General features: G+C 47.7%; 1 protein-coding gene across 1 annotated transcript; it reads right to left on the bottom strand.

The window, feature by feature from the left end:
- Positions 1-16,467: 16,467 nt before the first annotated feature.
- On the bottom strand, positions 16,468-88,112 carry LOC144144757 (solute carrier family 13 member 2-like). Its single transcript, XM_077676268.1, has 11 exons — positions 87,975-88,112; positions 76,152-76,267; positions 74,216-74,349; positions 71,977-72,049; positions 69,075-69,212; positions 67,231-67,347; positions 54,176-54,256; positions 43,227-43,407; positions 35,205-35,366; positions 27,165-27,302; positions 16,468-16,724 (listed from the first exon to the last, which is right to left on the bottom strand). Exons 1-11 carry the CDS (start codon positions 88,101-88,103, stop codon positions 16,587-16,589), a joined length of 1,407 nt encoding a protein of 468 aa, XP_077532394.1. The 5' UTR covers positions 88,104-88,112; the 3' UTR covers positions 16,468-16,586.
- Positions 88,113-129,070: the final 40,958 nt, after the last annotated feature.

Here is a 129,070-nt window from a genome sequence, read left to right as displayed (position 1 = left end):
AGTCGGGTAACATAGCCCAAGCTTTCGCTTCCACCGCTAGCGCGTCTTTCAATGCTGGGCCTAAGAAAAACGTCACGAAGGTGTACCCGTTCCTTTATCTTAAACATAGGGCTTTTATCCGGGTACGGGCTATGTCAGTTTCAAGCATGCTCTCACGCTACTTGGAACTACCTGGGAAGTGGTGGTTCTCTCAGCCAATATTGTGTAAGAAAACAGAATAGGCTGGACGCTTTCGTAGCCTGAATGACTAGTTTCGTAACAACCGCTATGCTACTGGCAGTTTGAATGAACGCCACGGCTACGCTACTATGTTTAGAATCAAGCCCTCAGAATCGGTGGAAGTCGCTACATCAACACGAACGCCTGTGATGTGACTTGTGTGAAGTGAGTGTGATAGGTATATTCAAATATCATCTGGGTGTTGTTTTCGTTTGTTCATTAAAAATACTGCCTTCCCACGGAACTGAGTATGCTGTTGACAAAATTAAATGTAACATTATACAGGGTAGATTATAGGCACCGTACACTGAAGTTTGCCCGGGACTGCAGCGCCGCCTTTCACTGCCGCACAGTAACTTTGGGTCGGTGGATGTCGCGACCGGCCCTTTAGCGCACGTGAAAACACGCGCGCTGCTGGCGGTTCCACGCTGTCTGAAATAGGTTTTTTTTAAAAACATAGTTTTAATGGGCAGTTACGGTCAGGAAGGATCAAAATGCTGCACGAAAAAATTGTGGTAGCGCCGCTACTGCTGCGTGAAGGACTGCCACAATCGCGAAGGGCAACCTGGCATCGTTCTGTACAGGTTTCCCGGGAAGCCATGGGAGAAGGAGCGCCGCAAGAAATGGATTTCTGTAGTACGAATAGTGAAGTAAGTAAGAAAGCCGTGATATTTTTTGTCAGTGGAAGGAGTTAAATTATGAGTACGATTACCGTTTATGTGCAACCCACAGGCGAAGGGCCGTAAAATTGAAACGTTTGCTTTCAGTGTTTTGTGCACATCGCAGACTGCGATATTTGTGAATCGCCTGCCGTAGTTTTTGCATAACACAATGTATTAAGGTTTCCACCACTATTGTTTTATCAGCAGTAACGTTTTTTCGGCGACATTCACGGCACCAATTTGACGCCAAAAGTGGCACAAGAATATGCTCACAGCACTTCGCGGTTGGTGCCAAAATCAATGTCAAGACGTATCCCACCTACGGCCGTACTTCGTCCCCCGAAGTGTAGAACAGAGTACGGCCACGCATTCCAAGCGACAGCGTGGCAAGATATCAAAAGCAAGGTGGCATTCACACGCGTTATTTGACTCCTTTAATGCGTTTTGCGTACTCTGAACGTTGAGGTTATTATTTTTAACCCAGAGAATGGTGAGGAGAAGGAAATACTTTCATGGAGAATTCTGAACGTCCAGAACAAACTGTAACACAATTAGCCGCTAAGACAACTCTAACATTACTCAGAATTAAGAAGCCGAAACTAAACGTAATCTTCGTAAAGAACCCGCAGCTGGATCCGCTGTATCATCACATTTAACACTGGGTAGAACTTGGTTTTGGTTACTTTCTCATCAGCTAATAACGTTTAGAATGCGCTGTTAATCAGTGACAACAACAAATGAGCTGAAGAAGGGCCACAGAAAAGTAACGGTTTTGTGGTTGCGCGAACAGAGAAAACAACACAAACACGCCCCTGTCGTGGCGCGCCGTTGTTTACGCTGGAGTCACTTTATTAGGCTGTGATAAACGAAAAAAATTGGTACTGACCTGGAGAGAAGCGCTGTAGATACGCTTCCCTTGCTGAGAATTGCACTTCGCAACGATGTCTGTCCGTTCAATTTCTTTCACGGCGTACGCGTGCCCAGCAACGTACAATTGCTGTCACTTCTCGCGCACGCGAGGCCGAAAGTAGTAGTAGAGGTACGTAATTGTGCGGAAACCTCACAGAAGCACTTGAGACATGGGGAAACTATTTGCCGAAACAGTTTTCGAGCACGAGACACCCTTTAAAAACAATTGCAGAATCGCAAAAACAGACAATCAGGATGTGTCGAACATATGAACGCGCGGCGTACGTCTGGCTTTCACCGACCCGGAGTTTACTCAAGCTTCCGCGGGGCGGCGCTGGGTGTACTTATTCGTCGCGCCCTCTGAGCAGTGACTGGTTCCTATACAGATTCCCCCGACAAGATACAAAAACAATTACGAGTTGCCACAACATAGTTCGTTGATTTATATCTTGCAGGTTTGGACAATTTTTTTTTGTTTCTCGGTACAGTGAACATACTTGGTACGTGGAGTATTCTCTTCAACAACGAATGCTTTGCACGGTCCTACCTTGGGCTCCTTCGACGAAACTTGTTCAGCGCCTGAAATTGAGTTACCTAAACGTTCACGCGATCACATATATATTTCAGATATGTTTTATTGAGCTTGATATGGTGGTACTGCACGGTACTGCAAAGCATCATCGTAAGCCATATCAGACGTACGGCAATGCTACATTCGGAGGCTTATGGCTTTCCTGACAAGAACGCCTTTATCGAACCTGCTGCTTTTGGCAGTTGTTATTGCAGATCTGTGCTGGCAAAGTCGGGAAAGCTGCTGTAGGTAGCTGCTGTAGACGGTCGAAATTGGGCACCACCACCGTTTCATTCAAAAACTACGACGGAAGCGGTGAGGCGACGTTGGAGCCGACCTCCACGAAACATGTGGTGGCTTTGATGACGCGCGGTGTTCATCCAGAGACGTCTCCTCGGAATATACAGTGTCCTCCACATTTTGATTCGTGTCCTGCATGTCGTCAATAGACGGTTACACATTTTTTTTTCAGTCGTGCTAGCAAGAATCTGCACATTTTTTCAAGTTTTAGTGCAGGTTTTAAGGAGAATGCAGTGCGACATAATTAGGCTCGTCAACCAATGCGGCCTGCTACCATTTTTCCTGCCCTAACAGGTTGATAACGAATGCAGGCGTGAATGTTCCACTCGCCTCCCCCTCCAAATGCCTGTAAACTACACATTGTTTGCTTAGCCCTCGTAGAGGCGCGAAGTTCACTCTTATTACTCAAGCTGTGTAAGTGTTGGGATGTCAAGACTGAGATGGTCGGTCAAACGTATTTTATCAGCATCAGCGTTAATACAGATTCATCAGACCGAACAGAGCGCTACGCTTGATTAAACTCTTTAAAGCCGAAAGAGGAATATTGCCTAGGACAGCTACCACCTGTAAGAGAAAAAAAAAGTATGTTGTCCCTACTTTAAGAGCGGCGCTAGTTTTAAACGAAGACAATAAAAATATAGATATATTAGTTTTTTGGTAAGAGGACCCGTCATTACCCGTTACAAAGGGGACACCACAATCAATTCATCAATCAATCAATCTTTGAAGTACCTCGCCCGTAAATTCAGACGGGTCCTAAAGGCTGGTATTACGCGCAGTAATTATTCATAAAAACAAGCAATTCTTGCGGCGCAGTAATATTTTACCCTGGCATTGCTTTGGTAACGCTTTGTGGCGGGCTACTTGGTTCAACATTGTTTGTTGGACTTCGCTGGTCATAACACAAGACTGTAAAAAAGGGCACAGACACTTTACGTAAAAACAGCGCAGTTTCTGCGTGAAGTGTATGGGTCCTGTTTTTAGTCCGTCTTTTTTTATAACCAGTGCAATTCAACAAACGGGAGCACTTACAAAGAACTTTCGAAAACTATTCTCAGCATGTACGCGTTGCAAGTTTTTTTCGGCGCGCAGCTTTGGTCTGAAAACCCCTAAAGACAAAGCGGTTTTAATACACTATCGGCTGGACACATCAACATGGTTATGATGCCAGCACACCTGTTTAGGCGGGCTTCGTCCGTCCGCCTAACCAAAAGATATGGAACTCGCGAATACAAATGTGGTTAAGGAGGTCTCGGGAATCTAACCCGAGGGGGGCCTTTGGCGCCGTAAAACGGGCTCCCAAACAACTGGGCCACCCCAAAGTCCCGAGGGTACGGCGTTAGCAGAAGCGGGGAACAATAACAAGTGCAGCAAATTGGAAAGAAGAAAAAAACACTTCTCTTGGTCGGAATCTAACCTGGGTACCTGGAGTTACGAAAATGGCGCCTATCCGATTGAGCGATCATCACATTCCTGGCGCACGGAATTTCCTTTGAGCTCATAGCGCTGTCGTTGGCTTTGTATTTGGACGCAGGATCTAGCGCGGGCTAATGCGGTCCACATTGGGATAGATGTGAAAGCCTGCGGGCGAAACGATCCGGGATTGCCAGTCATAGAGAACTTTCAGTTGCAAGTTCGGAATTAAATGTAAGGTGAACCAGCCGGGTCTCCGACGAAGGAAGGGGGGCCCCCAGATCTGCTGTTTCTCCAGCCTTGCACCACTAGTGCAGGCTGCGCCAATTTTTTTGCAGTAGCTACTAGAAACAAGCCTGCGGTTTTTCACAGTGTTGAAGAAATCGTGTTCACAGTCAGTGTAAACCATAAATTTTCGTGCAGTTTGATAGTTCTGCCGAAGTTATTCTCAGCAGTAAATCGACTGTGTACTCTACTCGATGCCAATGTGTTCGTATTACAGTTTGCTAGCACGGTGAGTCTATTGGATTGGATATTAGCCTTTTCATGGGTCTTCTACATGAGGCGCTGTATTTCTGCTCGGAGGGCATATAGCCACGTGAGGCATTCGCGAATGGCATCTTGAAAGGAAAGTAAAGGAATTCAACTTGGTTTTTCTCATATGAAAACCGGAAGCTTCCGAAGATATCACGTCATTTGTTTAAAAGGTAAGTAGCATTTAAAGGGTATCAGGCTAGGCAGCTTCGGCAGAAACGTTAGACGGAAGTACATGGAACGGCTAGTATATCGTCCTCATAACCCCATTACAATGAACCTTTCATAAATATGCGAAATATTTATCTAAGGCAGAGCGTAATATCGATGATGATGATGACAATTGAGTTTTTGTGGCGCAAGGCCGACTAAGGGCAACTAAAAATATACGTGAAATGACATAAAATAGAATGAGTATGACTGGTGTAAAAATCCACGGTTTCAACATTCATGGTAAGTGATGAGGTGTAAAAACTTGACATCGCTAATCAACATGAGAGTACGCTTGCGGGTAATTATGGGGTCGTGCCCTAAAAAGTACAAGGTTGTAGGGGAGTAGGTTGTCTATATAGTTGTGAAAAGTGTGTGTGTGTCGCATTGTTTCTAGTGCCTTGCATTGTATGAGTGTATGGATTATGGATAGGAGGTTGTAGGGAAGTACGAGGTTGTAGGGGAATAGGTTGTCTATATAGTTGTGAAAAGTGTGTGTGTCGCATTGTTTCTAGTGCCTTGCATTGTATGAGTGTATGGATTATGGATCTCCGCACCCGCTGCACATGGGTCTTGGTGATCCAGTGAGCAGGTGGGAGTGTGCTGCATGTGTGTGGGCTAACCGTAATCTTGCTAAGTCAATTTCAGTGTGTCTGTTGTGTGAATCAGTTGTGTATGGTCCCAAGATCGGCTTTATTATGTGTAGGTTGTCCTCTGTGGGTTCATTTCAGAGTGCTTGCCATGTTGTGCGAAGGTTTTGTCTGGTGTAATGCGTGAGGTCAGTGTAGGGTACTGCTTTTGGGGACCTTCGCCGAAACCTTAAGCGACTGTGGGCTAACTAAAGAAATACCCACAAATAACGAACTCCAGTTCTTAGATCTAAGATTGTACTTGAGCGCTGAACAACTCTGTTGGAGCTACGCCCCGCACTCCCAAAAAGGCTCGATGCCTTTCACCTCCGCACATTCCAAGCTTGTCAAGAGAGGAGTGGCTACGTCTGCTTTGAAGAACTCATTGTTGAGGTCTTGCCATCATCGCGTGCAGGGCAGCCTTGACGCTCAAACACGCCGTCTGCGTATGGCTGACTTTCCTGAATCGCTTCTCCGTAGCATCGGCCACAAGCTGCTAAAAGACCTGAGAAAGCCACAACTCGAACGGGAGCCTCCATCAGATAAGAAAAAGGTAGCGGTCATTCCCTACATCCATGGCGTAAGCCACCGGCTGAAGAAAATAGTAGGGCGGGCGGGTGTAGACCTTGTGTTTTCGGCACCAAACAAATTAAGCAGCATGTGTCGAAAGGTGAACTGGGAAGGCCCAGCGGAAAACAAGTGTAAAAAGAGGCACACAAAGCCGGCTGTCCACTGTGAGGAAGAGGTGTTGTATGAAATACAACTGTCGTGTGAACGCTCGTACGTGGGGCAGACAGGCGCTGCCTCAACGATCGCTAATGAGAGCACGCGTGCGATGTACGCAACTCCTCGGGGAGCACGCTTGCCGCGCATGTGGCAAAGTGCGCACACCCGCCTTCTTGCCTGCCTGCATTTCAGCAGTGCCACGTGCTGGCAGAATGAGGCGAGAGATACGAGAGGCATGGGAAATTCATAAGCGGGAGCAAGATTGTGTCAGCACACCATCCATCGCCCTTACGGACAAAGAAATCAGTTATTTAGCAGAATCCATGGGTGGAGAAGCCTCCGATATGTAGTGGACTGTTTGTGCTGGTCTGCTTTAGCTGTGCAGATTACTGTGTTTAAATTTCGTGGCATTTTGTTTTTGTGTTTGTTAGTCAAAAAGGTTTTGTTAAGTCTAGCGTCATGTGTCACCCTCCTTTTTTCTATTTATTGCTGTCCAGCGATAATAAAACTTCAGTTGTCAGTCAGCGATGTGTTAGTCTACTCCTCTGTTGTCCCGTTCTTTCCCGCTGTTGATCTCAGAAATACTTATTACAAAAGACACGCTGGAAGAAAGCACCGCGCAAGACACGGAACGAACGCCACGCTCGTCACCTTCAGCGTACTCCTCATTTCCCTTCTTGATGATGATTCCTGTGTAGCCGAGATCATGTAGCGTCATCTTTGCAGGGAATTTATTGAATGCCCCGTTGTAATATATATGTGTATATAAAGTAATACTAGTCATGGAAAAAGAATCGCCATAGCACAGTTGTACTCAATGCTCTCACAGTGACAGGACAGAAACTGAGACTGGGAGGAATTTGGTAGCTCCAAATTAGGCCAGTACTTCAAATATGAGCACATTCCTAAGAGAAAATCCCTCATTTACACGTAACTGGAAGCCATCAGGTTTAGAAACGCGCACAGCGGCCCTACTTTTCAATCTATCCTTCGCTTCCCAGGCGCGAGGAACTCACACTGTTACTTTTATCTCAGAATATGCGATATTTGTCCTGCTCGACGCAGAAGTATTTGAGACCGCACATGTATATCCATACAGATACATATATCCACACATACAGATAGTATTATACACAGGTGCATCAGCACCGTCATCACTTTTAACCGACCAATGGACCGAACGAATGACATTTATTAGTAGTTATGGCTCAATTTCGCATACGAGAAAACGGTGGGTGAGAAGGATGAAGACGTCGGTGGTGGTTTAACGTGGACGAATCACGGACGAAACTAAACATTGCATTTATTATCTTTGATGCGGACTTATGACGGATTCAATCCTTGCAACTACAGACGCATTCAGGCTTATGTGTCAACGGAGGCCCTAAGAAAACACTGGAGTTGCATACAGGGTGTTCAGCAACCATCTCCCTTGTAAGTTCACGGAGGATAGAGGAGTTATAATCCCATCGCCAACAGACGTGAATGCAGTAGAGGTCGGCCAAGGACTTTCTGAAGGGAAGAAATAAGAAAGTTGATGGGAAAGAGTGACTCGGCTAGCACATTATGAACAATAATAAAGACGTTTGGGAGAGGTCTTGCAGTGAGCACATATGTGCTTATGATGATGGCGATCGCCGTTACAGTATTCTGAATACGAGCGAGAAGGAATTTCTTGGCTTAAGGCCACTTCGCTCCACATTCAATTGGGCAGCTTAACGGGGAGGAGTGATCATGATGCCACACCTAACGAGACATAGTGGTGGAGGAGAGCGTATGACCCCGCAAACATAGATACACTTAGGCAACGTCTGAAAGCAGAAGTTTTTGTCCTTTCGAAACATGTGCTCCACTTGTCACTTGTCTATTTTGCACTCCAAAAGGTGACATGCACTCGATATCAAGATAAGTCTAAAGCTCGAGCTTAAGAACGGTATTGTGCGAAATGTACTTACGAAGCTCGCTCTATGGACGAATCACATGGGGACAACTATCAGCAACGCCACCACAATGGAGGAAATCAGGATAATTTTCCTCGCGAATGTCCTCCGCCAGCCGGCGAACTCGACGTCGTATTCGGGACATTTTTCTCGTGACTCCCACAAGTGGCTCAGATTGAGCACGTAGTTTGGCCTGGCATGATAATTACACCAGCGATAGGGCTCAGGCTTCAATATGCTGTAAACGTATAAAGAAAACATTTGACTGAAACTTTTTATCAGGGAATGGTCTACAGAGCAGATAGCATTCGTAATCTATTGGTCGTTGTTCCACTTTCTTTTCGGCCTACAGGGCATAACTGATCCGATTCGTGCGCTTGACACCAGCTGAACGCAGTTTTCTGGGCCACTTCGTATTGGTTTCGCTGTTTTTTGCGCTGCTCGCGACAGCGCGCGGAAGAATGTTCCCTCTCGTTTCTTCTTTTTTATGCTTCCGTCCCGTGTATATATTGCTGTATATTTGGGCGTACTTAGGGACGTAGTAGAGCGTGGACGTAGTTAAGTCGGACAGCACGTCTTTTTTTCTGTATAAACAATGGTGTGAGGACACGCAAACTTGCGCGGCTAAGCTTTAGAGTTACACACAAACCTTGTGTAGATACTTTTAGATATTAGTTAAAATACTTGAAAGATATACGTTTGACTACTACACAGAAAATCAATGCAGGAAAGCCGACATTACGAATACCCACTTGTAAATCTGGTTTGACTGTAAACGCAGAGCTTTTTTGGGGCTCGTTCACTTCTATACAAAGATGCCATACTGGGGAAAAAATTCAGGGTCGATATGAGCAGTGTCATACTACCCTAATTCTCAGTAAGAATATATGTTGGCAATCCCGATCCACAAGCATGCTGATTGTTGATTGTTCACGGGCGCCTTATCATCCATAATGCGGTTTTCACGCTTGTTTTGTGGTTTGCTTAAACGAATTGTCAGCTCCATGTTGTATGCCTGATTAGTCTGACGCATACGATCGGCGTCTTAGGCTTTGGCGCCTTGGCGTTTCTGCCCACGGAGATCGTCTTTGCCCATGGCGATGAAACTGTTCGAGAATTGAGGTATACAGCGTTGCTGTAATAAGCTGGGACGGCGCGGCTTGCGTCTGCTTGCGTCCCGGCACATGGCTGTCAAGAGACGACACTGTTCTACTGCCCTTTCGAAGTAACACCCTCTCTGCTCCTTTCTCCTTGCCCTGTGACTCCTCCCATAATGAATACAATTGGGGTTCAGAATTAACTTTTGACACGTTCGGGGTGCTCGCAACTTATTTCGTGCGACCTTTGTGTATCTCGTGTGCATCGAGCAGCTCGAGCTGTCATCTTCTCTTCTACAGTGCTTGTTTTTAACTTGCCTGTCTTCGAAACCGTTTTTAACACATTGTTTTTATCCGGTGTAGCTAAAGCCACTCTCACGGGTATTTCAATTTAAATGAAGGCTTGTACTATCGGATTTCGCATTCACATTTTGCCTGTAATACGACTCAGGTTTCTTTTTCACACAGTAATGTGGATATATTTTGCAGCCTTGGCGGCAGATTGGGTAGCTTGGAACGTCTTCCGGGCATAAATTTTATGTGCGACAATGCTTTCACTGAGTTTCTCCTCCGAGCGGTTGAATCGAGTGACTGAATGACTGACTGACTGACTGACTGGCCGAGAAACATACAGAGAGACATGACGGAATTGTCGCAATTAGAGAGCCACAGAAGAGCGTGGTCTTTAAATAGAAAAGCTACGGAACCTACAGGGATTTAAGCTGAGTTATCCACGCGATGTGAATCACCTTGCCATCTGTTACAACTTCACGAGTTTCGTGCAGACAAAGTATTTACTGCGCACTTGTCGCGCGTTCGGCTGGAGCGCTGCAACAGGCTTTGAGATATCAGCCTGGAGACTCAGAAATTAAGAGCGTTCTCTGTATATGAATGAATATTCTGATGCTTAATTTTAGTATCGCAAACCCCACGTTTGTAAAGTGAAATCTTTGGTGTTTTGGTTTTTCATTTGTTCGCATATCGCAGGAGGGCACGGGAATAAGCTGACCTTCGTTGTTTTAAAACTTCATTTTAAGCATTTTTGTAGCCAGATATGCTGCGAATAACTCCGACTGACGACGTATCGCGGATCTTATTTCTCGTTTGTCTGTAAAGGGCGAAAAATATAATTTTTTTTCGCGGTATCTTTTGTGTTTAGAGGGAAGCTTTATTAGCATCACCGCCCGAATTTAGCCCGATGCTGCTGCTGTGGTCTGGCCTCATGCGCCGCCCGGCTTCTTACGTCACAAGACTGCACCACCTCCGCGCATCGTGGCTTCTTTGGCTCGCTGCAGCTGGCCGGGCCCAGTAGCGCCCGGGCTGGCGACTGAACTCGCAGTCGGCCCAGTCGCTGGAAAGCGTGGAACATAGACTTCTGTTTGCGTTGATGCTGGTCATTAGTCCAGCATCAATGCGTTAAACCCTCTAATCAATCAATGAAGGCGGCTGATTCTTGTCCACCATCCCGTGAATAATGAAGTGCTTACCAATCTACAGCGACGAAGGGATCACACCGTATATTTTCCCCGGAGACTTCAACGTCTACCTTGGAAGGCTGTCCTTCATAGATGTGTCTACGGCTTGTGTTTACACAGCTACCGCCCTTATATTTCAGACTGCCCACATCAAGAACTGGCTGTGCGATTGATACGTGTCCTCCAGGGGATTGAGACGTTGAACGTTCCTTGTTACGTGACATATTTTTCCTCACACGTTCCCACTTATAAATTGAGATCGGCCAATTATTTTCCACGAATGATCGACACTTCCACTGTTTAAAACTAAATATCTTAACTTCACCAGATGTAGCACAGTTGCGCCATCACACAAGCCGCTAAGGGGTTGGCTTTTCTTGCGAATTTTTAAACTGTTGGGCTTTCTTTGTTTTACGGGGGCTGATTTTGCTACTTGTTGCTGAAGCTGCTCGTGCTGTTCTTCCATGCCGTGTGCGCCGCTATGTAAAGTTCAGAGCACTTTTGGGGCTCGCCTTGTCGTCGTAGGTCGCTGTAACGCTCGATATCAAGCGACTGTTAGAATCAGGCGTCGCAACGAGATAACTGGTCCAAGTAGAGACCGGCGTTCAGTCGTCGTGCCGTTACCCAGAGGCTTCGAAAACCAAGCAGTTTAAGTGCTAAGAACCGTTCGAAACTCGCGAACCGCTGGCGCTTGTCATACATCTCCCTGTTGTTTAGAGCAAAAAAACTGCAGGTACATTGGAGGCAAAATATATGTAATTAACCGGCAGCACGCGCGTTCATTTAGTTAGGAACGCTCGCTGCGTTGGTTTTTGCGATATAGGCGGGGAAAAAGCGGAGGTAGAACCCCGGCACGTGCTGGAGGAAAATCAAGCACAAAAGGAGCAGAACTCCTGCTAGCGCAGTTTCAGGCAGCAAGCGCGCGAGCACTGCGGAGATGGGAAATTTGAATTGACGTGGGTGGCAGCATTGAGCGGAACCTTCCGTTACCAGAACACCGATGGGAAGGATGGTGTCACCCACAACCAAGTCGATGATCGCCTTCTCCTCGAGCGTCTCGCTGCTCAAAGCATCGTCATCAACGTCTCCAAGAGCGAGTGTGGTGCCACTGCTCTGGATTTCCTTGGTCATCGTTTGGACGCCACTGGCATATGTCCACTCCCCGCCAAGGTTCAGCCAATCATCGACTTTCCCAAGCCAGTGTCGGTGACAACGCTCCGCCAGTTCCTGGGACTGGTAAATTTCTACCGCCGCTTTATTAGGAACTCTGCCACGCTGCTCGAACCTCTCGACAGGCTGCTTTCCACCAAACGCTCATCCACTTCACTTGATTGGAACGCTACAGCTGACAGTGCATTTCGGGACATCAAACGCGCTCTCGCCGACGCTGCACTGCTGGCTCATTCAAATCCGAGCTTTCCGTTGGCACTCATGACCAACGCGTCAAGTTCTGCCGTCGGAGCTGTCCTTCAGCAGCGAGTTAAAGGTGCATGGCAACCGCTTGCCTTTTTCTCCAAGCGCATAACTCCGGCTCAGACACGATATAGTGTTTTCGGCCGCGAACTGCTAGCCATGTACCTCGCTGTTTGTCACTTCAAACATCACCTCGAAGGACGCACGTTCACGATCTTCACCGATCACAAGACGCTCACGTTCGCCTTGAACCGCCCTGACACCCTCTACTCTCCACGAGAGGTGCGTCAACTAGCATACCTCTCGGAGTTCACGTCCGACATCCAGCACGTCAGTGTTGTGGCCAATTCCCCTGCAGACACTGAGTCGCATGGACGATGTAAATGCCTATTCACCAGGAACGCAGGACGCACTTACCGACCCGCTTGACGTACACGAACAGGCTACGACGCAAGCCAACGATAACGAGCTCTCCCGTCTGTCCCGTCTGCGTGGAGCACCTACAGCACTCAAGCTTGAAGACGTACCGTTTCGTGGTGTGATCATCGTCTGCGACACGTCCACAGGTGTTCCCCGACCCTTCCTGCCTGCCTCACATCGTTACCGCCTGTTTGACGCCACCCACAACATGGCCCACCACGGCATTCGGGCATCTCAAAAACTCATTGCGTCCCGCTACGTTTGGCCCCGTATGAACGCTGACATTCGAGACTGGGTACGAGCCTGCACGCCGTGCCAGCGTTCAAAAGTTCAACGCCATTCCGTTCCCCCTGCCAAGCCATTCCTCAGGCCCGATGAACGTTTTTCAGTTGTTCATATTGACCTCGTTGGCCCCCTGCCTCCGTGCCAATGTTACCGGCACATGCTCACCTGTGTTGAGCGCTTCACACGTTGGCCCGAAGCCTGCCCTCTTCCCGACATCACGGCCTCCACAGTAGCTTCAGCCTTTGTTTCTACCTGGGTGTCGCGCTTCGGATGCCCTTCCCCTGTAGTTACGGATCGCGGTTGGCAGTTCGAGTCGTCTCTGTTCACAGAACTACTTCACCTTCTCGGCACGACTCGTCCCCGAACAGCTGCGTACTACCCGCAGTCAAACGGCCTCGTCGAGTGTTTCCACCGACACCTCAAGTCTTCACTCACAGCGCACGGATGCCCAACCTAGTGGGTCCAACGGCTACCACTGACGCTGCTCGGTATCCGGAGCGCGTACAAAGTGGACCTCTCGTGCACGTCGGCTGAGCTCGTCTACGGTACACCTCTGCGTTTGCCAGCGGACTTGTTCGACGAGTCTTCGCAACCTGTCCCCGCAAGTGACTACGTCGATAACCTACGAGAGGTTTTTCGGCATCTTCGGCCTCAACCCACACGCCTTGCAAAGTACCCGACGACTTACATGCACCCTGACCTCAAAACTGCCACGCATGTGTTCGTACGCTACGGACCCGTCCGAGGACCATTGCGGCCTCATTACCTTGGCCCCTATCCGGTCGTTCAACGCCACTAGACCACTTTTGCCGTGGATATCAATGGCACCCAAGACACCGTGGCCATTGAACGACTAAAGCCCGCGTACCTCGAGCCTCGATCCGAAGTCACTTCGTTCGAACCTGCTATGCCCCCTACAACAAGACCACCCCGGCGTGTCCACTGGAACCTCGCATACTTTTCCGATCGTCACTCTCGCTCCTCTCTTGGGGGGGAGCCCTGTAGCACCAGCTCCAGTGACATCGCTGGATCGAGCGCCGCTCCTCGCGCAGCAGCCCGATCGACATGGTCACAGGCTGCGTGGCCGCGCGGGTGGACAAGGCACGGCCGCTCGATGGAAACTGGACGAGGACACGGGGGTCTCGCCGGTGCTCACCAAATATAATCTGGTTTTGCCTTGCGTCGAACGGTCGTCCTGCCTGAGGCTCCTTCCTCTCGCCCGACATAGCGCCCTACACCTCCAAACCCTTCCCGGTCTGCCAAGATAATGCGATCAAACGCCCAGAAAGATTACTCTACTTACGGCACTTGAACAATGAAGCAGTACCTTTACGTTTTACAATGAAACTGCCGTATTTTCAATCCATCGGCTGCTTTTCTTTCCAGTCGAGTATCGCAAATTCTGCATGTTATGATTCTCCTTCAAGAAACCAGATCCATGCCCAAAATAAAAGGCTTCACCGCTTATACTCTCTTCCCTCTTCTGTTTGCGAATATCGATTGTAATCTTGAGAAGGATATGATGGCCACTCGCACCGCAGGGTATTGTACGCCAGAATGACACCAGTGCTTTGCACGAGGACATGGTTAGGTGTAGGGATGCTCGAGATTCCGAACACAAAAATATATTATCCTTGGAACTAAGACAGAGAAGACCGTGTTCTACGTGAAAAAACGAAGTAATCTGCGGAAGAAAAAAACTACCCGCCAGGCACTTTTGCAAGAATACAATTTTTATGTTGAAAAAGTCGAGTAGCTCAGGTTTTTATGCCTTCCTTGTAGTTTTGAAGTAAGGTTTGTTGTTCTGAAAAAAATGAAGTACTGGTGTCAAACAGACGCTAGTGACATTTTTGAACGCTTTTGAGCGGCCATAACTAGTACAAATATGCTGGACAAGTGGAAAGTCAAGCACAACATTTTAATTCAGACCAATACTCACAATCACAGAAAACCACATTCTTTTAATGACCCAGCAGGTGTGCCCAAACCACCAATAACTGCGTGTGCCCAAACTGCGCAGTTATTGGTGGTTTGGGCAGTTATTGGTGGTTTGGGCACACGCAGTTATTGCTGGTTTGGGCACACCTGCTGGCTTATTAAAAGAATGGTTTTAATGTAATAGAGTGCCTACGCCATGCAAGAAATCTGAAAGCCGATGATATAAACACGCAAGCAAATTTCCACTAACCATACTGAACATTTAGGTTCTCAAATAGAGACGGTCAATACATCTGTCAAGTCCATATCACAGCCATATAAGTTAAGTGTACTGACGCAAGCGCTTTGCGAAGCATTGCTCATAGCCAATATTAGATTGAATGGTATGCTTTTTCTATTTCCAGAACTTGCTTGTCGTTTTCTTGCAAAGAAAATATAAAGACCGTAAAAAACATGATTACTGCCAGAAAAACAACAGACAGTACAACCCCACTGTTACGTTCTTCACTGTTGCGTTTTCCTGGCTGTTACGTTGTTTGTCATCGGTCCCGGCGTAGCTCCCATACCAGCTAATGTATTGCGAATCCCGCTGTAATATCGCAACTGTGTGCCCGTTCCCGTATGATGCGTCGCAACTTGACACTCTGAAGCCGCTTGGGCACCGCATTTGGCTTTTGATGAGAGTTGGCCAGACTTTCTTACTGAACTGTTTACAAGAAGCCGCAAGCGAGTTGGAGAGGCCGTCACTAGTTGGCCATCCGTCAAAAGCGCTATCACCATCAGCACTGATCTAACAGAAGTTTCACTTCCGAACGCCGGAAGTGCGTGATGTTAGCGCTGCCGCACTGTTGTAATGGTGCCGTGCAGCGTTTTTCGATTAGGTAAGTTGGCAAAGAGCGCGGCCCCCCAGTGCCGCGGCGCGGGCAGGTGTTGCCGCCGACCAGGAGAGGCCGCTGTGGTAGCGTTAAGGTTGGTCTTGGCGCGTCGTTCTGCTCCTTCCTTGCTACTCTCGGCGCTTTCTCACCACCCTTATCATCACTTGCGCCAGTTTCTCAAAAGTTTGTAGTGTCTGGGGACTTGGCAGACACTACAAGCTTTGGAGAATCCATCGCGGCAATGGACCTCCTTCGCGGATACGTCGCACCTCATAGTGACGCTGAAAGCAACGCGGTCTTTCAGGTTTTTGAAAACCACGTGGTGCTTACGACCGAACGAAAGAAGCGGCAAGCTTCAATTTTCGATTTTTTAAAGCGTTAGGCTCACATTGCACAAAACACTCGTTATTGTCAAAGGGGCAATGCTTTCGTTCATTTTTCGTATCACGACTCCCGTGTTCGCGCTGCGAGACGGTCGCAACGGCGAGCGAGTGGTACGGTGATTTTAGGAAGCCGGATTTTGTTGTCGACCTTCACGAGTACGGTGATGGCGAGCGAGTAGTGCAGTGATTTTACGACGACAAACATGACTTGACTTCCGTCGTAATTTCTCTTGGCAACACTAAATATGCACATTAAAGATGCAAAAAGATCGCTACATCCAGCGGAACGGGCAGAAAGCAAGTTGGGAACAATGGAGCTTATATAGGCGGTGATTTAACGACGCCACTAAGACGCCGGCTTATTTTCGTGGCTTTCCTCACTCTTGCGTTTTCCCGGCTCTTACGTTTTTTGTTCGCGCCCGGTGAAAAACGTATTAACGGGATTCCACTGTACAAATAACCTAATTATTCAATACCGCGTAATTGGTCATATAAAACTATTCCCCACAAAAGTGCATCACTTTATTGAAACGCTGACAAATAGAAAAACAGAATAAAGCAATTCGGAAGCGTCACATGTGTGCGCTTTAACGTTCCGCCACGGTGGTGTTGTGTCGCGCCCAGTCAGGAAATACGTGCAGGTTGAACACCAGAGGTCCAAGGATGTTGATCGACATTATTTGAACGGCGACGCACATCGTGTTCATCACGAAGCCCGGCACCGCCTGGAAAGAGCGCGCACATCATTTAAACCAAAGGCCACTGGTTGCTGCGTGGCTGAACAATGGTCACCCTATACTGCGGTGAGGCAATAATTTTTCATTTAACTTTTCAATCCCCAAAAAGCATTCCCAACCTCCAGGGCCGCCCACCCCCCAAAAGAAAAAGAAGCAGCAATAACACCTTGTCCGATATAATTGATAAGAACCCACGACATGACGAAAAGCAGGACAAGTTATCACACCTTATAGCTGTATCACCATCATCATCACCAGCCTATATACGCCCACTGCAGGGCAAAGCCCTCTCCCATTAATCTCCAGTTATCCCGGTCCTGTGCTAACTGCGACCAATTTATCCCCGCAAACTTTGTGATCTCCCCTGCCCATCCAAGTTTCTGCCGCCCCCTGCCACGCTTGGCTTCTCTTGGGATCCACTCTGTTACCCCTAATGACCAACGGTTATCTTGCCTTCGCATTACAAGCCCTGCCCACATCCATTTCTTCTTCTTAATTTCTACTAATATGTACTTAACCCGCGTTTGTTCCTTAACCAACTCCGCTCTCTTCTTGTCTTTTAAAGGGGTCCTGAAATACCTTCCGCCGATGCATGGATGTACATGTAACCAAATAAAGCAATGTATTAGCAATCCCCTCCCGCAAGAATTTTGTTAAAGCGATGAGTATTAGCTGAGAAATCCTAAATCAAAAACCGCGCATTATCGTCACGTCGCGTTTCCTCCTCCTTTCAACATTGACGGCGCGCGAGCCTTCCCTCCCATGATGCTGCGCTCCTCAGCGGTGACGTACTTCCGCTATTGGGCTCCGCAGACTGTCGTCTGCTACGGGCAAGCTTTGTTGACACCATGAATCCCGCACTCCGCTCAAGGCCGGAAAAGCGAACGAAAAATCTGGCCGCATGTGTGCGGTGGCCTGGCCTTGCCCTTTTGCGGTGTACATTTGTTGCAGTTGCTATCGGTGGCACGTGACTTTTTATCGGCGGCGAACTCGCAGTCGCACGGGGAGGATCGTGCGCTCGTTCCTTTTGATGCACCGCGCACTGTTTATCCAAAAAGCGCCGTATCAGATGTGGCCCCGCTGGTGCCGGGTCTTATTTTGCGGCGGTGGTAATTCCTGCCGGCGGCATGTGAAAAAGTAATTTTATACCGATACAGAACCCGTGCACAAAACGCTTCAATCATGCGACCAGTTCAGCTTGGGGCGACGTGTGGCGGAGAGCGGCAACGTTGGCAAAACATACTCCGCCGCGGCTCTGAGCCTTCTAGCGCTGGAGCGAGCGCCATTTCGTTGACAATCTCAAACATCGGTTGCTTTGGCAACAAGGCACAAACCGCTGTAGAAGTCAGTTACGGTTGCGTGATCCCGGTTCAGCTCAGGGCCCCACCTCGCGACGTGTGGGCACTGCAGACGTACCACTCACTCCCATTGGGAAGTGCGAGATGCGTTTGGCATTACAGGAGGCGATGGTGTGTGTGTTGTGGACGCCTTTGTTTCGCGGTGAAATGCGACGTTGTGCTTCTGCGGGTGGATAGAGCTTCCCGTGGTCTGGATTATCTTTCTCGACCGACGTACGACGTGCGTATGTGCAGTGTGCGTGGCTAAAAGCCATCACGGCTTGTGCGCCAGAGTTAGGTGACTTGCTGTTCGTCCCCGCCATGGAGGAAAGAAAAGGTCCCCGCAAACCGCGCGCGAGGTGAGTGCCGAATTTACGACGGGCAGGAGGAGGCAACCCATAGTCTGTCAATCGCGGTTCAGACTTGCAACGCATGTTGTGACGTTGTGTTCGTTCGAAACGCGTCTCTGGATTGTTTTGAAGTTGAATAAAATGTATGCGTCAAACCTGGCCATTTGGCTCAGGGCGTTCTCTGCGATTGCACGAAAGAAGTCCCTCGGGGCTTCAACGTTTTCTTTATGGAACGTACTCAGGTAGGAGAATATCCATGTCGTGTTATGGCCGTGTTGCATTCAATACAAACGGTTAAGCGTTTGTTTACACTTGTTTCGTTTGTCGTAAAATGTCCAAGCACTCCGGCACTCCGCTGGCAGATCAGCCGGCGAGCCGACGCTGAGCAGACGACTCATCTCTTTGCCGGAAGTGCGTGAAAAAGCCGCCCAATAGCAGGATGTCTAGCTCATGATGAACATCTGGGAATCGATGACGTAGACATGTTAAGATGGTGGCGTCCAAAAACACGAAGGGAAGGGTGAGAAAAAAGCGACAAACTTTGCAACAAAAGTGTGAGCTTTCCGCTGCGCGTAAAGGAGTAATACTTGGCACAGATGACGTCGACGACCCAATCTGACGATTGCGCTAGTTCATTTAGTGTGCTCAAAACGCCTTTCAGGGCCCCTTTAATGTTACACCTATCATCTTCCGTTCCATTGGTGGCTGACTCGTCTTCAATTGAAGTTAAACCCTCTTAGTGAGTCTCCAAGTTTCTGCCCCTTAGATCAGTACCGGTAAGATGCAGCTGCCATACATTTTTTTTTTTTGGGGGGGGGGGGGGGGGCAATAGTAGGCTGCTATTAATTTTCAGAGAATACCTGTAGTGGGGTGGGGGGGGGTGAGCAGGGGGGGGGGTAAAGAAACTTGCAGCGGTGGCGTAGAGGTACAGCATCCGCCTCGCGTGCAGAAGGACCGTGGTTTGAATCCCGGTGTCGGACAATACCCACCGGATTAAAAAATCTCAGTGTTGAAGGAATTGCAGAATCAAGGCTAAGGTGCGGCATGACCCCGGCGACCATTGCCGTTAACGCACTGCTTCACCACAGCAGGATTGGCCACCCTTGTGTACTAATGTCCACATCCTCCCATGAATACGCTAATTATCGCTGTGTACAGCAACTAATTTGTAATCGGGGGAATATTGAATAGCACCGAAATGAGCGCTCAAAAAAAGACAAAAAGGGTGTAGAGAGGTCGCTGTCGAACAAGAAAAAAACGAAGTTCTAAATTGCAAACTGCACGGGATATTCTGTCAAATGTTTTACCCAATCAGCAATAAGGGCACCTACATTTCCGCACTTTTAGGTGTATTTATTAGTATGTAGATGTCTCCCACAGCGCTTAGCAGACGTACCCACCGCCTCTTTGATAGTGGTCCCGAAGGAAAGGGTTTCAAGAAAAAATGGTCCCGTATCTGGTCCTTTTGTTGCAGAAGTCGACGAAAGACGACAGTCGACTGGTGCCCCGGGGCTGTCAAGTATATGCCTCCCTTCTCTTTCCCGCTCAACCCTCATGCTCTTCCTCTCCCGTCTGGTTCCTCCAAAGATAACACGCTAGAGCCTTTCTCAGGTAAATTTAAATTTAGCGCGTTCCACCTCGTTGCCAGCGCTGCCATACGGCGGAGACGCGCGTTAATCAAGGCAATCTACTCCAAGGTTTATAGAACCATGTTGCCCCATTCGGCGAGCTTTGCAAGTGGAACGCCGAACCACTTTAGGTCCCTGCTGAGCTCAATAATATCCCCAGTGCACTTTCCTTTCCTCTCTTCCAAAGAATCACCTTCTTTCTCTCTCTCTCTCTTGGAACCTTTTTTGTTGTTGCCGTTTGATTTCTTAAATGCCGCCACGAGCTTTAGCAGCGCGGGCAACAGCAGGCAACGGTTTTCTGCAGGGGATGTAGTATTTCCCTTGCGATCGCAAAAACCGAGCATCCATAATTTTTTTTTAATATAGCAACACTGCAAGCATCACTGGTGCATTGATATCATATTTGCGTGACATCTTGTTCTTGTTCAAAAATGTTCACAAGTATGAATAATGCCACCGCACTTAGGATTTTAAATTTTGGGCATACAAGGCTATTTCGTAGCTTCAGTTTTACTTTGGCCGGGTGGCTGAATCGAGTCACAGACAGACAGGCAGACAGACAGACAGACAGATCAAAATTTCTGTGTTTTAGTAGCCCAGAAAAACTATCGTCTTTAAAAACTAAATCCGCTTTCACCCAGTGTAAACTCGACTAAAACAGCGGAGCTGTGGTTGTCTTGTGTAGGCTCGAACGACAACGGACGCTCGCCAGGGAACGCCACAGCCGTCGCCGCGCGAGTTGAACGGTTCGAGCAAAGCAATCGGCAGCTTAACGCCAGCGGCGTAAGGCTCCCGCCCCTCGCTTTGCCCTAGCGGGAGGGAGATTAACACGCCCCAGCAAGAACGCTGCGCCTTCTGTCGGTGAGCCTAGGAACCACCCCTGCGTTCCACATGACCTTCAGCCAATGGACGAAAAGGCTCGACCTACAAGAGCCGCGCTGCAAAAGGAGCGGTGCACCTTCGACGCTTAAGCTGTCAGGATCACCGCTGATGCGTGGTGTTTCCCGCCCGCCAGGTTCTGGCATGTAATTGTTTCTTCAAGGGAGGAAAATATGCAGTGGGCTGCGAACACTCGTTTTGTTTCTTTTCTGCTTCCTCTTTTGTAAGTCGCCCTTCTTTTTACTACTGTTCGTTAGCGGTGGGGTAGGGTGTCTACGCGGGTGCGCGCGTCAGAAGGAGGAGCCTAAGCCAAGAGCAAATCTCTCGACGCGAGCTTCGTTATCGTTGACATGAAACCGATCCCGGAAGTGGAATGTATGGAAACAAGTGGCGTAGCAAGGTATGAAGGCGCCCATTGTTAATAAATTTTCGCCAACCCTCATGAAGATATTGTTGAGAGGAAAATTTAATGTTACAGATATTGTCAGGGGCTCCGTTCCTTGGCTCCTTACTATAAACGGAACCAGTGTCCAACCCCGCTCTGCGGGTATGCGCCCTCTAGGATGAGAAGAAGACGACGCTCGCTGATGTTGGTGCGCGTTCAGTTCCTGGGACATCGCGGCTGCCTTGTCTGCCTTCGCTATCCCGTCTATTTTTGTAATTACACTATCTGAATACATCTCCTTCGTTGCCACGTCACAATATTTTAGAAATTTCTAGAGGGTGTGTTTGATTGATGTATTACGAGGTTTAACCAGCGGACGCTACACACGCGACGAAGCGCACTGTAGTAGAAGGCTCCGCATTTCTTTTGAACACCCGGGGCTCTTTAACATGCGCCGATGTCTCAAACACACGGGCGTTTTCGCTTATCGCCTTCATAAGAAAATCAGCTGCCGCGGCCGGAAACTTTGCTAGAGTGTGGAACATAATGTAATTCTCAAGTAGGTTTGGCCAGATAGAGCATTTTTTCGTTATCCCTGTCGTCCCTCAAGCCTGCCGCCACAGCCAGTTTATCTCTTCATGGTCTTTGCAAGGGGCGGCCAATCTCTCGCTATCACGTTCCTTTCTTATGGACCCATAGGCGCCCCATGACATATTGATGTCGTCTCGCAACAATATTCGCGAAACCTACCAATAGTGATACTAGTATTATTACTTTTGTCATGATTGTTATCTGTGCATCCTCAATAACCATTCGTTCGCATGCAATAACTTATGACTACAGGCGTTACATTTTTTGCGTTCGTGTCCGTTCATTCGTGCGTGCGAGAGTGTGTGCGTGCGTGCGCGCGCGCGCGTATTCGTACAAGCGTCCCCGTACCGTAGGCTCGTCTCGACGCGGGAATAAACGCTTCTAGTTTGGCCACAAGCCGCCATGGGAGGCCATCTGGCGGGTCCCTCAAACAGCGCGGGGCGGGGTCTGGAAACGCTGGGCACTCACCACTGAAGAAGGGTTCGACCCCCTGTGTCTGTCTCGGCGGGGGATAAAGGGCTTAGAAACGCTCTACCACTCCGGCACACGTGAGAGGCTCCTGCTCCCGGACCTGAGCCGCTGTTCACCCACAAGAATAAAAATGGGTACAGGTGCTTTTCATGCTGGGATTCTGGAAACCGTACCGTGTTGGGCCGTATCATGGCTTACAGTAAGAAGAATATGGGTTACTTCTGTACTGCCGGGCACCTACCGGTTTCGTTAATGGGTATAGGCGTCTCTGGTGGAGTGCGGACCGTTGAAATGGGAACTAACGCCTGGAAGGCTGCCTTTACGCTTGCGAGGGGCCCCGGACCCTTGTCCATCTGGCGGGGCCCCCGGGCTCCATGCTGCGTTGCCGCATTTCCGGGGATGAAAGAGTCTGGCGGCACGTCCTGCCACAGGCGGTTGCGAGTTGAGCGTGCAACGGGGGTGTGGAAGTCACCATGTGCATTCGAGTGCCTTGGTGGGGCTGGGCGCCTGCCGGTAAAATAGTTACGAGTGACTACCCGAACAGGCGCTCGTCCCTTGTGTGGGACTACAACGCCCCGGAAGTTCACCCGGCTTGCACAAGAAATCACCCCTATGGAATGGGGCGTCAGCAAAAATTCAGGAACTTTTTTGTGTGTGCGTATGTGTTGTGCGCACGCGGGCGTGTGTGTGCGGGGGCGCGCGGGCGTTTGTGTGTGCGTGTGTGCGGCGTGCGTGTGTTTCAACGTGTCTAATTTTCTTTCATTAGAACCAGTTCTATTTTGTTTATTTCTTTTGTGAGACGTGCATATGGGTGGCTTCTTTGTTTTTTTTTCGTGCGCCAGCAGAAAGGTGCTAGACTGTTCCTGGGCGCACTAATAAAAAATTGATTGATTGATTGATTGATTGATTGATTGATTGATTGATTGATTGATTGATTGATTGATTGATTGATTGATTGATTGATTGATTGATTGATTGATTGATTGATTGATCACTATTATCATCATAATGTTCTGAGTCAAAAAAAATGCCTTGTGGCTGACGATTTGGTCGGCCTAATAAACATGTGACTGATTAATTGCTGCCCATACAGCGACCTATAGCTGTCTTTTTACCACAATCATTTCTCACACCGTACAACAAAAGAACAAGGTTACAATGGGGTGTGCAAGAAGAAAATGCCGTGCTAGCTGCTGTTCAATTTCTGGAAAAATAAGAAATATACCAAGCATTTACATTCATTTACGTTCGCTGAAAAAGAAGCCGCTGCAGGCGTGCAGCGGCTTCCCATGTTTTGTTTCAGTCTTGCCTCAAAATACCGCATACTCTAAGCGCTGCTTTTTGCTCCCTGCTAATGGTGCGTTCAAAACTCTCTGTGGCGAGCCCTGTGGTGTCGTCGTCGTATACCAGCGCATCTCGAGACGCAAGTTCTCACTCAGGAAAAACGCAATTCCGTCAATACAAACACGGCGTTTGTACTATCGGTGAAACCTTCTAGCTATTTATAACACATATGTCAAAACAGGATAAATGCATTATAACTCTCATCGCTTTTTCATGTAGCTGTGGCCATTCCCTCGCTTTCTTTTCTCGTGGGTTGTTTCCCAAAACAGGCGTCACGGAACGTATCGCTGTGAATTTGCATTTCGAAGCTTTCTCATTACCCCACAACTGTCATGTTGCCAAATAAGACATAATTGCTGTCTCATCAAGTATTGACTGGGTACTCAACATGAACTTCCGATCCGTATTTCGCTTCCCAGTTTACGAAATTCTCGTGTAAATCAGTAGGAATCGATGTCGATGCCATTCCATCTTTCCATACTCCGCATTTTACTCCTCCATTCAACACCCCTCTTAACTTAATAAAATGGATTGTTGGGCGAGTTGGTTCATGGCTTCAAGAAAATTAAAAAGAGCGCAAAGGACGAGGACAAAGAAACACAGTAGACGGGACGCGCGCTCACTACCAACTAGTTTATTTCGAAAACCCTTCCCACATATAAATGTCAATACATCAGGGGCGCGCCTGCGCACGAAGACCTAAAAAAGGCAAGCCACATGCGCGCTACCAATAACGGCACAAAAGGCGGAACTCACTCTCCCGCAAATACACCGATGTCTGGCTGACACAATCTGTGCCCCTTTTTTTTAATATGGTATGCCTCCAAAAGTTCACGTGCCACCGTATCCCTGCTGCGGCCCAGTATCTTCAACTGATTAAACAGAGGCACGCATTTACATTCTGCGCAGTGCGCCGGAAGGAGGTGTATTTGCGGGAGAGTGAGTTCCGCCTTTTGTGCCGTAATCGGTAGCGCGCATGTGGCTTGCCTTTTTTAGGTCTTCTGTGCGCAGGCGCGCCCCTGATGTATTGACATTTATATGTGGGAAGGGTTTTCGAAATAAACTAGTTGGTAGTGAGCGCGCGTCCCGTCTACTGTGTTTCTTTGTCCTCGTCCTTTGCGCTCTTTTTAATTTTCTTGAAGACCCCTTTTAACCTCCAACATCCCCGCAATCGCACGAAAACAGACGCAAACACGTATGCAGCACACAAGCACGCTGGGTGTCTGCTGGTGTTGATAATGGACTCCCTGATCTTGGCTTGTTCATCTCTCGGGTGCGGTGGCAAGGATAGCACTTTATTCGCTCCAGCAGTGACTATTGTGGCCGGGCCGCCCCGCTGCTAATACCGCTTCAGCAACGTATTACACGGGCTCGGCAGGAAGCCTCCAGACTAGGTGGTTCTGACTAGGTTCAACGCCTCTCTGAAGGGACGCCCAGGAAACCTGTATCCCTTTGGTCCCTCTTAGTTACGCAGCTGGTGCGAAATTGCCAGAGAAGTTTCGGAGGGCGGTAACGAGCAGCCACCGATGGAGGATGTTTTTTGTCAGTTTGAGAGCGGTGATGTTTCCTGGAGTCTGGCGCAATGTACTCCCCCTAATTAGGCCTGGGGAACTACACATGCCATTCGCTAACCTAATATAGTTTGCGTGGATTCACTGAGCAGCCCCCTACATTCGGTGTGGCCAAGGCACAGCGCCAATAATGCATAGGGTCTGCTGACAACCGTCGGTATGCCAGATTGTTCATTCGTAAGCACTAGACGATCCACCCTAATACACGGCAAACATGGAGCGAGAAGTAATCTATAGTACTCGCTAACCACGCAAAACGGAAGCTACGCTGTATAGTAGGCACGTTTGCCATTCGCTAACCTAATATAGTTTGCGTGGATTCACTGAGCAGCCCCCTACATTCGGTGTGGCCAAGGCACAGCGCCAATAATGCATAGGGTCTGCTGACAACCGTCGGTACGCCAGATTGTTCATTCGTAAGCACTAGACGATCCACCCTAATACACGGCAAACATGGAGCGAGAAGTAATCTACAGTACTTGCTAACCACGCAAAACGGAAGCTACGCTATATAGTAGGCACGTTTGCCATTCGCTAACCTAATATAGTTTGCGTGGATTCACTGAGCAGCCCCCTACATTCGGTGTGGCCAAGGCACAGCGCCAATAATGCATAGGGTCTGCTGACAACCGTCGGTATGCCAGATTGTTCATTCGTAAGCACTAGACGATCCACCCTAATACACGGCAAACATGGAACGAGAAGTAATCTATAGTACTTGCTAACCACGCAAAACGGAAGCTAAGCTGTATAGTAGGCACGTTTGCCAAATTCTCTACACTTTACAATTCAAATAACACCTGCAAGCACCGCATGTTCTGCTTTGTGTCCGGTAGAGCCTTTGTTATTCACAGATATAATGCGGTGAGACCAGAGTAGCCATTTTGGCCACTGTTCAATCAGCATGCCTCAGTGCTGCGGTTTTGCCAAATCAAGTAGCTATGAAGTGGTAAGGGTTTGTAGTTCATCACAAGTCATACAAGCAACAGTGGTGATAATTCTTAGCACTGTGATCAGTCTACGAATCACAAAGTGTGGTGCATGTTTTGGCGCGTTTTAAATGGTAAAGCTACCAATGTACGTCAGAAAAATCGTAAAACATGAAGGTACCTTTTTTTTCCAGGAAGGTACCTTCAGTTCTAGAGAATAGAAATCCTAAGTGACGGTATTTTTAGGAAAACGACGCATGTAGATGACGTTGGACGTTCGCTAACTAGGCGTAATTGCAGGAACCAAATAAATGCCACCGGTGCTGTTCTAAACACTGTTTAAATAGACACTTAGAATAATGCACAAGAAAGACTGTAAAACGAAGTACAAAAGTTCTTGGAGAAGTTCGGTTTACAACTTGCCTATCTTTTTAGCCCGACTAACTGTCTCTGGTGGCAACGGCGTCGTGAGAGCAAAATGTCGGTCGAGGCCTTGAGATATAGTCGTAATGTGTCCAGGGCAATATTGTTCGTGCTAGAGACGGCCCGAACGAAAATCGTTGTAAACATACCAATTCTACCGATTTTTCCTGTACTCTTGTCAGCAGCAATTGAAGGCGTCCGGCAATTTTCACAGCTGTTACCAACTGTGCAGCGTGATTGCTTATAAAATCAGGACGTGAATATTGCAGCTCTTACGCTGCCCCGAGTGCCCTTCTAGATTTCTCCACAACTGCACGGTGATCTTCATTGACCGAGCAAATGGCACTCCAGTTCCTCGAACGCAGACTTCTACGCAAGCAAAGCGTGTTAAACGGCGTTGATTGTTCACGCGTCATATTGTACGTTCATGCAAATAGGTTCAAACAAACATATCTGTATAGAGCGAACGCCTTCTCAAAATAACGCGCGGTTATAATCCACGACCAGTATTGATACGTACCATATCCATTATGGACAGCTTTCCGATCTCGTAGACAATCGCGTTTGGTGGAGTCCCAGCGGGAAGCATAAAGGCGAAGGAGCAGGCAACGGCGACGGGGATGGCGAAGTACAAAGGGTGAACCTCCAGTGCCACTGCCTGCAGAGAGAGGCGGAAAGAATGTTTATGCTTGCTGGCTTTTAAGCATCACAGCAAGCCGGCCTAGTTGGAAACGATTCATGATTGGACTTGCGCAAAACAAACGGGGACGAGGAAGAACGCTCGTCCTTGTCGTTCTTCCTCGTCCCCGTTTGTTTTGCGCAAGTCCAATCATGAATGCTGGCTTTTCACCCAGTTGAAAGACCTGATAAGTGGGGCGTATTTGTGTATGCGCCTTAGCGGGAGGGCCGCGGGGTGTGTTTGAGGTCGTGATAAGAATGATATTAGAGCAGGCGATAACAGTAGCTGAATAAATGTTATAGAAGAAGTAAAGTTTAACCAAATCGCGTTTGTTCTTTCCCCAGCCATTAGTTACGTGTTCACCTACAGAACCCATGGCAACATCAACAACAGACACGAAAGAAAACCCTATGGACACTCCATTTACGATGGCCGAGCTGGTTACGGCAATCAGCCAGTCAGCGTCCGCAAGCGCACCGGGACCTGACGGCATTACATGTTCCGCGCTAAGAAATCTTCCTGACAACATCCTAGAACAACTACTTCACTGGTTCAATGACATCTGGCCTAATTCCTCTATACCACTGGAATGGAAGGAGTCGTGGGTAATACCAATGCCTAAGGCTGGGAAGCAACCAGACCAGTTGGAAAACCTGCGCCCTATTTCACTTACTTCAAACGTCTTCAAAGTGATGGAGCTCATGGTTCTTAACAGGATTCAATCGCACCTGGAAACTACTACCCAGCTTGGGGACACGCAAACTGGCTTTCCCCCCAGCCTTTGCGCACAAGACAGCCTGCTTCTTCTCCATTCGACGCTAAAAGAAGCTCGTACGTCGGTTGACCCCAGGATCGTAGTAGCAATTGATGTACGGAAGGCGTTTGACTCCGTTCCTCCTGACTCCGTCGTGAAAGGAGCGCGACGCCGAGGCTTATCAGGAAAGGCCCTTAAGTTCATACACTCTTTCTTGACAGAGCGAAGCGTCCGCGTCAAGGTGGGGCGGGCCTTTGGAGACAAAACACCCAACCGAATAGGTGTACCTCAAGGGGCAGTGCTGTCTCCAACACTTTTTAATATGGTCATGGCGGAGCTACCACCTATGCTGTACAAGATTGCAGCCATATCATACACCAATTACGCCGCCGACATCCCCATCTGGTCGACGGGCGGCTCATTCGGAGAACAAGAGCAGGCTCTACAACAAGGACTGAACACAATCACTGACTTTCTGGAGTCAGTGGGTCTTTCCCCTTCTCCCGAAAAGACAGTCTTTGTAGTGATAGCCAATGTCCGCCTTCGCAAGCAGCAAGTGAAGGACCACATCAGCCTTTCTATGAACGGAGTGCGACTGCAAGCGAAAGAGAGCGTTCGTATTCTCGGTCTCCCTGTTGATGAAGTTGGCGGATGCGAAACATGGATGTCGCAACTCCTCCACCCGTGCAAGAGCACAACACACCTAATCAAACGAGTCACATCCAAATCATGGGTAACTGACGAGAGCTCTCGGCGCACACTTGTAAACGGTCTCCTAATTTCCAAAACAATGTACGGCATTAACTATACATACCTCACAAAGAAAAACTGGCAGAAGCTTGAAATCCTAAATCGGGAAGCTCTGCGCGTCGTTACAGGATTACCAAAATTTACAGCGAAGGACGTTCTGTACGCACAAGCGCAAGCTAATAGACTTGACGACATAGCCGAAGACGGACGGATTGGACAATTTCAGCGTCTGGACAGCACCGACGCAGGCAGGAGACTTCTTCTCAGAGCTGGTTACGAGCTTCCCGGCAGACATCCGCCGAGCTGCCGGTTCCGCCTTGGGACAACATTATTGTGACAATGAACAAGCCACTGCCAAGAAATGTCGGTCACGACAACCCAAGACCAAGGAAAAGGAAGGTTAAAGGAGCCATGAAGAGAAAACACAAGTTTGGTTCATTCGAAAGATTGCCTCGTTAGAACCATAACGACACCACTTATAACGCAAACTTCGCTCAAATAAGCTACATAATTAGGAAAAACGGGAATGGTCATGCGACCCACCAGCTCATTTCCCGCAACAGAACCTATGCCGTCACATGGGCTAAGCTCTGCGATTGGCGGAGGCCGGCAAAAGCAAACGCATGTTAGGCAGGGCTTACAGTTTGCATAACGAGCTAAATGCCCGTGAAACATACTGCACATTCTTTTTATGACAAAGAACGGTGGAGTAAACGGTTGAAGTTCCGAACGAACACGCAAGCGTGTGCGCCAATGCGTACGAAACAACCGCCTGGCCGAGCTCGACATCTCGCTGTCGCGCAGACGAATTTTCGGGTTCGAGGCGCTCTGACCTTGGAGGAAAAATGCCGTAAACACCGCGCATTGACGCTCGTATGTTTCTGGTCGAAGCAGAGAGCTCGCGCGAACGGCTTTCCATACACGACACCGGCCAACTGGCATAAGCGATACTGCTTCTGAAGTTGAACTATTATTAACCGTAATAAAAATACGGCACATACGTACCAGTCTGTATTCGTCCGTGGCGACGGCGCTGACGAGGCAGCGGTGCCGACGGCAGGGCGTTCGTCTGTTGTGGCTATCGCGGAATGGTCGCTTTCCCGTCCACCGCGTATCCCACAACTCTTGCCGCTCGTGCACTTAGAAGCGTTGAGCGTTCAAGTGGTGTGAGGTTGTTAAATGCAAGCCCGAGCTCCTCGGCGAGAGTTTTGTTCTCCGGATCAGGCGATTCCATGACTAGGGCTGCGGGTGCACTAGGTTTTACTAGCATTTTTAAAATGGCCGCCGTCTCGGTCGACTCCCGCGTGTGGGTGCTATATGGAGTCGACATACTAAGTATCTGTTTCATGGACCGGCCCGTGTGACACCATTGCTCACGTCACCAAATGTGCAATTTTAGCGGGAGATTTAAAATTTTGGCTTAAATTGCCTTATTTCTCAGTGAATAAAGCATCATTTGCTTCCGGGAAAGCGCTTGGGGTACTATGAAACACCTAATCTTTCGAATAAAACAAACTTTTGTTTTCTCTTCATGGCTCCTTTAAGGATCACCTCCTAGAACTAGCCAGTGGAGACAGCGACACCACAGCAAATGGTACCCTGCATGTCTACACGGACGCCGCAGTTGAACATGACCGCGTCTCACTCTGCTGGTACAGCCTCAAAGACCGAAGCGCAAATGCACACGTGCGTTTTGTCAAAATTCCCAGCCGAAAAGCCGAGCTAAGGGCCATCCTGCTTGCCTTGACTGAACATGCAGGCAAACATCCGAGCACCCTCGGCCCTCCCGAACGGATAATAATTTACACATACTCAATGGACGCAATTCGAGCCCTTGGTTCACGCAAAACTACCAGTCGCACTGTCCGAAGAATAAAGAAATTCATTGCTGAATGCAAACAGAGTGGCCTGCAATACCAAATCCGATGGGTACCTGGACATGAAGGGATTGAAGGCAATGAAGAGGCACACAGAATTGCGCGGGAGCAACTTCGTATTCACAGCGAGCAAGACTGTTTAGAACCTGCTGTTTCAGATGAGGAAGCCGACATCTACACAGAAGACGGTGCTGAAGACCGAGTGGAAGGCCGTCCTTCAAAACAAAATTCCGGAAGACCGCAACCCGTTGCCGCCCGGATACAGCCGATGGGCAACAGTGCGGCTAAGGCGTATGAGAACGGGCACGGCCCTTACGCCTAGTACGGCTCACTATTTCTTCGGGCGTGGAAACTCGTACAGCTCTCCGAACTGCCAGAAATGTGGTACCGGTGCCCTGTGCAATGCTCGACACCTCCTGTGGAAATGTTCGGCACTCAGTGTTCCTAGAGAACGTTGCCTAAAGACACTTGGCCCGCTACGACCGGCAGACTACGCACTTTGGGTTAACCCACTTGGAGCCCCACCTCACACAAAGCACCTGCTGGACACTCTGTTGATTTTCATAAGAGAAGCCGGCATTAAGGACTGCTTGTAGGTACCTTTCTTGCCCTGTACTCCCCACTCCTTACTTCTTATCCCTTTTCCAACTCTTGACCGAGGCCTCCGGTCAGGTCAAGGGGACTTCTCGCCCTCTCTATTTTTTTTCTTTCAATAAACGTGTGTTCATTCATTCCTTTTCGTGATCTTCAAGCAACCCTTTTGACACAATGGAAGCCTGGTTTCACACACGTTGCGTGTTTCCAAAGATCTTATAAGAGCTTTTTGGCAGACTAATCAGTCTATGGGGAAGTTCAGTAGTTTTGTGACAGGACACCATCGGTTCGACTACGAAAGCCTTCGCTTCAAAATGTGTGCCTTTTCTTGAGGTAGCTTCTTCACCAAGTCAGCCTCACAGGTGGGGTCCGACATGGGAGTGCTTATCGAATGAAATAGAGGTGTTCTGTCTAGAAATTGAGATTAAATCCATGCTGGCATTATAGCCTGCGAACTTTGCTGGTTTATGTTTGCGCAGGTGTAGATGCTGCTCTCAAATGGGTTCCAAGATTGGAAATCGATTCAAACTCGTACTCTACATGGAGTAGAAACAAAGAAAAAATCTTGAGCGCGCCAAGACATGTTTAAGGATGCTCACCTTAACCATAAAACGCGTGAAGCTCTCTGTGCCTTTCGGCATCAGCAACGCTAGTTTATCAAGTATAGGATGTATAATGCTGTTTGAAAGGTTAACCAAAATATTATTCCTTCATGCAAGATATTTTTAAATTTTTAATATGCAGTCTCTGAATACCCAGCCTGAAGGTGCCAAAAGCAGGATATTCAAAGTATCGTGAAGAAACGAAATTTTTAACACAGAGACCTTACGGTTGTACTGCGGGTGCTCTAGTACAAAATGAAGCCTCCTAAGTCCCACTAATACACGACAGAAACTAGTTTAACCTGCACGCCATTTTTATTTATATTGTTGCGACGGCAGCGCTTCAGAAAGAGAGAGGCTTCCCAGAACCATAAACTTTTATTAAAACGTCAAACTTACATTCTAACATACTTTGGAAGGTGTGTTGAACGGGCGTAGCCAGTGGCAGGTCCAGCTGCCACTGAACCAGCGCCAGCTAGAACTTCCGGCGAATTTTTTTGAGCGCAGCATCCCCCTTTTTACATATTTTTTACGTCCATGATATCTGCACAACCTGTCAATATAGAGCAGAAACTGCCAAAAGAACTCTCTGGCTACGTCACTGGTGTGTTGTGCTACGCGCCGAGTCATCTTTGGGAGCTCGTGCGAATCGGATGATGCAAATAACCTAGCCTGACGACCACATGAGCGTAAAACTTCTCCACTATGCGACTAACATTGTAACGTGGTTTACCTAGCCAGCTATTAGCAGTCGTTTATAACCGGTAGTTTTTTGCATACCTGATCATTTTTTTCATTTATCCACGCCATGAAACAAGCCAACCAGGCGGAGAAAATGCACCGCAAACAGTATTTTTCTTAAGGTAACAGATAGGTAGAATGTCTCCAGCATGACAGATTTACTAGAACTGAGCTATCATTCTTCGAGTGACCAGAACCTTTAAGTGAACTTGTTCTAAAGTATTTTTAACTTTAAATTAACACAAAACAACTCATTCGGTTCAAACGTTTTCCAAGCAATAGTTTCTAGTTTCTCCTAGCTAACATAGTTTACACTACCGTTCATTGGGGTGTGGCACAAGGTTGCATTCTCAGCCCTATTGATATCACTACTTAATAAGAAAAACAATGCCATATTTATAGCAATATAAGGGACTTGTAAAGCTTTTTTTCTTTTTATCGCCCTACTAACATTGCACTACAAGCTTCTAAAAGTTACAAATAGCTAGGCACTCGTATACAGTTCAGGGTTTTTCAAATTTATTATGTAACACAGCAGCGTGTTAGAATATCTGTGCTGAAATGTTTCTCGATTCTTCTTCCTATTCAATCTGGTCTCATAAACGGCATTGACTATTCATGTTCTATGTCCTGTCATCTGTCGGCAAAAAATTAGGTAGTACTCTTGCGCTTGCGATTGCTGCCATGTGTCAAAAATGAAAAACCGTGGAAACCTAGGCAAATATTATCTAATTTATGTTCTCTAATTGAAAACGGAAGTTTCAGTAAGTCGCGTTACACCTAACTGTTTAGCAAAGTCCAATTTTTGCCCCTTAAAGGAGCCATGAAGAGAAAATGCAAGTTGGTTTTATTCGAAAGATTTCGTGTTTTATAGTGCCCCCAGCGCTTGTCCGGATACAAACGGTGCTTTATTCACTGAGAAATTAAACAATTTAGGTTAAAATTTTGATTTTCCCGCTCAATCGTGCGTTTTCGTGGTCCCAAGTGACATCACTGGAACCGACCGCTCTGCAGCCTAGAGTACCTTCATTCACGCATCCGCCGTACAGGGTAGAGACACGTATACGCTGGCGCCGCCATTTTCGGTTGCTCGCTCGCCGCCGAAGCAAGTCATTGTGTCAAAACCGCGCTAAAATTATCGCCCCAACGCGGTTTACTGAAGACGTTTGAATCATATTGTCTGTTTCGCGTTGCTAGGTCTCGTGGGAAACGAAAAGAATAACGCGCTGAGCCCGTTGGCCCAATTGCGGCGGCAAGGACCGTTCAAAGGTTGTCTCCACCCTGTACAGCGGTGTTGGTTTGTTCCCGCGTTTCTTTACGTTCCGTAACCTAGATGGCGCCACCATACCGTGGCAAGCGTTTGGTTTGTTTTTGCCCGCATTTAAACCTGGCTTGTTTTTGTTCTGGGAGAAAATATTCGTTCCCTGAAACAGTGCTCGCTCGACAAATGGGGTCACGTAAGACACCGTTGCATGCGTCAATCGGCCAGTGTCGTCTGAGACAACCCCAAGCCCCGTAGTGCTGTACAGCTAAACCAAGCATGCTGTGCGCAGTACGAACAGCAGAACGCATCAGTACTTCTATGTTTACATGTGCTTTCGTAACTTCCACTGTTTGTCCCATCATTCTTATTGCTTTGTAAAGAATGTGCCCTAAATTTAAGCGCAAATCGCTCGTTCGTCTAGTTTGTAAGTTCTACCTAATTTGCGTCTGCTTCTGCCAGCCTCCGCCAATCGCAGAGCTTAGCTCATGTGACGACATAGGTTCTGTTGCGGGAAATGAGCTGGTGGGTCGCATGACCATTCCCGTTTTTCCTAATTATGTAGCTTATTTGAGCGAAGTTTACGTTAAAAGTGGTGTCAGTATGATTCTAACGAGACAATCTTTTGAATGAACCAAATTTGTGTTTTCTCTTCATGGCTCCTTTAAGTGCCGTACTAGCACGCTTGTACCTCATCGTCAACGAAGCAACATTTGAAGAGTTTCGCAACTGGTGTATATTGAGAAACTTTGTGCACTTAGGGCTACGAAACGTGGACCCGTACTGGAGAAAACCACAAAAATGCAAACAAATTAATAATACCTTACCTACTAATTTTTTCGCATTATCAATAAGGTACGAATCTCCTCTGAATTCATGTTCTGAATGTAACCAATCTCTCGATCGGATACCCATGGGTCCTATGCCCACTAATAGGTAAAATGTGCTCTATCCCTTTAGCTTTGGGCGCTTTTTGTACTACCTTTTCTACACCTTCCATAAAGATCATAAACATTTTTTTGCTCCGATATACGCCCGGCTGCGCTCTTTTGAGCCTAAAATTTGTATTATTCTTCTGGTAAAGCGGGGAATGACCTGCCAAAACAGTGTTTATGTCGAGTTAAGGTGGAAGAATATTTGGCCGTGCAGGTTTCTTCAAGACCAAACCATCGCTTTAAGGTCACCTCAGCAGAGTCTCTCCGTATTTGAGTATGCGGAAGCACTGGTAACCAAACCAGCTGTGTTTGGTATGATTGGTTGAGAAGAGGTGAGGGTAGTCTGCCACTCTCACACCACGCTCACCATCTGGAACACGATGGGCAGCATGATGGCGCCGACGGCCGCATTGCTGGTGAATTGGGTGGCAAAGGACGCCAAGAAGCAGAGGATGATTACTACCAAGTAGCTTGGCATCACAGCCAAGGCCCTCAGGTAGTTCACCAGTATTGCCGACAGCCCAGAGGCCTGCATGATGATTTCCAAGCCACAGATATTGAATTTGTAACCATTTAGAAGTCTCAATGAATGCAGTACTGGCAGGGCTAAAATATCGCTTTGCTTTTTTGTCAAATTGGGGAGAGCGCTTCCATATCAATTCTTTTCCCTTCGAAACACAAGTGAATGTACCGCAAAATGAAACGGGTGCAGGTCCTTTTTTTATTGCAGCACTTCATCACTCCAATACTGCGTTGCCAAGAGTTCTTGACTGCTAATGACTGCAAAAATGTCTTGCGTTGTGTTCTCCAGGAAGCGTGGGGTCCATCCGGACCCACACATTACTCTTAGTGGCGTGTCGCTTCCTGTGAACAAGGAGCACAAGTTTCTAGGTGTTCTGTTTGACCACAAACTCACATTCATTCCACACATCAGGGAACTTAAGCATGAATGTCCGAAAACAATGAATATCCTTAAGAGTCTCTCCCACCAATCGTATGGGGCTGACAAAGAACGCCTGCTACGCTTGTATACTGTTTTGGTTGGGTCTCGTTTGGACTATGGTAGTGTGGTGTATGGGTCGGTGACTAAAACTACGTAAGAATGCTAGACCCAGTGCTACACTTGGGACTTCGTCTTGTGGCGGGTGCTTTCAGCATTAGCCCAGACCAAAGTCTGTATGTCGAGTGTAACAATTGGAGCCTTGAGAACCAACAGACGCACATGAATTTGCTTTATGCTTTTAAAATTTCATCGCTAAATAACCATCTTTTTTATACAGTCCTTAACAATACATCCACATCTCTGCTGTTCGCAAATCGCCCATCCGTTCCTCTGCCCTTTTCACTTAGAGTGAGAGAGCGAGTCTAGGATCTTAGGGCTTCGTTTTTAGATGTGTACAGATCATTCTTTGTAGCCATTTTACCGCCTTGTAACGTTCGCCCTGTGTCCTGCGAACTTTCCTTTATTATATTTGACGAAAATCGGGTACCACGAGCTCCAATACTGCAGCACTTTGTCTCTGCAGTTTATATACCCATGTGCGGAATTTTACAATGACGCTTCTAAACCCTCCACTATGGTGTGCTGCGCTTCTCATGGTCCGAAGTTCAATGCAGCCAGAACCATGAGCGTACACACAACCATTTTTTCAGCAGAAGCATATAGAATTTTACTCATCGTACAGCACAATCTTGGAAATCAAATTCCCAATTCCGTCATCTATACAGATTCATTGAGTTGTTCGCGCACTATCATCGCAACAGTCCCCAAAAACCACTTAGTTATTCCTGTGTTCAATACCATTTTGTCTATGTATGCGGAAAAGCATGAGCTGCTACTCTGCTGGGCCCCAGGACACTCTGGGATCGCTGGCAACGTGCTGGCAGACGAGAGGGCCGCTGCTGCTGCACTCGGGAACACTGTAGACATAACAATGGCACCATATACAGACGTCAAGCCACACATAACACAACACTTGCGCAGAACATGACAAACACACTGGAATGAACAGACAGACAACAAACTACATGTAATAAAGCCACACTTGGGACGGTACACAATTGACTTACGGAACAGACACACGGAAGTCCCCCTGGCTAGGCTACGGATAAGGCACACGCATGCAACGCACTCGCATCTTCTCGCGGAATCTTCTAGACTCCAGTGCAGCAGGCGCGGAGGGGCCCTATCCGTAGTTCTCGTACTTATTCGATGCACGGCACTCGACACCACATGACGCCAACATTTTCCTGAACTGTACAGAGAAAACATCCCGCTACACCCATCACACTTCTTGGCCCACAACCCAATGTTTTCTAACAAGCGTGTTTTTCAGTTTTTATCAGGCGCCAAGTTTTTACACCTTCTTTCATATTGTTACGCCAATATTACACGCCAGGGGTTACAACCATGCCTGCCTCAGCACACCGGAGTTGGAAAAAAAAAACTGCCTCAGCACACCGGAGTTGGAAAAAGAAGAAACGAAGTTGAGCCCTGGCTGGACATCGATCCCCTTGGAACCGCTTTAACATTTCTATGTCTCTGGCCAAATACCCCGCACCTCACCAAACTGCTATGAGAGAGAGAGTGATTGGCTAGCGGCACAGGGTATTTGGCCAGCGACACAGAAATGCTAAAACGGTTCCAAGGGAATCGATGTCCAGCCGCGACTCAACCTCGTTCTCAACTTTCGCCAACTCCGGTGCTGAGGCAGGCATGGTTGTAACCCCTGGTGTGTAATATTGGCGTAAGAATATCATTCATAACCACACTGGCCCTATACACCAGCCATCTTCATGCATTCGCTTCACTTTTGTTTTTACTCGACAATTTAGTTTTTAATTGCACATCTGTCCTCATCAAATATCTTCGTTTCTGGCGCTCTTTGCCCTTGTTGGCCTTGCGCCATTAAACTAAAACCATCATCATCATCATCACTGTGACCACAACACATGCAAGATGCGTGTCCCATTGAACCCCGCCTAAGGATTGTTTGGAAATCAAACCTCAAAAACTAAAATTTGTTTTAATACAAAATTTTATTCTACCGCAACCGTACTGCGCCTGGGCTCGAAGACGGGCTCTGATGGTGGCTACTGAGTAACATTATGCAGATCTGTGTTAATTCGTTCGTACCACAGTTTCTTTTAGTGCTCCAGCAGTTTGGCGGCCGCTACTGCGGTTTGTGGCGGCGTTGTAACCGAGTGAACGATGGAAAAAAGAACAGTGAAAGGAAACGGAGGAGAACAGTGTGACGAAATTGTGAGCGGGACGGCCATTTCCTAGGCAGCATGAGACGCTCCTCCGAAAGTGTGAGGGGCAGGACATTTTCTGAGCCCGCGCCGGACACGTATACAAACTGCGCTCGGCATCTAATGGCGCCACGGAAACGAAACGCAAAACCAGAAATTTCTGAAAGCAAACCTCTTGTTCCTTCAAGTTCTGCGAGCTGCACGTTCTTCGGTCCTTCCGGTCATTCGTCGTTGTCCTCGGTGCGTGGTTATCCGAACCACGTGACATTTGCGCGGGAGGTTCAAATACGATTTACAACCAAAGGTTGCGCCGAAGCGCAGCGAGATAACGGCAGAGTGGCGCGCGTCGCCCTGCGTTCGCTGATCGCGTGATCCCTTCCAGCTGATCGCGTGATCCCTTCACGAGAACCACCAGCTATGCGCCTTGACCGAAGATACTGCAGTCCGCGCTGTGCACAAATTTCACATCAGGAAGTACCGCACCCGTCGGGTATTTTTGCGCATACCTGAGAATAACAGCCACCTCGGCATAATACAGAACACGCTTCATCGTGCTGAGAAGTCAGCAGATGACGACACTGGGGTTTATGTCCCGCCAAGCGGAATTGGAAATTACCCAGTAATGACCCGGCGCCTTATGCGGTGGGGCTAAAGAAACAGGCTTTGGCGACGCTCAGTTAAAGCTCTGAAATACACCCTTCGCATCTTACGAGGGAGCTACCCTGTGCCGCCGGTAACCCAGCAATTTTTCTATGAGTGCAGACGTCCCTGCCTGCGCGTGGACCCTTGATTGCAGCTTCATGACTACAAATCTACCTTCACATCTATCACCCACTAATCCCCATCAATTTGGAGGGGCCTCAGGCATTTACACAGCCCTGCATTCAGTATGGCGTCTGCTATCCACAGACGGCTATGGACAAAAATAGCTGGAAAAGAAATCGTGAATGTTCGTGCGGATTAATGCCGCGGGGTCCCTTCAGTTAAAATAGGGGCAGGCGAAAAAATTCTCTTCATCTTCCCGCGAGGGGAACCCTGGGGTGATGCAAGGCATCTCACGGGGTTGAATTCACTGGAGCTGGTTACGGTTGCGTCAGCCAACGCGGTAGCAGGCATGTTAGTGTCCATTTCAACTCATCGGAGCAGCAGGTGGAGCAGCAGTCGGAGGAGTAGCAGCGAGAGCGACTGACGGAGCGACTGAGGAGCGCGCCGCAGATACCGCGGTTACATAACCGCTCCGCGAGATAGAGTGATGCGAGATAGAGTGACGCGTATGCGTGCTCACGCACATCTGGCATGGCGAGGAGAACGAGAGAGAATGTAGCATACGCGCGATAACGGCGCGCTGACGCACAGCTGGCAGGCGACGGGAAAGGAGGAGGGTTGCGGACGCATGCACGCCGGATGGAAGGACAGGCCGAGTGTAAGAGATGCCTTGCATCTAATATAATGACGGCTGCGGATAGGTGGGCATGCTAGGCGCCTGGCGTCCGTATCAGGGAACAGCGCGTGTGCAAATATGAAGCCTGCGGGTGGGGAAGCTGTAGCGCTCAGAGGGCAGCGGAGAGTGGGAAAGTGTGGCACCGGCGCATGAGTTGTCGGGGAGGATTCAAGGCCACTGACGCCCACGTGGACAGCCAGAAGGCACTCATGCAAGGTGCAGTGGGTGAAGCAAGAAGGAACGGTGGTGTTATAGGGACTGCTTCGCAGGTATTCCACGTTCAGGGAGTAGATTGGCGCCAATGTATATAAGCAAATGAAACACGCGTGATTGGTTCTAAGTTACTTTGGCTGCGTCAAAAAATCTCCGATAACAATTGAGTTTTTAAAAAGTGAACATTTATTTGAGGAAAGGTTTGAGGGACATGCAAAAACGAGAGCACCTCAGCGTACTATATAACGCGTCATGCAGCTGCTGTAGTGTTAAAGGGCCCTGAAAGGCATTTTGAGCACACTAAATGAACTAGCGCAACCGTTAGACTGGGTCGTCAACGTCCTCTGTGCCAAGTATTACTCTTTTACGCGCAGTGGGAAGCTCACACTTTTGTTGCAAAGTTTGTCGTTTTTTTCTCACCCTTCCCTTCGTGTTTTTGGACGCCGCCATCTTCACATGTCTACATCATCGATTCCCAGATGTTCGTCATGAGCTTGACATCCTGCTATTGGGCGGCTTTTTCACGCACTTCCGGCAAAGAGATGAGTCGTCTGCTCAGCGTCGGCGCGACGGCTGATCTGCCAGCGGAGTACCGGAGTGCTTGGGCATTTTACGACAAACGAAACAAGTGTAAAACAAACGCTTAACCGTTTGTATTGAATGCAACACGGCCATAACACGACATGGATATTCTGTTACCTGAGTACGTTCCATAAAGAAAGCGTTGAAGCCCCGTGGCACTTCTTTCGTGCAATCGCAGAGAACGCCCTGAGCCGAATGCCGGGGTTTGACGCATACATTTTATTCAACTTCAAAACAATCCAGAGATGCCTTTCTAACGAACACAATGTCACAACATGCGTTGAAAGTCCGAACCACGATTTACTGAGGATGGGTTGCCTCCTGCCCGTCGTAAATTCGGTACTCACCTCTCGCGCGCTTTGCGGAGACGAACAGCAAGTCACTGAACTCTGGCGCACAAGCCGATGGCTTTTAGCCACGCACACTGCACATACCCCATGCGAGGTTGAGTCGTACGTCGCTCGAGAAAGATAATCCAGACCATGGGAAGCACTATCCACCCGCAGAAGCACAACGTCGCATTGCATCGCGAAACAAAGGCGTCCACAACACACACACCATCGCCTCCTGTAATGTCAAACGCATCTCGCACTTCCCAATGGGAGTGAGTGGTACGCCTTCAGTACCCACATGTCGCGAAGTGGGGCTGCAAGCTGAACCGGGATCACGCAACCGTAACTGACTTCTGGAGCGGTTTGTGCCTTGTTGCCAAGGTAACCGATGTTTCAGATTGTCAAAGAAATGGCGCTCGCTCCAGCGCTAGAAAGCTCAGAGCCGCGGCGGAGCATGTTTTACCAACGTTGCCGCTCTCCACCACGCGTCGCCCCAACCTGAACTTGTCGCATTATTGAGGCGTTTTGTGCACGGGTTCTGTATCAGTTTAATATGACTTTTTCACATGCCGCCGGCAGGAATTACCACCGCCGCAAAATAAGACCCGGCATCAGCGGGGCCACACCTGATACGGCGCTTTTTGGATAAACAGTGCGCGGTGCATCAAGGGAACGAGCGCACGACCCTCCCCGTGCGGCTGCGAGTTCGCCGCCGATAAAAAGTCATGTGCCGCCAGCAACGTACACCGCGAAAGGCCAAGGCCAGGCCGCCGCATACATGCGGCTAGATTTTTAGTTCGCTTTTCCAGCCTTGAGCGGAGTGCGGGATTCATGGTGTCAACAAAGCTTGCCCGTAGCAGACGACAGTCTGAGCAGCGCAATAGCGGAAGTACGTCACCGCTGCGGAGCACAGCATCATGGGAGGCAAGGCTCGCGTGCCGTCAACAGCGGAGAGTAAGTGAGAGGAGGAGGAAACGCGGAGTGACGATAATGCGCGGTTTTTTATTAACGATTTCTCAGCTAATACTCATCGCTTTAACAAAATTCTTGCGGTAGGAGATTGCAAATGCATTGCTTTATTTGGGTACATGTACATCCATGCATCGGCGGAAGGTGTTTCAGGACCCCTTTAACTGAGCCAAATGCTGATTTTCTGTGGCACTTTCCCGTCTCATGCCGCAATGCTCCTCTAACAGTTACTGCCAGCGGGAACTCGCTTGACACATTGTTGCCTGCCATTGCCTTCGACATTCAAGGCCTCACTACGATGGTGGTTGGTCAGCGAAGTGGAGTGCAGCACTTTTCACTGGCGACACCTAGTTTCACATTGCCAGGACCATGCACAGCCGTCGCTGCATTGATGATCGACTCAGTTCTGTGTGACATCGCCATCCAAACTCCTGCAACAATTATGTGTGAACCTCTCTTTCTGCGGTTCCAAAATATCCCACTTCAAATTTTCCACAATCACAACAGCGGAGATATTGCCACAGTGACCCGCGTGAATCGTCCGTAACCTCCTATGAACCTCTTAGCGTGCCTGGTACGTTCTGTCACTGTGAATGGCACAATTCCATCATGTCTTCAGGCTTCGCAGACACAAGTGCAGTTAATGTCTTCGTCTTCTTGCAAGTCCAGGACAAACGGATAGCAAGTGTTGTGCGCTTTACCTGCACCACGACGCGAACACCTTGTGGGTCCGCGTTATTGCCACACACGATCGTCGTGTAAACGTCCATTTTGATCAGTTCATTGTCAACGTCTCAGGAATACAACACAGGTATATCTTCAAAGACGGCAGCCTGCGTTTGGCTGACATGGCCGTCAGGGCCATCCACAATTTGGCGCCTCTGTACACGCCAAACGCTATCAAAATCTGGTCAGAACAGTCACCTGATTTCACGGGTATAACGACAATGTCCATTCATCATTCTGCCACGCACTGAACACCGACCACACGTAAGAGCAATGGCGCGCCCTTGCGAGCATAAGGCTGAGAGCTTTTGCCCACGGATATGTAAATTCCACGCTTAACTATCCCCATTCAACTCTGGTCCGTTATTATAATACGTGCAGATAATCAGAATAAAACTGAAAATAGCGTGGGGCGCGAGCCTTCCTTTACGCCAATTTACCCAAGCAAAGACATCAAAAATACAAGAGCAAACTAGATAGGTATTAGTACGGTCGCCCTTTTCCGAGCGAGTCAGAAGTTGCACGCAGTTTGAGAATTGATGAAGTCATGATGAACGATTTTATGGCGTATGCATGTAGATATTCCTGGCTTCAGCAAGATAACATGGCGTTGTATGACAAATTGTTGCTAGAAACGAGGTGCTGATCAAGGGTTGAGGCACGAAGGCATACTGGTTTCTTTGCGGAACATAATCATCCACAAGTGGTTTCGGGCTCCAAACTAGGGGACCGGGGGTCCTCCAATGTATGCGCCCACAGCTTAGGGAATGCGTGCGGAGGCAGGGAGACTTCCCATAAGCAAAAGATATGCAATTTCCCTGGAAACGGTCGATACAGGTGATTTAACGACATCTTGATGGCAGCGAAAACTCACCTTTGAGGCCTCAGCCAGTGTCAAGCCTCCGCCGATTAGGATCACGATGCCCCAGTGGACCTTGGCGCATGCTTCTTCCCAGCTGAGCAAGCCCATGCCCTGCGTCATTCCGATAGGGTCCTTGGGAATCACGAGCAGCAGGACGCTCGCCAGCATGGCCGGGGTGCTGGCCTTGATGTTTCTGCGATGATAGCATTGAGAAGGTGCCAGGGAAAATATAGGGGAGCCACGTGTCCTTTACGGTACAATGCTATCGCCTTCAACCCGTTAGGCATCTCAATGGCATCACGCTACGTTGAGAAATTCCTAATTTTGTCAAGCTAGCATATGGTCTATGGTTAATAGGGAATTTTGTCTCAAGAGTACAGTTTTCATTCAGAGAACGCAAGTTACTTCTGTTAGAAAAAAAGAAAGCAACGCATACGCATTGAAATCGACTTTTCAAATGTCATTGATTAATTGTGGTGTTTAACGTCCCGAAGCTGCACCAAAGCTATGGGGGGCCCGTAGAGGAGAAGTTGGATGAGGTTTTGTTTTGACCACCTCAGGATCTTTCACGTGCCGCAGAAATTTCCACACAGGGGCGTTCGCGCTGTTCGCCTCCAACTGAAACTCACACGTAATGTTTCGTAGAGATTCTTCGGGACAGTTTCCAAACACCCTTATAACTTCGAGCAGACACAAACCACTTTTCTCGGTATTCGACAATCGCCGCTATGCGAGTAGATAATGACTTGACATTCTTTGCTTGTTTCAGTACCCGTCCTACACGACCCGAGCACCAGGACGTGAGCCACAAGTTGTGATTTGGCTCTCTCTCTTTTGTATTCCATTTCCGGTTCCTACAGAACTTTATTTGGTACATCTGTGAACAATTAATAGTTTATGACATAGGCCTTCGTAGTATGCCAAAAAGTTAGCGAAGCCTAACCGGGGACACATTTCTAGGAGATTCCTGGCTGCCCTCTTCAGTCTGAGTGTCGAGTCTGGCAGATTGATTGATTTATTGGTTTATTGTGTTATTGATTTATTGAACTATTGATTGATTGGCTGGCTGTGGTGTTTATGCACCAAGCTGCACATGGGCTACGAGGAGCGAAGTCGTGCAGGGCTCCGGATTTATTTTGGAAGCCTGGGAATCCCTAACGTGAGCTGAAATCTCGACACAAGGTTGTTTTCGCCTTTCGCCGCTCATCAGAATGGCATTCCCGCAGCCGGGATGAAACCCACGTCCTTTGGTTTTGCTGCACAACGCCTTACTTAATAAGCCAGCGCGGCGGCTCAGGCCGGGAGATGAGTATGAGTGATAAAACTGACACCATAATGATTGAACAAAAAAAGTAAAAATGCACAAAAAAAACAATACTTCGATGCACAGTTAAATTAGAAATGGGAAAGAAACAGATACGAATACTGGGAACGAGGTAACAGTACTCGTGAAGAGACATCAGGAAACAATTGAAAGGGGATTACTATAAAAAACGTTGCGCTTCCAACCAATTCACTCAAACGACGTGTCATTTTTGCTTCCCAAACTGACCGGGGTATTTACGGGCTCCGAGAAAGATAAATAACAACAATGCATAAAGGCTGCTCAGTTGGGTACGGATTGCGTAGTGTTCCTCGGTAGAGACATGAGGCTCGTTTTTGTGAAGAGGCGTCACAGAATCATCAGTACCAATTTTGTGACAAAAGCAAGAGGTTTTTACACCGAAGTTGTGCATGTCGAGCGTTTGGGGGTTTTGTTTGGGCTCCATAAACCACAACCAAAAACGCTATGCGCCTCTCATTTGCCCGCGCTTCGACTAAGCGCCTAGTTAATTTCCGCCTGACAATAAAATTTGGATTCTGCTCCAGCACGGCCCACGGCTGTCGCGGCAGTCGTCGACCCAGGAGCGGAATCCCATTTTGCCATCGCAGTCTTGGTTACTCTCCGAATATGAGTGTTGTATTCGTTCGTTTTGTACCGGCCAGCAAAACCAGCTGCGCGCGCAACTTTTCTTTCTGACCCTGTGCGCCTTCATTCTCCCTCTCTCCCTCCTCCCTTACCCTCTCTTGATGCCAGCGCATATAATCACGCCACTGACAAGAAACGCTGTCAAACTGCCCGACCATCGTCCATGCTGCTCCGCTGCGCCCGCCTGTGTTACTACAGTGGCGACGAGTCCGGAAACCGCCCATGCTGCCCTGAAAGTTGAAGCCGACGGCCTGCCGCAACAAGTACCGACGACCATGACCAGCCTCCAGCTCCCGGTCTTCGACGACACAAGAGATAAGTGGAAAGCGCACCTTATTCGGACTGAAGCGTATTTTGAAGCAAATGCTATTACTGACTCGAAAAGGCAGAGAGCACTTCTGGTGGCAGCACCCAACACGCAGACTGTGCAAGTGCTAGTGGGACTAATTGCACCTCGGACGCCGAATTCCCTTTCTTACGCGGAAGCGGTCGCAGCCTTAAATGACTACTACGATCCCAAGCGTCACGATATAGCAGAAAGCTACAAGTTTTTCACCCGGTGCCAACAAGAAGGGGAGTCGGTGCACGCGTTCCTAGTCGAAATACGGCGCATAGCAGACAATTGCAACTTTGGAAGTGCGCCAGATCGGATGTTGAGGGACCGGATTGTTTGCAGCGTACGCTCAACTAACTTGCGCATGCAGTTACTGGCAAAGAAAGATTTAACCCTCGAGGAGGTTGAAACAATGGCCATTGCAGCCGAGGCAACCGACAGCGATGCGAAATATATGAGTGCAGAACCGCCGACTGTGCTAAAAATGCAAGCTCATCATCGCTCACCCTCTCGAGGTAACCGTACACGAGGCGCGTCGCATGACTGCGGCCGATGTGGAAGCACGAAGCACGACGATAACGCCTGCCGCTGGGCTAACGCACGCGCTATCGCTGTGGGCGACGCGGTCATTTGGCAAAGAAATGCTGCAGTGCTGCAACTGATGCAAAGGTTGGAAGGCGGGCAGCGAGTGTAAAGGCACTGACAGTTGAAAGCGCGTCTAGCAACGACGACATGGATAGCGCACACGTTTGGACCACGGAGCAAGATATATGGACGTTGATTTCGGGAAGAAAAAACGGTTTGGAACCACCCATACGCCGCACGTTTCGATGGGGCGACGTAGAATTGGCCATGGAAGTCGATACTGGTTCCCCGGTCTGCGTCGTATCGCGCCAAGTGTACGATCAACACCACGCACAGTGGCCGCGCCTACAACCACCACGAATCAAGCTGTCGTGTTACGCGGGACAGCTTCCGATGTTGGGTTAACTCGAACTCGCAGTGAGGTATAAAAATGTATCTGGGCCTTGTGCGCTGATCGTGCTTGACTATGCAGGACCCAGCCTATGTGGCCGCGATCTCATTGCTTTGCTTGACAAGACAGGCGTTCCGATTGGAGACCTGACTGCGCCGGACCCTACAGCAAGTGCTGAGCCAAGCGACCATATGCTGAACCGACTGCTCGGCGAGTTTGAGGATGTCTTCTCAACAGACCTTGGAATAATCAAAGGTCCACCAGCCAGCCTGAAACTCAAGGAGACGGCGACACCGAAATTCTGTAAGCCCAGATCTCTTCCTTACGCCCTCCGCGATAAGGTCTCTCGTGAAATTGATCGGCTGGTGTCACTTGGTGTTCTATCGTCCGTGCAACATGCAGAATGGGCTACGCTTATCGTGGTCGTTTTGAAAAAGGACAGAAGCGTGAGGATATGCGGTGACTTTAAGATCACCCTTAACCCAGCATGTGAGGTGGAGCACTACCCTCTTCCGGTTATAGAGGACATGTTCGCAAGCTTAAACGGAGGCGAATATTTCAGCATCTCGGATTTAAAGGATGCATACAATCAAGTGCCCCTTTTCGAAGCGACCAGCAGGCTGTGTGTCATTAACACGCACCGCGGGCTTTTTCGGTGTAACAGACTTTTGTTCGGAATAGCTTCCGTACCGGCTATTTTTCAAAGAAAGATGGATGCAGTACTCGGTGGGCTGCCGGGTGTCCAAGCCTACCTTGACGACGTGCTAGTGTCAGAGGGCAAGAGGGATAACGGCGAGCAGCTGAAGAGAGTGCTGGAGCGGTTCTGAGAGCACGGGGTTAAACTTAGGATTGACAAATGCAAGTTTCGACAGCCTTCCGTCACTTACCTTGGCCATCGTATAGATCGGCAAGGCCTCCACCCCATGGAAAAGAACGTAGACGCTGTCATGCAAGCCCGGCGCCCACGTAACGTTAGCGAATTGCGCTCGTTCCTTGGCATGCTCACGTTCTACGCCCGTTTCCTGCCCAATATGTCGACTGTGCTCAGCCCCTTGTATCAGCTCATAGAAAAACGAGCCCGTTGGGAATGGCGGGAACCGCAGCAGTCAGCGTGCAAGAAAGCAAAAGAAATTTTGAAGAATGCTCAACTTCTCGTTCAATTTGATCCCAACAAGGAACTGAAGCTTGAATGTGACGCTTCCCCCTATGGCGTGGGTGCTGTTCTGTTTCACTCGGTGGGAAATGAGCACAGACCAATTGGATTTCGTTCCAGAACGTTAAAAGCGGAGCGAAACTACTATCAACTAGAGCGAGAAGCACTGGCACTGATTTTTGGCGTTTCTCGTTTCCGTGACTACCTCCTAGGTCGGCAATTCACCCTGGTAACCAACCATCAGCCACTGCTGGGACTGCTCAAGCCTGACCGCCAAACGCCGCCGATGGCCGCCGCGCGCATTCAACGATGGGCACTGTTCCTGGGAGGCTACCATTACAAGCTACAATACGTTCCCGGGAGAGAGAGAGAGAGAATAAACTTTAATAGAGCCCATTAAGTGGTTAGTGCTCGCAGGCACCAGATGGGGTGGAACCTTCTTCGCGGGTCTCATATGCATCCAGCAGCTCCTGGCCCCTGACTGCCAGCGCGATTTGGGTCGTCAGGTCGGGGCTGGACAACAAGGTCGCCCATCGCTCTCTGGGATTGGGGTTGGGGAAGTTGGAGGAAAGGGGTGGTGGGGGGTTCTTGAGGTGAGTGCACTCGGCTATGACGTGTGCCAGGGTGCCTTCCTTGCTCTTGCAGAACGGGCACTTGATATCGTGTTCCTCCGGGTACATTTTGTGTAAGAGGACGGGATGCGCCAGCGACCCCGCCTGTAGTCTGCGTACGATCGTCTGTTGTTTCCTGTTGAGGTGCCGGTGAGGTCCGGGGAACCTACACCTGCCTTCCCTGTATAGCTCGGTAATGTCTCTGTAGCTCGTGACGGGGCGTGGTAGTCCCGGCTCATCCTCGGCCCGGTTGGTCAGTTCGCGGGCGTAGTGGTCGGCGAGTTTGTTGCCTTCCACCTGCGAGTGAGCCGGCACCCACACGAGCTCTATGGCTCGTCCAGGTGGCCTGCGTCTGGACAGAAGCGCTAGTGCGGCAGGAGAGACCCTTCCTTGCGATAGCTTGCGTAGGCCATTTTGGAGTTCGTGACCACTGTCTTCGCTCCCGGCTGTGCGAGGGCGAGGGCCACGGCCAGTTCTTCGGCTTCGGACGGGTTCGTCGTTCTGATTGACGCGCTGGTTACCAGTCTGTCGATGGTGGTGACGACCGCCGTCGCTCTGGTTCCATGTTTGGGTAGCGAGGCGTCCGCGTATAGAATCTCCGGGTCCTCTTCCAGCTGTCGGGCTAGTGTTCTGGCCCTCGCGGAGCGTCTCTCGTCGTTTCTCCCCGGCTGCATGTTCCTGGGGAGCGGCTTAGTCTTTATTGCATCCCTCCATTCCTGGGGTAGCGTTTCCGTCGTCGGTTGCGGTAAACAACTACTGACAGCAGATGCCTTCAGCAGACTACCAGCCCCGACGGCAGCGGAACCGGTAGTTGAGGGGGACCCTTCCGAGTACGTACTGTCGTTGGAAGCCCTTGACGAAGGTATAGTCACGACGCACGGGTTGCAGGAGCTCACTGCCAAGGACACGTTGTTAGCCCGTGTCGCAGAATACATCTTGCATGGCTGGCCTCGAACCACAAGTGGAATGGCGCCCGACTTGTTGCCGTTTTTCATCGCAAAATAGAGCTGTCGATGGCTCAACGGCTAATCTACTGGGGCAACAGAGTCGTCATACCACGGAAGGCGCAGGAAAGGATGTTGCAGCTTCTACATGAAACACACCAGGGCTCCTCGTCAATGAAAGCGGTGGCGCGGTCACTGTTTTGGTGGCCGGGGATGGACAGGGAGATTCAGGAATTGTCGCGCAGTGTGTAAGCTGTGTAGAAAACCTACCCATGCCTGCGGCAGCACCACCGGTCAGTTGGCCGAAAACTGCCGAGAGGTGGTCCCGGATCCACATAGATTTTGCGGGCCCGTTAGCCGGCAAGATGATACTTGTGGTGGTAGATGCTCATACGAAGTGGATTGAAGCAGTACCAATAAGGCATGCGAACACAGCAGGTACCATTCGCTGCTTAAGAAGTATGTTTTGCCGGTTCGGTGTACCACGCACAATCGTGTCCGATAATGGCACGCAATTCACGAGTCAGGAGTTCGCCACGTTTCTAGCAAGAAACAATATTGTGCACCTGCGTACAGCGCCTTTCCATGCTCAGTCAAACGGAGCAGCGGAAAGAGCAGTGGGAACCATTAAAGACGGCTTGAGGAAAATGCAAGATGGCCCACTGGAAGATAACCTCATGCGCTTGTTATTCCATTACAGGAGGACCCCGCAAAAGGAAGGAAAGTCACCCTCGGAATTGCTTCTCGGCTACCAGCTCCGTTCCCGTCTTGACACATGCCTGCCGCCAGGGATGAGAACTTGTCGCCGGGCGCTGACGACTGGACCATCTCACCAGGAAGCAGCGTCTACGTGCGGAACTACGGTGTCGGCAAAAGATGGACGCCTGGACGTGTAAAATCTGCTTCGGGGGCGAGAATGATAGCAGTGGAAACGCCAACGGGGGTAGTGCAGCGTCATATCGACCAAGTCCGCCGCCGTCGCGAATTGACGCCGGAGTCTGCATCTGCGCGGGCGACTGAAGGCGTGGAGGCTGAAGGGGAGCCTGACAGCGTGACTACTCCTATCCCGTCTCCTGCGTTGCAACGTACGCCCAGGCGGAAGGGGCAAGAGCGAAGCCCAGAGCTACCGGAAGCGGATGGTCCGAGTGGGTTGCCCACACCAGCTGCTACAGAACCTCCAGTCGTCACGGTCGAACACCCTCCTGGAGCAATCCCACATCAGCCCACGCTGAGGCGATCGACAAGAGTTAGGAACCCGGTGCAACGGTTCCACTTTTAAGAGGAAAGAAATGTTGTATTCGTTCGTTTTGTACCGACCAGCAAAACCAGCTGCGCGCGCACCTTTTCTTTTTGACACTGTGCGCCTTCATTCTACCTCTCTCCCTCCTCTCTTTACCCTCTCTTGATGCCAACGCATATAATCACGCTTCCGACAATAAACGCTGTCGTTGACTGCCCGACCATGGTCCATGCTGCTGCGCTGCGCGCGCCTGTGTTACTACAATGAGTTAGCACAATCTGGGTCGCCGCATTGCTATCTTGTTTTCAGTTCTGCTAACTCAACACTTCCGCTCGCTTACCACACCTTGGTGACCTTCTGGTCGGATACCTCGGCACTCTTGTTGGCTGCAATACGTTTTGATTTTTTGGGTTTCGAAAAACAAGTTGGCCTGCCTGTCTGGGCGTCTGTCTGTCTCTGTGTGTGTATCGCTCTTATCACTCGATTCAAGCAGCCGGCCAAAACCTCAAGCAATATTTCGACGTATATGTATAGCAAGAGCGTTCCAAACAACCAGAACCCCTGGCGTAGCCCATACGTATTCACTGTATGCAGCGCAAAAAACAAACAAAGCACACAGGCGTGTTTGCGGGAAGGCCTAACCGACACAAGCAGGTTCTTTTAATTTGAAACACAGGCTGCATTGGTTGCTATGATAGCATAGAACCACAACGCGTTAAAGAAAGGCAGGCGGGCGCCGCGCTCTTGTATCAAACAGGGCGGGAGCGTTGCAAGAGCGGGAAAGTTGGATAGAGAAGTCTCATTTTACCACCATGGAAAGGGCGACCGGTAAGGGGTGAGCCTTGTAGCTTCGTGAGTGAAATGACGACCGCGTGTTGCGTTGCAAGGGCGGCAAAAGGCGATTGTCTTTCGACGACATTTGTGGCGGAGCAAGCAGATACGCGTCCTTGTTTTTCCCGAATAATTTGTGACTGCTAGCGAGGAGGAACTGTACTTCGAGATAAACCGACTACAACTCGGGCTTAAAACTCAGGAAGCACACCGGCTCACTTGCCGTACGGAAACAGGCTAGCCCAGCCAGGCACAAAGCGGGGATTCTTGGAGCTCCACATGATGATCAGAGAGACCGTCAGTAGCAAGACTGACCATTCCGGAAACCTGCATGAATTTAAACACAGCACCGCACAATGTCAGCGGTATCTAGAAGGGCTGGTAACTGAAATTTAATATGAAAGCAAATAGACAAATTCGTTCTCTCGTTAAGCGAGGAGGCACGGCACTAACATATTTGAAGCAGTGTTCTCCAATCTCACACGGGAAGCGGAACCTGCTCAAGTACTCGTAAAGTGTAGGTTGGGTCAGCTGGTACTCCAAGGAATTATTTTCCTTTCTCCCGATACCTTTTGCTCGGGTCGACTTTTAAGCTTCTGGGGTGGCCGATAATGCATTTTTGATGACGTGCCTCTGAAGTTTCTGGGGTGACGGATAATGCATTTTTGATGACGTGCCCTAGTGACTGGTATTGCTGCCTTCCTTGACTGGACCAAATGCTACAGAGGCCCTAAATAGACCTTCAGGTGTGATCCCGTGCCCAATCGCAAGAGCACGCTTACACAACAATATCTACCATAGATTACACCTCTACCCGCTCCGGGGGCCTTAGAAACACGCAGAGAGATCCTCGGTTCTACCTTTGTTCACTTCTAACCCATCACCGCGCCGCCATTAAACAGCTCCTGTGACGCAACAGCCGCTCTGGCACTACGACACCATTACTGATCGGTCCTATCAAAAAGGTGCTTCAGTTATCGTCTCCGACTTAGGTGAAGACGGTGCTGGTTAGGGCGATACCAGTGAGTGTCGTAGCCGTACGCCATCTCTGCAAGCGACTATTCGGTGCGCCGTATCCTTGCAAGGACGAATTCCCACCTTTCCCACCGTCGCAGGCGCTAAGGTCGAAGATACAGCACGTCGTCAACAAGAAGTTCATAACGCTGACACGCATGAAGCGCTTTCTGCAGACGGGAATAGAATATGTCGGACGAACGAAAGGACCTGCCCACACGGCGGGCCACGCGAGCGCTTTAATCGACATGGGCCCCAACATCGACAACTTGTCACTGCTTGCCAGAGTTAAATGCACGGTAAAAACAGAGTTATGCATGTCTGAAAAAGGATGATATTATTGTAAAAAATTGCGCTTACGATCGTCATAAGCGGTGCTAACGAAAGCAACCACTCCATAATAAATGCTGCTATCTAAGAGTAGCGTTCGCTGCGCGAACCGACCGTGGAGGGACCTGCTGCCACAAGAGCGCCGAATGCAAGTACAAGCGAGCCCCTATACATACGTTCATAGGAATCTTTAAAGACTTGGTTACGGCAAGCGTGTTGTGCCTCGGGCCCCCTATGTGGCACAAGACTCTCAGTTCGTCACGCTAAATCTTACGCGGGGACGTGACAAAGCTGGAGGTGAGAACAGATGTTACGCGCGCAACGTGTTCCTGTCATTCCTGTCAGCTGCCGAATGCCGAAAGAATTCCTGTCAGCTGCCGAAAAAAGCGTGGCGTATACCCGAGCAGAGCCAACGACTGCGTGCATCTTTGAGAAAGGAGGGTCCTCTAAGCGGTCTTCCTCCGATGTTGTGAACTCGTAGCATCCACCGTGTTTCAAAGCGCGCGAACAAAGCGAAAGCCCCCGGCCGAATACCTTGCACATTTTAGTGACAGTTGAACGCAAAGCTTTATTTACGCAAAATAAAATGGCGAAGGGGTTAAGTCAAATCTGCTGCAATGGAAAGTCCAAACTGCATGTGAGTCAAAGTTCAACGAGTTTAGGTCCAAATCGCGTTGGAGTCTGAACTCGGACGGCAACCACAGAATCCCTCACGTGAAAGCTACGCGTTCAACCATCGTTGTCGTTAGACGGAGAGGTGCAAGATTATTATTTTTTTACCGGGAGGAGAAAATCAAGCGCATACATAGAGCAAAACAGCGTGTACTCTGCACAAGGGGACACAGATGACAAAAAAAATGACCTAATTGCCTTAACGCAGCTTTACGCGGGAGCGTTTCCAAACTTTTGCTCGAAGCGAATTTATTTCAGTCGCCGGAATCACAAACCAGCTCTCATTGACCATAGATAGTGCTGAAGAGCGTCTATAAGAATCCAGCCAGCTGAGAATTTATAATGCAGGTCAAAATCTTCATTGAAACCAACTCACTTTACCATAGCCAACACATACAGCTTAACATATTAGAATTCTATATTACTAACTATCAAATGATACGTATCGGGGATGTACGCCTAACACTCATACACCTTTGCTCCTAAGCTTGTTTAATGAAAATCTGTTATTTCTTTTGATCATGCGTTCACTGCTGATGCAGATGGTTGATTATTATATCCAGGGAGTTTGTTTTGCTGGTTTAGGGCAATGGCGCTGGACATGAATCACGTACTCGGGAGCGTGTACGGCGTGGAGCATATACAACTACCGCGAACAATAAGAATAATAACTTGCCCCTCCAAGTAATATGAAAGATATCCCTGTCATACATCGCAGTGGCGTGTGGTAACAGTGTTGCCGATGTATCCTTAGAAAAGCCTTCATATTAAGGGTACCAACTGGTTCAAATTAGGCTTGCCGGGCCTAGCGCGGTTGAAATAGTTGTGCTCATATATTGAGCAGTCTGGCTCATTAGGCTGTAAACAAAGAGTTTAATGCAGCCTACCTCATGGGTCCAAGTTCCGTGTATCGTCGCTGAATATCCGCCTTCACCCGCTCGCGAGTCGCCTCGTCACTCTGTTTACGCCTAATAATGAAACAAAGACACAAAAGCTCCACTTAGTTCTAAACAGGAAATTTTAAACTTTAGCCCAACAGCGCAATTTGCTGAAGCTCCCAACGCTTCGGCGATGCGCGAGAAGTGTGCTATTTCTTTTTCACCGCGTTCATTGAATCTGCCTTCTACATTCCTCAGGGTTGTTTTATTGTAAAATCTACTAAAGGTAAATTCTCGTCACTTGGATATGGGAGTAAGTGAAACGACAGCAGTTGCAACAAAGCTTCTAGTTTCTCTATTTTCCGTTTACATCACGCCGAGCTAATTCTGGGCGCCTCAGTATTACGCTCTTAAATTGAAGGTTACGGCATTTACTAAAAGAACACTAACACTAACAAGTTCACTAACAAGTCCACGTACACACTAGATACTTAGTAACTGGAGGTAGTAAATGTAGCACTAGTGGGTTACTAACTGAAGCAGGCAGTGCACCACTACCTTCACTAATAAAGTTCTAGCGATAAACACCTCCAGAGCTATATGCGTTTGCTAACTCGAAATGCATTACCTAGCCATAAACGACCTTAATCTAGTGTATACTACTTCCTATACCAAAATAATTTCCTAATGTTGAAGTAGGTATTGGCAGAGCCTACATACCGTTCCGCGGGGTAGTAAGGTTCGTAAGGATATCCAAATACGGTCGTTGCTACCCCTCTCAGACCGTTTTATTAAAAGTGTAGTTTAAAGGTTTAGGACTTTGCAACGCGTGTCAATGGGCGATGGCCCAGTCGGTAGTCGCGTGAAAAAGGCACGCTGTGCAAAGTTCGCAAGCAATGGGACATAGGAACTTCATTCCTTCCCTGCGTTTTGGGAACGTATATTTCGGGGACTTTCCGAATTTTCACGATAAAGTAATTTGCAGAAAAGCTCGCAAGTATAGTCCAGTGCGCGTTAATCACATGCATATTTTACTTTTCCGGTCATTAAGCGTGCGCCAAAAAGTCGTTTCATACGTCAGAAAAGTGAGCGCTCCTGGCGTTTACAATTTGTGGTGCATTGTATTAGGATGTTTATTAACCTGCTATCATTTGATATGTCCACGCAACGTTTTCTGTTGCCTGCGTTTTTCTAAAATATCGTCGCAACCTTTTCATTGTCAATTTAGGTTACGGCTGAGAGAGAGCGGAAAAAGATGTGCGCATGTCTCAACACGAAGTAAAGTTTTAGAGGAGAGCTCCTCAAGTCACCTAAGCCAGAGTTATCAAAGAAACTCGTGCGTTGTGTACTAAACAAGAAAGATGCACTTGCTGACAACTAGTTACGAAACGCATATAGCTGAGAAGGACGTTATCGCTAGGACTTTAGTAGGGGAGGTAGTGGTACACACTTCCTGCTTCAGTTAGTAACACTCACTAGTACTAAATGTACTACCTCCAGTTACGAAGTACCTACAGTATACAGTACTCTTAAAAAAGGTCGGCGCATTCACTAATGGAATACTAACAAGTTACTTGTCCCAGTATACACTAGGTGCTTGGTCTCTGGAGGTAGTAAAAGTAGCCCTATTCAGGGTTACTAACTGAAGCAGGCAGTAAGCACCACTACCTCCACTAGTAAAGTCCTAGCGATAACACTCTTCTGAGCTACATGCCTTTACTAACTGGCCATGCGTAACGTAGTCATAAGCACGACCTTAATTTAGTGCATACTACTTCCTACACTCAGTTGATTTCCTAACCATGCAGTTGTTAGTGGCAGAGCCTACGTACAAATCCGCGGGGTAGTAAATGGACTTAGTAAATACAGCCATTACTACTTGTTGGACCTCTGGGTCCTCCAGCTGCGGCGCCATGCTCAGCAAGGGGAGCGACAAGGCCTGATGCGATTAGGCTTTAATGGAACCTAGAAGAAGTGGAGCGAGCCGACGCAGCCACGAGAGCATGCGGTAGCTCGTGAAAAGCAGCATGAAATGATGATGATAAGTGTCTTCTGCTAGGAGCGAGGAGGTCACAACAGTCTCCCCCGCCGACAGATGACGCTAGGTGGCTTCAGAACGGTAAAGTCGGGGTTCGGGGCGCTTGAGTGCAGTGCCGCAAGAAAAACGTAGATTGTTGAACCTGAAGACTCTGTCCCGTCCGCCGATCACAACTCTTCAGTTCATGCCAAGGTCTCCAGATGTCTTGGACGAGTTTTTTCGAGTAGCATTCTATCCTTCAATGAGTCCGTATTTTTTGGGAGACGTTCCAGGTGAAATTTCCGAGCTTCGTTCCTCTTCGTTCCTCGTTCCAGAGCGTTTTCTCCGCCATCGGTGTTTATACCGCCTAACCTGCTGCTTCTTGCAATTCGTCCAGGGTGTTTTGTTAGGCAGAGTTGATTTGTGAGGATAGGAGAAGGAACGCTTTCTAAAGCAGAGAAATTTGCTGTAGACGGAAAACTTTTCTTGCACTTGTCGGACCTTCTGTGAGGGCGTGATTTTGCTGCCTTTTCTTTGTGTTTTCCTCCCTGGTAGTCTTCGCGTCGTCACTTCCGCTGTGTTCCGTGTATGCAGCGCGTCAATTTTCACTTGACGCCTCACTTTGTGCACGTCATGGTGTCTCCTGGTACGTTCTTTCTTTTTGCATTCTCTTTTTGACTCGGTCAGTTTTGTAGAAGTCCACTCGCGAAGATTTCCTGTATCCTTTGACGCCTCCTCGCTGAAGTGCAGGAAGATTTTGGACTTGAGCGAGAAGATGTCCGACCACTTTTTGCATTGAAGTCGTAGCTCTTTTGAGGTTCCAGAAAGAGAGCAAAAGAATTTTTCCGCTGAAGCCATTCTTTCTTCCGAGGCAGCAAATACAACAGCTTCGTTGCTAGCCAATATACGTGTGCTAGTTAAAGCTTCTCGGAAGATCTCATTCTGGTGCATCTCCATTGCTTCTTCAGGAGGAAACTCGAATTCAATGAGGGGATCGTCCACACATATAGAGCCTGGTGGCAGTCGCGCTGTCGGTGGGTCGCAGTTTTCCGGAGTCTGCCGAAGCATGATAGAGCCAGCTGGCTTGGATGTGCTGTTGCCTGTTGGTATTGAAAGAACGGTCGCCAGACGTGGCGTCGAAGACCGACGTTCCTGCATCTTGAAGCGTAGACTAGCCGTCAAGGTGACAACCTTGTCGCGGTACTGTCCGGCGTCTAACGTCTCACTCTCTAGCAGGTCGTCTGGTGTCTCCTCAAAAACCGCGTCATCCATTTTCTCAATCTGTGCATAAACTGCACCGATTCGGTCGAGCAGTACACTTACTGCCGATGGTGTCTCCTCTCGATGTCCTTTTATATGGCCTTCTGCTTCCGCTAAAAGGCCATCCAGTTGCGCCCGTAGTCTGAGGCGTCGTCGAAGTTGCCGCTCCATTCGGTCGCACGCAGATGGGAACCCTCGCCAAGATCGCAGGCGCCGCGTGGTTTCCTTTGCTTTCGCGGCTCCGTGCGTTGATGTGCTTGGCGTCGGCTAGAAGTCCCCGGTTCTCGGCACCATGTGTTGGACCTCTGGCTCCTCCAGCTCTGGGTCCTCCGCGATGCTCAGCAAGGGGAGCGACACGTCGTGATGCGATGAGGCTTTAATGAAATCTAGAGGAAGAAGTGGAGCGAGCCGACGCAGCCACGAGAGCATGCGGCAGCTCGTGAAAAGCAGCATGAAATGATGATGATAAGTGTCTTCTGCTAGGAGCGAGGAAGTCACAACACTACTCATTTACGAAACTTTTTATTAAGGGTGTGAGACAAGTAACTTGTTAGTGTTCCATTTGTGAGTGCCCCCACCCTTTTTTAGATGCGACGCTGAGAGGAGCATCTCTTGTCGGCGGCCCTGTCCTGCGTGCGTCGGCGTCCGCGTCCGCACAGCTGCGTCTCTCCTCCGCTCACCCCCTCTGCTCTCTCCGATAGCGAACACTCTCTCTCTCAACATATGCGGGCGCGTGGCGCAGCGCACTCTCACTCCGCCGGTGGGCGGCGCTGCGCGCTGTGCGCTTGTGCAGTACTCTCTCTCCAGCGATTTCCTCTCCTTCGGGTGCGCTGCGCATATACGCGGAGTGCCGCGCTCTGGCCGGTCTCTCAGTCGACGGTCGTCCGCGTTTGCGCTTGCACCCACCTGCCCTCACGGGAACCCAACGATGTGATGGAAACGCAATGGACGTTCACTACGCGTTTCACGCAATTGGACTAATCGACCCAACGGAACAGCCAATGGAACCCCCCTTCAGCGTCGCATCACACCAGGGTTCCCGCGAGGGGAGGTGGGCGTAATTTTTTTTAAGTGTGGAGTCTCGAGGCCATGTTTCGTCTACTCTCGCCGCGTTTAGGCGACTATATTAAGTAAAAAAATCAAGTTAAAATTGCTGTCCTCGTCTCTGCATCCTCCTTTCCGATTTACTATGACATTTCGTATGACGTAAAAACAAGATGGTTTGGCTTGGTTGCACTCCTGCATGGCTCGCCGACCCTTCGACAGGATCGGTCCACCAGGCGTTTCTTTATGTGTCTTTAGTTCGTTCATTTCGTTCGTTCTGTCTTCAGAATGTGTCTTTAGTTCGTTCATTTGTAGAGTGTATCAAGCTGTAAGAACAAGTCGTTTCACACAGGCGCACAAGCGACGCTTCACTGACTGGTACGGTAGTAGAAAACTCCAAGGCCTACTTATGGCGGAAGAAGAGTCAGCGAAGTTAATGTAAGTACTAAGAAATTAAACCCGACGGAAACTTTCATCATACAGCGTCAAACCAAAGTGCGGGAAGCACCTTTCGCGCTGGATGAACTAGCACGACCACAAATCTGCGAACGCTTTTCTGCCTAATTACTGCAGTTGCTAGAGACGAGATATTTGTGGAAATATGGGGGCGCTTACTGCACGAGCGCTATTTATCAAATGGGCACCTAAGCTGCTTGGAATTGTAAAAATAAATAAAAATGTCGATACAATATATATTTCTGTCCCTAGCAGCGCTGGTGTATAGTGTAGTGGTCTGGAGCAGGAGCATTATGTTCCGATTCGCATGTTCGAATCCCCGATAGCGCATGTGCGGTTTTATTTTATTTATTTGTGTTTGGGAAATGTTTTTATGCTGCATTGAACATTTTTGTTCTGTAACTTACATTGATCCACGCACGAGTTCGCAGAACTCTAACGGAAAACCACTGCACGCCTGCGAGTACTCGTTGGCGTGGTGTTGCCATAATTACCAACTGCTTGGGGGCACTGGGCATAGCCCGATTGAACCGACCCTTGGCGTGGTGTGACTTATATTTTTACGATACAGGTATGCGCCAGGCAAGCTCCAAAGATTGGGGATAAAGGCATCGCATTTGAGCGTCAGCGGTGACGCGGAAGGCGTTCGTCCACTGCGTGCACCTCGACTGGTGATTGTGTCAATTTTAGGCCGTGCTGGTAGTCTTATATGACGCATTTTACAGCCGACAACATGGCAGAAGCGCGGTGGGCGGATTACTGAGATATCGAGAATTCCCAGCCAACGGTAAGGTCGGATACCGAGCATGTTGTTTCACAGAACCGAAACCAAAACTGGTTTGAATTTTGGACATCGTCCAAGGACGTACCACCTTGTATTGTCGTCACTGCTGTTTGTTGGTGCGGCCGCCGCAGAACGCGTGCTAATTTTTCTCGTTTCAGGCTTTATAAAATCAATACCGCCATATCAGCCGGATAAACAGTGAATAGTGTTTAATTTAGCCAGTCTACGCAGTGCCAGCAAAAACAGGACCTTGAAAAATCCAATTTGGTGAGTAAGTATGCATATTGTACGCGTGCGCACCGGCTTCATGGTGGAACTCTAAGAGTAGTGGAGGTAACAGCGACACGAGCGTTTGCTCAACATTTTTAAACCCGTTCGGCGGCCATCGTTTGTTTTGAGCGTTGTGGTATGTGTCGTTAACTAAGAAGTTTATTAAGGCTATTGCTTCTCGCCCTTTTGGCTTTCTGTAGTCTTCTCTTTGCAACGTCAAAATTGCACCACTCGACGCAACACGCGACAGAACGGGCCACCCATGGAGGAAAGAATACTCAGAAGAGGCCCCTAGCATCCCAATGCATTGCGAAAAGCATAGAGTTAATACTACTGACTCTAGAGCAATAGCTGCCCGGCCAGCCCGTGTATTGAAACCGTGCTACACCCGGGCGCTGACATGATGCCACCCTCACAGCGTTGCCCGCTGCCTTTTTACCTACTAGAGTTGGCGGCAGTAGTCGGTATTCACCTAGTAACCAACGCATTCCATCATGGCAGCCACCGTTGCTGTGAGTGAGCCGTGAAAACTTTGCTGTGCAGAAACGTTGTGTGAAGTTTTTCCTGTGGTAGGTAGCGAACTTTTGTGCCATGCTGCCGCGTTAGATGCAGTTTTGCATTCTCCGCAACTGAGAAGGGTAGCGCCTAAATTAGCGGGTACTTCGTACGCCCGGAGAGGTAGCTTTTGCGGGTGCGTCAGGGGAGTTCGGTCGTCGCTTCGGAGTTGAGCGGACGTGTTTTTTCGTGCTCCTGTGCTTCGGAGGGGATACATTTCGGCGGCCCGTTGCGCGCGCGGGCCGTTGGACGTCGCCTGGCTTTCGCTCTGCTGGTGTGGGCGGTCGAGTGCCAGTTTCCGCTCCCCCCCCAATACCCGTCTCCAAAGCGGTCGGGACCGCCGCAGACTTCGCTCTTCGTCGCACCATGCTCGCGTCCGCGCTTCACTGTTCCCTTCGAGGTTTCTCGTCTCCCGGACGCAGCATTACGCCAGCCAACAGTGTTCGTGGTGTGTTGTGTGCGACGGAATCGACCACAGTGGAACTACTCTTCTCTACTCTTTCCTCAACTTTCTAATCTTTACTTTTCTTTCTCTTATCCTATTTCACCAACTATTCCCGCTTCCGGACTGTGTTAAATGCAGGTGAGCTCCCATGAGAGCTTAATAATATCCCCAGTCCATTTATTTTCCTGCTTCCTTTAAAAAGAAATCACTTCCCCCTGATTGCTTTTTTCCCCTGATTTTTTTCCTGGTGGCTTCCCCTGTATTCGCGCATGCGCTGTTTCTGTATATATCATTTTGTGTGTGCTAAAAGAGTTCAGTTGATATGCAGCGCTAGTCCTGTGTAGTCTTTTCTTTGTTGTCCCGTCTGTACAGCGCTATTTTAACATGTTTCACACGCCTCCCCCCACTCCCCTGTATGCGTCAGCTGATTGTTTTCGCAATCTATTGAGGTGCTCTTTATGACTACTTGCTTTTCTAGCGAATGGAAGTTCGGACTGGACAACGCTTCCAAGAAATGCATGTAAATGGAAATCGTATTTGTGACTGCACTTTATGCTAAACAAACATGCTTTCTGTGCCTGTTCCTGTGCCTGTCTACGAGGCCCCTGCAGCACGTGTGTCAACTTTTTTCTCCAGTTGAAATGCTTTTAGGTAGTGGCCCTTGCATTAGCTTAGATTCAATAACCGTGAAATACCCAAGCCTAATATTACTAAGTTATTTGCATCAAGAAACTCTCTCAAGAGATTATCCGTTTTTCTAGGTACGCTTAGAGGATTTGTCATTGATTGTGTGCTTGGGACGTCACACAAGGTACATGATTAATGTTGTCAGGTTACATTAGGTCGCAATAATTCTATTTAATAGCAGCTTAAACAAAATCTTGACAAAAAAAAACCAGAGACTAGAAGATATGTAGAACGCGCATTTCCATTCTGGGTTTGTGGAACTATAGCTTTCAGTACTTCCAACTACAAAGAAATTAGTGCAAGTGTTCATTAGTCGCTGCAGGGCTCTTTACTTTTTAAAATTTCATGCCCCCTCTCCCAGAATAAAGAAAGAGGAAAATTGTGTGAGGAACTATTTCCAGCAAAGCTATGGCAGGTTTAAAGCCAATAAACAGACAAGGTTAAAAGCCAAAAAACCTTTTTGTAGAAAAAACAATTTCATGATAAAAAAACCTAAGTACTGGAGAAGAGGAGAAGAACGAAATAAACAAATACAAGCAGAGGCAGCATAAAAGAGCAAAAAATATACAAAGCAAATGCAATTCTACGAGGCAGTTAGTCACGAAAGCTTCCACGAAGGAGCAGACACTTCAGGAGAAATTTTTAAAAAATCAGAAATTATGTACCCTATTTACATTATGTACACAGAAAATCAGACATATTTCAGTGGTTTTAGACAAGGTGGAGCTGAAGTAGCCAAATCAGTTCTTGCCTTGAAGAAGCAGATTGCAGTGATTAAGAGAGAAAAACAGGCACAGGTGCTGTAGGGGTGTTACCAGCATGCAGCATCCTTCGTTTGCCCATTTTGTCATTTTGCCTGCTTCTTTTATGCGTATCTTTTTTTCGCCCATGGTGCTGTCTCTGTACTGGCCATTTCCTCGCCATGTTTTTTTTTTCTCCCGAATTTTTTATCCTTTATTTTATGCCAGTCCTTTTCTTTCCTTTCAAGTTTACTGTTCCCATTTCCACATGTAGCACAGCCAGCTGGACAGTTCTTCTTCTTCTTTCCTTGGTTAACCTCCCTAACTTTCTTCTACAGTTTCTTCCTTTCTTTGAAGTCGCACATTAGGTCATCTTAGCCTTGCTCTTACTATCACAAACTTCCCTAGAGGTCTGGTGATATTACTGGTGGTGAAATAAAATTTGTTGGATAAGAATTGCCTGTACATGTGACCCTCTTGCTTTTTCTGTGTTTATTTTTGCTTCTGATACACGGACTGATGGCATTGCAATGGCCCATTATTTTTGATGAAAATAAGAATGCTGATGACCACAATCTGAATGAACATTAGCCAGAACTTTCATAATCAGCTACAGCATTACTGGAGCCCAGCTTCGGTAATGCAACTTCGTCATCATCCTTGTTGCTGTGAGCACGCTGGAATGGAAGCGTGGAAATTCTACAAGGTCTGGTGTGGCACCTTTGTGGCCACCGGTTTGACGTTGGCATAAATGAGAAAGCTGTGCTACACATATCGAATTCCTTCGTTCTATAGCGTATCGCATTCGCATATCGCATTCCTTCCTTTTATCTAGTGTATACAGCTGAAGAACGTTTCCAGATGGCCCTGGCTGAACCGATACGTGCAGATGTAACTGTCGCAAATTGAGAGTTCAATTTATTGTCGGCTTTCTTAATGACTGCCATATGCAATGCACATTAAGTGTCTGAATACTCTATATCTCGAATACAGGCGCGGAAAGACGTAGACTAAGAAGAGAAATACACAGGACGACGCGCGCAGAAATATACAGGACGACACAGGACGAAGCGCGTCGTCCTGTGTATTTCTCTTAGTCTACGTCTTTCCGCGCCTGTTTTCGACATGAATCAGCACCAACTCGCCCAACTTGCCATCCTGTTGAATACTCTATATTAGCGATCGATAGACTCATGCTAGGCAGTCTGATTCACCTGCTATTGTTATGTTTGGCAGCTGTTTCAAAATTAACCAGTATGATTGAACTAATGAGCGGCAATAACAATTTATAGGTGCACTCAAATTAATTTACTTTTCAAGGGAGACGTATATCCTTCGTCGACTTCGCCTTGCACAAAATACATGACGGTCCCACCGCAACCCAAGAAAGCGCATATGTGTGTTACCTCAACATGCTTACTAGGCGGTTTCTGTTGACAGACAGATTTCCGGCCGAACCCGCAGGCATTTCAGGCAAAACCGCCTGCAGGCGGGGTGGTCCTGATAATTGGGCGTGAACAGAAGTGGCCGTTTCCGTTCATTGGCGAAGGCACCCAGGGAAGGACAGAATAATTTTTCTTAACGCCCCACCACACGGGTGCCCATTTCACATAAACGAAGTTTACTCCTCTTCCACCTCCTCTGTGCAGGTGGGGGAGGCCATATGAGAGCAGAGGTCCAAGTATACGTAATTACACAACGTCGCTGATCCGCCGAATTTAAAAAATGTGTCATGCAAAGCATCAAATATATTCTCGAAAATTTCAGATTGCGTGTTTCAGCGATCGAAGGAGCATGCACCAATCGCATACACCCATACAGGAGATTTCTGCACCTACATTCGGGATTACCTTTCGGCTTCGCCTTGTCCTCCTCTAGAAAACCACCTTACGTGCAAATAAAGTTACCATTATTATTATTAGTTGGCGGTTGTTTTATCTCTGACTCAAGTAAAACACCGTTCAGTGAAAGTATAACAGCACCCGTAAACAAGAGCCTAGTTATACGCTAGGCATGGTAAAATGGTTCGTACATTTGTTTGTTTTTAATTTACGAATCATATACGATTAAAAGGAGCCGATCTGCCCAGACATGTTTCGCGTAACATGATATGACCGGCTGACGGCGAGTTCAAATTGGCAGCAGCCACTACGGACATGTAGAGAAGGTGTCCTTGAAGATAGGTGGCGGCGGCTTTATTCCGTATCGTCGGCAGTCTTCGCAAGCTTGCCTTCGCAAGCAACGAAATGACACAGCAGACACTAAGGCGTGTTAGAGTGAACCTTTGTAAATTAGCCCCACACGACTGACGCTCCTCACAATATACCGAAACTGAATTTGGCGCCTCAGCCCGACGTGTTCTTTTTGCTTATAATTTCATTTTTTTTGTTCGTCAAACATGAATACTTCAAGAAAACTAATAAAAAGCATACAAACTCGTAAAGAAACTCAGTTATTGCCATAAAAGTTGCCTAATTTTAGCTTAGGGCCCTAAATTTGTGCCTCATTTTCAAGAAAAATTATTAGCCATATCTTCAACTACTGATCTGGCAACTACAGCGTGGCATCATGGCGGCATTCGTGTTTAGACACATTTTTGAGCCAGCTTTACCCGCCTGGCGAAAAGTGTGGAGGAAGTAATGTAATTTTTCTTGAGCCCATGGACAATGTTGCTTACTTGTTTACAACTGCGGCGGCCGAATTTGGGGGAATAGAACGGACAAATTTTTAAGGCACTTGGTATTTGGCTGCCTCGCTACGCTTGAAAACCAGCGCAGTCGCTACGACAAACGTTTTTAGATTAGGCCAGTTTGAAAACTCCGCCGTCAGAAACGGCCTTAACTTATATCCCGGCCGCAGCGGCGCTTACGTCGCGTCGAGATTGGCGGAGCGAGCCGCTGCCGCCGCCGGCGACCTGCCGGGAAAATCCCCTTCGCTCAGCGTTGGCGGGAGCCACAGTTCGTTCTTTGCTCACTGTGTGTTTCTTCGTTGTGAAGTGAAGTGAAATTTATCGCTGCTGAGACGTAGCGCGCAAAGACCGCAGTGATGTACCACCCCAAACAATGCTCCCGTCGTCTGCGTTCGCCATTCCGCGAGCCTGTTGCTATGACGACGACAAACGCTACTTTGGCAGGCTTAAGAGCTGCAAAATCGTCCTTCTATCTCAAAAATGAAGGCCATTTTTCGATTGAAACTTTGGGTGAGGGTTAGAATGGGCATATTGAAGGCGAAATCAACAGCTTAGAACATGACATCGCACCGAGGACTTAGCGACGAAGCTGTTTTCGCTTCGAAGCGGGAGGGCAGGGCGACGCCATGTTAGTCAAATCAAACCGGAGATAGCAAAGGATGATGGGATAGAGTGCTGGGCTCCGTGGGCTCAAGTCATGGCGGGACTCGGCTTCACAAATGTGACGTCAGGGCCTCTCCTAACCTTTTCTTTCCTCCATGGGGCCACCCCACGACAGATTTCTAAAGTCCCGCTTGTTGCAGCTGTATCGCGCCTCTGTATCGCAGCTGTATCGCTGCTCCTACAGGTGGCGACACGGATCCCACCCAAGCGCGTCGAGCCGAAGCTATGGTGAAGAGGTGCCGACACGCGCGATGTTGTATTCGCGCAAGGTTTTCCTGCGCACGTTCGCCGGCTAAACCTCGTGTGCGCTTTTTGTTTGTCCTCGCTGCAATCGCATGCCTGGATAGTTTTCCGGCTCCCTCAATGTGGCGGCAGACATCCACCGTCGAGCACCATCGCGAAGCTCCACGGGTGTTTGAAGCGCTACGTGTTCCATAGCGTGAGACATTCGTATATGTGCGTATTTGAGTTAGTTTGCGTGCTTGCTTGCTTACAGGTAGCTGCGCCCGAAGACGTGTTCACGAGGGCGAAAACAACTGTGGAGTCCGAGCAAGCAACAGTGGCGCTTCACCTTTGGCCATGTCGTCGCCGCCAATTTTCACAGCAGTACGGGCTACGTTGTACAATAAGAGCTCGTGTCGTTCGATTACAAGCTCTTGTAGCACGAAACAATTCTGTTGTCGGCCCGATTTCGCGTCTTTGTTCTAAATTCTGCGTAATCTCTGTTTTGCTGGTCCTCCACCTTCACAGTGTAGAATGGCTCATTGTTGCTAATTAAGGAAAACACGGGCCTATAAATTTTAAGTATATAGAAGTATAAAACTTCGTCCACCAACAGGACAACCACAGCCAGGGTGCCCGCGCGTCCCGGTAAACTGGGCTGCAGCGTCACTATACAGTTGTTACTACAGGGTCATCCAAAGTGCAGTGAGAAACAAACGTGGAATACATTGTTCCTAGATAAAAGCGTGCTGTTACGACTATTAGTGCAAAAGGGGCGCTAAACTCGTGTACCCTGGCTATGTTGCGCCAAATTTCTTCATTGGCTATTCTGTCGTCAACATTTCGTCGGGCTATTCAATCATTGGCTTTGAACTGCTCACGTTGGCTGCCGGACGGAACAAGTTCTTATGAAGACAAAGGACCACATATTCGCTTATTTTTCTTCCAATTGCTTCTAACGTTTCTATAGAGGTGATTTTCACACCTTGAGAGCATTTTAATTCTGTCTAGTACTTGGACCTGGCCACCATCACTCACCCAGAAGCCAATGCCAAACCTAAATAGGTGGTAAAGTAGGCGCTTGCAGTTGAGCCTTTCGAATCGATGTTCAGTTTGTTGGTGGGAAATGCGTGACGGAAATCGATTTTGGTTCCATTGGTGAACTGTACAGTTCTCATATGCGGATGTCCTTGTGCTTTCGTGCCTAGCGTGGCGGAAGAGTGCACGCTTACCTTGCTTGCGCCATCAGCGAAATCATGTACATCCACCCCAGGATAGTGCTGATCAGCATGGTAGGGACGTTGTACAGCATCCACGCAAAGAAAGTCAGGTCGTCTTGATTGAATAACCTGCGCGAATAGAAGCCGAGATCCCTTTTTTATACAAATGCTGCTAGCCTATTACAAGCCGCGGCCGCAGCAGCCACAGGGCAGTATTGGAAGTGATTGTGAATCGGCCCTTTGCCCTAATTGCGTCAGTAGATGACAAGTTGTAAACCGAGCAAGATAATAATAAGTGTCTGGAAACCACCAACGATTGGTAACTGGCTAATATAGCCACATGCTCCTGCGTGCGAAGGCACTGGATTTGAACAATGTCACAAAATGTGATGTGTTAAAACAGTAACCGCAAGAAGCACGCATTTATGTCGCGTTAATTAGTGAAGTTAGGGCGGAAAGGATACTAGGCGAGAATTATGAGCCGCTAAGGCGTCATAGTTTGATTTGCCGCACCAGTCGTCAAGGCTTTGCGTTCGTATATATGACTACGTATGCCGTAGCGGCAAGCTGCTTTATACCAGATAAATCGTAGTCGGAACTGGGAGTCTGGCAACTAGTAATTTCCAGAGATGTACTGTTCACATATTAAATGTTTAGATTAAGTGCACGCCCATATACACGCCCTTTTTCACTTATACGAGCCCTTTTTCACATCTGAGCGTTCAAATGAACGTAGATGACTTGGCGATGTCATTGCAATTGTCATTCCTTACTTGTGTGTGTTGTTGCCAGCACCTGGCCACGCCCGGCTGTCCTATCTGGGTTCGAAGTGACGTGCATGTTCACTTCCCTTTCTCTTGTGTTCCGTACAGGCTACCTTATTGGATAGGGAGAGTGTTTCGCCCTATCGTCACAAGACCACAATGTCTTTCTTTGATCGCCAGTATTCTCAATTTAATCGGACGGTTCCAGAAAGAAATACACGCAGTGTTTAATTCTCGCAGGCCAAACGCCGTGGTATTCGGTTCACCTACGCTAATCTGTGCACGTCACTTTTCTGCTTCCTTGACGTTCATGTTTTCTTTTAAGTTCATTGCGGAGGAAAACTTCGCTCCAGTAAATTTTATTCCTCCGAGAACTCTGCGTCTTCCTTGGCTGTGTAACAATAATCACCCTTTTATACTGAACCGTCGCTTCGTGCTTCGTATCGCAATACTTTCTGTGTGACATATCGTTTGATAACTTTAGGTGAACAGCAATGGATGACTACGGAGACGATAATAGCGGGCGATCTCAGCTTTGAGGGCTGGTCGTGGGATTCTTTTATTGGCACTGACACAGAAGGGAAAACTAATCTGCTGCCCTGCCGCTACGCTAATCACGTGTGTACGCATCATCTCTTCGTTTGTATGTTTTTCGGGTTGTCTGCGCGGAGAGTGCGGCGGCGTTGTTGCCTGGACAATGAATGCTCTTACACGATACACAATCTCTGCCTTAGCCGGGAATTCGAAGCGGCAAAAAGTGGACACTTTCCTTCGCTCTCCCGTCTGGTCACATAGCGTAGCGCTCAGGTTTATCCCCTCTGTCACATTAGATGCCAGATCTGCTGGGACAACGTAATTATAATTACACTAATGTTTTACGGACATTTTTCTCCGTAGGACGTGCTTTTAATGATACTTTTGTGTAGTAACAATAATTTGCATTCGTGTTACTTGCCCAACCAATTTTGACCTAATTAATAGAGCACTGGAGTCTACTATATAAGAAGCAATGTTAAAAAGACTGGAAATTACAGTAATGCAGTTTCTCGGCAAATTTATTGATGTAGGAATTACATGAATTCAGTCACTCACTCGACGTAGAGCGACTGGATAATCAGGTTTGGCGGTGTCCCGATGAGCGACCCCGTGCCGCCGATGTTGGAAGCGTAGGCGACGGACAGGAGCATCAGCTTCCGCACCTGATTTAGCCGCACCGCGTCCTCAGCCCGACTGTGAACACAAGGTTAGTCGTAGGTCATATCAGCTTTTTCGCATTCCCTATGCCTATGCGGTGTGAGTATATGTCGTGTGTTTACATGGCACCCAGTAATTTGAGCAATTTTTCAACTTTTACGGCAATCCACTACAAAGAGAATAACCCCCGAACGCACAAAGCAGCAGCTGGCAGGGCCACGTGCATAAACCATAGTGCAGTTTGCAAAGTCCTCACGACCTGCAGCAGAGTGTACGCCGGCAACTTGTATGCGGATGCATGTAGCTGCAGTAAAAGCTCGTTAATTCGGCCACCGTTAATTCGGAAATTGGGATAATTCGACGTTCCCACTTTTTCTCATTAAAAACTGGTTTATTCCTCAGTCATAGGAATCAGTAAAACACGAAAGTGAAATGTGCAACGAAATCTGCAGCTGAGCATGATTTACGGGTCGGCGGCTGTCTTGTGGGTGTGCTTCGCGAGCGACGTTGTGCTGGCCGGACGATTCGGCAAAGCTGTACTGGCATCATTTCCGTGACGGATATGACGTCAGTGAAATATTGGGGTATCGCGGCATAATAGGCATTTGTGTTAAAATATAAAACCTCAAAACGAACACCCCTCAGTAATACTGATGATGATGATGATGATGATTGCTATTGGTCTCCCCTTTGTAGCGGGGTGATGACATATCATGTTACCAAAAAGGAATAATATATCCATGTTTTCTACTTTTGGTTTACTACTAGCGCTGCTTATGGCAGGCACAAACAGCTTATTAGGCACAAAGTACTTTTTTGCTGTTACAGGTGGTAACTGTCCTCGGCAATATTCCCCTCTACTTTTCCTCCACCAGCATTCTAATCTTCTTTTCGTCGCCTCGACCGCCTTGAAGTTACCTTCCTCTCTGCTAACCTTAAATCCTGGGGCTTCTGGAAGCCGAATGTTTCCCTCATGTAGATTTGGATCGATACCCTCACATTCGAGCACTATGTGCCGCATGGTTTCGATTTCTTTGCCGCAGACCACGCATACCCCATCATTTTGTGAATACTTCCCCACAAAACTCTTAGTTCTCAGGCAACCTGCTCTAGCCTCAAAAAGCAAAGCACTGCCCTGGGAATTATCGTAGAAATTTTCCGTTCTGATGTTCAATTTCTCAGCCCTGTACATCTCTAACGGAACGGTGCGACAACAGCACCACTACAGCTGCGTAGCATCTACAATAACTGCTGCAACGTTTATTTGCGTGTTGAAAACCTTTTCACGCAAGTATTTGTACAAGGTTAAATTTTATATGTATTTCTAACCATTATTTTGAAAATTTTAAAGACACGCCGCCCGCCGTCGCTGGGTTGCTCTCCGTGTGGCTAACTGAGCCTCCATGCCCAGTATCAACGGCAGCGTTCAGTAAACTGACCCAGTGAAGGAGCTTTGACGATTCTGCCTGAGGCAGGGGCATTTGTTCTGCAAAAAATATTTGATTTCAGTTTCCACATACGCCAACGGGAGCTTAAAAAAACTTAGCGCCCGGGGGAATCGAACTTCCCACCTCCACAACGTGAAGACAGCTTCTACCTATCGTCTATCCCAACAGATGGCGCATCCGTGTAAAACAGACCGTTGCATTAAAAAACACGTAAACGAACAGGAAAGCCTGCGATTCAAACTTTTTTAGATGGGGAGAAGTTTTTAAATATCGTTTTTTATTTCGCATACTCAAAAAAGTATGTTGCCGAGCTACTCTGTATCATGGTTGTCAGCATTATTTTTAGGAGGGACACATACGACTCGTAGATCTACAAATTTCGATATAAAGCGTTCTAGGGCGTGGTCAGCAAAACCGCTTCTCGTCAAGGTCCTCTAAGTGATGTCCTTTCATGTGGGATAGAGAATATATACTCGGCAAACATCGGGTGTCTGTCCCTTTAACGTACGCCGAAATCTCGACCACATGTGCGTTTCGCTTTTCGCGCCCATCAGAATTTTATCAACACTTCCACGTACAAAGTGCCATTTTTTGCGAGCCTTGGTAGTGATTTGTACTCCATTCCACCAACTATAATAAATGAAATTTTCTAATACCCTAGCAACCAAAAACGTGTACTAAAACAATCGTTTACATAACCATCATGTTGATTTTGGCATGCACGTAACTTGACCATTTGGGCACTGAATTTATGTGTTATATTCATTCCTAATTTAAGTATACCTCAAGATTTTGCTGTTTGGCTTGTAAGAGAAGTTGCCTTCTAATGTCAAGCTGCTGTTCTGATCAGCCTTTATCCCAGCTTCCTCCATTAACCTAAAATAAACGCAAAATGTATTATATTTGCATTATTTCGTGATATGAAGTGCTTATTTAGTATTCTCACTTAGGGAGAAAGTAGTAAAAAGCTGGGGGCGCTGGTGCTTTGATTTTGCATAAATGGAATCAAAAGCTTACTGGGAAAATCATTGTTCGCCAAGCAATTTTCGTTCTGAATGTTTTAAAGCGCTCTTATTGGTTTTAATTGCATTCATTGGTGTTACAAATTGATGTGAACAAAACATCCTGTGGTAACAAATTTCGCAGTAATTTAAAAAAGCGAAAACAGTCACTAAACACACTTGAGCTATTCTGTGCATAATAGCATCAGCAAGGTTCAACAGCGATGTGTTGTAAACGACAGTGGACACGTAATGGGTAAATTCAGCCCAAAAAACCTTTGTAGACGCGGTGCTTACTAAAGATCACGAAGCTAATGCCCCGATATTTTCTTTACAAAAACGCACACTTACTGGAAAGCCACTTCGGCGTGCTCCAAGGCATCCATGCTGGCTGTCGGTGTCTTCATCGGGGACAGTAGAACAGCTGATCGTTAGAGTGAAGTGAACAACATCGTAAGGCGCTTGCCAAACCACCTCGTGTCCAAGATGTGCATACTTCAAGACAGCAGTCCCTGCTGCAGACTTTGAGGATGTTAGGAAATATAGATGGGAAGAAATTTTCTCTTATCAGGGCAGATAATCAATGAAATATCTATCGGGCCACTCGACCCAAGGACTCATGTACCACGGCATACACTTAACGCGGAAACTCTGAAGTCTACAGACGTAGGTGTTTATTTCTCTGTCCGAGCAATTGTCAATTCGATATCACTTTTACCACCTTCACCTTCACCCTGTAACCATTTCCTTTGTTTCATTCTGTCCGCTTTGTTATATTTCTGCGATTTACCTCGTTGTCGCCATCGCTTAATGCTGGAAGCATTGCTGTGGTACTTTTCAACGACGTGACTGTGTTTGGGTGCTTGTCCGTGTACGTCTCCGCCAGAAATCGGGCATGCGATCGTATTACCAGCCAACGTTCAGTTCCTCTTAGGAAATAGGGGTGCTCTGCCTGTACCCGTGATGAATAGCCGGACCCCGCTCATCAGTGCCTTTCTCCTCGTGGTGACGGTAAGGGACACAAACCGTAGTTAACTTTGAGGGGATATACAGGGTGATCACAATTAGGTCGACAGATTTTTCTTCAAATAGGCGCCTAGATTTTCGTGGAGACCACCTCTGTAGTCAGATTATGCTCCCAGGATTACACAGAATTAGATGGTGAAAATGATGTCGGTGGCTTAACTAACCAAATTGAAAAGTTACCTTTTTAGTTGCTGCAGTACGCAGGCACGTTTCTGTTGAAAAGTTAGGTGCAATCGTGTGTGTACGCAGTTTCATTTGGCAGAACTCTTCTAGCGCATCCGTACTCTGAGATATCGAACAGCGAAGTTTAATTGCAGTTCGCATGATTACGCATGCATGATAGCGACGACAGGCGCAAAGCTCCTCCTTTTTGCTCTGTGTTTCGATAGCGGTTCCGGATACTGCAGGTTGCGATAACGTCAGCCAACAGTAATCACTTTTGCCTACGCCTCCACCCCGTTGTGAAACTAAACACCGTACGCAGGAGGCAGGTCATAAAAGGAGGAGCTTTGCGCCGGTTCTCACTGTTTTGCATGCGTAATCATGCGAACTGCAATTAAACTTCAGTTCGATATGCGCCAGAAGAATTCTGCCAAATGAAACTGCGTAGAAAACAATTGCATCTAACTCTTCAATACAAACGTGCCTGCTTACTGCAGCCGCAAAAAGTTAAATGTTCAATTTTAGTTAATTAAGCCACCGACATCAATATTGACCACCTAATTATGTGTACCCCTGGGAGCCTAATCTCGCTGCAGAGGTGGTATTCCACCCATATCTAAGTGCCTAATTAAAAAAACTGTCGACTTTGATCACCCTGTATAGTGATCCCGTTCCCTGTTACCTTCTTCCCCATGTTAAGAATGGCTACGCACCTCTCGAGATCCGGTGCTACGATTAGCTTTCTTATTCCGCTCTTCACAATGCATGCCTAAGACCAACGTGGCAATACGCCACGGGCTTCCAATACTACACAGGATTCCTTCTTAACGGTCCAGCTTTACGTGATATATTTTCTCGGTCATCGATCTTGCTTACTTACCTTAATTTGAGCTCGCTTGTTACGCAGCCTAGAAAGTGCACAGCCAGCGGTGTGCGTACATTGTACAACCAGCGCAAAACTTCCTTATTATATTCAAATTGGCTTTAACGCGTTTACATCCAAAAGGACTTCCAATCCCCCTGAAAGCTTGTCACAGAGGGTACGTGTAAGAATACGTATTGTAGGGTACAATCTTGTGAGATTTCGCAGATTTGTTGCTTCAGTCGACGAAAACTACGTAAATTTACTGGGCATGGGCCCAATTCATCGTCGTCGTTAGACGGAAAGGTGCAGGAGTTTTTCAAAAAGAGAGAACCCTCATATGGTTTTGTTCTCCATAAGCGTAAGTTCCCTCTGTAACAGTTGTTAAATGCTGCAAAAACTATTTTGTGTGCTTCTTAACATGGCCTCTGGGGCGAACATGTACGATTAATGCTGAGGATCCAAATAGCACAATACGACTGTCAAGGCCGGGTATTTTTGCGTGTTTCGATTAGCTGAATGAATAAACGCAGCACTCACGATCGGGGGACTCGGCACTTGCTTCCATCTGTTCGATTACGGCCATGGCGACAGGGAACATAATTGATGCCGCGGCTGTGTTGGGAATCCACATCGACAGGAACATTGAAACCAGCATTAACCCGAGCACGATCCTGCCAGAAAAAGAAGGGAAAACAAAAACAGGATACGGCTGGCGGCTAGCGTTTCAGTTTCTATTTTATTTTGCATTAACTTTAGATTTCAAAGCAAATAGTTTTTAGTCTTTTAAATGTATGTTCAAGACAAGATTACTAGTTTTCGTCATGCATTCGTCGTCATCTTGTGACAGCTGTTATGTCATTTTTACATCGCTCACGGATACGTACATAATTTACAGCTTTTTCACCTATGCGGATAAAAATCTTCCGTGCTTGTGGGCATCCACACCAGAAATTGGCAGTGTCAATAGCGCAACTGCTATGTGTTTGTTATATGTGCACTTTATTGGAGCAAAAGCACCAAAGGCCAATGACCACCAAACCGTCAGTTTTGGCATTCCTATGTTTGAGCTTCCGTGAATTGTCTAAATTCGTATGTAGCGACAACCATCAAAATTGCCTAACGTTCTTTGCACTATTATAATGCGAAAGCATAAGCGAATGATTGAGCAATAACGCCGGCGCTGTGGCCTGGCGACGTTTTCATAAAAAGCGAAGGAGTGCGACGCGTCACGCGGCAAACGCATTGCATCGTATCGCATCGCAGAAATAAACATTTCGCTGTGGCTTAACTCAATTATGCCTGGGTGTCCGTAGCGAGAGGTATGGTTAATAGTTTAGCTTGGTTCTCTGACGGTTACGACGCTTCTCGAGGCGTCCGGCTCCTCCTCCCTGCGTCCCCCCGGCTCGCTGCCTCTTTGTTTCGCCCCTACGACGAAGCCTGACGACGAATGCCACCGACCCGCCCCTTCTATAACATACCAAATTTTCTATTTTTAAATTTTACGATCTTTTTTTATGTACTTTTAATTTTATTCTTTGTATTTTAACCTTTCTTATTCTGTTTTTTTTTTCTTTGCCGCGGCGAGCGGCGCTGCAAGCTGCGGCGGCTAGGGAATCGCTAGGTTCGCTAGCCGCCGCAGGTTCCCTAGGAACGGCTCCCAGCTAGGGAACCGAGGTGCGGCCACCGGTCACAGCGAAACGGCGAGAATACGTCCATTGTAGCTCTCGCTACAAAACAAAAAAGAACCACGCATATGTTTCGTCATTAACGCCGGGAATCCGTGTTGGTCGTCGCTTCTCTAACGCGGCGGAGTCGTGTTGGACATTCCGGATGCGCCGTGAAGACCATAGGTTAGAAGCTCGTAAGCGATGGCCTCACTTAGCGGCGCAGAGGTTCCTAGTGAGGCGGGCCACCCTACGGGGCTCACGGCCGCACAGACTGATGGTGCTGCCACAGCACCTTCTTGAAGGCACCCAGAATAACCGCCCAACACTTCGGTGCCACGTTATGTGCAGGGCGTAACTATTGTGGAATCTTAGGCTAACTGGTGCAGCATTGATACGTATAGAAACAGTGCGTGTAACAGGACAAAAGCAGGGAAGAACGCTGTGTGAGGTTGTCCTCAACTTCTTCCCTATTGTACCCGCTCGTTTTTACGTCTCCCAGAACACACCGCCGAAATCTGAACGTTTTGCATTTGAAACTTCGTGTCCTCGAACTTCTGTTCTTTGAACAGTGCGTTCACGATACGCAAATTTTCCATTCGTTATCAACTCGTACATCTCTCGCACAAAACTTAACGGGTGGCCTTACTTAAAACCTGCGATTTTGTTAAGACAATAAATGGCCCTGTAGTCGTTCGCCGTTCAGAACTAAAGCTTTGTAACGCCCACTAGTTCGACGGATCTCCAGCCCGCCTTAACACTACCGTAACGTCACACTGCGGAATTCAGTTACTGATGTGCGCCCCCACCTGCGGGTGCTGGTGCCGATGACGAGGACTGACTTGAGTGCCAGGCGCTTGTGCAGTTGGGTCGCCTCCACAGCGGCCGCTAGAATCAGTGACCCAAGCATCACGAAGCCGACGTTCTGTTGAATGGAAAGCAAAACGAAAAAACGTTTTAGGGGCGGCCGCCAGGAAATGACCGCGATAAAGCAGCAATGCTGCCGCGAGGCAATGAACAACTATCGAGAGTTCGCAAGCGTATAAAGTGACAATAATAGAAACAAAAAGAGAAGGTATATGACCTGTTGAGCTGTCTTTAAACAGCGAAGCTCTTCTTGGTCGAAGATTTCATGGGGGGAAAATGTGGTGACGCGGTTGAAGCGTTGCAGGTGAGGTAATAGCCTAACGAGGAGGAGAGCAAACGCCAATCTCACAAGAAACACGTTAAACGAACGCTTGATTGAGACCATTATATCGGCAACGCTTTTCGAAATAACTAAATCTGGAGTCATTGTTTATGCTTGTCAACTTTCTTGAGCCAAAAGTAAATATTAAACATATATTAGGCAACACATCATTACTTAAGTGATAATTGCGTTGTTTTATTAATTAAAATTACGTTGCTGCTTGACTTTTGCAATACCAAATAGGGGATGAAAAAACTTGCACAGGCAGCTTGTCAAAGCAAAGGGCCGATAACTGGCGGGAGAGGAAGGGTGCTTCCCTTCCTTCAGGAAAGCCACTAGTATGGCCTCGCTCCAAGAGCATGGAATGTACTCCGAAAGCCATATATTGTTGTGTAGATGTAGAGGGGATTCAAGGGTGTCTGAGTGTAGGTGTTGTAACATGGTGTATGTAATTTTGTCTGCACCTGGAGCTGAAGGCTTACATGGGGTCAGCCCGGACTTCAGCTCATGACTTGAAAAAGGAGAATTGTAGGAAGTGTGCGACTTGTTGCAATCACGCAGGGACTTCTTTTGTGCAGATGCTTTGTGTTTCATGAAAGTGTTTGTGTAGTATGCTGAACTAGACACGCGTTTGAAGTGTTGTGCAAGTGCGTTAGCCTGGCCTTCGGGTGTGTCCCGTGTTGTGCTAACCAGGGGAAGGCTGTGTGTCTCTTGTCCTTTGAGCTTACGTATATGTGTCCACACTTTGCGTGTGTCCGTGCATGAATTAATGGATGTCACGAAGGTGTGCCAACTCTCGTTTTGCCTCACGGCGCACACGTTTTCCTAACGCCTTGGCCACTTTGAACAAAATGAGGTTACCCGACGTAGAATACCGACGGAGGATTCCCCACGCCTTCTTCAGTTCGTCCCCTGCCCGCCTACAGTCCTCCTTCCCCCACGGCCTCCTCTGGTTGCGCGCGGCACCAGAGGCGTGGGGAATGGACATGTCGGCGGCGTCGAGGATGAGCGCCGTGAGGAGTTGGGTAGGTTCTTCAACGTCTAGGTGTCCAATGGATGTGTGCTGTAGTTTGCATGTCTCTGTAAATATATTCCAGTTAGTTCTTGTTTCAATTAACCTGCTTTGGGAAGATGGACTGCGTGGCCCTTTGCCTATATACGCTAGTGAGGTGGGGAAGGGGTCACTGCCGTATGGATCAGTGCCCACACCCCACTCGAGAAGAGGAAAGAGAACTGCGGAGCCAATAGCCAAGTCAAGATGTGAGTGTGTGTTGTGTCCTATATTAATGTATGTGGGCTCATTTTTATTGAAGAACCCGCCGCGGTGGCTCAGTGGCTAAGGCGTTGCGCTGCTGAGCACGAGGTCGCGGGTTCGTTTCCCGGCCGCGGCGGTCGCTTTTCTGATGGAGGCGAAAAGCAAAAACGCCCGTGTGTACGAGATTTCGGCGCACGATAAAGATCCCCAGGTGGTCGAAATTAATCCGGAGCCCTCCACTACGGCGCGCCTCATCGCCTGCGTTGCGTCGGCACGTTAAACCCTACAATCAATCAATTTTTGTTCAAGAGGCATGCTCCTGTAGATGTAAGAAAATTCTCTATCAGGCGACCTCGGGAATCCGTGCGAGAAGAGCCACAAAGAGAATTGTGCACATTAAGGTCGCCTGTTAGGATATGTGGTTCGGGCAGCTGGTCAACCAGCGTCTCTAAGTCAGAGCTCGAAAGTGCAAGATCAGGAGGAATGTATATGGATCATACCGTTATCAACCTATTAAATATTGTTTGAATTGCTACAGCCCCAAGGAAAGTGTTCAGAGTGACAGGTTGGCATGCTAAGGATTTCCTGCTGATTATGGCCACACCACCAGAAGAGTGTGTGCAGCCATCGCTCTCCTTTTTGAACACCATGTAACGATTCAAGAAATTTGTGGGATTGGAATTCTAATGTGTTTCCTGTACACACATTACACTTGGCTTATTAGCCTGCAGGATCTCGTATACATCGTCAAGATTATTAGGAAGGCCTCTGCAGGTCCATTGAACAATATTTTGTCTTCCCATTATGATGTGTTAGAGCTACTGGAGTGTGACTATTTACGTGAGGTCTTTCGGGGCTTGAACTCTTGGGAGGGTTTTTTATCCTTTGCTGGAGGTTTCGATGGAGAGGCCCGCTACTACCGCTGCGAAGCAGAAAGGAAAGGTCCGACATACATGCCATCATCAGATTTGGAAGGGGTAACCAGCGGACCGGAACCCCGGACTTGGCACCCTTTCCGGTGCCCTTCGTTCAAGCCGTGAGCGCCGAGGGCTTCAGGAGCGCCCCGGGTGGCACAGGCGGTTCAGCGGGGGTGGGAACTACTGCGGTTCCCTCCGTCTCCATCTGCTCCGTGCCCTCGCGTGTGCTTCGGGCCGGTGGAGAGAAAACAGCGGATGCAGCATCATCCCCAATGGACGTGGTTACCACCACAGCCACTGCTGACTGAGCAGGCGGTGTGGTAGCAGGTTGGGCCGCCGGAGGCAACCAGATGGGGGCGGGGGCTGGATCACGTACGACTCGCGGTACTCGGTCCCCGCCAAAAATAGACTCCGCTCCGCCCACCGGCGAGCCGCGTTGGCGTACCTCCCCAGGCGAAAAGAGGGGAACCTCTTTTGCACCTCCGGGAAGGTGATGTTTTCTGTGACCTTTATGTTTATTATTTTGTTCTCAAGTTGAAACTTCTCGCATTTTCTGGAGTAGGCCGCGTGTGGGCCGTGATAATTAATGCAGAGGAGTTGTTGTGAGCTACAGTTATCTGTGGGATGGTCATGTTGGGTGCACTTGGCACAGGTTAGTTGGCCCCGACACGAGTTAGTACCATACCGGAACCGCTGGCACTTGAAACAGCGCCGCGGTTGCGGGATGTACGCTCGGACGAAGCACCGGATGAAACCAGCACTGATGTGATCTGGAAGGATGGAGCGGTCAAATATCAGGTTGATATGTCTAGTGGGTACTACTTTATCGTCTCTTCTTATGGTTATGCGCCTGAGAGCTGTCACACCTTGACTTTTCAGGCCTTCAAGAAGATCGGCCGCTGTCTCGTTTGCTAGATCTGGCTCCGAGATCACGCCCTGCGACCTGTTGAGGCTGCGGTGGGGCGTGACCTTGATGTCAAGAACGGCCATTCGGGTCTGCTTCAGGAGTTTTGTGGCCTGCTGTTGACTGTGTACCTCGACCAAGATCTCGCCGGTTCTTTGCTTCTTAGCTTTATAGGATTCCCCTGTAATGCTTTCTAAGAACTTCGAAATCAAGGACACGGACTGTGAAACAATAGGCCTGGCTTGTTCAAGAGATTCAGTTACCAAGAAGCGTGGGTACTTCTCAGGTTTTGGAATTGTTATGGTCGGAAAGGATGCAAAGGATATGTCGGTGGGGCCCCTTTTAAGGGGCAAATCATTGGTTTCGAAAAATTTAGAAAAAACCATACATGTATAAAAGCAGCGGATGGGGGTACTTTCTTCGTCAGGCTTACCCTGATGGCTGAAAAGGTCCCGGAGCTCCCTGTCTAGTAAACAGACAGGGAACCAATCCGCTGGAGCTTGACCTGGGCTCCGACGTCCACTGTTTGTGGTTTCTGCCCTTCACCTTAGAACTCGTAGCCACGGTAGATTACAGCGTGAGTAGGGGGCTTGGGGTCCACGGTGTCGCCAATACCGTCACCAACATTACTAAAGGTGTTCCGTGCGGGGAGTTTTCCAAGTTCAAAAGCAACAAAAGTTTCCAGGGGAATGCCCGAACTGTAGCAGAACGTGAAATTGGGTTGGCACGAACGGCAATCCATCTGCTGGATTTCAGAAGTTCTATGAAGCTTAGGAGGGTTAGGAGGGCAGGCGAAGCCTTTACGGTGCTGAAAAATGGACACGTCCTATGTTACCGTGGTCTAGAGGACAGAAGAGAACTGGGAGTGGGATTTCTAGTCAATAAAAGCATAGCTGGTAACATAGACGAATACTATAGCATTAATGAAAGGGCAGCAGATCTTGTAATTAGGCTCAATAAAAGGTACAAGCTCAAGGTGGTGCAGGGCTACGCGCCCACATCTAGCCACGACGACCAAGTAGTGAAACGCTTCCATGAAGATGTGGAATCGGCAATGGCGAAAGTAAAAACACAGTATACCGTAGTTATGGGGGACTTCAATGCTAAAGTAGGCAAGAATCAGGCTGGAGACAAGGCAGTTGGGAACTATGCTCTTGGCTGTTGAAATAGCAGGGGGGACCTACTAGTTGAGTTTGCAGAACGGAATAACCTACGCATAATGAATACCTTCTTCTGTAAACGGGAGAGTCGGAAGTGGACCTGGAGGAGCCCGAATGGGGAGGAGAAAAATGAAATAGACTTCATATTATGCGATAACCCTGGCGTCGTGCAGGATGTGGAAGTGCTCGGAAGGGTAAGGTGTAGTGACCACCGTATGGTAAGATCTCGAATTCGGCTAGATTTGAGGAGGGACCGCAACAAGCTAGTACGAAAGAAGCCGATAAATGAGCTAAGAGTAAGACGTAAAGTAGAAGAATTCAGGATCGCGCTGCAGAACCAATATTCCGCCCTTAACGAGGAAGCCGAGCTTACGACACAGGAAGCCAGCGACAACCTTACACGCATTATCACGGAGTGTGCACTAGAAGTCGGGGGCACTATGGCTAGACAGGATACTGGTAAACTTTCACAGGAGACGAAAGATCTAATCAGGAAACGGCAAACAATGAGAACCTCTACCGCAGCTGACAGAATAGAACTAGCCGAGCTCTCGAAGTTAATCAATAAGCGTAAGACAGGTGACATACGGAAATATATTAAGGAGAGGATCGAATACGCTGTAAAGAACGGAGGTAGCCTCACAGCAGTGAAGAGACGTCTTGGCGTGGGGAAAAATCAGATGTATGCACTTAAGGATAAGCAAGGCAATGTCATCACAAATAGGGATAAAATAGTCACAGTGGCCGAGGAGTTCTATAGGGATCTGTACAGCAGCCGGGACATACAGGATAATGCCGAACGAGACAGTAGTTTAGAGGAGATAGACATCCCACCAGTACCGACCGAAGAAGTAAGGGAGGCTTTGAAAGAAATGAAAGGGGGTAAAGCACCTGGTGAGGATCAGATAACAGCAGACCTCTTGAAGGATGGCGGAGAAATTGTACTTGCAAAACTGGCAAACCTGTATACGCAGTGCCTAATGACCGCAATGGTACCGGAATCTTGGAAGAACGCGAACATCATCCTAATTCATAAGAAAGGCGGCATGAAGGACTTGAAAAATTACAGGCCGATCAGCTTACTGTCAGTCGTCTACAAGGTATTCACCAAGGTAATCGCTAACCGAACCTCTGCAACCTTAGATTTCAGTCAACCTAAAGAACAAGCAGGGTTCCGTAAAGGTTATTCAACAATGGACCATATTCACACGATCAATCAAGTGATAGAGAAGTGCGCTGAGTATACTTAACCTCTATATATAGCCTTCATAAATTATGAGAAAGCATTTGTCTCGGTCGAAACCCTAGCAGTCATTCAGGCATTACGGAACCAGGGGGTAGATGAGCATTATGTAAGAATACTAGAGGATATCTACAATGGGTCTACAGCTACCATCATACTCCATAGGGAGAGCACTAAAATACCTATAAGGAAGGGGGTCAGACAAGGAGACACAATCTCTCCAATGTTATTCACAGCATGCTTACAAGAAGTATTCAGAACGTTGGATTGGGAACAGGTGGGAGTAAGGGTTAATGGAGAATACCTCAGTAACCTCAGATTTGCTGATGACGTTGCCTTGCTAAGTAACTCTGGGGACGAATTGCAAAGCATGCTTTCCGCACTGGGCGAACAGAGTAGAACCGTGGGCCTCAAAATTAATATGCAGAAAACTAAAGTAATGATCAATAAACTCGGGACAGCACAGCAGTTTGAAATAGGTGGCGAGGCAGTGGAAGTGGTAAGCGAATATATCTACTTAGGCCAAGTTGTGACCCAGATCCCAACCATGAGGCAGAGATAATTACAAGGATCACAATGGGGTGGGGTGCATATGGCAGGCATTCTCAGATAATGAATAGCAGCCTACCATTGTCGCTGAAGAACAAAGTGTATGACAGCTGCATCTTACCGGTACTCACCTACGGGGCAGAAACTTGGAGGCTCACTAAGAGGGTTCAACTTAAATTGAGAACGACTCAGCGGGCAATGGAGCGGAAAATGATAGGTGTAACATTAAGGGACAGGAAGAGAGCGTAGTGGGTCAGGGAGCAAACTGGTGTTAAAGACATATTGGTAGAAATTAGGAAGAAGAAATGGACGTGGGCAGGGCATGTAATGCGAAGGCAAAATAACCGCTGGTCATTAAGGGTAACAGAGTGGATCCCTAAGAAGGCAAGCGTTGCAGGGGGCGGCAGAAAGTTAGATGGGCAGATGAGATCAAGAAGTTTGCGGGGATAAATTGGTCAAAGTTGGCACAGGACCGAGGTAATTGGAGAATAATGGGAGAGGCCTTTGCCCTGCAGTGGGCGTAGATAGGCTGGTGATGATGATGATGATGATGAAGCTTAGGCTTGCGATTAGGGAAGGCTAGGCAGCTTCGCTGTTGACTTAAGCGTTCATGGTGTTAAGGCAGTGAATCAGGGTTGATTTTTAAATAACCTACGTGACATCTAACATGAAGTCGCGAGACAACCTTGATCCAAATCACTCAACCAACCAAACTACTCTCACTTACAGTTCACAATGGGCCATGCGATGACAGACTGAAAAATCTCAGTTTCCCTGAAGTTACTTGTGTTGATTGTTCTTTCGACAAGAATCTACTGCACAGAAAGACAGCCGCTTGTTGCGGTAATTTCAGCATGGAGACAATTGCCGCGCTTTTGCTTGACCAGATCAGATGAAATTTCACCATACTGGTGAAAATTCAACTAAAGGGAAGCTAGCGATCGGCAATGACAAAATGTACGCACCCAGAGACGAGCGCCGTAACGCTACGCACAGCATGTAGAAGATGATAAAAGTAGCAGGACGATTCTACACCATGCTTCTACCCCAGCGACGTTAGACCAGGGGAAACCGCTAAGCGTACAAACTTAGCTTGCGATGCCCCACGAGTAACTAAACAGTAAGTAGAACAGGCTCTCAACGGTATAAAACGAGGAAAAGCCGCTGGGGACTACGGCATAACCGCGGATATGTTAAAGGGAGGAAGAGGTATTGTACCAGAAAATCTTGGTGCACTATTTTCAGAATTCTTAGGGCTCAAAAAGGGCCCGAAGCCTGGAAAAAAGCCACCGTAATTCTGATTCATCAGACGGGAGATACTATGAACATAAGAACTACAGACCCACGAGCCTACTCTCAGCTCTATACAAGCTTTTCCAAAGTATTATTTTACCACATTAGTGAGAGCCTAGGTTTCCAACACCCCAGAGACCAGGCTGGGCTTAGGAAGAAATATTAAACACTGCATCACATCCATGTCGTAATAAAGTAATATAGAAATCCGCAGAGCTCAGCGAAACCCCTTTAAGAAGGAATTTATAGACTACGAAAAAGCATTTGATTCAGTACATACCGCAGCTGCTCTGGAAGCATTAATTGAAGATACCTACGTACGACTTTTAGACGATATATATACGGGATGTACAAGTAGAATCATCCTTCACAAGCAAAACAACAAATCCCCAATCCTAAAGGGAGTAAGTCAGAGAGATACCATTGTGCCAAAAACTGTTCACATCATGTAACGAGGGGGTGCTATGCAAGCTCCACTAGAAAACACAAGATTAAGGATGAAAAAAGAATACTTTAGCCATTTGAGGTTAACAGACGGCGCAATCTTTAAAGACTGTCGGAAAACAAGCGCTAAATAATAACACAGGACGAGGAGTGGACGGGACAAGCGCTAACTTTCAACAAAAAGTTTATTGCAGAATCAGCGCTTTTGGCCTTGAGCAGGTTGAGCTGTCCCACGCGTGCGCGGAAACCGATCTGCGCCATCAAGCACAGAGACGCCTTTGTGAAATGCCGACGTAGCGTCGTGTACACGACAGAGGAATTCCTCACGACAGAGGAATTTCTCTGTCGTGAGGCAGGCACTATATCGGCCAGACCGGCAGATGCTCAAACGTTCGCCTCCAAGAGCACAAGAACAAGGTCAGGAGCGTTGCCACCGACGGCCAGCTGGCTGCCCACTGTAAAAAATGTGTCTAAAGAAACCTGTGACATCCCCTGTACGACCAAACAACCGTCTTGTATTTTCACCGCTCGGGCCTGACAAGAGAAATTGTGAAGCGGCAGAGATAGCAACGTCGCGGGATCAATGAGTCAGCAGGCCGTCTGTATAGCTTTATCGAAACTTGAATTGGATTTCTTGTCATAGGCGGCACGTCACTGTTTTTCATGTTTTGCCCACTGTTTTTGATGTTTCCCTTTCCTTTCCCCTCTCTTCATGCTGGCCAGACGTGTTTATAAGCGCTGGTTCTGCAATAAACTTTTTGTTAAATGTTAGCGCGTGTCCCGTACACTCCTCGTCCTGTGTTTATATTTAGCGCTTGTTTTCCGTCTGACGATGAAACAACACGCCCAAACCTTTTCCCTTCTGTAATCTTGAAAATCGAGACTGCAGAACAGATGCAAAAATACCTGAAGTACGATCATAAAGCTGTCCGTGGGACTAGAAATTAATAAAAAGAATATAAAGTAATGCGGAATGATGATGAGGGTGATTAGTGGCTCTCCCTTTGAATCGGGGCGTAGGTTGTCAGCAACCGACTTGCCTGTTTTATTCCAGTTGCTTGCCCTACTCGTAGCTAACCTAATAGATTAGCCCCCCCCCCCTCCAATTTCCCCCTCACCCATGTTTTAAACTCTCATTGCCCCTCCCCCCCCCCCCCCCCCCGCTCCCGCTCCTCTAAATTCTCACCCGTATGATTACTCCGCCTGCGTACCTATCCCGTCCCTACTTTTCCTCCACCACCATTCCAGTCGCCTCTTTGTCACCTTCCAAAGCATGCCGAAAGCGCGCTCTTCAGCATAGCTAACGAAACGCCAGCCCAAGGACAAGACTATAGCTGCCTCAGGCAGGGTGTTAGTGCTGACCCCAACCACGCGAATGAAATCCGGTGCACAATAGGTATGAGCTGGTCTGCAGCCGACATGTACCAAGAATTAATGAAAATTAAGCTCCAGCTGTCACTCAAAAGAAGACTATGAAACCTATTCATACAGCTGGTGATAACATATGGAGCGGAAGCTTGGCGCCCTACTAAAGGAGCGGACAGCAAGGTGAGGTCGGCTCAAGGAACCATGGAACGTGGAACGATAAGAGGAGCACTTAGGGACAGGAAACTAGGTTCCCAGCTTCCTTTATCAAGAAACAAACGGGAGTAGGAGATATGATCGTTCAAAAAAAAATTCACAGCATATCCACGGGGTGAATGATGATGAGTGGGCGAAGCTCCTGAAGGGAAATCATCGGTAAAACCGTGACTCTTCAGTGAAAGTTCGCCCACTACATCTCTGTCCGAACGTAACGTCTAGAAAGTCTCGCTTAAACCGCGCGTCGGCACCTTGGGGCTGAGCTCGCCTGATGCGTTTTGCAGACGCCTCACGAGCTCTCACTGCATCGGGGTCTGCCTGCCGATACGCCCGCTTTCTCGCCGCTTCCCGTTCTCTGACGTTTTGGAGATGCTCTTCGCGCCGCAGCCGTGCCGCTTCGCGTACGGCAGGGTCCTCGCGCCGTTGCCGTGACGCTTGGGCCTCTCGTTCTCGAACGCTGGGATCTTGGCGGCGTCGTCGCGCAGCCAGACGACACGCTTCGGCCTCCCGCTCACGTACGGCAGGATCTTGGCGGCGGCGTCGCGCAGCTTCACGGAGCGCTTCTTCCTCGCGGGCTCGCACATCTGCAGCCTTATCCATCGGGCGGCTCCGAGCGCGCGCCAACAGCGAACGGATTTTATTACAACGCTCCCCGCCATCTAGTAAACAATCCAAGAACTAAACTAGAGGTAGCCACGCCATCTAGTAAACAATCCAAGCGCATCTTTTCATCATATACAAGTACCGCCATCTAGTAAACAATCCAAGAACTAAACTAGAGGTAGCCACGCCATCTAGTAAACAATCCAAGAACTAAACTAGAGGTGGCTACATACATACGTCGAGGATGGACAGACCCACGCCCTAAGGAGCTTCGCCCCTAATAAAGAAAAAAATGGGTTTGGGCTGGCAACGTAGTTAGGTGGAAGGAGAATCGGTGGACTGCCAGGGTGACGGAGACAGAAAGGTGCACGAAATGAGGAAGGCCAATTACTCGACGGAGGGGAGAAATAATTTCGGAGGTAAATAATGGACTCGAGCGGCGCGCGACGGGAACGGTTGGGAGCGGTGGGAAAGGCCTTCATCTTGCGGTGGACCTTAGTAGACTATTGATGATGGAAATGATTATCAATATGGTGAAAAAAAAGTTACACCATATTATATACAAGTGATATGGTGTAAAAATAACCAGTATTAAATGGTCGTTCATATACACATTTGATCTCATAGCGCAATTTTTATGCCCACAATAGTTCGTACGTTTACAGTAAGCATGCTTTGAATGTCAGGCCGCTACGAACGGCTACCTCAAGGAACACCTGACAGGACCCAAATCTCGGTAGCTTCGCTCTGAAACGCTTGTGCTATTCAACTTCACAACTTTACGGGAGACAAGTTGTTATTCACGACCGACGTACGGAACGTGAAAATCACTTTAATCCTTCCTGTCGCCGATTTGTTGCAAGTTTAACAAAAATTAACAGTGGCTTAGCTCGGTTATGCCAGGATATACGTAGCGTGAGGTAAGGTTCAGCTGGTTATTCTTAGGTTTCCTGGTTGTCTAGGATTAGCTGATTATCATGCTTAGTGCTGATAAAACGATTTCGAATCCAATCCAATGCAACCCTGTCCGGTCCAGTTATGTCCAGTCGAGTCACTGCTCCTCACCCATGTGCACCACGCGAAACGGCTATGAAGCGGCTCCGGCGCAGCGTCAGACTCGGCTACTGCGCAACCGAGGCGCCAGCGTCAGCGCCAGTGCATCTGCCGTGGCTATGATGTCACTCCTCTGGAATGCGCAGACCGGCGAATGTGCAGACCGAATTCTCTGCACACCCGTACTCCAATTGGATTAGATTTCGAATTCAATCCAATTCAACCCAACTTAATCCAAGCCAAGTCCAATCCAATCCAATCCAACGCTCCTCGCGCTTGCGCAGCACGGCCCTTCAATGTCCAGGCGAAACTGCTCAGCCTCGGCCAGTGGAGCTCACGCTACAAAATATACCACCACGCTTAGCGAGGCTATCGTGTTATTAAAAATTTCCCTGATGCGGCGTGTGACTACGTAGACAGATATGAGGGAGGGCCACTCACGTCGAAGTACGCGCTGGCGGTGGCGCCGGTGCTGAGAATGCCGAAGAAAGGGAAAAGCACGAGCGGCATGAGCGACGTCGCCGCCAGGGAGATGGGCTCGGCCGTCCAGTAGCAGCCCATCCAGATCATCGCGTACGCGCACAGGCCGGCCTGCAACAGAGGGGCATTGGCTATCGGCTCCCGCTTACCTGTTTCGAAGAGATATTTGCGTGCTACGAAATGTGAACAAGGACCTGAACGAAAAACATTGGAAACATTTGTATTTTTTTGTTTTTTAAAGATTTGATGAACACCGTATGTAAAAATTCCAATGCACTTGCTACGTCGAAGTGCCCCGCCCAAAAGTGCATGCGCCAACTAGGTCACACCGTTTACTTGGTCCAGCGGCGCGGTTCGAAGTCGTCACGGTACCTTGCCAGGGCCCGGAACGGAGGGACCCGAAGTTATTTCAAATGTCCGAGCCTCAAGGCGCCCTTACCGCAGCGACTCTAAGGCGACAAAGCGGCGCCAGACCGCGATAGCCCACAAGGTAACAACGCAAATTTATTGTTAATATACAGTATTTTTTGAAGCCGTTTCTTTAAAGTTTCTTCAAATTTTTAACGCCGTATAAACATTCAAAGAAAATAAAAGGATGCTGTGCTGCAAACCACATCCTCAGCGATCAACTTGTCTGCGGGGCATTGGTGATCACGGAATTCGCGAACCTACGTGCACACAATTCTCTGCGGAGCAACGGGCAAGCTTTCCGCTCCGCTCCCTCATTACGCAGGCGCGGTGCGTGGTGACATGCGCAACTTGTTCTAAGCTCGTTCTAAGCTTCGTTCTACCAGAGTCCTTCAATGCTTCAATTAATAACTATTAATTAATAATAACAATGTCTTCGTAACTTCAATAACAATAACTTCAATTATTGATAACAATGCTCCAGAGTCCTTCAATTAATAACGTTCCAAGAGTAATGCATGCATAGCAAACGCCCCGCAACTCACTTCATCGACGTTCATCTGTTCACGTCACACTACGGACTGCTTCTTAGACGTTTGTGTTTCATTCTAATTTTTTGTAGTGCAGGAGATCGCTAGCTCGCTGCGTTCAGAAAAGCTTTGCGTCGTTCTTGGCTACGTGGCAATATTCTGTTTCCTCCGTGTACTGCACATCGCAGCGCGAAAAAATAAATTTTTGTACACTGTACCACGCTCTTTTGTCTCCCTTCGTAACATTGAAATTTTTTGTTGCGTGTGATGAAATCAGTTTTATTGTTCTTTTTTCGCTTCCTGTTTTTGCAAGGATTGCAAAGTGTGGAAGAAGAAACACATGGTGCAACATATATCTCTTCGTGTTTTGATCCTTCGTGTTTCTGCAGCGTTTTTAGATGTTCTCAAGTATGTACCCACTCATCGAAACGACAATACTATTGGGCTATCTCTTTTAGCGTTCTGTGCATTCTAGAGCAATCAACGGATTCATTAAGTGTAGTCTGAACGATGCGTACTTGGTTTCTTTCAGTTTTTTTATTGTATTATCGATAGGCCCGTAGCAGTCCGTGACTACACAGCTACCGTATGTGTGGTATTTACAACTTTGCTTTAAGAAAAGAAGCAATATTGATTTAAAAATCCGTAAACACGACGGCGCAGCGCTTGTGCCAGAGCACACAGAAGCCGTTGCCGTTTGCGGCCGAAGTCTACGGTAACTTACTTCGAAAAATAAAACCCCATTGAAGGCAGGTGATAAACAGAATAACTAGACTATTCATCGCTAACCACTACGAAAAAAAAAACACACTTAAATCAGCGCGCAGACACCAAAAGCAGCGAGCGTTTGCACGCCAAGAGCTGGCCAATACACCGCACACGCGGCGGCTGGATGACCTTCGTGCGGCGGTGGCGCCTGTAGTGGCGCGCGCGGTCCCTATATGAAGCGAGCGCCGAAGTTTCGTGACCAGTAAAGCATTGAAGGACTCTGGTTCTACTACGCCCGAAACCCCTCACTACTGTCATTCCCTTCCCCGCGCTCAGCGCTGGCCTCACTGAAGCTCTACACATTGGTTACCCCAGGCTTTTCGAGTCTTACGCCTGACTTATCAAATTCGTGTCTAGCGCAAAACCTTGGTTCACAGTGAGTACAACTCGTTAGTCGGCAATCATGGCCTATAAAGGACTACCAAATCCGGAGACGTCACAGGTCTACGTTAGCAATGTTATTTAATCCATATTATTTAATCAAGATTATGTAATCAAGATATTTAATCCATACAAAAGCTGCCCTCGCATGAGACCCATCCACATGTGCCGTACGGCACGTCAACCATCGCGGCTTGAAGTTTGGCAGCTTCTAAACGATCAAACTGGCTCGCTCAACGCACAGCTTAATGCCATTGCGCCGTCTTTACCCTGCCGAAAAAACTATCTGTGTCTTACCTAAGGTATGCGTGGGTGTGTGAGCGAGATGTGCGGTTAATGTTATTGTTTAGCTTGGTTCCCTGTACGATTACGACACTTGTCGAGGCGTGCGGCTCGTTCTTCCTCCGTCTCCTCGGCTCGCTGCCTGCTTGGTTTCGCTAGGACGACGAATCGTGACGACGACTTCCACCGAGCCGCCCCTTCTATATATATATATATATATATATATATATATATATATATATATATATATATATATATATATATATATATAAGGTTAGTAGAGATAGAGACAAACGAGAAAGACGTAGAAAAGAAAAATAAGGACTCCCTTTCTTCAGAGTACTCTGAAGAAAGGGAGTCCCTTTCTGCTTCTGCTTCTGCCCTTTCTGAGGACTCCCTTTCTGCACTCTGAAGAAAGGGAGTCCTCTCCCTGAAACGTCAGTAAACTTATTTTTATTTTCTACGTCTTGCTCGTTTGTCTCTGTCTCTACTAACCTTATTTTTGTCGCGCTGTGTGTGAGTTTTTATCTTTTCAGACTATATATATATATATATATATATATATATATATATATAGTATAAGTAAAGAGTCGGATACACAGCAAGAACAATAACAAACAATGTTTACTTACGTAGCGGCAATGGGACTTGCCTTCATCAGAGTAAAGTTACATGATTATGGTGTCGCAAACATTGAACACATTTCTTATATAGGTTTGCATAAAACTGTAAGAAGGGATGGAAAATGTTTCGCAAATGGAGAGTGTGCATACAGTCAGGCTACGCCTACGTTACAACATCAACCAAAAAAAAAAAAAAAAAGGGGGGGGGGGAGCAAGAGAGAGAAAAAGGGGTCGTGTTAACAATGCAGCGTTCAAGGTTGCACCATGACGGGTCAACGTATGCCGCGCGGGTTGCAAGTTCAGACAATGGGGGAAAATGGTCAACCGCGGTTTGTAAAGAAAGGGAAGAGTATACAGCAAGGTATTCAGTGGCTGGGGAGACTGGTTCTAGGGAAAGCGAAGATGGGTGTGCCCCCCGCGGATGAAGAGAATAGATAGGGTGCACAAAAGAGCATTTCACAGAAGCTAGCAATCGAACAGGAAATAGGTAGGGTCACAAAAGGTTAAACATGAATAGATCACAAAGAGTTAAACATTCTTAAGTGGTGGTGGGAACGAGGCCTCCTTCTCCCGGACAAATGGCATTGTTGAGCCGCATTAAGCTAACAAAGCTGCTGTATTAGGAGAGTTTCTGCGAATTCTGATGGCAAACTCGAGGGTAGGAATAATGAACATAGTTATAAAAATATGAAGCCGCTAAGTTTATTCGAGGGATAAGCACGTTAATTTTCCGTAACTTTCATTAATTCCAAGTGTGGCTGACCCAAACTTATAAATGAGATAAGATTCCCGAACCTCGCGGTCGTGGTGCGTTTTGAAGGCGGATTCTAAAATCGTTGCTTTAAGATGATCAAATGCATGCCCGGGACTGTTCACATGTCTTGACAGGGGCAAATAAGGGCAGCTTTTTGCATGAGAGCGGTGATTATTGAACCGTATTCGGAAGGGCGTTTCAGTTTGGCCGATATATTGTTGCCCACAAACAGTGCACTCTAGAAGATATACGACATTAGCGGAGTCACAGTTAAAGTTACCTTTTATATTTACGTAGTAGTCAGAAGCCGTGCTGGTGGCGCGCTGTGTAGTGGTCATGTGTGGGCATACTTTACATCGGGGTTTATTGCAGGGCATGCAGCCAGTAGTTGCCGGTCGGTTGATACGAGAGTTAGTAAGAAAGTCCCCTAAATTCTTATTACGCCGGTAGACAACGCGTGGTGGTTCGGGGAATATGCTTTTTAAGCGGTCACTTTGCATTAGGATATTGTGATGTTTTTTTAGCACGGTTGACACTCTTGGAGCGGAGGATGAGTGGGTTAAAACTAAGTTAGTTTGCGGGTTCCCGTTCGGGGCTTTTTTCTTACAGATTTCGTTACGGTCTAATTGGTTGGCTCGCACAATAGCGTCGTCGATAACTTTTTCCGGGTATTTTTTATTCAGGAGGGAGGTCTTGAGTTCTCGACAGTTTGAGTCAAAGTCGGCTTGGTTTGAGCAAATTCTCCTAAATCGGTGGGCTTGGCTGTAAGGTATTGCTGTCTTGCAGTGTCTGACATGGCTACTTCGGAAGTGCAAATACTGCCGCGTGTCTGTCGGTTTTCTATACAGTTTAGTTTCAATACAGTTTTCTATACAGTTTAGTTTTAGGTCGGCTTCAAACTAAACTGTATAGAAAACCGACAGACACGCGGCAGTATTTGCACTTCCGAAGTAGCCATGTCAGACACTGCAAGACAGCAATACCTTACAGCCAAGCCCACCGATTTAGGAGAATTTGCTCAAACCAAGCCGACTTTGACTCAAACTGTCGAGAACTCAAGACCTCCCTCCTGAATAAAAAATACCCGGAAAAAGTTATCGACGACGCTATTGTGCGAGCCAACCAATCAGACCGTAACGAAATCTGTAAGAAAAAAGCCCCGAACGGGAACCCGCAAACTAACTTAGTTTTAACCCACTCATCCTCCGCTCCAAGAGTGTCAACCGTGCTAAAAAAACATCACAATATCCTAATGCAAAGTGACCGCTTAAAAAGCATATTCCCCGAACCACCACGCGTTGTCTACCGGCGTAATAAGAATTTAGGGGACTTTCTTACTAACTCTCGTATCAACCGACCGGCAACTACTGGCTGCATGCCCTGCAATAAACCCCGATGTAAAGTATGCCCACACATGACCACTACACAGCGCGCCACCAGCACGGCTTCTGACTACTACGTAAATATAAAAGGTAACTTTAACTGTGACTCCGCTAATGTCGTATATCTTCTAGAGTGCACTGTTTGTGGGCAACAATATATCGGCCAAACTGAAACGCCCTTCCGAATACGGTTCAATAATCACCGCTCTCATGCAAAAAGCTGCCCTTATTTGCCCCTGTCAAGACATGTGAACAGTCCCGGGCATGCATTTGATCATCTTAAAGCAACGATTTTAGAATCCGCCTTCAAAACGCACCACGACCGCGAGGTTCGGGAATCTTATCTCATTTATAAGTTTGGGTCAGCCACACTTGGAATTAATGAAAGTTACGGAAAATTAACGTGCTTATCCCTCGAATAAACTTAGCGGCTTCATATTTTTATAACTATGTTCATTATTCCTACCCTCGAGTTTGCCATCAGAATTCGCAGAAACTCTCCTAATACAGCAGCTTTGTTAGCTTAATGCGGCTCAACAATGCCATTTGTCCGGGAGAAGGAGGCCTCGTTCCCACCACCACTTAAGAATGTTTAACTCTTTGTGATCTATTCATGTTTAACCTTTTGTGACCCTACCTATTTCCTGTTCGATTGCTAGCTTCTGTGAAATGCTCTTTTGTGCACCCTATCTATTCTCTTCATCCGCGGGGGGCACACCCATCTTCGCTTTCCCTAGAACCAGTCTCCCCAGCCACTGAATACCTTGCTGTATACTCTTCCCTTTCTTTACAAACCGCGGTTGACCATTTTCCCCCATTGTCTGAACTTGCAACCCGCGCGGCATACGTTGACCCGTCATGGTGCAACCTTGAACGCTGCATTGTTAACACGACCCCTTTTTCTCTCTCTTGCTCCCCCCCCCCCTTTTTTTTTTTTTTTTTTGGTTGATGTTGTAACGTAGGCGTAGCCTGACTGTATGCACACTCTCCATTTGCGAAACATTTTCCATTCCTTCTTACAGTTTTATGCAAACCTATATAAGAAATGTGTTCAATGTTTGCGACACCATAATCATGTAACTTTACTCTGATGAAGGCAAGTCCCATTGCCGCTACGTAAGTAAACATTGTTTGTTATTGTTCTTGCTGTGTATCCGACTCTTTACTTATACTATTTCTGCGCGCTTTGTGAGTTTATCTTTCTCTAGATTTATATATATATATATATATAAGAAAAGAAAACTTTGACCAAGGTAAAGGCACGATTGTTGCCAACGTTTCAGCAAAGAGACTTGCTATATATATATATATATATATATATATATATATATATATATATATATATATATATATATATATATATATATATATATATATATATATATATATATGTGTGTGTGTGTGTGTGTGTGTGTGTGTGCTTTTTTCTCTTTTTATTTTTTATTTATCTTCTTTACTTTTTATTTATTTATTTATTTATTTATTTATCTGGAGCGGTGAGCGGCACTGCCAGCTACGGCGGCTGGGGAATCGTTAGGTCCTCTAGCCACCGAAGGTGCCCTAGGAACCGCTGCCAGCTGCCACCTAGGGTACCGCTCTGCTCGCGGTGCGACCACCGGTCAAAGCGAAACGGCGAGAATACCGCCATTGTAGCTCTCGAAACACGCCCTTCCAAAGTCGACACATCTACCGACAATGGATATTACATTGACTACGATTTTAAAGGTGCCGCGGAAATCGTCGCCGAAACGCATCATACTCCAGTTCGCATATGTGACTCCCGGTCCCATATTACCCATAAAAACGACACGGCTTATCGCATGTCACATGTTTCGCTTACTACCGCTCAGGACTATCAAGGGCTACTACACCACGTATCACAAACCGGCCCTCCTTATCAAAGTCGTTCGGTACTTTAAGAGAGGTCCCGTGGTTTCAGATACGGCATTTGCGGACGCCGGCTGGGTGGTTGGTTTCGAAACCTAGCAAAGGAACGTTTTCGTAGTAAAGCTTTCAGAGGACCTCTGCACTTCCAAAGAAGGCATGGCTGTTTAAATTTGGCGCAACCTAAGGCACATGTGCTTATCTGAATAGATAGCGCTAGTTTCAACTCACATGAAAAGAAAATAGAAATTTGCGTAATTTGAGAAACAAGCCCTTGGTAGCGAGCTCACTCTGATAAGAAGAGCTGAAAACATTTTTTTGTCCTCAAAAACACGACGGTTATCGAAAACAGTAATTTTGCGCTACAGGAAAGCAACATGAAATGATATGGGTAATACCGGAACACTGGAACCTAGGGCACACTTTCGTATTTGAATGGATAGCTATGGCTTAAAAGGTCACGAAAAGAAAATAAATATATGTGTAATTTTAAGAAACAAGCCTTTGCTAGCCCGCTGGAGGTGCTGAAAACACTATTACCCCAGAGACACAACTAATATTGGAAGCATTATTTTGCGCTACAGGACATCATCAGTGAAACGATATAGAGAATACCGAAAATGAATCTATGAAGGAGCTCCTTCGATTTTCTGGATGAGACGGCGACGCACTTACTCTGCCTAAAACTGTTTGAACTGGAAAGCCTTCGCCGACGTACAGCTACCAAGGATTTGTTGCGTTCTTTTGCGACTTCCTAACAATCTTTTATGACATTTAGCGGTGTGCTTCTGTTGCTATCCAAAGCGTTTCCTTGTGCGTAAAATGCCTTGCCTTGTTCTGGGTGTATAAAGGCAAGGGAAGCAGGAGGAGCGGCACCGCGATGACGAAGATGAGTGGCCAGGCCCTCCTCAAGTAGCTTTGCTTCGGTTTCTCCATCGCTACTACGATTCTTGGTCACCTAGACGTAATAAAAGCAACAATGGACGTCACTCCTAACAGTACGCGCAGAGTACATTATTGTCTACATACCAAGGCCGAAGTGCAAAAGCAGAGTTTATGCATTTTAGAGTCACTGCTCAACCGCCAACGAAAGGGATTCACAAACAACTTCGGCCAATATCTAGTAAGCCGAAAAAAGCTCGGACATTTGGTGAGCTGATTGCTTGCGAGTAAACTGAATTTGAAAATGAACAAAAGCAAGTTTCTTCAATAAGAGCAGCAGCACTGAAGGATCAGAGGGCTGGAGCTTGTCTAAAGCTGTTATCAACAAAATGATTAGGGATCTATTGTGCATTGCGCAACCTGAGCGACTATTAAAGGAGCAGAGCTACGAGCAAGGTCGTTCGACATAATATCACAGTTGAAGAAAAAAAAATGCTGCCTTTTATCTCGCATCCATAGAATAAAAATTTTGTGGCGTGATCAAAATGCTTCCAATGGCAAATCGCACCAGTCTATGGCCATGCCGCTACTTTCAAATGTCAATCTGTTCTTGAAAGCGGAGTAACCAACTGCTTTTCTAAACATTATGAGGGAATTGAAGTCGAAGGTCGCCCAGTTTTTGTTCTCACATGTACCTTTGCGGCTACGAATTCAGAGAACGTACAGTGGTGATCTCGCTAAGGGTGAACACGGGAGCGCGTGGCCGCCGTTACTATCAGAGCCGCCTACCATGCCCAGCGCGAACCATCAAGCATGCGCTCTGCGTGCCGAGCGAGACTATGCTTTCAGCGCGCACACAGCGTCATCGGAGCGTCTGCGCGTCGTCTGCTATGTTTATCGCGCGTGTAGCGGTGGAGCTATCAGCCACTGTATGAATGTGTAGAAACTAAAATCCCCATGCAAATTGTTTCCGTGGGAGCGGTAATTCGTTCTTTAGCTCCAATACAATGGTTTCGGCACAGGAGCGTAACTCGCCCGCATGTTTCAACCAGACTCAATCAAAGGATCACGCAGATTTTACAGCACTTTATTTTTTGCAAGTGCTTACAAAAAGTCCTTCAAATGCACATAGAAGCACGCAATTCAAGGCTTCGAAGGTGGTCACTCAAATGTGGCGCAGGAACTACGACTTTCATTCAATATACGAATAGGTACGGGAGAAAACTATCATCCTTTACAGTTTCATATTTGAGCGTTTCCATGCAAGGATCCAGGAATCGCGGATCAAAGCAAAGTACCATTAGCAGACGAGACGCAACATAGCAACTGACGAGCATACGCTCCGATGACGCGATGCGCGCGCTGAAAACAAAATATCGCTCGGCACGCACAGCGCATGCGTTATGGTTCGCGCTGGGCACGGTAGGCTGCTCTGATAGTACCGGCTGCCACGCGCTCCTGTGTTCACCCTTAGCGAGATCACCACTGTACCACAAACAGTTGCGCTGTGAAAATTGAAAGATTACCTCATATGAATTCTACTCAGGTCTTATTAGGCTCTCGTCACAATTGTATACCTGCATAATAACCTCTGTGTGGCTGTACATGCATCGAAACCAGCCGAGAACGCGCGTGAAGGTGATGAACTGTGTTACCACTTTATACATCTTTGGGCAGTTCTGGAAGTTCATGTTACACTCTGCTGGCGGTAACAACTAAGTGATGAAAAAAATGTGTGGCGGTTACGATACGGCCGAATACGAAATTTGTGGGCCGCGCGAAGTGCACATTTCTCGGCCAAGGCGCATGCGTGCTGTGTCTCACGAAGTTATCACGTGATCAGTGAACGCACAGCGGCGCGCGATACTCTGCCGTTATCTCGCCGCGGGTCGGCGCAGTGGAGGATGCTGTGTTCAATCGTGTTTGAACCTCCCGCGTACGTGTCACGTGTTTCGTACGAGCCCCGCAACGAGGATGACGAAGGACACGCAGGGCCAATGAACATGCAGCACGCAGCTTCCTCTGGACTTCTGTGCTTTTCACGTACTTGAAAAAACAAGACCACGGAGCAAGATATCTTGCTCCGTTTATCTTGCTCCGTGAACACGACGTTTGCTTTCATGGTTCTCCGGCGCCACTGACGCGAGGGCGGTTTTCACACGCGTCTGGCGTGGGCCCAGCATGTTTCCCTCCCCCTCACACTTTCGTAGGAGCGTCTCGCGCCGCATCGACAAACCGCCCTCCCCTTCACAAATTCGCGACACTCCGTTCCCCTATTTTCTGTCAGTCTTCCAGGTTCACATCGTTCGCTCGTTTACGACGCCGTGGAAGCCGCCGAAGCACAGCAGCGGACGCGTAAGAGCTGCGCACTAGTAATGTGTACCATTCGTTTTACAGTCCCAGCACCGCCAAAGCACAGAAAGAAACTGCCTGCATGCCAAACGAAAACTGCTTCAACGCTGCCTTCACGGTCAGCATGTCGCAAGAGCAAATTTGGGCGAAAGTGGTCTTTACAGCATCGACTTTTAGTCCTCTCAGTTTTGGCAACCGTAAAAATGGAAAGTTTATTTAAGGTAGTGAAACGTTTATTGGTTATACAAAGCAGGTACCTTACGACAAATGTAATACAAAACAGGTACCGTGCGACGAATGTAAAAAGCAAGCACACACCACTAACTAGGCGCAGGAAAGGAATAAGTAATGTCCGGCTCAGAGAATTTCCTCGCACCGCAACAGGAACGTTTTTTTTCCTGATTTTGTTTTTACTGCATTGTAGGGCCATTCATGATGCCACCTAAAAAAATTGTTTCTGCAAAATAATGTGTGCTAAGCGCGCTTAGTTCGAACAGCTTTCTCGTGATCGATTCTTTGGTTTGGGTATCCCAGATACGGGTATGTGCTACTCTGAGGTACGCAACACTTTTCTAGAATACCCGCAGCAACTTTCGGGTGCGCAGTCCGTAGGCCTAACGTTTGGGTTGGGGTGCTTGGCGCGAATCAGTACCTGCTACTTGGCGTCCGCTTCGACCATGTTGCAGCACGAAATGAATCAGTAATGTTCGGCTCAGAGAATTTCTGCACGCCGCAACATTATCATTTTAATGCGTAACATTCTTTGCCCAGTACCCCCATAGCCAGAACCATGTAACGCCCTGAATTTCCACAGTAAAGCAGATGTCCCGAAAGTTCCACCTGGAATCGTTATAATAACGTAAACGGAGATACCTGGTCGAAAAAAATTTCGAAAAATTAAAAAAAAAATGTATAAAATAATTACGGAAAATGGCGAACCGTGTAACGCCCTGCATTTTCACAATAATGCACATTTCGCGAAAGTTCCAAATGCAATCGTTAGAATAATATAAATGGAGATAATCTGTCGGACGAAATTTTGAAAAACCCAAAAATAAGAAAAATATATGAAAAATACGGAAAATGCCAAAACGTATAATGCATGCCATTTCCACAATAATGCATATTTCGCAAAAGTTCCTGTAACCTTTATAATAGCGTAAATAGGCATAATTGGTCGAATGAAATTCGAAAAACGAAGAAATAAGAAAAATATTTAAAGATTACGGAAACTATAAAAATGTACAACGCATGACATTTCTACAATAATGCAAATTTCGCGAAAGTTTTGCCTGCCATCGTTTTAATGGCGTAAATGGACATAATCGGTCAAACAAACGTTTGAAAAACTATAAAAAAAATAGAAAATTTTGAAATATTTACGGAAAATGGTGAACCGTGTAACGCCCTCTACTTCCACAATAATGAAGATTTCGCGAAACTTTCACGCGTAATCGTTATATTAGCGTTATTGGAGATAATTAGTCAAACAGGATTTAGAAAAAACAAATACCTGGCTGGAAAAAACTCACACTCAGGACAGGCGGCATAAGAATGCTACGCAATAGTGATAAATCGCTGCATTTCTGCAGTATTTTCTTTCCTCATTTCGTTTTTACTGCATTGTTGGACCTCTCATAATTCCCCCTAGAAAAACTGCTTATCCGAAATAATGCGTGCTAAGGGTGCTTACTTTGAACAGCTAATTAACTGAAGAGGCTTCGAAAGCAAGTGGAAGAGCTATCCACGAGTTGGTTGACGTGATCCTACTTCGTCCTATACCATGTGGCCTAAACCACAGATACAGACAATGATTGCTTCCTAACAGGTTACTCTCAAGCCTGAGACGTTCCTTAGTGGAAGGGATAGGCGAGACTGCATCACCCTTAATCACACATCGCGCTCGGGGAAGCAGTGCCGCATCCTCAGCGAGGGACTGGTTAGCGCTATGGGAAGGCAGCACAGTTCCCTTCTTAGAGCAGGTCGGCACTCTCTATATTGCTACTGGGCACAGAATTCCTATATCAGGATTAGGGGTAGAGGACCTGAACAATATGCGAAAAGCGACAGATTTCAATACGATGTGTTATCTGCTTCACGTGCGAAGAGTGTCAGGAAGTACCAGGGTCTTCTTGAAAGTTGGCCCTGCTTCCAAGGTCGTCCGCTTTCCGCACAGGGTGAAGAAGGCTGGGATGGAATGCGCTCAGCTCTGTCCTTCGCAGAAACGGGGACACACGGCTTTAGAGACACGACTATGGCGTCGGCGTCACGAGGTTGGCTGGTTGGTTGGATGGAACCAAAAATCAGTGGCGCGTACCCACTCTGGGGGATTGGCCAAGTCAGATTGGGAAACTGGTCAAGAATTCAAACTAAGGGTAAAATAGAGCTGTGGAGTGTGAGGGAAGTGATGTTGGCAATTTTGAGGGGAAAAAAAACTATAACATACTGAAGTAAAAACAGATACTACACGTACCAGAGAAAGAAAGTACGAAGTGTCTTTTAACAGGGTAGGCGACCGGATTGTGAAATAAAAGCGTGAAGGGCGCGACAAACATCCCCGTGGTAGAAACCTAAACTCGATGCCCCAAATGACAGTAAATTCGATACAGACAAGGAAAGACCCAAGCGCCGGAGGGGAACCTTCAGGAATCGATTTCGGATATCGGAGAACCGCCGGCAAGACAGCGGGAAATGTTCGATTGTCTCCTCCTCTTGACAAAACTCGCATTGGGCCGAAGGCGCTATGCGTGCACGGTGAAGGTAGAAATTCAAATTGGGCACTCAGCAGCGAAAGCTGGTCAATGTGACCTCGCACAATCGCGACTGCACAACATCACTCTTCCACGCATACCGGAGGTGCTCAATTTCGGGGCATCCAGAGATACTGTCTGGGTGCAGGCTGTCCAACGAGCTATACCTGCGAAACCGGGATGCAACAACTTGGGCTATGGGGGGCACAGCATCAACCAGCGGTCCATTCAATGCCACACCTGTCAGATTATCAGCGGTTTCATTAAGGTGGATACCCCTGTGTCCTGGAACCCAGACCAGGCGGATTTCTTATACATAGGGTTGTAGGAGCATCGAGAGCGTTCGGCTTAGAGGGGTAAATCTTGGATTAGATAGGGTGGAGCAGACTGAAAGCGAGTCCGTCACAATAATCACTTTCGAATTGTCTTCATTGAGTTTTCTAATAGCAAGGGCAATCGCCAAAAATTCTGCCAAGAATATTTTTGTGAAATTGGGTAGCCGCAAAGAAAATGCCCAGTCAAGTGCAGGTGAAAAGATACCAATACCAGCCTTCATCGGCGCGTGCAGGCCCCTTCTTCATCGTCTTCGGTGTTTAGAGCACATTCTCCACGCGAACACCATTAAACCCCATTTTTTATTCATCCCTAACGTGGGTACACCCACACAAGGGGGAACAAGGCTGACGACGCTGATGGAGATAACGGAGGTTGTGCAAGGGAATAAAAAATTACGCTCACCTTCTCTCGCGGGAACCCTGGTGTGATGCGACGCTGAGGGGGGTTCAAGCGCAAGTGGAGAGCAACCGTCCACCGAAAGGCCGCCGGAGAGCGGCACACCGGTTATATGCGCAGCGCGGCCGGAGGGGATACCGCGGAGAGAGAGAGAGTACTGCACATGCGCAGCACCGCGCGCAGCGCCGGCCACCGGCGGAGTGAGAGCGCGCCGGGCCGCACACCCGCAGATGTTGAGAGAGAGTGTTCGCTCTCACCTGGGCACCCGCCGGCGCCAGTGCGTCTGCCGCGGCTATGACGCAACACAATCCAACACAATCCACTCTAATCTAATCCAAGCCAAGCCAAGCCAATCCAATCGAATACAATCCAATGCCCCTCGCGAGAGAGTGTTCGCTATCGGAGAGGAGAGGGGGTGAGTGGAGGAGAGTGCGGACGCCGACGACGACGACGACGACGGACGCACGCACGCAGGAAGGACAGGGCCGCCGACAAGAGATGCTGCCGAACCTTCTTTATTTAATTTTCTTACGTACTTTCCACGATTGTCCTTCGGCCTATCCTTTCCTTATTCATTTGTGTTGATTTTGTAGTTGGTGAGCTCTGTCTGCTACCGCACCTCATTTTCTGGCAGTTTGCTTATTATCTTTTTATTCCCGTTTATACTCACCTTTTTCCTGTATTTATTCACTTTTCTTCTTTTAATCTAAATTCCAGTTTTTCCTCTTCTCTTAGTTAGCGCCCATTTACTGGCCAATCCCCCTGAGTGGGTACGAGCCATTTTTTTGGAACCAACCAACCAAGAGATGCTCTCAGCGTCGAATCTAAAAAATAGTGCACCCGTCCGTCTAAGGACGACGATGGTTCAACGCGAAGCTTTCTCGTAATGGACGCTTAGAGCCTCCTGCCAAGTCAACTGGAGCCCGGGCTACTGGGTTCCTGATCGGCGCCAGACTTCGGAGAAACGAACATCTTCAATCTTTACTCAACCCTAGCCATAACCATTCTCGCTGTAAAATCTTTCGGCACGCGGGTTGTGTACATGAGGGGCTATCGAGTTCCTCATGTGCATCAAAGCAGGCAATCCCACGTCATATCCCGTTTACTTCATCAACCGTGGTGCCCGGCCATTCAAACCACCAAGCAATACAAATTCCAAACACACCGCTTCTTGTTGCATGAAACAACTGTATTCGGAAAGAGCAAATGTAAGTTAAGGGTTCGATCTTTTTCTCACCGGATCAGTGCGAGACAATAGGCAGAATGCTGGTTGGCCAAGACGCCGACTGCCGGTCAACTTGATACTCCTCCAAGAAGGTAGCGTAGAAGAATCCAGAGGAGTCATCAAGACCACCGTGAAAAGGGCCGCCAAACTGCCAGCGGTGGCCATGCTCCAGAACACGGTCCGTGCTTGTTCTTTAGGGCTGAGGGCAGAAAGTTAGTGCACGTGCACTGTGCAACGTATGAAGCAAATACTCACTCTTAAATAGAGTGAAAGGCTTAGCACTCTTTCGGGAACTTGGGAAATCTTGACGAGTCAGAGCGATGCACGGGCTTTAATTCTTTTGTAGTGGGATCAATGGCATCTTGGAAAAATAATAAATCATTTTCCCTTACTCTGGTTGGTCTACTGGAAATGTCTGATGAGATCTCTGGCACACGGTGCGTGGGAAAAACCGTCCTTCCATTGTGTCAAAAACGTTACTTAAAACTCACCAAAAATGACCAAAAATCATCCGCACTAAATAAGACAACGCATGCGTAGATTATGGATCAAGAGTGCAATAGGACACCTTTATTTAGTTAACCACTAATCGGAATGGATTTAGATCGTACGTAGATGCATTTACGTAGTTCGCAAAAACTGTAACAAGGGTTCGGTCTTCGTTTGAGATGCGGGTCTTTGAAGGTTGGCCGATGAATTCGATGAAGGTTAGACGCACTTCCAGTTTTCGCATTTCTATGAAGGTTTTGGGAAGGGACAGTGAATTTTTATATTTTCATAGGTATCCTTGAAAGGAAGTGAATAAAAGGTGGAAATAGTACTGCAAAGTGCTCGAAGGCTTTTATGATCCCGACTCTTTTTATCAAATTCAATGGTTTCGGGTTATAGTGAATAAAGGTTTGCGCCACTCTTTAATCTTGTAAGTTCTTATAGCGCGCAGTAGGGTCTAGTGAAATATTTGACGTCCCATACATGAGAGGAAGCCAGTGTAGTGCCAAACTTATACAAGAACAAAGAGTGTTCTATTCATTGTAACGAATGCTCAAAAGGAAATTTAAGAGCACGCTGTGGACGAAAACTGCAGACGAGGTAACTACACCATTTAACTCATCCTAAGAAAGCAGGTATAGCCTTTACGTGTGGCACAATAAATGGAAGATAGGAATTCTTGCCTCAACTTGACTCCCTTTTGCGCACAACAAAGTATAACAGCTTGATGTCAAGCATAGTCAGTAAAATACAAAATACCCAAAACTGAAGGACGAAGTTTCGTTTGACAGTACGTTGAATCATTTCAGGAATCCAAAGAAGTGTCTTAAGTATTCAATTCCTCAGGCCACACCCCAGTCGTGCAACTAGCGGGATCGTTGAGCAAACTTTTATATCATTCGACCCGACGTAGTTTTTCTACTCAGTCTTCATCTGGAAACAGCGCAACACGGTCGAGGACGGAAGAAGTAGACAAGACGAGCGCTGACTCACAACTGGTTTTTATTTCATTAAAAGCGCATAATTTATCACTTTGGCTTCAAAGGAAAAAAAAGATAAAGGAGAAAAAACACCCAACAGCAACCCTAGCGGGCACACTCTCGCCTCCGTGTTTTCAGATGTTTTCAGGTGTTTCCAGATGTCACCTTACCAACTCGCCCCGCTTTCCCCCCTTCTACTCAGTCTATTGCTCAGTTTCATAGAGAGCTCTCCACACGTGTTCATACCAGACTGCGGAAATTCCTCCCAAGACGAAACAGCTTACGCAGTTGTGCTCCGCTCCATCCTTGCTTTCGCCAGGCGTGCCATTGTCCAGCTTTCGGAAAGTGTGTGCTTTGCAATCTGAGTCATCGACACTAGAATATAACCAATGAATCTCTCTGTGTAATTCTACGCTTTTCTTAAGTTCCTTTTGAGGGGGAGGTAAGGTCATTGCTTAAGTAAAATAACGAACCGAAGGTTTTCTTTTGTTCCTAGGGTCTCAAACTCACTCAAGCGCGATTTCAGTGGGAAGGAATATTTTAAAATCACCACACTGCAAGAACTGCGAGAGAGACACAGAAACATTGATTTTGTGTTCTGAAACATGTCTTTGCTCCAACCACGGGGCCAACGATAGGGACCGTTTCACTCAATACGCCTCCGTATCCTCGTTGCCCGCTTCAGAGCACCCAATATGCGGAGCACGTAAGATATGAACGTTACCGGGCAACATGCAAGGCCAGTGTTCGACGACATTCGGATGACAAAATAGCGAGCTACTTTGTTCTTCTGCCACCCAACGACAAAAGAACTAGGTGGGAATACCAGGACGACGTCTGCCGCACAGCCGTTTCTTTGTTGACGGTAAGCGCATGGAGGGAAAGGTTTACAGCTGTAACCCGAAAATATGCCGCTGTTCCGTTTACATCAGTGCACCTGCGGGCACGTTTTCTGCCTGCACATTTGGCCTGCGTACCACCTGTTGCTTGCCTGGTGACATGGGCAGGATATGCATTCTAAAAAGCAAAAGAAGAGCGTATTTGGGAAATGCAGCTATTCCGGCCATCACGAAGCAGGTTCTTCGTATAATTTTTCGCTCTCTCTGCATTTATACAAAGCTGAAAAAGTTGTTTTCCAAGGGCTGTTCGGTTTTAGACGTGTGAAGGTTCCACGCATGTGAATTACTCAGGTTGTCTTCCATATCTTCCGGCGTATAAGTCGCCGTTTAATAGCGATTCCTTCGTTGGTGCTCTTTATACGATGGGGCGACATAACCGTATATTTTTATTTGCAATGTAGAAGCAGTAGCCTGACATTTTAATCATTTCCACATTTTCATCAATAGGAGGCGCCACAGAGCTGTTCATTGTAACAAGTGCCTTTCTCTATTCTACAATTATAGATCAGCTGGCGCCGAAAATGATTTCCCCGCGGCCAGAACAAACAGCTTTTATGCTTGATGGCAAGCACCTTTGGAAGAGCGCTTGAAAACCTCCATAGAGACTGGAAAACCACAATTTACGTGAATAGGATGGCGTTGGTATGTGATTGGAGGTGCTCACACAACGCCTGTTGATGCGCATTGACTTCATCAGGATTGAATGTGCCTGCAAGGACAGGGTTAAGGGCTTAAGTAGGAATGCTTTTGTCACCGACCGCATGCTGTGGTGTTATAAAGAGGCTTATTTGCATTGCCTAATGGTAGGTAGCTCATTGAAGGTGGCCGGCAAGAGCTCATTCCGTCAGGACGAATGCATGCAAGCCGTCTTCTGCCTCCTTATCTGCCGGTAACACGTGTCCTTGTCACATACCCGGCAGCGGAATGATCGGTTGACGCGAAAGCGGAACAGTCCGGGCCATAATTTGTTTTCCGGCGACCCGCCGCAGCAGCACAGTTTGTGTCATTTATCTTTTGCCCTGGCACGTGCACGAAGCGCATCAGGTGCGCCACAGAAAACCCCAAGGAGAATTGTGTTCATGCGAGTGACGGAGCTTATTGCTTGCTACTAGCCTTTTTTGAGTACGGAATTGTCAGTTTTTTTTTATTTCGTGTTTGTACCGAAATGTTTAGTTTGAACGAACTCTCGTTGGCAGACAGCAGCTACGTATGTGACTCAAGTTGGTTATGTGCTAGGATAGGAGGTCACAGACCTCGCAAGTGGAACTGCGTCAAGTAAAGGGCGCGAAACCAATAATTAAAATGAACGTAACAGAAAATTTCCGTCTCAGATATGGGTAAGCAAGAGACAAGATACATGACGTAGCTGAAGTGGGCTATGCAAACGTGTGACCCCGGATAATGAAGTGAACTTGCTGTACAACTGGCTTGGTTCGCGTACCGGTGTTCAAGATACCAAGTGGCCCTAACCGCATGAGACCCGGTGGTGCCTACTCTCGTAAAGCCATTTTTATTGGGGCTGGGAAGCCACAAAAATTAAACAAACAGCGCGAACGGTCTCATATCAAGAAAGTGGTCGGGAAGCAGACGAAGTGTGACTTAATGGTGAAATCGTATTCAGAAAGCTATATATGAGATGTGCGGCCATGAGAGAAGTAGCAGAGGACATGTTAATAGGCCTTAAGATATGAGACGCGATAGCATGCGGCTACAGTGTCTGGACAAATTTGATAGAAATTATTAGTAAGTGTGATTCGAAGTATATTATGACATCGCAGGGAAAGCACTGTTCGCAATAAAATGTACTAACAGGCAAATACAATCCGGCAGCTAAGGGAGTTCCAATGTCCAAGGAACAGCGCGCGCGTCCGCAAGGTTCTCAGCGTCGTCGTCACCTTTATCCAAGGCTATGTACCAGCTTAGCTTCCGATCAGTGCAGCGGCGCGTATCCCTGGAGGGGAGGTTGGCCATAACAACACCTGGATAATCTTCGCTCCTTCATTGAAGTCCTTTTCTTCGCCAAGGTGCAAGAGCCCGTGCCATGACCTCCGGCGGCGAGAGCACCGGCCCTGTACAAACTACGGGACAAGGTTAGAGGCAGCTTGGATCGCGGGAATAGAATGGTTTCAGACGGGAGACATGCACAAGTTGCGACGTTGAATGAGATGACGGCGATGGTGGGAGGGTTCCAATTTCGTACGTCACGGGAGTTACCAAGCGTAGGATGCGGTAAGGGCCCGTGAAACAGCCCAGCAATTTTTCAGACAGGCTGACGTGGCGCGATGGGGTCCACAGGAGCACTAAAGTGCCAGGGACCTCGCGATTATGAAGTACAGATTGCGATGATGCTGGTCATAGCGCCCCTTCTGGGCTGCTTGTGCTGTCGATATCCTGGCGCAGGCTACCTGGCGGGTCAAATCAGCGTGCGCTACCGTGTCTAGCGCATATTCGGTTGTCTACGTCCCCAAGTTAGGCAACACGGTGTCCAATGGCAAGGCAGGGTCGCGTCCAAAAAGGAGAAAGCAAGGAGAGTAGCCAGCATTGTTGAGGCGAGAGTCATAAGCAAATGTAACCTAGGGTAGTGGTACGTCGAAGTCACGGTGGTCGGCGGAAACATACATGGCGAGCATGTCCGTGAGCGTCTTGTTAATGCGCTCAGTAAGACCGTTAGTCTGTGGGTGATATGTGGTTGTAACGTTAGGCTTGGTACGGCAGGAACGAAGGAGGTGATCAATAAGTTGAGACAAGAAGTACCGCCCACGGTCCGTAAGAAGTTGACAAGCATCCCCCTGGTGCAAGATAAAACCATGTAGGCGGAAATCGGCTACTTGTGTGGCACAGCTGGTGGGGAGGGCACATGGGAAAGCGTAACGCGTTGCATAATCTGTGGCGACAGCAATGCACCTGTTTCCCGACCGGGACAAGGATGGGCCGAAAAGGTCCAATCCTACACTGAAGAATGGTTCTGCGGGGACATCGATTGGTTGAAGGGTTCCGGCTCGAAGCAATCGAGGCGTTTTGCGGCGTTGCAAAGGTCGCAAGCCGTGACGTATCACCTCACAGACCAGTAAAGGCCCGGTCAGTAAAAGCGCCGGCGCACGCCGTGGTACGTCCGAGCCACGCCGAGGTGACCAGCTGTAGGCGCGTCGTGAAGCTCGCGGAGGACGTCACAACAGAGATGCTGAGGCACAGCAAGTAGCTCATCAGGTCCATCCTTACAAACGTTTCGGCGGAACAAGACGCCATCACGTGCCATAAATGCACGCGTATAGGGGTCGGCCGGATCGGAGCTGAGACGTTCGATTATCTTGCAAAGAGGCGGATCATGGCGCTGATGGTCAGCAATGCTGAGCAAGTCCGACAGAGTGAATACGCTGGAGTCTTCATCATTGTCTCGAGTGTCAGGAGGGTCAACAGGGTGCCGAGACAGGCAGTAGGCGTGCCTGTGCATTGGACCAGACTTGTACACGACCAAATAATCGTATTCCTATAGCCGTAATGCCGAACGACCAAGTCGTCCGGTGGGTTCCTTTAGAGTAAGAAGTAAGCATTAAGCATGGTGAACCGTAACTAGAGCGAATGATTTGCCGTACAAGTACTGACGGAACTTGCTAACAGCCCGTGCAAGTGCGAGGCATTTACGCTCACTGACAGAATAGTTGCGTTCGGCAGGGCTCAAAAGGCGACTGGCATACACAAAAACTCTGGTGCGACCGGCCTGTTGCTGGACCAATACAGCTCCTATGCCAAGCCCACTTGCATCAGTACGAACTTCTGTCGGGGCCGTATCATCGAAACGGGACAAAATTGGACAACGGCTCAGACGGTCAATGAGAGAGGACAAAGCCGTGGCTTGCGCGGAGCACCACGAGAATGAGGTAACGGCCTTCAGCAGATCTTGGAGCGGGCGGGCTATGTCAGCGAAGTTTTTCATGAAGCGGCGGAAGTGAGAACATAGGCCGACAAAGCTGCGAACGTCTTTCGCAGATCGAGGGACAGGAAACTCTTTGACGGCGAGCACCTTGCTAGGGTAAGGTCGCACACCATGAGCGTCAACTACATGTCCAAGATCTTAAGTTGTGGGTGGCCGAAATGGCATTTGGACGCGTAGAGCTGGAAGTCGGCACGGCGGAAGACCACAACGATGTCCGAAAGACGTTGGAGGGCTGTCTCGAATGTGGATAAAAACACGATGGCGTCATCCAAGTACCAGATGCAGGTTGACCACTTGAAACCGCGCAAAGCGAGTCGATGATCCTTTCGAACGTCACAGGTCCATTACAAAGACCGAACAGCATAACCTTAAATTGGTACAAGCCGTCCAGCGTCAGACAAGCGGTCTTTCCCCTGTCCATGGCGTAAACAGCAATCTGTCAGTAGCGAGGTCGTAGGTCAACAAACGAGAAATAGGACGCACCGTGAAGGCAATCGAGGTCATCGTCTATACGATGGGGGCGGGTAAAATTTCTTAGTTATTTTATTCAGATGCCAGTAGTGGACGCAGAAACGCCACGTACCATCTTCCTTTTGTACCAAGATAACTGGTGACGCCCATGGGCTTGAAGAAGGTTCAATGACATCCTTGTTCAGCGTTTTCTCTATCTCGTTTTGTATGATTGCTCGTTTCGTATGAGACACCCGATATGATCACCAGTGTATAGGGCCCGCATCGCCGGTGTTGGTGATGTGCCTTACCTCCGAAGTCTGGCCTAACGGACGGTCGTATAAATCAAAGATGTCCCGATAGGATGTGAGTAGCTCGTGCAGATGGGGAGATTGTGAGGCGGAAAGGTCCGACGACATCATCTTTGTTAAGTCGTCGGAGTTCGGCGGATGATCTTTCAGACCGTCGGGAGCACTTGGGGGGACATCAGTGGGCACAGAAAAGAGCTGGCATCCATCGAGGGGACACACAATGGCCAGTGACATCCCCTGTGGAAGCACTTCGTAGGAAGGACCAACATTCAAGAACGCCAAGCTTAGTTGATTTTCGGCTACCGAGACGACTGTATCAGGAAGCGCTACATTTTGTCGTAGGACATCAGTAATAGGAGAAACAATGTGCTCACCGTCCGGTACACGTGGGCACGGGGACAAAGAGCGAGGTCGTAGGTTATGGCTTTTGGAGCTGATCGGAGGTGTTCGGCAGAGCATAAACGAGAAATAGGACACAGCGTGGCGGCGTGGTCAGTAAGTAAAGTCCAAGAAAAATGTCATGAGCGCATGCGTCCAGGACGGTGAATAGGACTGGAATTTTGTGTCCCGCGATCCCAACTCGCGCAGTGCACAGACCTGCTACGGTGGGCGTCCGGCCGTCGGCGACTCGTGCCATGTTAGACGGGGCAGGCGTCATAACTTTGTGCAGACGGTGGTGAAGGTGCGAGCTCATGACGGAAATATTCACACCTGTGTCTATTAGGGCGTCCACACAAATACCGTCAATATCAACTTCAAAGAGATTGTGTTTCGGTGTAATAGTGAAGAGAGAATTTCGGGCCTGGTCGGAAATGCAGCATCTCCTCCAGGAGCTGCATGAGCTATTTTCCCGGAGGGGTAGCTGCGCAAGAAGGAGGCGGGAAGGAAAGGACTTCAATGAAGTACCAAAGATTATCCGGGTGTTGTTATGGCCAACCTATCCTCCAGCGATACGCGCTACTGCACTGATCGGAAGCCGAGCTCGTACATTGCCTTGGAAAAAGGAGACGACGACGCTGAGAGCCTTGCGGACGCACGAAATGTTCCTTGGACATTAGAGCTGCGTTATGAACCGGCTTGTATTTGCCTGTTAATACATTTTATTACGAACAGGGCCTTCAATATATTCTGCAAACGTTTCATTGGAACCAGACTCGGCGCATAGCGCAAGGCGTTAATTTTCAGTTCGAGCTTGCTGCGGTTACCTGGGAACCGAAGATTCCAGAAGTAATTTGTGTATTAATCTAATTTGACGTTAATTTGAAACCACAATTTCTTATTAAGAAGCATTTCCATTTGTTACTCGTCGTAATTTAGGCTTGCCATTTGCTTTAGACAGCAAGCGCACCGTGGCAATGGCCTCTTTATGTACCCGTAGGTGACGCAGTGTTGGCGTCGAAATCAGTTCCCGCAGGACAGGCGCTGTGCTGTGATGGCGTCATTTCCAGGCATGACTGGTGCCGGTGTCTACCAAGTTCCGCGCGCGCACCTCCGGAATGAACTAAATTTTCTCCAAATCACGTGCCCTCCTTTTCTTGTCTGTCAAAGTACCATTCCGGGCCCTCTTCCCGACTCCATTAATTTACCGTGAACTGCGAAACCACCAGAAGTCTCGTATGGGGCTTTCAGTTTCGGTCACGCGCTTCCGGCTGGCAAAGCGTCTGTGTGCCCATTGGCAATTTTGATGTTTCATGACAGCGTAGGCCTGACCTTGCTGTTCAACAACAATATGGCTTGTAGGTCACGCTCTCTGTGACTGGCTAAGACGGCATAACGTAATATAAGCAGCTGGCGGGAAGGTTTACGCCACACATTGACAACGTCAGCCTGCGTAACAGTGACATGACCTTACGTAACGACTTGCAAATGGTGGCTGCCATCGCCGTGAAATAGAGCAAAAAATTTCACAGTATATCGAAACGCCGCCTCCTTTCCACCATATTCCAGTTTCGGGTGCGGGCGATTTCACCTTCACGCAAGCTTTGTTCTGGCTACCGCGGTCGCCGTTTCCGATACGTGGTAATGACGTCTTTTTCGGACGCTTTATCAGCATGGGTAATAGTCACTGCAGCTTAGACGGCTAGCGTCCATGTAAAAGAGATTATTCAGTCCAGTACCGCTTTCTCGTGAAAAATGTGGCTGCAGTAGCCTGTTCTCTCGTGTTGGCCGTATCGTACGCGTACGTGGAAAAGGTAAAATCAGATTCCTAGTTTTCCGCCAATAGTCTTGATACGTTGAGACTATGTTTGAGAGGGCCCTGTTCGTACGCTCTGTATAAAATGTCACCCTCAAACTGTGTGGTTCTGGTCTTCCGTAGTGTATGTGCCATTCAGCAACGTCATCTAGTCATTTTCAGAAAACATACAGCCTCTTTTAAAGGTTTCTATGCCATTCCAAAAGTTTGTGGCCCACAAAGGATTCAAAGCAAGAGTTTGACGTTAAATTTCACCGTGTCGTTTTACAACAGCAGGTTACTTTCAGTTTTGCGGTATGAAACATTTCAGCCTCACCCGAGAAGTAAGCTTATGTTTTAAAGTTTTTGTAGCCTATAGCCATTTGGTATAGCCTAGATAAGGCTGTGCGCGGTTTTTTGTACTTTGAAAGTTTGTCGGCGTTCCCCGTGGTTTTGAATCTTACAATAGTCTCGGCCAGCGGTACTCGCGAAAGTGAGGTACTGGCGAGTGGGCGGCTTCGACTTGGGTTCCAGTAGATTTCTCCGTCCTCGAGGGTACTCCAGCACTTTAGCCGCGGTTACTGTGCAAAGATGTTTACTCCTATAATAAACAGTCCCTCGTCAGTTGGAGGAGGCGAGCTACTGTACTTTATATGGTGGTGGTAGTACCAAAAGATATGGCTCATGCCCACTCATCGGGCTTATATATAGAGAAATATATAGAGAAAGACAAAATTATATAGAGGGAGAAATTATACAGTAATTAAAAACACATTTAATTAATGAATATAAAATAGGCGTTTAGGGGTAAATATAAAGAGAAAAAAACTGCACAAAGATGACACGTAGCAGGTGCAAACAAGCGCAAGCCGAACTCAGTCTTTGTCTTCTAACAACACAAACCTTCGACTCGTAGCCTGCGAAGAGATTGGTACGGGTAATAGCCGAATTGTTTCAGCAATTCTAACTAGGCGAACATTCATAGGAACACGGTTTACCACGTCAGAATAAAAGCGTAGCCTCAGCAACATATTTCCATTGCGTCGGCTGTAGGATTTAGTTCCCATTGTAGAAACATGCAACGTATATAGCCATTTTGTTAAAATGATTTACAGGCGTGCACGGGTGCGACATAAAAAGAGGCGACTTATATACGGTAAGCTACTTACCGCAGAACAGACAAATGAGACAGCCCGCAAAGCTGCTCCAAACAGTGCCACTCCGTAGTTCTCCCAGGTGTTGCCCGGAGATTGATTCCCTCATTTTAATCGCTGCCGGATCAAGATCAATGGTAGATGTTATTCATGAAAGGCTGCTTCTTTCCCTGTATCGTTAGAACAATTCCCGATTTTGTGAGTTTGCCCATCTTCGATGAGTCTACAATTATTGGCCATTGCAATTTAGGCCCGTGGCAAAATCACGGGACTTTTTTTTTTTTGTGAAACAGGGCATACCAGGAGGACGCTTCCCCAATAGATCAAAACAGCTGCAGATTTAGTATATTAGCCTGTTTTTGTTGCTAGCTTCTCCTGATCACAGTCTGGTTGCAACCAATGGGGCACTACTTTTATGCGTACGCACTGACAACAGATGAGATTTAAGGACGGCCCATAAACCTTAGCACAGTTATTAAAATTCTAAGAGCCATCTACACACGACCATTCTTACTTGCGTTTTAATCAAGGCGGTGATTAGTTGACGGTGGCGCGGTGTTATATTTTTTTGTCCCATAACTTAGCGCTCTGTTGCATTGCGTTGAATATGACCAACTATCCTAAATGTCCGTCTTAGGTGCATGCTACGCGCCTACAATTTGTAATTTCTGGTTGCGACGCTCAGGATTGACGACAGGTTTCGTCCGCGAGGAAACGTAGGTGCGTAAGACACTGCAGGCAGCCACCACTCGTTTCAGGTACTATAATGCTGCTTCAAGAACCAGGTGGCCTCTGCTCTAAGGTCTCGTATGCCCCTTCTCAAGATCGATACAGCTGGTCTAGACATTGATCCCGTTGAATTCCCTATTCATGGCGGCGTCTAAAACAGTGCTATTCCAGCCTTTCATGCATTTGTGCAATTTCGTTCTTATTCCTTTGTGGGGTAGGTACAAGTGTGGAATAGTCACAAGGCCATTACAACTCTGAATTGAAAATTCCGCGGCTAACTTCCTAAATCTTCACTTAGATATCCTATGGCACTGTAGGCTAGGTAGAAAAGAGTACGCGCCACTTGGAAAAAAACTGGAGAAGAAGAAGAAAGAACACTGAGAACATTACAGCCAAACACGTACTCAAGTTCCAAAAGACTGCACGCAGGACTCTCCGATTACTTTAAGGTTCAGCGCGTGCACTGCGGAATACGGCTGGACATATAATATATGGTGCGTGTATCCCAATCAATACGCAAATACCTAAAATATGACACCAAAAGAGTGAACGGTGGGAGGAAATGTTGTCCAGTACAGACCCAAAAGTTCAGCCCGGTTGCCGATAGGGAAAGAGGGTCAGCAAAATGCAACTGACTGCATAAATAGGGGGACAGACCAGGAATTTTTAAAAGCGAAAACCATAAAGAAGGATCCTGCGCATATCAGGGAAAAACACATGGTTTCGGTTACAAGGACGGCAACCAGTAACCGTCGTGTATGTATTTTCCTCTCCTATATCCGGCGTCTTTTTACTGGTATTCACTTTTCAAAAGTCATGCACTATCTGGCCGAGCTATCTAACTTACTCACGAATTTGAGAGCCAAATAAAGAATTTTTGCATCAGCATCATTATATTACCATGATCATCGCCTTCCATGCTTTTTATGGGTTAGTTGCTAGTAGAGTGAACTGTTGCTCCTGTTTAATTGCAATCGCTGGTGTCTCAGTCAACTTGTTCTCAAATCCCGTTGAGTGGCTGTGCCCTTTTATGTGTGACATCACCACGCCTTAATCATCACCATCATTATTATTATAAATGTACCCGCTCTCTGGTGGGCTGGCGAGCCATCCTTTCCTAGCTTCTGTAAAGGTTATCAGGATTCGTAGCGGTACACATTAGCCCGAAAAGCTCACGGCGCGACAGCTTACAGTCGCTCCATAGTACCAAAACGAATACCCGACGCAAGACGGCCAAGTATAAGTAGGGTAACGTCACCACAAATCATCTCAACGAACCGCCCATGCAAGGCAGCGGGGTGGCCAACGTAACGGGTCTCGCATATGTACCGAACATGCTTAGTTAGGTGGCAAGAATGGCAGGAAATTTGCCCCCGTAATTTTGTTACTGTGACAGGCTACTGTTATTCGGTGCAGAAATGTTACTTTTATTTTCCCACAAAATTATTCTTTCACTATGCTGCTTCACTACTGTTTTAAACTTGCTACCACGCAACACAGATGGATATTCCCTGTCACGTTGTTCTATTTCCCCAGACTGTTACGCTGCATACCACGATACAAACCCAGAGTTCTACTACCACCTTCTCTAAAGAATTGTTATAATAACATTCTTTCATAATTCGTTGCGAGGGTTTTAATGATGCACCAAAGAAATGGATTGCGTCAGTAGTGGCCTCCCACAAAACATTCTGCGTTCATGTGAAAGCGACGCTTTGTCACACCAACCCTGCCAACAGTGCATTAAAACTCCCACGTTGTTTTCTGTGATCAGCATCATCTTCACCAGCTTTCAAAAAGCCGAGGAAGAAGACAACGATGTGCTCTGCCCGGTTCTCAATGCGGGGTCGTCAAAGAGCACCAAAAGACGACGGGTACGTACGTTTTTTTTTTAAGCTGGTGCTCACGGCCTTCCGCTTCGGTTTTCCAGAACAACCAGAGCCGCTTTCTTCCAGTCGTTCAAGTGTAAACATTTGTTGCTGCCTCAACCCTGGCGATAGTTCCTTGGTTGCAACAATGATTTGGCCTTAGGCACAAAAATAGAAAGCGGGAAGCTGATTTGGCTGCAGTCAATGGTGAAGCTCGTATCTCCAGGCTCGTGCTGAGTTTTGCGCCGGCTATTCGTTACGGCAGGTCGAAGATTTTGCTACTCTAACAGCTTACCTGACAGACGACCTGCTTTCCCTCTAAATATTAGACCTCTCTCCGGTTGCCGACACCTTTAAACTTTTAAGGTTTCCTAGCAATTCACGTCGTGCTCGTTATCGTCTGGCTCGGTAACATCTACCAGGCGTTGCTTCCTGATGACGAGTGCTACATGTTGCCTTTTATAGCAGCGAGGAACCAATTACTCAGATATTAATGGCAGGTCTTCAAGGACTCGCATGTCTCGTCCCGTTCCCCCTAGAACGTGATGGCCTGCCCCAGTCGCTCGCCTTGGTCGGTTCGCAGAAGTTCACAACTCGATGCTTTTCTTTCGTCCTTCGTACCCCCTTCTGGCCATGCACAGCCCTCTAACTATTTCAGAGATCACGTTTTCCGGCTTTATCATCGCGATTCGCTGCTTATCGCTGTTTTTTGCCCAGCGGCATCGGCATGTCGTCCCAGTCATTGCCATTCCTTCTTTATTTGCTACCCCGCACTGGCTGCACACCTATTATGCAAGTCTTCCAATCGTTGTATGGAGTTACAAGATTCTTCGAAGCGACCTGCTACCAGCACGCCGGCAGAGGAGGATTGTTAGCCGCGCTTCGGCTCGATGCCTCCCTGGAGACGACAAAATCTTTACGAAGGAAGCTGTTTCCCCGCGGCCTCTTCGTCTTCTCTCATATATCCTGCTCTCGTGCTGTTCGGGGTTTGAAGCGAAGACTTTGTAGACAGGCTCCATATACTGGTCACATGATAGCAGGTCGCACGGTAACCGAAATTTTCAAAATAAGCCATAATTCGGGAGAAACAAGACTTCAAAGTGCGGCGTTGCTCGTATACCGAAAAGTGTTAGACTATCGAAATGCTTGCTGTTGTGCAAGGGGGAAGGTTCAGCCGTATATATCAGCCTGTGTGCAGTGCCTCTCTCCACGTTGGGCACAGCATGAAAAGGGAAGGGGGTGTAGTAGTCGAGAGGTTGTTGTTTACTTGAATGAGTTTGCGCTAACTAAGACAATAGTCTCCGAGGTACTTTTTTCCTGGTCCCTTAGGGGCTGCACTACGCGAGAGAAATTATGCGCTGTCTGAGGCATCAAGCGTTCATTTCAGGCTAGACACGTCGTCAATTTACATCTTTAACGTTATACTATAATAAAGTACCCACAATAAATCACCAAAATAGAAAAAACGCTTTATTTCTCGGAAAACTTGCATAAGGCTTTGTACTGCCGTGAAAGAAGGTGTGACTTCGATCCTGTAGCTATATCGAGCAGAGATAGTCTCCTCACTTTGAAAGAGGTAACGTAGGATTACTGCCTCTCCCGCCACAAGCTTCCTCCCGCCCACTCACCCCTCACTCTGGAGGAGGAACCCCTCTGACGTCAAGTGCAACCGGAATGTTTACCGGCAGGGCCATCCTATATCATATCCACCCTACCCCGCTCTGCTCTCGCTGCGGTGGAAGAGCCACGGTTCAACACAAATTGGGCCCATCTCCCCGCGAGGGGGACTCGAGTAAATGCGTCGCATAGGGGGTGGGTGTATTGCGTTAACGTTTAGTGTTTGGGGAGTTGGTGGTAGTGAATGCGTTGTATCAGCAGCTTCTTGACGTAGTTTGAATGAGTCAAGGATATAAGGCGCGTTCGTAGCCTCCCATTCTGTGTCGGCTTTGTGGCGCAGTGGGTAGAGCACCATGTACATTGCGTTCCGCCCGCAGGGTCGAGGGATCGAAACCGGGCGCCGGATAGTATTTTTTTTATATAGTGTAGGGGGAGGGGTGCGGACTACGACTACGGACGTCAACGCGGGTGACATCGTGAGTTACTGAAATGCTCTGCATTTAAAATGTAGGCTTGGGCAGAAGACCCATTCCCTTCCCCTCATCAGTGAATGGAGGCGCTGGGCTGCTCGGACCCCGAGCTCCAGAAGGAGCTCTTGGCTCGAGCGTGATGCTCGCGTCGCGACCCTCAAGATCGCACCCACCGCGCCCTAATCTTTTCTGCCGAATTACATTTTACATATATCTCTCTCTTGGCAGTGATAGCTCTTTTTCTAGTTGAGGGGGGAAGCACCAAAGGCCCGAGAGTACAAGATTTCGGCGTGGGGTAAATAACCTCTGGTCAACTCAATTAACCCGCTCCCCTCTACTAGGGTGCGCCTTATCACCTAGGTGTGGCTCCAACGCCTTTAACTTAAATTAGCGTCTCGACAAACCTGTGTTGCGACACATTCATTGGCTTCTTTATTACATGCTGTAAAGTGAGTGGGTGATGGAGTCGTGGTCCTTTTGATGAGCAAGTAACGCTGATTTTTTTTGAAGGCCAGCACCTGCTCTGACCGTGTGGGCGCATCGTGCAACGTATAATGATTACTGGAAATTTAGATTCGGGATGTGTAAAGCTGGTGACGCATGATGGCTGAAAAAGTGGTGGTATTAGGCTCACTCAAATTTGTGCTAATAATTTTTCCCATCTCTAAAGATGTAATGGGATTCTAACGTCAAGACCCTGCAAATGCATTCGTGAAGTTTATGGTTAAGCGTAGTTGCGCATTTCTAGAACGAAAGGTCATTGATTCGGAGACAGCGTACATGTTGAATGCCCATGTGTCTCGAGAGTACTTGTTTAGACAAAAAGGCATGGGGAATATTCACGTTACGTAGCATTAGTCACACTCGACTTTTGAAAAAGGACATAGAGGAAGTAAAAATAATCTTGTTTGGCCAAAGTTCTGATATATAGCGAGAAATTGTCGGCCTATTCGAATCCCTACCTGGCCTACCAGCAGGAACCCGTCCCGCGTAGCAACTATAACAGAAACAACACAAACAACACAGAAAATTATGCATTAATTAACGTTAGTGAAAGTAATGCTAACATGCTTACAGGTACAGCGAAACTCCCTACAGCCCGAATGAGATCTATGTTTGTTTCATAAAAGTGATATTTCTTGTTCCATTGCTTGAGTGAGTGAGTGAGTGAGTGAGTGAGTGAGTGAGTGAGTGAGTGAGTGAGTGAGTGAGTGAGTGAGTGAGTGAGTGAGTGAGTGAGTGAGTGAGTGAGTGAGTGAGTGAGTGAGTGAGTGAGTGAGTGAGTGAGTGAGTGAGTGAGTGAGTGAGTGAGTGAGTGAGTGAGTGAGTGAGTGAGTGAGTGAGTGAGTGAGTGAGTGAGTGAGTGAGTGAGTGAGTGAGTGAGTGAGTGAGTGAGTGAGTGAGTGAGTGAGTGAGTGAGTGAGTGAGTGAGTGAGTGAGTGAGTGAGTGAGTGAGTGAGTGAGTGAGTGAGTGAGTGAGTGAGTGAGTGAGTGAGTGAGTGAGTGAGTGAGTGAGTGAGTGAGTGAGTGAGTGAGTGAGTGAGTGAGTGAGTGAGTGAGTGAGTGAGTGAGTGAGTGAGTGAGTGAGTGAGTGAGTGAGTGAGTGAGTGAGTGAGTGAGTGAGTGAGTGAGTGAGTGAGTGAGTGAGTGATCGATCCAGCGAGCCAGTGGTCCAGCGAAGAAGCGAGCTTAAAGAGGAGTGTTCTTCGCGCTTTTGAACTTTGTATTTTCACCGTCTATGCATATTTTTCCTGCCGCGACAACATACCCGTTTCGTCAGTCGGTGGTTTTAGCTCTTTTCTGTGCGTCCAGTGTTAGCGAAGTTTAGCCAGTTTTCCTACTGAAGACTTCTAAACAGCCACGTATGCCGCATTAGTTTTCGAAATACAGTAATTTCCTTCGAATAAATAGCATTACATGTTAATCTGCTGACTTGAAAACGTAGACGGCAAATCATGAGCGATGATAGTCGTCTGTTCGGCAGCTAATGTAGACACGCGGAATAGCCGAGGCAGACGAGCGGCCACACTTCGCGTACGTAATCCCACTATGTGCGATTCTCACGACACAGGCAGCGCGAAGTTATTCATTTTTCCCCAAGCAATTCTACATTTACATAATTCATGAATGAGGAAAAGATTTTTTTAAAAATAACTTGCATTTGGGGCAACAAATATGACCGTGTGTGTACAGGGCGCTGACACACATCACTGCACCTTTCGTGATCCGGCACTCGTTCTAATCAAAAGACGTAAGGGTTCTCGCTAGGCATTCCCTTTACCAAAGCCCATTCTGAAAAAAATTAGAATAAAAACATCTCCGAACTTTTTTATTGACGGATAAAGCTAAGTACGATTACACATTTTACTTATCCTAAGTAGTTTCCGTGTCGTTTTTCTCAATGATACTTCGTCGGCTTGTGTATGGCTCTGTTCAGTAACTTTAAGCCTGTAAGTAACAACCTGAACTGACTAACTTGCCAACCTCTGTACCAATTACGTGATGTTCTTTTCAGCCCAGTTTACGTGCTCGAGCTGAGCCACTTGTGCGATGCACGCCAAGCGCCGCTCGAGTCTGACGTGCAGTTCACCGGCTGGCGGAGAAAGATAGCCAGGAGAGGCGCCATCATATTCCTCGCACTGGTGGCGCTGCTAACAGTTGTCCCCTTGGCCTTTGCCGTGGGGACGAAGGCCGTGAGTACATTGTGGCCCCACCGGCATTCTCCTCCCGCTTCCCGCATTTACACCGAACCGAGTTGCCAAGACTACCACGTGAACAGAAAAAAGTAAACAAGCGAGCTTGCGATGCCTTACAGCGAAGCTGTTATGTCTGTTCCTACATGCTCTCACCACGGTAGTGCGGACGCTTTAATCGGTGTCGTGCGCTCAACGAATGGAATAATTCATAAATATAAAAGAAGGTCGTAAAGCCTCCGTATTTCGATATTAGATGGCTTACACTGCCCCTTAGAGACACGTCTTCGCAGAAATGCATTTGAGATTATAAGTGAAGCCGATATTAGGTAAAGTATTGGAAGCTTTGTCTCTGCTAGCCGGCCTTCCCACTTTGGGTGTTGCACCGTGGAGCATAGTCGTCTATGGAGATAGTGTGGATACAGCCCCAATTCGCACTCCTCTGCATCTCGGTCTCTCTCTCTTCCAAGTTGTGTACCGCATGTACTGTTTCACAGGCGCAGCGTCTCTTTACTCCCCACTGAAATTACGCAATGCCACGCGCCCTTCGGCAACCACCTGTGTGGTGAAGTAGAGCCTGCGTTGTGACTCGCGTAGCTGCGCTGTAAGAAGACGTCATTGTCTTTCCCAACCAGTCGTGTGTGCCCTTAGTGTATGACATAGGGATCGCGCCAGTGTCCATGTAATTCAACATAGCAAATCATCGATATAGGACGAACTCAACATTGGAAATCCCACCAGAGTGCCAGCTTCACTGGACGTCCTTCATCACAGGGTGAAAGGGCTGTGATGTTTTTAAACGTCTTTCAATAAAACGCGCAAACAGAATAGTGGATCCGCTACCGGGATGTAAACCTTCGGGGCTTCACGCTGCATTCATAGCGCTTAAAACTGTTTTATGTTTACTTTTACTCAGTAGTCATTGGCTCCGTACACCAATTTCGGATACCGTCCTCTTAACCAAAACACTGCTCATAAAATTCGCCTGACACACAACATAATGTCTCATTGGTGCGCTGTGGCATAGTACTCTTTGTGGCAATAAACGACGTCATCATCATCGTCATCTAATACCTCATGTCACATTTTGATGTGGAACGGCGGTGCAGTCGATACAGAGAAACTTATTTTAAAGTGGACAAAAGCGTTGTGTTAAAAATACATGCACAGATACCACACGCGCAAAGCACTGTCGAAATTGCCTGCTACCATCTTTATCCAAGTGTTGGTTTCGGTCAGCGCTCTGAAAAAAGCACATCCTGCAACTGCACCACCTTGGGGACGTTGCAAAAATCATTATAACTATAAAACTGCTTAAATTCGAGTAAATTGTTGTATCTTGACGCTGTTTTAAAGCGAATATTTCTATTCCCCACTCAATGCGTCGTTCGTCACACAACGCACCGTGCAGGAAATCCAACTTCACCCAGTTGGAGGGAACATGATGATGATGGATTTCCACAAAGGCACTTCAAGCGACCCAAAGGAATTGATTTGCCTCCAGTTGTGATATCAGCGTTTTGTGAACCCCATTTCGTAAAGTTCGCTTTCCTTCAGTTTGGCCCGACACTGAACGCCATCAACGAGGCATAGAAAGATTCGCTTTTAAAAAAGCTTCGCTTTAAAAAATGCTTTAAATACATACACGGAAAAAGTGGTTGTTAAGTCAAACCTGACATTACCAGACGGCGAACAAGTCACCCGTTTATTCAGTCGCTTATGCACCATTTTGCTTTATGCCTTCAGAAAAGCAGAGGAGACGACAAAGCGATCTTGCCGCTTCGAAAGGAACTGAACCACAGTGTATTTTGCCGTCCTTCGCCAGCTTTTATTTTACATGCTCGGGTTTTCTATGTTTCTCATACCCGCTTTCAGACAAAATGGCACACAACCACGGTCATCCACCAGCCTTTGACAAACCTCACGCTTTCCAACCAGGATCTCGCAAAGGAAGCGCCGGTAAATCATTCATTACTCTCAAAGCCAATAGTGGATATCTCCACGGAGGTATGTTTCCAGCTATAGTCAGTTACAGCCATTTTGCTGGTCGTACGGGAAAAGGCGAACCTTTATCTTCTGTTTGCGTTTTTTAATATTTCCGTACAATGTAGTTCATTTCTAAGATAACGCTGTTTATGTCCGCGATGTCATCTGTGCATCGGCTTCTTGATAGCTGGACGTTGCGTTGTTGGACAATTCCCAGTCTATGAGTCAATTGTAAAGCATATAGTATCAATAGTTCGTAATCGAATGGACACGAAGCACTTACTCCCGCCGTTGTAGCGTTGATCTGGTGAGTCCTTTTTTCAATTCCCGCAATCATTCGTGGCGTCGAAAACGTAACGTTGTTTGTTCGAACAGCGTCAGGGAAGGCACGTTGCTCTTATTCGGCGGTCCCGTTTCGGTAGCAGCGACGAGACTTGTGAACGCTAAGAAACTGCAAAATAAAACAAAAGCAAACTATTTATCACAAACAAGCAGCATGGATCCAGTTGCAAAGTACCACTTTTCTGTGGCGGCAACCTTCACAGCGACGCCAAATGTGGAGGAAAGGAAGCTGTGTGGCCACGTTTGCAACAAAAGCTGTGACCTAACGCGGGGTTTCTAGACCTCAGTCGCATTGCCGCAGACTAAACCGAGGAAACATTAAAGGAACAGCGGCGTTATAGAAGGCTGCGTAGGTGAAAGCGTGCAGCTGTAGTTGCAGCTTGTGACAGTTGCTGTGACATCCGAAATACAAAAAGAAATTCGTGGCGTACCTGCTCACTTCAGTGCAGAAATCGTCACAGAAAATGATGTTTTGCCGCCTCTTCAACGTAAGTGCCTCTCTTCCCTGCCGTGCCGGCACTTTACGCCTTCCCCCCTCCCCACCCTTTCGATGCTGCCACGATAAACACGTAGGAGGTTTGCCCAAGTCAATTTCAATGTTGTCGCGTTCCTGTGCTCGCGCCATTCACGGCAACCTCTTGTTACTGCGTAACTTGGAATAATGCCGCGATATCTCGGCTCGCGCAAGGTCTTTTTGCATTTTTGGTACAACATATTGTTACGTATTTCTTATACGCTGTCGCAAATATCCAGCAAAGACGAATTTCTAATACACGAGGACACCGCGAGTACCAGTTGCGCCTTAATGTTCTGCCTTAATTATGCCTAATATTTTTGCTCAATAATGTGGACAAGTGTGAAAAATGTTTTCAGATTTAGTGGTTCGAGAATGTTGTAGATATATAAACGTCTTCTTCAACAATTTTACTTTTGTCGGCATGTCTTAATCGACGGGCAGGCAGGCAGACAGACAGACAGACAGACAGACAGACAGACAGACAGACAGACAGACAGACAGACAGACAGACAGACAGACAGACGGACGGACGGACGGACGGACGGACGGACAGACAGACAGACAGACAGACAGACAGACAGACAGACAGACAGACAGACAGACAGACAGAGCCGGACAAACGGACAGAGAGACAGACAGACCAAAGTTTTTGTTTAGGTAGCTTAAGAAAGCCTATCGTGTTTAAAATGGCACAATGGAGGAGGCACGGGATTAATGAAAGTTTGAACATGGACACAGAACGGGCTCTAACCCGGGCTGTATTTATTTAATCGTGTCATAAAGTCTGAATTGCTTGACCACAAAAAATAAAGGAAGCAATTTACTGGTCTCAACGACAAAACTAGTCTATTACGTGACAAAATGCTGAACTCAACTGATTGGCCACTATACAGGGTGTTTCAGGGAAGGCTTTGAGAAATTTATGTACAAAATGGGCCTTTTGAAGAAAAATTGTTTTTCTTCCTCGGAGTGATCAGGGGCAAAGGCAGACGTAGCAAAGCAGTTGCAAGAGCAATAGAGGAAGAAATAACTAGAGTTTGTAATTAACTTGTAATTTATTGCAGTTGGGCATCTGATGGCAGTGCAAAAATTGCAGAGAATCATCAGTCAACCAGAAAACCATCATTGGATTTGCGACGTCGCGAGTGGTGCGTGCAGAGCTACAGTACTCATAACTCCACCTCTCCAGATGCGCGCAACGGACTCCGCGCAGCAGCTGAGCGCCGCAAAGCCACGCCCACGCGCTGCTTGTCATTCGGAGCTGGACACGTCGCACGCACGGAGCGATTTATGTTTGGATCGAGCGGAAAATGTTGCGTCGTGGCCACCGTTTACGTGCGAAGATAAAGCGCGGCCTGTTTGTCACATGGACAGCTCTAAGCTAAGTGGCAAGCAGCGCGTGGGCGTGGCTTTGCGGCGCTCAGCTGCTGCACGGAGTCCGTTGCGCGCATCTGGAGAGCTGGAGTTCTGAGCCCTGTAGCTCTGCACGCACCACTCGCGATGTCGCAAATCCAATGATGGTTTTCGGGTTGACTGATAATTATCTGCATTTTCCGCCTAGCAATCAGATGCCTAACTGCAATCGTTTATTACGTAATTAACTAATTACAGTGAATTATTCTTTTAAATATTACATGCTGGGGGTTGCACATGCCGTTTCATTGCGTCCGCCACGGCCACTGATCACTTTGTGCGAGAAAATGAATTTTACCTCCAAAAGCCAATTTTTTTTTTTAATTACCTCAAGTATTTCCTGAAACACCCTCCATAGTCAGTGTTCGTAGCAAGAAAGCCTTTTGCACGACAAACAAACTGAAGCTTAGCTTGCACAGACCATGATGTTCAATTCCTGGTGCTCCCTGACTGTCAGGCGTCAGGTAGTCCCTCTCCATTTCGACCACTTTCACTCCTCAAACAGAGCTACCTACCCAGAGTCACGGCAGTGTATAATGCGAATGTGACCAAAGGTGGCAGCCTGCCCGTTGTCGGCCGATACGCACATAACAAAGTCATTCCGTATGGCTCCTTTGTCACCTTGAAGTGGGTCCTTACATTCACTTGACAAAACAGTACCAGTTTTCCCATGTCGGAATCACATTTTCGTGTAGCAGGGGAACGCAACTGGGAAAATTCTGCAATAATGAGGCCTACAAACACGTAAATGCCGGCAGAAACCGGCACAATTGGAAAGAGGTTCAATGCGTTGTGTTTGCGCCCTACACATGTTTCCTCTTGGGCGCTTCGGAGTTGTTTCTCTTTACGGTAAGCCACTCTGTTCGATATGTGTGATTGATGTTATCACATGCTATTGTAGAAAAACTGAGTGCGGAATCACAACACAACGTTGTCGCCCTTTAACTCCGGCGACATATGCCTCAAAAATATTGTAACCTTTTTGATGCTTTAGCGATACCCGTTGCGAACCCAGAGAACCGTTACAACCGGTTATATAAAGGGACCTAGAAAAGCTTTGTGAAGGTGGCAATCAAATGCATTCAGGGGGTAGAACACATAGCGGGGGATTTTTGAGCCAAGTGTGAGCCCCATACGTTGTACGGAAAATTTGTAAACCATTTTTGAAGATCGCCTTTCTCAGCCGATGAGCGCGCCGCCGCAGCGAGCCGACAGCGGCTGACGCAACACCGACCGCGGCTGACGCAACGGCGTGGCGGCCCCCTGATTCGGCCGATCGTCGGTCGCCGGGAACGTCACTGCCATTGGCTTCCGGTGGCTCTTCCTCCTTCCTGCGCGATCCCGAGGCAAAGGCGGGTCTGCAGCGACTGACGCGTGCCTAGGCGCAGGAATGTAGCTAGCGGAGAACGGAAGTCGAGCGTCGCGATGTCACATGGCTATTGCCAGTGTTTCCAGCCGCTTTGAAAGAAGCAGAGAGGGAGGAGGAATCGATCGGCAAGGGGGGAGAGGTGCACTTAATTGCTTCTGGCGCAGCTAATACTGAATGTAGATCAATAATTCTAACGGCCTTGCATCGCTATATTGGTACTACGCGACAATAAAGGCCTTTTGTAACTTTTACAAAAGGTTTTTCTGGGTCACTTTAAACGCCCGTTTCTGTCTTCTAAGTCTTCCACTCCTTTTTCCAGTTTGTTCGCGCTGTTCGAATTTATTTAAAATCACGAGCCACCTATCTCACTCCTGAGTCCTGATAACACCAACTGCAAGTTTATTGTCGGAAGTCGTGCAGTTATTATTTTTGCAGGCAAGGTAATTAAATTTTTCCGTATGTTTTAGGCTTAATAACGACTGGCGCCCATCGCTACACCCAGGACGTCCATATTTCAAGAACTATATCTCGCTTCCTGAATCGGGAAAATTTCCCTATCACGCGTCAGTGCTAACGTCGTAATACATGCAATAAAAGAAAATTTAGGGGCATTTCTCGAAGCCTCACTCGCGGTGGCATACTGCATTTTAACACTTCAAAAGTATGATTTCAGTATTCAGTGGAAGCCTGGAGTTTATATTCAAAGCTCAAAAGAGGAGAAAATACTGGGTGACACTTGTCGCAACTTTACACTTGTCGCGACTTTACACTTGCTTCGACAGTTATTAGACGTAATCAGAGTGTAAAACATAAAAATTTCCTCGCATTTCCCCGAGGGGAAGAATGTGAAAGTGCGAATGCACGAGTTGAATTTGCGCGGTTCGGTAATGTTCGCGAAAGAGAGATCACACACACACACAACTACAAAGAAAGAAAGATGCATTTATTCACAGACACCTATTTGTGTTGTCGTTGTACTTGATTGCTAGAGCGGATCTCAGCTTTGAAATTTCGTGTCAGTACTCTAGCCCTTCTCACGCCCGATTCCTGGCCAATCCCCCACGTGGGTATGTGCCATGTCAGCGGCCAGGCAGCGCGCGCCCATCTCCCCCCATTGCCAAGGAAGACGAGGAGATTCCTGGCCAATCCCCCACGTGGGTATGTGCCATGTCAGCGGCCAGGCAGCACGCTCCCATCTCCCCCCGTTGCCAAGGAAGACGAGGAGCGCGCGCACCCACAGCTGTTGCTATGTGGACGGACGGCGGTCGCCGGAATTCAGGGTCGCTTATAAAGTGCATCCGCACTTAATAATTTCACTTACCTACTGCCTAACATTTCTTGTTGCTTGTTCGTTGGCAGGTTTTACAAGTTAAGTACAATTGCATTGAGCTAGATCCCGGCGTCTATAGTCACACTCGAGAAAACGTACCCACAGTTGGAGCGGCATTGTTAAGGTCAATTTTGTTGTAAAAAAACTTGAAATAAGTACTACAGATTTTGGAATGGAACCTCATTAGGTAACTAGATAGTGTATAGAACTTTCTTAAGTGTTACTTCTAGAATTGTTGAGGTTTTGTATGTTCGTTTTTTTGTACCATTTCTCAGCCCACCCGCCACAGTGATTAAAAACTATCAGGACTCACGCGATAGAAAGAGTGGATGCAGTGATCTCAGCCAAAGAAAGCAGCAGCTACACCCACAGAAATGTTCTTCCGCGACATCTGCATTCCCGTCGTCTTGTCGAATAAACAAAATGCGGACTACGTACCTTGAGAGTCCTTTCATCTGCACATGATGTCAGACCCCCTCAACCAGTTCAGAAATGCTGCAAGGCTAAAGCAAAGCATAGTGTCTCCAATAGAAGGTAACTATGCCATTATGGTTGATTTCGTGCCGCCTCTTTGCTCGGTTTTTATTTCTCTCCTCAGTTCCTAATCTCAAAAAACATATCATAGCCTTTTGTGCAAGCCCACTTAGACTTTACTAGAACGAGTCCTCTCCGTCCAAGTGGTAAAAATATCTGGCGGTCTTTTTCTTGTGAAGGCGGCTTTTCGGGCTTGAATGTCCAGAATGAACCTCGAACAACGGTCTAACATCAGTGTCGAAATAGGCTATGGAAGGAGTGTTGCGTAGCAAGGGGGGGGGGGGGGGGGTGTTACGTCACCTTACGTGTCCCTTGTGATCCAGTCAGAGGCAACTGGTCACACCATAATACGAGCTGCCTCGTGATCATTCCGTGCTTGATTTTCTCATTCGGATTCATCCCATGACATTAAAATTCAACAATAGAAAATTCTATAGGACTTGTCAGTTTTACTATAGAAACTAATGAAGCAATTAGGGAACGTAGGTAAAGTGGGCCATTCAGGAAAAGCGTGAGCCATTCAGGAGAAGCGTGAGCCAGTAGACACAAAATGATGATGATAATGATGTTGGTGCTGATGCAGCAGCTGATGGTAAATATATTTCAATATAATATGAACGCGTTTGTTATCAACTTTCAGGAAACCAACCGAACTGTGGAGCTCAACGCGTCTTCGGAAGGGACGCTGTTTCCTGAAGCCAGCAACAACATCCTAGGCACAGCGGGTCCTGTAAACGTCACCTCCAATTTGACATCACCGCATCCACCACTGTTCTTCAACGAAACGGTGGTGGTTCATAATTTCACGCTTCTAACGGCCTCCCATGACCACTCGTCGTCCAGCAC

This window comes from Haemaphysalis longicornis, unplaced genomic scaffold, assembly GCF_048455015.1.
Source record: "Haemaphysalis longicornis isolate Haplotype H1 unplaced genomic scaffold, Haemaphysalis longicornis Haplotype H1 scaffold_7, whole genome shotgun sequence".
Classification (NCBI taxonomy): Eukaryota; Metazoa; Arthropoda; class Arachnida; order Ixodida; family Ixodidae; genus Haemaphysalis; species Haemaphysalis longicornis.
The sequence above is the reverse complement of the archived record's forward strand: the minus strand, read 5'-3'. Positions and strand labels throughout refer to the sequence as shown.

Coding starts and splice junctions, on each gene's coding strand:
- LOC144144757 (XM_077676268.1), bottom strand. CDS start 88,103: ATGATCTGGATGGGCTGCTACTGGACGGCCGAGCCCATCTCCCTGGCG. Junction 67,348..69,074: donor ATCCAGTCGCTCTACGTCGA/GTGAGTGACTGA, acceptor CTATTCGCGCAG/GTTATTCAATCAAGACGACC. Junction 16,725..27,164: donor AGCTGTCCATAATGGATATG/GTACGTATCAAT, acceptor CGCTCTTTCCAG/GCGGTGCCGGGCTTCGTGAT.